The following is a 144,179-nucleotide window of genomic DNA, read 5'->3' on the forward strand; positions in this document are numbered from 1 at the left end:
TTGCCATAGCTCGCTTCGTTTCCGAGATATTTGCAGATTTATCTCAAGGGAAGGGGCCTGACGGACATATTTCGAGATACTTCTTCTTCTTGTTGTTCTTCTTCTGCACAGCTAAGCTGGAAGTGGCATTTGCGGCTCGCACTAGTGCAGAGTTATCTCAAAGAATGGGGCCACGGTGTTTCTGTATCTCTATTATGTTGGTGCGGCTTCGGAACTTTTAAATATCTTGATATATCTCGAGAACTACGCATCTGATCAAAAAATATCATACAACATAAAACGTAGGAAACTTAATTCTCTACAAAAAAGGTCTCTTAACATTTTGCCATAGCTCGCTTCGTTTCCGAGATATTTGCAAATTTATCTCAAGGGAAGGGGCCTGACGGACATATTTCGAGATATTTCTTCTTCTTGTTGTTCTTCTTCTGCACAGCTAAGCTGGAAGTGGCATTTGCGGCTCGCACTAGTGCAGAGTTATCTCAAAGAAAGGGGCCACGGTGTTTCTGTACCTCTATTATGTTGGTGCAGCTTCGGAACTTTTAAATATCTTGATATATCTCGAGAAGTACGCATCTGATCAAAAAATATCATAGAACATAAAAAGTAGGAAACTTAATTCTCTACAAAAAAGGTATCTTAACATTTTGCCATAGCTCGCTTCGTTTCCGAGATATTTGCAGATATATCTCAAGGGAAGGGGCCTGACGGACATATTTCGAGATATTTCTTCTTCTTGTTGTTCTTCTTCTGCACAGCTAAGCTGGAAGTGGCATTTGCAGCTCGCAATAGTGCAGAGTTATCTCAAAGAAAGGGGCCACGGTGTTTCTGTATCTCTATTATGTTGGTGCGGCTTCGGAACTTTTAAATATCTTGATATATCTCGAGAACTACGCATCTGATCAAAAAATATCATACAACATAAAACGTAGGAAACTTAATTCTCTACAAAAAAGGTCTCTTAACATTTTGCCATAGCTCGCTTCGTTTCCGAGATATTTGCAGATGTATCTCAAGGGAAGGGGCCTGACGGACATATTTCGAGATATTTCTTCTTCTTGTTGTTCTTCTTCTGCACAGCTAAGCTGGAAGTGGCATTTGCGGCTCGCACTTGTGCAGAGTTATCTCAAAGAAAGGGGCCACGGTGTTTCTGTACCTCTATTATGTTGGTGCGGCTTCGGAACTTTTAAATATCTCGATATATCTCGAAAACTACGCTTCTGATCAAAAAATATCATAGAACATAAAACGTAGGAAACTTAATTCTCTACAAAAAAGGTCTCTTAACATTTTGCCATAGCTCGCTTCGTTTCCGAGATATTTGCAGATTTATCTCAAGGGAAGGGGCCTGACGGACATATTTCGAGATATTTCTTCTTGTTGTTCTTCTTCTGCACAGCTAAGCTGGAAGTGGCATTTGCGGCTCGCACTAGTGCAGAGTTATCTCAAAGAAAGGGGCCACGGTGTTTCTGTATCTCTATTATGTTGGTGCGGCTTCGGAACTTTTAAATATCTCGATATATCTCGAAAACTACGCTTCTGATCAAAAAATATCATAGAACATAAATTGTAGGAAACATAATTCTCTACAAAAAACGTCTCTTAACATTTTGCCATAGCTCGCTTCGTTTCCGAGATATTTGCAGATTCAGCTCAAAGTAACGGGCCTGACGGACATATTTCGAGATATTTCTTCTTCTTGTTGTTCTTCTTCTGCACAGCTAAGCTGGAAGTGGCATTTGCAGCTCGCAATAGTGCAGAGTTATCTCAAAGAAAGGGGCCACGGTGTTTCTGTATCTCTATTATGTTGGTGCGGCTTCGGAACTTTTAAATATCTTCATATATCTCGAGAACTACGCATCTGATCAAAAAATATCATAGAACATAAAAAGTAGGAAACTTAATTCTCTACAAAAAAGGTCTCTTAACATTTTGCCATAGCTCGCTTCGTTTCCGAGATATTTGCAGATATATCTCAAGGGAAGGGGCCTGACGGACATATTTCGAGATATTTCTTCTTCTTGTTGTTCTTCTTCTGCACAGCTAAGCTGGAAGTGGCATTTGCAGCTCGCAATAGTGCAGAGTTATCGCAAAGAAAGGGGCCACGGTGTTTCTGTATCTCTATTATGTTGGTGCGGCTTCGGAACTTTTAAATATCTTGATATATCTCGAGAACTACGCATCTGATGAAAAAATATCATAGAACATAAAACGTAGGAAACTTAATTCTCTACAAAAAAGGTCTCTTAACATTTTGCCATAGCTCGGTTCGTTTCCGAGATATTTGCAGATATATCTCAAGGGACGGGGCCTGACGGACATATTTCGAGATATTTCTTCTTCATGTTGTTCTTCTTCTGCACAGCTAAGCTGGAAGTGGCATTTGCAGCTCGCAATAGTGCAGAGTTATCTCAAAGAAAGGGGCCACGGTGTTTCTGTATCTCTATTATGTTGGTGCGGCTTCGGAACTTTTAAATATCTTGATATATCTCGAAAACTACGCTTCTGATCAAAAAATATCATAGAACATAAATTGTAGGAAACATAATTCTCTACAAAAAAGGTCTCTTAACATTTTGCCATAGCTCGCTTCGTTTCCGAGATATTTGCAGATATATCTCAAGGGAAGGGGCCTGACGGACATATTTCGAGATATTTCTTCTTCTTGTTGTTCTTCTTCTGCACAGCTAAGCTGGAAGTGGCATTTGCAGCTCGCAATAGTGCAGAGTTATCTCAAGGAAAGGGGCCACGGTGATTCTGTATCTCTATTATGTTGGTGCGGCTTCGGAACTTTTAAATATCTTGATATATCTCGAGAACTACGCATCTGATCAAAAAATATCATAGAACGTAAAAAGTAGGAAACTTAATTCTCTACAAAAAAGGTCTCTTAACATTTTGCCATAGCTCGCTTCGTTTCCGAGATATTTGGAGATATATCTCAAGGGAAGGGGCCTGACGGACATATTTCGAGATACTTTTTCTTCTTGTTGTTCTTCTTCTGCACAGCTAAGCTGGGAGTGGCATTTGCAGCTCGCAATAGTGCAGAGTTATCTCAAAGAATGGGGCCACGGTGTTTCTGTATATCTATTATGTTGGTGCGGCTTCGGAACTTTTAAATATCTTGATATATCTCGAGAACTACGCATCTGATCAAAAAATATCAGAAAACGTAAAAAGTAGGAAACTTAATTCTCTACAAAAAAGGTCTCTTAACATTTTGCCATAGCTCGCTTCGTTTCCGAGATATTTGCAGATTTATCTCAAGGGAAGGGGCCTGACGGACATATTTCGAGATATTTCTTCTTCTTGTTGTTCTTCTTCTGCACAGCTAAACTGGAAGTGGCATTTCCAGCTCGCAATAGTGCAGAGTTATCTCAAAGAAAGGGGCCACGGTGTTTCTGTATCTCTATTATGTTGGTGCGGCTTCGGAACTTTTAAATATCTTGATATATCTCGAGAACTACGCATCTGATCAAAAAATATCATGGAACATAAAAAGTAGAAAACTTAATTCTCTACAAAAAAGGTCTCCTAACATTTTGCCATAGCTCGCTTCGTTTCCGAGATATTTGCAGATTTATCCCAAGGGAAGGGGCCTGACGGACATATTTCGAGATATTTCTTCTTCTTGTTGTTCTTCTTCTGCACAGCTAAGCTGGAAGTGGCATTTGCGGCTCGCACTAGTGCAGAGTTATCTCAAAGAAAGGGGCCACGGTGTTTCTGTATCTCTATTATGTTGGTGCGGCTTCGGAACTTTTAAATATCTCGATATATCTCGAAAACTACGCTTCTGATCAAAAAATATCATAGAACATAAATTGTAGGAAACATAATTCTCTACAAAAAACGTCTCTTAACATTTTGCCATAGCTCGCTTCGTTTCCGAGATATTTGCAGATTCAGCTCAAAGTAACGGGCCTGACGGACATATTTCGAGATATTTCTTCTTCTTGTTGTTCTTCTTCTGCACAGCTAAGCTGGAAGTGGCATTTGCAGCTCGCAATAGTGCAGAGTTATCTCAAGGAAAGGGGCCACGGTGATTCTGTATCTCTATTATGTTGGTGCGGCTTCGGAACTTTTAAATATCTTGATATATCTCGAGAACTACGCATCTGATCAAAAAATATCATAGAACGTAAAAAGTAGGAAACTTAATTCTCTACAAAAAAGGTCTCTTAACATTTTGCCATAGCTCGCTTCGTTTCCGAGATATTTGGAGATATATCTCAAGGGAAGGGGCCTGACGGACATATTTCGAGATACTTTTTCTTCTTGTTGTTCTTCTTCTGCACAGCTAAGCTGGAAGTGGCATTTGCAGCTCGCAATAGTGCAGAGTTATCTCAAAGAATGGGGCCACGGTGTTTCTGTATATCTATTATGTTGGTGCGGCTTCGGAACTTTTAAATATCTTGATATATCTCGAGAACTACGCATCTGATCAAAAAATATCATAAAACGTAAAAAGTAGGAAACTTAATTCTCTACAAAAAAGGTCTCTTAACATTTTGCCATAGCTCGCTTCGTTTCCGAGATATTTGCAGATTTATCTCAAGGGAAGGGGCCTGACGGACATATTTCGAGATATTTCTTCTTCTTGTTGTTCTTCTTCTGCACAGCTAAACTGGAAGTGGCATTTCCAGCTCGCAATAGTGCAGAGTTATCTCAAAGAAAGGGGCCACGGTGTTTCTGTATCTCTATTATGTTGGTGCGGCTTCGGAACTTTTAAATATCTTGATATATCTCGAGAACTACGCATCTGATCAAAAAATATCATAGAACATAAAAAGTAGGAAACTTAATTCTCTACAAAAAAGGTCTCTTAACATTTTGCCATAGCTCTCTTCGTTTCCGAGATATTTGCAGATATATCTCAAGGGAAGGGGCCTGACGGACATATTTCGAGATATTTCTTCTTCTTGTTGTTCTTCTTCTGCACAGCTAAGCTGGAAGTGGCATTTGCAGCTCGCAATAGTGCAGAGTTATCTCAAAGAAAGGGGCCACGGTGTTTCTGTATCTCTATTATGTTGGTGCGGCTTCGGAACTTTTAAATATCTTGATATATCTCGAGAACTACGCATCTGATCAAAAAATATCATGGAACATAAAAAGTAGAAAACTTAATTCTCTACAAAAAAGGTCTCTTAACATTTTGCCATAGCTCGCTTCGTTTCCGAGATATTTGCAGATTTATCTCAAGGGAAGGGGCCTGACGGACATATTTCGAGATATTTCTTCTTCTTGTTGTTCTTCTTCTGCACAGCTAAACTGGAAGTGGCGTTTCCAGCTCGCAATAGTGCAGAGTTATCTCAAAGAAAGGGGCCACGGTGTTTCTGTATCTCTATTATGTTGGTGCGGCTTCGGAACTTTTAAATATCTTGATATATCTCGAGAACTACGCATCTGATCAAAAAATATCATAGAACATAAAAAGTAGGAAACTTAATTCTCTACAAAAAAGGTCTCTGAACATTTTGCCATAGCTCGCTTCGTTTCCGAGATATTTGCAGATTTATCTCATGGGAAGGGGCCTGACGGACATATTTCGAGATATTTCTTCTTCTTGTTGTTCTTCTTCTGCACAGCTAAACTGGAAGTGGCGTTTCCAGCTCGCAATAGTGCAGAGTTATCTCAAAGAAAGGGGCCACGGTGTTTCTGTATCTCTATTATGTTGGTGCGGCTTCGGAACTTTTAAATATCTTGATATATCTCGAGAACTACGCATCTGATCAAAAAATATCGTAGAACATAAAAAGTAGGAAACTTAATTCTCTACAAATAAAGTCTCATAACATTTTGCCATAGCTCGCTTCGTTTCCGAGATATTTGCAGATTTATCTCAAGGGAAGGGGCCTGACGGACATATTTCGAGATATTTCTTCTTCTTGTTGTTCTTCTTCTGCACAGCTAAGCTGGAGGTGGCATTTGCAGCTCGCAATAGTGCAGAGTTATCTCAAAGAAAGGGGCCACGGTGTTTCTGTATCTCTATTATGTTGGTGCGGCTTCGGAACTTTTAAATATCTTGATATATCTCGAGAACTACGCATCTGATCAAAAAATATCATGGAACATAAAAAGTAGAAAACTTAATTCTCTACAAAAAAGGTCTCCTAACATTTTGCCATAGCTCGCTTCGTTTCCGAGATATTTGCAGATTTATCCCAAGGGAAGGGGCCTGACGGACATATTTCGAGATATTTCTTCTTCTTGTTGTTCTTCTTCTGCACAGCTAAGCTGGAAGTGGCATTTGCGGCTCGCACTAGTGCAGAGTTATCTCAAAGAAAGGGGCCACGGTGTTTCTGTATCTCTATTATGTTGGTGCGGCTTCGGAACTTTTAAATATCTCGATATATCTCGAAAACTACGCTTCTGATCAAAAAATATCATAGAACATAAATTGTAGGAAACATAATTCTCTACAAAAAACGTCTCTTAACATTTTGCCATAGCTCGCTTCGTTTCCGAGATATTTGCAGATTCAGCTCAAAGTAACGGGCCTGACGGACATATTTCGAGATATTTCTTCTTCTTGTTGTTCTTCTTCTGCACAGCTAAGCTGGAAGTGGCATTTGCAGCTCGCAATAGTGCAGAGCTATCTCAAAGAAAGGGGCCACGGTGTTTCTGTATCTCTATTATGTTGGTGCGGCTTCGGAACTTTTAAATATCTTGACATATCTCGAGAACTACGCATCTGATCAAAAAATATCATAGAACATAAAAAGTAGGAAACTTAATTCTCTACAAAAAAGGTCTCTTAACATTTTGCCATAGCTCGCTTCGTTTCCGAGATATTTGCAGATATATCTCAAGGGAAGGGGCCTGACGGACATATTTCGAGATATTTCTTCTTCTTGTTGTTCTTCTTCTGCACAGCTAAGCTGGAAGTGGCATTTGCAGCTCGCAATAGTGCAGAGTTATCGCAAAGAAAGGGGCCACGGTGTTTCTGTATCTCTATTATGTTGGTGCGGCTTCGGAACTTTTAAATATCTTGATATATCTCGAGAACTACGAATCTGATCAAAAAATATCATAGAACATAAAACGTAGGAAACTTAATTCTCTACAAAAAAGGTCTCTTAACATTTTGCCATAGCTCGGTTCGTTTCCGAGATATTTGCAGATATATCTCAAGGGACGGGGCCTGACGGACATATTTCGAGATATTTCTTCTTCATGTTGTTCTTCTTCTGCACAGCTAAGCTGGAAGTGGCATTTGCAGTTCGCAATAGTACAGAGTTATCTCAAAGAAAGGGGCCACGGTGTTTCTGTATCTCTATTATGTTGGTGCGGCTTCGGAACTTTTAAATATCTCGATATATCTCGAAAACTACGCTTCTGATCAAAAAATATCATAGAACATAAATTGTAGGAAACATAATTCTCTACAAAAAAGGTCTCTTAACATTTTGCCATAGCTCGCTTCGTTTCCGAGATATTTGCAGATATATCTCAAGGGAAGGGGCCTGACGGACATATTTCGAGATATTTCTTCTTCTTGTTGTTCTTCTTCTGCACAGCTAAGCTGGAAGTGGCATTTGCGGCTCGCACTAGTGCAGAGTTATCTCAAAGAAAGGGGCCACGGTGATTCTGTATCTCTATTATGTTGGTGCGGCTTCGGAACTTTTAAATATCTTGATATATCTCGAGAAGTACGCATCTGATCAAAAAATATCATAGAACATAAAAAGTAGGAAACTTAATTCTCTACAAAAAAGGTCTCTTAACATTTTGCCATAGCTCGCTTCGTTTCCGAGATATTTGCAGATTTATCTCAAGGGAAGGGGCCTGACGGACATATTTCGAGATATTTCTTCTTCTTGTTGTTCTTCTTCTGCACAGCTAAGCTGGAAGTGGCATTTGCAGCTCGCAATAGTGCAGAGTTATCTCAAGGAAAGGGGCCACGGTGATTCTGTATCTCTATTATGTTGGTGCGGCTTCGGAACTTTTAAATATCTTGATATATCTCGAGAACTACGCATCTGATCAAAAAATATCATAAAACGTAAAAAGTAGGAAACTTAATTCTCTACAAAAAAGGTCTCTTAACATTTTGCCATAGCTCGCTTCGTTTCCGAGATATTTGCAGATTTATCTCAAGGGAAGGGGCCTGACGGACATATTTCGAGATATTTCTTCTTCTTGTTGTTCTTCTTCTGCACAGCTAAACTGGAAGTGGCATTTCCAGCTCGCAATAGTGCAGAGTTATCTCAAAGAAAGGGGCCACGGTGTTTCTGTATCTCTATTATGTTGGTGCGGCTTCGGAACTTTTAAATATCTTGATATATCTCGAGAACTACGCATCTGATCAAAAAATATCATAGAACATAAAAAGTAGGAAACTTAATTCTCTACAAAAAAGGTCTCTTAACATTTTGCCATAGCTCTCTTCGTTTCCGAGATATTTGCAGATATATCTCAAGGGAAGGGGCCTGACGGACATATTTCGAGATATTTCTTCTTCTTGTTGTTCTTCTTCTGCACAGCTAAGCTGGAAGTGGCATTTGCAGCTCGCAATAGTGCAGAGTTATCTCAAAGAAAGGGGCCACGGTGTTTCTGTATCTCTATTATGTTGGTGCGGCTTCGGAACTTTTAAATATCTTGATATATCTCGAGAACTACGCATCTGATCAAAAAATATCATGGAACATAAAAAGTAGAAAACTTAATTCTCTACAAAAAAGGTCTCTTAACATTTTGCCATAGCTCGCTTCGTTTCCGAGATATTTGCAGATTTATCTCAAGGGAAGGGGCCTGACGGACATATTTCGAGATATTTCTTCTTCTTGTTGTTCTTCTTCTGCACAGCTAAACTGGAAGTGGCGTTTCCAGCTCGCAATAGTGCAGAGTTATCTCAAAGAAAGGGGCCACGGTGTTTCTGTATCTCTATTATGTTGGTGCGGCTTCGGAACTTTTAAATATCTTGATATATCTCGAGAACTACGCATCTGATCAAAAAATATCATAGAACATAAAAAGTAGGAAACTTAATTCTCTACAAAAAAGGTCTCTTAACATTTTGCCATAGCTCTCTTCGTTTCCGAGATATTTGCAGATATATCTCAAGGGAAGGGGCCTGACGGACATATTTCGAGATATTTCTTCTTCTTGTTGTTCTTCTTCTGCACAGCTAAGCTGGAAGTGGCATTTGCAGCTCGCAATAGTGCAGAGTTATCTCAAAGAAAGGGGCCACGGTGTTTCTGTATCTCTATTATGTTGGTGCGGCTTCGGAACTTTTAAATATCTTGATATATCTCGAGAACTACGCATCTGATCAAAAAATATCATAGAACATAAAAAGTAGGAAACTTAATTCTCTACAAAAAAGGTCTCTTAACATTTTGCCATAGCTCTCTTCGTTTCCGAGATATTTGCAGATATATCTCAAGGGAAGGGGCCTGACGGACATATTTCGAGATATTTCTTCTTCTTGTTGTTCTTCTTCTGCACAGCTAAGCTGGAAGTGGCATTTGCAGCTCGCAATAGTGCAGAGTTATCTCAAAGAAAGGGGCCACGGTGTTTCTGTATCTCTATTATGTTGGTGCGGCTTCGGAACTTTTAAATATCTTGATATATCTCGAGAACTACGCATCTGATCAAAAAATATCATGGAACATAAAAAGTAGAAAACTTAATTCTCTACAAAAAAGGTCTCTTAACATTTTGCCATAGCTCGCTTCGTTTCCGAGATATTTGCAGATTTATCTCAAGGGAAGGGGCCTGACGGACATATTTCGAGATATTTCTTCTTCTTGTTGTTCTTCTTCTGCACAGCTAAACTGGAAGTGGCGTTTCCAGCTCGCAATAGTGCAGAGTTATCTCAAAGAAAGGGGCCACGGTGTTTCTGTATCTCTATTATGTTGGTGCGGCTTCGGAACTTTTAAATATCTTGATATATCTCGAGAACTACGCATCTGATCAAAAAATATCATAGAACATAAAAAGTAGGAAACTTAATTCTCTACAAAAAAGGTCTCTTAACATTTTGCCATAGCTCGCTTCGTTTCCGAGATATTTGGAGATATATCTCAAGGGAAGGGGCCTGACGGACATATTTCGAGATACTTTTTCTTCTTGTTGTTCTTCTTCTGCACAGCTAAGCTGGAAGTGGCATTTGCAGCTCGCAATAGTGCAGAGTTATCTCAAAGAATGGGGCCACGGTGTTTCTGTATATCTATTATGTTGGTGCGGCTTCGGAACTTTTAAATATCTTGATATATCTCGAGAACTACGCATCTGATCAAAAAATATCATAAAACGTAAAAAGTAGGAAACTTAATTCTCTACAAAAAAGGTCTCTTAACATTTTGCCATAGCTCGCTTCGTTTCCGAGATATTTGGAGATATATCTCAAGGTAAGGGGCCTGACGGACATATTTCGAGATACTTTTTCTTCTTGTTGTTCTTCTTCTGCACAGCTAAGCTGGAAGTGGCATTTGCAGCTCGCAATAGTGCAGAGTTATCTCAAAGAATGGGGCCACGGTGTTTCTGTATATCTATTATGTTGGTGCGGCTTCGGAACTTTTAAATATCTTGATATATCTCGAGAACTACGCATCTGATCAAAAAATATCATAAAACGTAAAAAGTAGGAAACTTAATTCTCTACAAAAAAGGTCTCTTAACATTTTGCCATAGCTCGCTTCGTTTCCGAGATATTTGCAGATTTATCTCAAGGGAAGGGGCCTGACGGACATATTTCGAGATATTTCTTCTTCTTGTTGTTCTTCTTCTGCACAGCTAAACTGGAAGTGGCATTTCCAGCTCGCAATAGTGCAGAGTTATCTCAAAGAAAGGGGCCACGGTGTTTCTGTATCTCTATTATGTTGGTGCGGCTTCGGAACTTTTAAATATCTTGATATATCTCGAGAACTACGCATCTGATCAAAAAATATCATAGAACATAAAAAGTAGGAAACTTAATTCTCTACAAAAAAGGTCTCTTAACATTTTGCCATAGCTCTCTTCGTTTCCGAGATATTTGCAGATATATCTCAAGGGAAGGGGCCTGACGGACATATTTCGAGATATTTCTTCTTCTTGTTGTTCTTCTTCTGCACAGCTAAGCTGGAAGTGGCATTTGCAGCTCGCAATAGTGCAGAGTTATCTCAAAGAAAGGGGCCACGGTGTTTCTGTATCTCTATTATGTTGGTGCGGCTTCGGAACTTTTAAATATCTTGATATATCTCGAGAACTACGCATCTGATCAAAAAATATCATGGAACATAAAAAGTAGAAAACTTAATTCTCTACAAAAAAGGTCTCTTAACATTTTGCCATAGCTCGCTTCGTTTCCGAGATATTTGCAGATTTATCTCAAGGGAAGGGGCCTGACGGACATATTTCGAGATATTTCTTCTTCTTGTTGTTCTTCTTCTGCACAGCTAAACTGGAAGTGGCGTTTCCAGCTCGCAATAGTGCAGAGTTATCTCAAAGAAAGGGGCCACGGTGTTTCTGTATCTCTATTATGTTGGTGCGGCTTCGGAACTTTTAAATATCTTGATATATCTCGAGAACTACGCATCTGATCAAAAAATATCATAGAACATAAAAAGTAGGAAACTTAATTCTCTACAAAAAAGGTCTCTTAACATTTTGCCATAGCTCTCTTCGTTTCCGAGATATTTGCAGATATATCTCAAGGGAAGGGGCCTGACGGACATATTTCGAGATATTTCTTCTTCTTGTTGTTCTTCTTCTGCACAGCTAAGCTGGAAGTGGCATTTGCAGCTCGCAATAGTGCAGAGTTATCTCAAAGAAAGGGGCCACGGTGTTTCTGTATCTCTATTATATTGGTGCGGCTTCGGAACTTTTAAATATCTTGATATATCTCGAGAACTACGCATCTGATCAAAAAATATCATAGAACATAAAAAGTAGGAAACTTAATTCTCTACAAAAAAGGTCTCTTAACATTTTGCCATAGCTCTCTTCGTTTCCGAGATATTTGCAGATATATCTCAAGGGAAGGGGCCTGACGGACATATTTCGAGATATTTCTTCTTCTTGTTGTTCTTCTTCTGCACAGCTAAGCTGGAAGTGGCATTTGCAGCTCGCAATAGTGCAGAGTTATCTCAAAGAAAGGGGCCACGGTGTTTCTGTATCTCTATTATGTTGGTGCGGCTTCGGAACTTTTAAATATCTTGATATATCTCGAGAACTACGCATCTGATCAAAAAATATCATGGAACATAAAAAGTAGAAAACTTAATTCTCTACAAAAAAGGTCTCTTAACATTTTGCCATAGCTCGCTTCGTTTCCGAGATATTTGCAGATTTATCTCAAGGGAAGGGGCCTGACGGACATATTTCGAGATATTTCTTCTTCTTGTTGTTCTTCTTCTGCACAGCTAAACTGGAAGTGGCGTTTCCAGCTCGCAATAGTGCAGAGTTATCTCAAAGAAAGGGGCCACGGTGTTTCTGTATCTCTATTATGTTGGTGCGGCTTCGGAACTTTTAAATATCTTGATATATCTCGAGAACTACGCATCTGATCAAAAAATATCATAGAACATAAAAAGTAGGAAACTTAATTCTCTACAAAAAAGGTCTCTTAACATTTTGCCATAGCTCGCTTCGTTTCCGAGATATTTGGAGATATATCTCAAGGGAAGGGGCCTGACGGACATATTTCGAGATACTTTTTCTTCTTGTTGTTCTTCTTCTGCACAGCTAAGCTGGAAGTGGCATTTGCAGCTCGCAATAGTGCAGAGTTATCTCAAAGAATGGGGCCACGGTGTTTCTGTATATCTATTATGTTGGTGCGGCTTCGGAACTTTTAAATATCTCGATATATCTCGAAAACTACGCTTCTGATCAAAAAATATCATACAACATAAATTGTAGGAAACATAATTCTCTACAAAAAACGTCTCTTAACATTTTGCCATAGCTCGCTTCGTTTCCGAGATATTTGCAGATTCAGCTCAAAGTAACGGGCCTGACGGACATATTTCGAGATATTTCTTCTTCTTGTTGTTCTTCTTCTGCACAGCTAAGCTGGAAGTGGCATTTGCAGCTCGCAATAGTGCAGAGTTATCTCAAAGAAAGGGGCCACGGTGTTTCTGTATCTCTATTATGTTGGTGCGGCTTCGGAACTTTTAAATATCTTGATATATCTCGAGAACTACGCATCTGATCAAAAAATATCATAGAACATAAAAAGTAGGAAACTTAATTCTCTACAAAAAAGGTCTCTTAACATTTTGCCATAGCTCGCTTCGTTTCCGAGATATTTGCAGATATATCTCAAGGGAAGGGGCCTGACGGACATATTTCGAGATATTTCTTCTTCTTGTTGTTCTTCTTCTGCACAGCTAAGCTGGAAGTGGCATTTCCAGCTCGCAATAGTGCAGAGTTATCGCAAAGAAAGGGGCCACGGTGTTTCTGTATCTCTATTATGTTGGTGCGGCTTCGGAACTTTTAAATATCTTGATATATCTCGAGAACTACGAATCTGATCAAAAAATATCATAGAACATAAAACGTAGGAAACTTAATTCTCTACAAAAAAGGTCTCTTAACATTTTGCCATAGCTCGGTTCGTTTCCGAGATATTTGCAGATATATCTCAAGGGACGGGGCCTGACGGACATATTTCGAGATATTTCTTCTTCATGTTGTTCTTCTTCTGCACAGCTAAGCTGGAAGTGGCATTTGCAGCTCGCAATAGTACAGAGTTATCTCAAAGAAAGGGGCCACGGTGTTTCTGTATCTCTATTATGTTGGTGCGGCTTCGGAACTTTTAAATATCTCGATATATCTCGAAAACTACGCTTCTGATCAAAAAATATCATAGAACATAAATTGTAGGAAACATAATTCTCTACAAAAAAGGTCTCTTAACATTTTGCCATAGCTCGCTTCGTTTCCGAGATATTTGCAGATATATCTCAAGGGAAGGGGCCTGACGGACATATTTCGAGATATTTCTTCTTCTTGTTGTTCTTCTTCTGCATAGCTAAGCTGGAAGTGGCATTTGCGGCTCGCACTAGTGCAGAGTTATCTCAAGGAAAGGGGCCACGGTGATTCTGTATCTCTATTATGTTGGTGCGGCTTCGGAACTTTTAAATATCTTGATATATCTCGAGAACTACGCATCTGATCAAAAAATATCATAGAACGTAAAAAGTAGGAAACTTAATTCTCTACAAAAAAGGTCTCTTAACATTTTGCCATAGCTCGCTTCGTTTCCGAGATATTTGGAGATATATCTCAAGGGAAGGGGCCTGACGGACATATTTCGAGATACTTTTTCTTCTTGTTGTTCTTCTTCTGCACAGCTAAACTGGAAGTGGCGTTTCCAGCTCGCAATAGTGCAGAGTTATCTCAAAGAAAGGGGCCACGGTGTTTCTGTATCTCTATTATGTTGGTGCGGCTTCGGAACTTTTAAATATCTTGATATATCTCGAGAACTACGCATCTGATCAAAAAATATCATAGAACATAAAACGTAGGAAACTTAATTCTCTACAAAAAAGGTCTCTTAACATTTTGCCATAGCTCGCTTCGTTTCCGAGATATTTGCAGATTTATCTCAAGGGAAGGGGCCTGACGGACATATTTCGAGATACTTCTTCTTCTTGTTGTTCTTCTTCTGCACAGCTAAGCTGGAAGTGGCATTTGCAGCTCGCAATAGTGCAGAGTTATCTCAAGGAAAGGGGCCACGGTGATTCTGTATCTCTATTATGTTGGTGCGGCTTCGGAACTTTTAAATATCTTGATATATCTCGAGAACTACGCATCTGATCAAAAAATATCATAGAACGTAAAAAGTAGGAAACTTAATTCTCTACAAAAAAGGTCTCTTAACATTTTGCCATAGCTCGCTTCGTTTCCGAGATATTTGGAGATATATCTCAAGGGAAGGGGCCTGACGGACATATTTCGAGATACTTTTTCTTCTTGTTGTTCTTCTTCTGCACAGCTAAACTGGAAGTGGCGTTTCCAGCTCGCAATAGTGCAGAGTTATCTCAAAGAAAGGGGCCACGGTGTTTCTGTATCTCTATTATGTTGGTGCGGCTTCGGAACTTTTAAATATCTTGATATATCTCGAGAACTACGCATCTGATCAAAAAATATCGTAGAACATAAAAAGTAGGAAACCTAATTCTCTACAAATAAAGTCTCATAACATTTTGCCATAGCTCGCTTCGTTTCCGAGATATTTGCAGATTTATCTCAAGGGAAGGGGCCTGACGGACATATTTCGAGATATTTCTTCTTCTTGTTGTTCTTCTTCTGCACAGCTAAGCTGGAAGTGGCATTTGCAGCTCGCAATAGTGCAGAGTTATCTCAAAGAAAGGGGCCACGGTGTTTCTGTATCTCTATTATGTTGGTGCGGCTTCGGAACTTTTAAATATCTTGATATATCTCGAGAACTACGCATCTGATCAAAAAATATCATGGAACATAAAAAGTAGAAAACTTAATTCTCTACAAAAAAGGTCTCTTAACATTTTGCCATAGCTCGCTTCGTTTCCGAGATATTTGCAGATTTATCTCAAGGGAAGGGGCCTGACGGACATATTTCGAGATATTTCTTCTTCTTGTTGTTCTTCTTCTGCACAGCTAAACTGGAAGTGGCGTTTCCAGCTCGCAATAGTGCAGAGTTATCTCAAAGAAAGGGGCCACGGTGTTTCTGTATCTCTATTATGTTGGTGCGGCTTCGGAACTTTTAAATATCTTGATATATCTCGAGAACTACGCATCTGATCAAAAAATATCGTAGAACATAAAAAGTAGGAAACTTAATTCTCTACAAATAAAGTCTCATAACATTTTGCCATAGCTCGCTTCGTTTCCGAGATATTTGCAGATTTATCTCAAGGGAAGGGGCCTGACGGACATATTTCGAGATATTTCTTCTTCTTGTTGTTCTTCTTCTGCACAGCTAAGCTGGAAGTGGCATTTGCAGCTCGCAATAGTGCAGAGTTATCTCAAAGAAAGGGGCCACGGTGTTTCTGTATCTCTATTATGTTGGTGCGGCTTCGGAACTTTTAAATATCTTGATATATCTCGGGAACTACGCATCTGATCAAAAAATATCATAGAACATAAAAAGTAGGAAACTTAATTCTCTACAAAAAAGGTCTCTTAACATTTTGCCATAGCTCGCTTCGTTTCCGAGATATTTGCAGATTTATCTCAAGGGAAGGGGCCTGACGGACATATTTCGAGATATTTCTTCTTGTTGTTCTTCTTCTGCACAGCTAAGCTGGAAGTGGCATTTGCGGCTCGCACTAGTGCAGAGTTATCTCAAAGAAAGGGGCCACGGTGTTTCTGTATCTCTATTATGTTGGTGCGGCTTCGGAACTTTTAAATATCTCGATATATCTCGAAAACTACGCTTCTGATCAAAAAATATCATAGAACATAAATTGTAGGAAACATAATTCTCTACAAAAAACGTCTCTTAACATTTTGCCATAGCTCGCTTCGTTTCCGAGATATTTGCAGATTCAGCTCAAAGTAACGGGCCTGACGGACATATTTCGAGATATTTCTTCTTCTTGTTGTTCTTCTTCTGCACAGCTAAGCTGGAAGTGGCATTTGCGGCTCGCACTAGTGCAGAGTTATCTCAAAGAAAGGGGCCACGGTGTTTCTGTATCTCTATTATGTTGGTGCGGCTTCGGAACTTTTAAATATCACGATATATCTCGAAAACTACGCTTCTGATCAAAAAATATCATAGAACATAAATTGTAGGAAACATAATTCTCTACAAAAAAGGTCTCTTAACATTTTGGCATAGCTCGCTTCGTTTCCGAGATATTTGCAGATATATCTCAAGGGAAGGGGCCTGACGGACATATTTCGAGATATTTCTTCTTCTTGTTGTTCTTCTTCTGCACAGCTAAGCTGGAAGTGGCATTTGCGGCTCGCACTAGTGCAGAGCTATCTCAAAGAAAGGGGCCACGGTGTTTCTGTATCTCTATTATGTTGGTGCGGTTTCGGAACTTTTAAATATCTCGATATATCTCGAAAACTACGCTTCTGATCAAAAAATATCATAGAACATAAATTGTAGGAAACATAATTCTCTACAAAAAAGGTCTCTTAACATTTTGCCATAGCTCGCTTCCTTTCCGAGATATTTGCAGATATATCTCAAGGGAAGGGGCCTGACGGACATATTTCGAGATATTTCTTCTTCTTGTTGTTCTTCTTCTGCACAGCTAAGCTGGAAGTGTCATTTGCAGCTCGCAATAGTGCAGAGTTATCTCAAAGAAAGGGGCCACGGTGATTCTGTATCTCTATTATGTTGGTGCGGCTTCGGAACTTTTAAATATCTTGATATATCTCGAGAACTACGCGTCTGATCAAAAAATATCATAGAACATAAAAAGTAGGAAACTTATTTCTCTACAAAAAAGGTCTCTTAACATTTTGCCATAGCTCGCTTCGTTTCCGAGATATTTGCAGATTCAGCTCAAAGTAACGGGCCTGACGGACATATTTCGAGATATTTCTTCTTCTTGTTGTTCTTCTTCTGCACAGCTAAGCTGGAAGTGGCATTTGCGGCTCGCACTAGTGCAGAGTTATCTCAAAGAAACGGGCCACGGTGTTTCTGTATCTCTATTATGTTGGTGCGGCTTCGGAACTTTTAAATATCTCGATATATCTCGAAAACTACGCTTCTGATCAAAAAATATCATAGAACATAAATTGTAGGAAACATAATTCTCTACAAAAAAGCTCTCTTAACATATTGGCATAGCTCGCTTCGTTTCCGAGATATTTGCAGATATATCTCAAGGGAAGGGGCCTGACGGACATATTTCGAGATATTTCTTCTTCTTGTTGTTCTTCTTCTGCACAGCTAAGCTGGAAGTGGCATTTGCGGCTCGCACTAGTGCAGAGTTATCTCAAAGAAAGGGGCCACGGTGTTTCTGTATCTCTATTATGTTGGTGCGGCTTCGGAACTTTTAAATATCTCGAAAACTACGCTTCTGATCAAAAAATGTCATAGAACATAAATTGTAGGAAACATAATTCTCTACAAAAAAGCTCTCTTAACATTTTGCCATTGCTCGCTTCCTTTCCGAGATATTTGCAGATATATCTCAAGGGAAGGGGCCTGACGGACATATTTCGAGATATTTCTTCTTCTTGTTGTTCTTCTTCTGCACAGCTAAGCTGGAAGTGTCATTTGCAGCTCGCAATAGTGCAGAGTTATCTCAAAGAAAGGGGCCACGGTGATTCTGTATCTCTATTATGTTGGTGCGGCTTCGGAACTTTTAAATATCTTGATATATCTCGAGAACTACGCGTCTGATCAAAAAATATCATAGAACATAAAAAGTAGGAAACTTATTTCTCTACAAAAAAGGTCTCTTAACATTTTGCCATAGCTCGCTTCGTTTCCGAGATATTTGCAGATTCAGCTCAAAGTAACGGGCCTGACGGACATATTTCGAGATATTTCTTCTTCTTGTTGTTCTTCTTCTGCACAGCTAAGCTGGAAGTGGCATTTGCGGCTCGCACTAGTGCAGAGTTATCTCAAAGAAAGGGGCCACGGTGTTTCTGTATCTCTATTATGTTGGTGCGGCTTCGGAACTTTTAAATATCTCGATATATCTCGAAAACTACGCTTCTGATCAAAAAATATCATAGAACATAAATTGTAGGAAACATAATTCTCTACAAAAAAGCTCTCTTAACATATTGGCATAGCTCGCTTCGTTTCCGAGATATTTGCAGATATATCTCAAGGGAAGGGGCCTGACGGACATATTTCGAGATATTTCTTCTTCTTGTTGTTCTTCTTCTGCACAGCTAAGCTGGAAGTGGCATTTGCGGCTCGCACTAGTGCAGAGTTATCTCAAAGAAAGGGGCCACGGTGTTTCTGTATCTCTATTATGTTGGTGCGGCTTCGGAACTTTTAAATATCTCGATATATCTCGAGAACTACGCATCTGATCAAAAAATATCATAAAACGTAAAAAGTAGGAAACTTAATTCTCTACAAAAAAGGTCTCTTAACATTTTGGCATAGCTCGCTTCGTTTCCGAGATATTTGCAGATATATCTCAAGGGAAGGGGCCTGACGGACATATTTCGAGATATTTCTTCTTCTTGTTGTTCTTCTTCTGCACAGCTAAGCTGGAAGTGGCATTTGCGGCTCGCACTAGTGCAGAGTTATCTCAAAGAAAGGGGCCACGGTGATTCTGTATCTCTATTATGTTGGTGCGGCTTCGGAACTTTTAAATATCTTGATATACCTCGAGAACTACGCATCTGATCAAAAAATATCATAGAACATAAAAAGTAGGAAACTTAATTCTCTACAAAAAAGGTCTCTTAACATTTTGCCATAGCTCGCTTCGTTTCCGAGATATTTGCAGATTTATCTCAAGGGAAGGGGCCTGACGGACATATTTCGAGATATTTCTTCTTCTTGTTGTTCTTCTTCTGCACAGCTAAGCTGGAAGTGGCATTTGCAGCTCGCAATAGTGCAGAGTTATCTCAAAGAAAGGGGCCACAGTGATTCTGTATCTCTATTATGTTGGTGCGGCTTCGGAACTTTTAAATATCTTGATATATCTCGAGAACTACGCATCTGATCAAAAAATATCATAGAACGTAAAAAGTAGGAAACTTAATTCTCTACAAAAAAGGTCTCTTAACATTTTGCCATAGCTCGCTTCGTTTCCGAGATATTTGGAGATATATCTCAAGGGAAGGGGCCTGACGGACATATTTCGAGATATTTTTTCTTCTTGTTGTTCTTCTTCTGCACAGCTAAGCTGGAAGTGGCATTTGCAGCTCGCAATAGTGCAGAGTTATCTCAAAGAAAGGGGCCACGGTGTTTCTGTATATCTATTATGTTGGTGCGGCTTCGGAACTTTTAAATATCTTGATATATCTCGAGAACTACGCATCTGATCAAAAAATATCATAAAACGTAAAAAGTAGGAAACTTAATTCTCTACAAAAAAGGTCTCTTAACATTTTGCCATAGCTCGCTTCGTTTCCGAGATATTTGCAGATTTATCTCAAGGGAAGGGGCCTGACGGACATATTTCGAGATATTTCTTCTTCTTGTTGTTCTTCTTCTGCACAGCTAAACTGGAAGTGGCATTTCCAGCTCGCAATAGTGCAGAGTTATCTCAAAGAAAGGGGCCACGGTGTTTCTGTATCTCTATTATGTTGGTGCGGCTTCGGAACTTTTAAATATCTTGATATATCTCGAAAACTACGCTTCTGATAAAAAAATATCATAGAACATAAATTGTAGGAAACATAATTCTCTACAAAAAAGGTCTCTTAACATTTTGCCATAGCTCGCTTCGTTTCCGAGATATTTGCAGATATATCTCAAGGGAAGGGGCCTGACGGACATATTTCGAGATATTTCTTCTTCTTGTTGTTCTTCTTCTGCACAGCTAAACTGGAAGTGGCATTTCCAGCTCGCAATAGTGCAGAGTTATCTCAAAGAAAGGGGCCACGGTGTTTCTGTATCTCTATTATGTTGGTGCGGCTTCGGAACTTTTAAATATCTTGATATATCTCGAGAACTACGCATCTGATCAAAAAATATCATAGAACATAAAAAGTAGGAAACTTAATTCTCTACAAAAAAGGTCTCTTAACATTTTGCCATAGCTCGCTTCGTTTCCGAGATATTTGCAGATTTATCTCAAGGGAAGGGGCCTGACGGACATATTTCGAGATATTTCTTCTTCTTGTTGTTCTTCTTCTGCACAGCTAAACTGGAAGTAGCGTTTCCAGCTCGCAATAGTGCAGAGTTATCTCAAAGAAAGGGGCCACGGTGTTTCTGTATCTCTATTATGTTGGTGCGGCTTCGGAACTTTTAAATATCTTGATATATCTCGAGAATTACGCATCTGATCAAAAAATATCGTAGAACATAAAAAGTAGGAAACTTAATTCTCTACAAATAAAGTCTCATAACATTTTGCCATAGCTCGCTTCGTTTCCGAGATATTTGCAGATTTATCTCAAGGGACGGGGCCTGACGGACATATTTCGAGATATTTCTTCTTCTTGTTGTTCTTCATCTGCACAGCTAAGCTGGAAGTGGCATTTGCAGCTCGCAATAGTGCAGAGTTATCTCAAAGAAAGGGGCCACGGTGTTTCTGTATCTCTATTATGTTGGTGCGGCTTCGGAACTTTTAAATATCTTGATATATCTCGAGAACTACGCATCTGATCAAAAAATATCATAGAACATAAAAAGTAGGAAACTTAATTCTCTACAAAAAAGGTCTCTTAACATTTTGCCATAGCTCGCTTCGTTTCCGAGATATTTGCAGATTTATCTCAAGGGAAGGGGCCTGACGGACATATTTCGAGATATTTCTTCTTGTTGTTCTTCTTCTGCACAGCTAAGCTGGAAGTGGCATTTGCGGCTCGCACTAGTGCAGAGTTATCTCAAAGAAAGGGGCCACGGTGTTTCTGTATCTCTATTATGTTGGTGCGGCTTCGGAACTTTTAAATATCTCGATATATCTCGAAAACTACGCTTCTGATCAAAAAATATCATAGAACATAAATTGTAGGAAACATAATTCTCTACAAAAAAGCTCTCTTAACATATTGGCATAGCTCGCTTCGTTTCCGAGATATTTGCAGATATATCTCAAGGGAAGGGGCCTGACGGACATATTTCGAGATATTTCTTCTTCTTGTTGTTCTTCTTCTGCACAGCTAAGCTGGAAGTGGCATTTGCGGCTCGCACTAGTGCAGAGTTATCTCAAAGAAAGGGGCCACGGTGTTTCTGTATCTCTATTATGTTGGTGCGGCTTCGGAACTTTTAAATATCTCGATATATCTCGAAAACTACGCTTCTGATCAAAAAATGTCATAGAACATAAATTGTAGGAAACATAATTCTCTACAAAAAAGCTCTCTTAACATTTTGGCATAGCTCGCTTCGTTTCCGAGATATTTGCAGATATATCTCAAGGGAAGGGGCCTGACGGACATATTTCGAGATATTTCTTCTTCTTGTTGTTCTTCTTCTGCACAGCTAAGCTGGAAGTGGCATTTGCGGCTCGCACTAGTGCAGAGTTATCTCAAAGAAAGGGGCCACGGTGTTTCTGTATCTCTATTATGTTGGTGCGGTTTCGGAACTTTTAAGTATCTCGATATATCTCGAAAACTACGCTTCTGATCAAAAAATATCATAGAACATAAATTGTAGGAAACATAATTCTCTACAAAAAAGGTCTCTTAACATTTTGCCATAGCTCGCTTCGTTTCCGAGATATTTGCAGATATATCTCAAGGGAAGGGGCCTGACGGACATATTTCGAGATATTTCTTCTTCTTGTTGTTCTTCTTCTGCACAGCTAAGCTGGAAGTGGCATTTGCGGCTCGCACTAGTGCAGAGTTATCTCAAAGAAAGGGGCCACGGTGTTTCTGTATCTCTATTATGTTGGTGCGGCTTCGGAACTTTTAAATATCTTGATATATCTCGAGAACTAGGCATCTGATCAAAAAATATCATAGAACATAAAACGTAGGAAACTTAATTCTCTACAAAAAAGGTCTCTTAACATTTTGTCATAGCTCGGTTCGTTTCCGAGATATTTGCAGATATATCTCAAGGGACGGGGCCTGACGGACATATTTCGAGATATTTCTTCTTCATGTTGTTCTTCTTCTGCACAGCTAAGCTGGAAGTGGCATTTGCAGCTCGCAATAGTGCAGAGTTATCTCAAAGAAAGGGGCCACAGTGATTCTGTATCTCTATTATGTTGGTGCGGCTTCGGAACTTTTAAATATCTTGATATATCTCGAGAACTACGCATCTGATCAAAAAATATCATAGAACGTAAAAAGTAGGAAACTTAATTCTCTACAAAAAAGGTCTCTTAACATTTTGCCATAGCTCGCTTCGTTTCCGAGATATTTGGAGATATATCTCAAGGGAAGGGGCCTGACGGACATATTTCGAGATAGTTTTTCTTCTTGTTGTTCTTCTTCTGCACAGCTAAGCTGGAAGTGGCATTTGCAGCTCGCAATAGTGCAGAGTTATCTCAAAGAAAGGGGCCACGGTGTTTCTGTATATCTATTATGTTGGTGCGGCTTCGGAACTTTTAAATATCTTGATATATCTCGAGAACTACGCATCTGATCAAAAAATATCATAAAACGTAAAAAGTAGGAAACTTAATTCTCTACAAAAAAGGTCTCTTAACATTTTGCCATAGCTCGCTTCGTTTCCGAGATATTTGCAGATTTATCTCAAGGGAAGGGGCCTGACGGACATATTTCGAGATATTTCTTCTTCTTGTTGTTCTTCTTCTGCACAGCTAAACTGGAAGTAGCGTTTCCAGCTCGCAATAGTGCAGAGTTATCTCAAAGAAAGGGGCCACGGTGTTTCTGTATCTCTATTATGTTGGTGCGGCTTCGGAACTTTTAAATATCTTGATATATCTCGAGAACTACGCATCTGATCAAAAAATATCGTAGAACATAAAAAGTAGGAAACTTAATTCTCTACAAATAAAGTCTCATAACATTTTGCCATAGCTCGCTTCGTTTCCGAGATATTTGCAGATTTATCTCAAGGGACGGGGCCTGACGGACATATTTCGAGATATTTCTTCTTCTTGTTGTTCTTCTTCTGCACAGCTAAGCTGGAAGTGGCATTTGCAGCTCGCAATAGTGCAGAGTTATCTCAAAGAAAGGGGCCACGGTGTTTCTGTATCTCTATTATGTTGGTGCGGCTTCGGAACTTTTAAATATCTTGATATATCTCGAGAACTACGCATCTGATCAAAAAATATCATAGAACATAAAAAGTAGGAAACTTAATTCTCTACAAAAAAGGTCTCTTAACATTTTGCCATAGCTCGCTTCGTTTCCGAGATATTTGCAGATTTATCTCAAGGGAAGGGGCCTGACGGACATATTTCGAGATATTTCTTCTTGTTGTTCTTCTTCTGCACAGCTAAGCTGGAAGTGGCATTTGCGGCTCGCACTAGTGCAGAGTTATCTCAAAGAAAGGGGCCACGGTGTTTCTGTATCTCTATTATGTTGGTGCGGCTTCGGAACTTTTAAATATCTCGATATATCTCGAAAACTACGCTTCTGATCAAAAAATATCATAGAACATAAATTGTAGGAAACATAATTCTCTACAAAAAAGGTCTCTTAACATTTTGCCATAGCTCGCTTCGTTTCCGAGATATTTGCAGATATATCTCAAGGGAAGGGGCCTGACGGACATATTTCGAGATATTTCATCTTCTTGTTGTTCTTCTTCTGCACAGCTAAGCTGGAAGTGGCATTTGCGGCTCGCACTAGTGCAGAGTTATCTCAAAGAAAGGGGCCACGGTGTTTCTGTATCTCTATTATGTTGGTGCGGCTTCGGAACTTTTAAATATCTCGATATATCTCGAAAACTACGCTTCTGATCAAAAAATATCGTAGAACATAAATTGTAGGAAACATAATTCTCTACAAAAAATGTCTCTTAACATTTTGCCATAGCTCGCTTCGTTTCCGAGATATTTGCAGATTTATCTCAAGGGAAGGGCCCTGACGGACATATTTCGAGATATTTCTTCTTCTTGTTGTTCTTCTTCTGCACAGCTAAGCTGGAAGTGGCATTTGCAGCTCGCAATAGTGCAGAGTTTTCTCAAAGAAAGGGGCCACGGTGTTTCTGTATCTCTATTATGTTGGTGCGGCTTCGGAACTTTTAAATAACTTGATATATCTCGAGAACTACGCATCTGATCAAAAAATATCATAGAACATAAAAAGTAGGAAACTTAATTCTCTACAAAAAAGGTCTCTTAACATTTTGCCATAGCTCGCTTCGTTTCCGAGATATTTGCAGATTTATCTCAAGGGAAGGGGCCTGACGGACATATTTCGAGATATTTCTTCTTCTTGTTGTTCTTCTTCTGCACAGCTAAGCTGGAAGTGGCATTTGCAGCTCGCAATAGTGCAGAGTTATCTCAAAGAAAGGGGCCACGGTGATTCTGTATCTCTATTATGTTGGTGCGGCTTCGGAACTTTTAAATATCTTGATATATCTCGAGAACTACGCATCTGATCAAAAAATATCATAGAACATAAAAAGTAGGAAACTTAATTCTCTACAAAAAAGGTCTCTTAACATTTTGCCATAGCTCGCTTCGTTTCCGAGATATTTGCAGATATATCTCAAGGGAAGGCGCCTGACGGACATATTTCGAGATATTTTTTCTTCTTGTTGTTCTTCTTCTGCACAGCTAAGCTGGAAGTGGCATTTGCAGCTCGCAATCGTGCAGAGTTATCTCAAAGAAAGGGGCCACGGTGTTTCTGTATCTCTATTATGTTGGTGCGGCTTTGGAACTTTTAAATATCTTGATATATCTCGAGAACTACGCATCTGATCAAAAAATATCGTAGAACTTAAAAAGTAGGAAACTTAATTCTCTACAAATAAAGTCTCATAACATTTTGCCATAACTCGCTTCGTTTCCGAGATATTTGCAGATATATCTCAAGGGAAGGGGCCTGACGGACATATTTCGAGATATTTTTTCTTCTTGTTGTTCTTCTTCTGCACAGCTAAGCTGGAAGTGGCATTTGCAGCTCGCAATCGTGCAGAGTTATCTCAAAGAAAGGGGCCACGGTGTTTCTGTATCTTATTATGTTGGTGCGGCTTCGGAACTTTTAAATACCTTGATATATCTCGAGAACTACGCATCTGATCAAAAAATATCATAGAACATAAAACGTAGGAAACTTAATTCTCTACAAAAAAGGTCTCTTAACATTTTACCATAGCTCGCTTCGTTTCCGAGATATTTGCATATTTATCTCAAGGGAAGGGGCCTGACGGACATATTTCGAGATATTTCTTCTTCTTGTTGTTCTTCTTCTGCACAGCTAAGCTGGAAGTGGCATTTGCGGCTCGCACTAGTGCAGAGTTATCTCAAAGAAAGGGGCCACGGTGTTTCTGTATCTCTATTATGTTGGTGCGGCTTCGGAACTTTTAAATATCTTGATATATCTCGAGAACTACGCATCTGATCAAAAAATATCGTAGAACTTAAAAAGTAGGAAACTTAATTCTCTACAAATAAAGTCTCATAACATTTTGCCATAATTCGCTTCGTTTCCGAGATATTTGCAGATTTATCTCAAGGGAAGGGGCCTGACGGACATATTTCGAGATATTTCTTCTTCTTGTTGTTCTTCTTCTGCACAGCTAAGCTGGAAGTGGCATTTGCAGCTCGCAATAGTGCAGAGTTATCTCAAAGAAAGGGGCCACGGTGATTCTGTATCTCTATTATGTTGGTGCGGCTTCGGAACTTTTAAATATCTTGATATATCTCGAGAACTACGCATCTGATCAAAAAATATCATAGAACATAAAAGGTAGGAAACTTAATTCTCTACAAAAAAGGTCTCTTAACATTTTGCCATAGCTCGCTTCGTTTCCGAGATATTTGCAGATATATCTCAAGGGAAGGGGCCTGACGGACATATTTCTAGATATTTTTTCTTCTTGTTGTTCTTCTTCTGCACAGCTAAGCTGGAAGTGGCATTTGCAGCTCGCAATCGTGCAGAGTTATCTCAAAGAAAGGGGCCACGGTGATTCTGTATCTCTATTATGTTGGTGCGGCTTCGGAACTTTTAAGTATCTTGATATATCTCGAGAACTACGCATCTGATCAAAAAATATCATAGAACATAAAAAGTAGGAAACTTAATTCTCTACAAAAAAGGTCTCTTAACATTTTGCCATAGCTCGCTTCGTTTCCGAGATATTTGCAGATATATCTCAAGGGAAGGGGCCTGACGGACATATTTCGAAATATTTTTTCTTCTTGTTGTTCTTCTTCTGCACAGCTAAGCTGGAAGTGGCATTTGCAGCTCGCAATCGTGCAGAGTTATCTCAAAGAAAGGGGCCACGGTGTTTCTGTATATCTATTATGTTGGTGCGGCTTCGGAACTTTTAAATATCTTGATATATCTCGAGAACTACGCATCTGATCAAAAAATATCGTAGAACATAAAAAGTAGGAAACTTAATTCTCTACAAATAAAGTCTCATAACATTTTGCCATACCTCGCTTCGTTTCCGAGATATTTGCAGATTTATCTCAAGGGAAGGGGCCTGACGGACATATTTCGAGATATTTCTTCTTCTTGTTGTTCTTCTTCTGCACAGCTAAGCTGGAAGTGGCATTTGCAGCTCGCAATAGTGCAGAGTTATCTCAAAGAAAGGGGCCACGGTGTTTCTGTATCTCTATTATGTTGGTGCGGCTTCGGAACTTTTAAATATCTTGATATATCTCGAGAACTACGCATCTGATCAAAAAATATTGTAGAACATAAAAAGTAGGAAACTTAATTCTCTACAAAAAAGGTCTCTTAACATTTTGCCATAGCTCGCTTCGTTTCCGAGATATTTGCAGATATATCTCAAGGGAAGGGGCCTGACGGACATATTTCGAGATATTTCTTCTACTTGTTGTTCTTCTTCTGCACAGCTAAGCTGGAAGTGGCATTTGCAGCTCGCAATAGTGCAGAGTTATCTCAAAGAAAGGGGCCACGGTGTTTCTGTATCTCTATTATGTTGGTGCGGCTTCGGAACTTTTAAATATCTCGATATATGTCGAAAACTACGCTTCTGATCAAAAAATATCATAGAACATAAATTGTAGGAAACATAATTCTTTACAAAAAAGGTCTCTTAACATTTTGCCATAGCTCGCTTCGTTTCCGAGGTATTTGCAGATATATCTCAAGGGAAGGGGCCTGACGGACATATTTCGAGATATTTCTTCTTCTTGTTGTTCTTCTTCTGCACAGCTAAACTGGAAGTGGCATTTCCAGCTCGCAATAGTGCAGAGTTATCTCAAAGAAAGGGGCCACGGTGTTTCTGTATCTCTATTATGTTGGTGCGGCTTCGGAACTTTTAAATATCTTGATATATCTCGAGAACTACGCATCTGATCAAAAAATATCATAGAACATAAAAAGTAGGAAACTTAATTCTCTACAAAAAAGGGCTCTTAACATTTTGCCATAGCTCGCTTCGTTTCCGAGATATTTGCAGATTTATCTCAAGGGAAGGGGCCTGACGGACATATTTCGAGATATTTCTTCTTCTTGTTGTTCTTCTTCTGCACAGCTAAGCTGGAAGTGGCATTTGCAGCTCGCAATAGTGCAGAGTTATCTCAAAGAAAGGGGCCACGGTGATTCTGTATCTCTATTATGTTGGTGCGGCTTCGGAACTTTTAAATATCTTGATATATCTCGAGAACTACGCATCTGATCAAAAAATATCATAGAACATAAAAAGTAGGAAACTTAATTCTCTACAAAAAAGGGCTCTTAACATTTTGCCATAGCTCGCTTCGTTTCCGAGATATTTGCAGATTTATCTCAAGGGAAGGGGCCTGACGGACATATTTCGAGATATTTCTTCTTCTTGTTGTTCTTCTTCTGCACAGCTAAGCTGGAAGTGGCATTTGCAGCTCGCAATAGTGCAGAGTTATCTCAAAGAAAGGGGCCACGGTGATTCTGTATCTCTATTATGTTGGTGCGGCTTCGGAACTTTTAAATATCTTGATATATCTCGAGAACTACGCATCTGATCAAAAAATATCATAGAACATAAAAAGTAGGAAACTTAATTCTCTACAAAAAAGGTCTCTTAACATTTTGCCATAGCTCGCTTCGTTTCCGAGATATTTGCAGATATATCTCAAGGGAAGGGGCCTGACGGACATATTTCGAGATATTTTTTCTTCTTGTTGTTCTTCTTCTGCACAGCTAAGCTGGAAGTGGCATTTGCAGCTCGCAATCGTGCAGAGTTATCTCAAAGAAAGGGGCCACGGTGTTTCTGTATCTCTATTATGTTGGTGCGGCTTCGGAACTTTTAAATATCTTGATATATCTCGAGAACTACGCATCTGATCAAAAAATATCGTAGAACATAAAAAGTAGGAAACTTAATTCTCTACAAAAAAGGTCTCTTAACATTTTGCCATAGCTCGCTTCGTTTCCGAGATGTTTGCAGATTTATCTCAAGGGAAGGGGCCTGACGGACATATTTCGAGATATTTCTTCTTCTTGTTGTTCTTCTTCTGCACAGCTAAGCTGGAAGTGGCATTTGCAGCTCGCAATAGTGCAGAGTTATCTCAAAGAAAGGGGCCACGGTGATTCTGTATCTCTATTATGTTGGTGCGGCTTCGGAACTTTTAAATATCTTGATATATCTCGAGAACTACGCATCTGATCAAAAAATATCATAGAACATAAAAAATAGGAAACTTAATTCTCTACAAAAAAGGTCTCTTAACATTTTGCCATAGCTCGCTTCGTTTCCGAGATATTTGCAGATATATCTCAAGGGAAGGCGCCTGACGGACATATTTCGAGATATTTTTTCTTCTTGTTGTTCTTCTTCTGCACAGCTAAGCTGGAAGTGGCATTTGCAGCTCGCAATAGTGCAGAGTTATCTCAAAGAAAGGGGCCACGGTGATTCTGTATCTCTATTATGTTGGTGCGGCTTCGGAACTTTTAAATATCTTGATATATCTCGAGAACTACGCATCTGATCAAAAAATATCATAGAACATAAAAAGTAGGAAACTTAATTCACTACAAAAAAGGTCTCTTAACATTTTGCCATAACTCGCCTCGTTTCCGAGATATTTGCAGATTTATCTCAAGGGAAGGGGCCTGACGGACATATTTCGAGATATTTTTTCTTCTTGTTGTTCTTCTTCTGCACAGCTAAGCTGGAAGTGGCATTTGCAGCTCGCAATAGTGCAGAGTTATCTCAACGAAAGGGGCCACGGTGTTTCTGTATCTCTATTATGTTGGTGCGGTTTCGGAACTTTTAAATATCTCGATATATCTCGAAAACTACGCTTCTGATCAAAAAATATCATAGAACATAAATTGTAGGAAACATAATTCTCTACAAAAAAGGTCTCATAACATTTTGCCATAACTCGCTTCGTTTCCGAGATATTTGCAGATTTATCTCAAGGGAAGGGGCCTGACGGACATATTTCGAGATATTTCTTCTTCTTGTGGTTCTTCTTCTGCACAGCTAAGCTGGAAGTGGCATTTGCAGCTCGCAATAGTGCAGAGTTATCTCAACGAAAGGGGCCACGGTGTTTCTGTATCTCTATTATGTTGGTGCGGTTTCGGAACTTTTAAATATCTCGATATATCTCGAAAACTACGCTTCTGATCAAAAAATATCGTAGAACATAAATTGTAGGAAACATAATTCTCTACAAAAAATGTCTCTTAACATTTTGCCATAGCTCGCTTTGTTTCCGAGATATTTGCAGATTTATCTCAAGGGAAGGGCCCTGACGGACATATTTCGAGATATTTCTTCTTCTTGTTGTTCTTCTTCTGCACAGCTAAGCTGGAAGTGGCATTTGCAGCTCGCAATAGTGCAGAGTTTTCTCAAAGAAAGGGGCCACGGTGTTTCTGTATCTCTATTATGTTGGTGCGGCTTCGGAACTTTTAAATAACTTGATATATCTCGAGAACTACGCATCTGATCAAAAAATATCATAGAACATAAAAAGTAGGAAACTTAATTCTCTACAAAAAAGGTCTCTTAACATTTTGCCATAGCTCGCTTCGTTTCCGAGATATTTGCAGATTTATCTCAAGGGAAGGGGCCTGACGGACATATTTCGAGATATTTCTTCTTCTTGTTGTTCTTCTTCTGCACAGCTAAGCTGGAAGTGGCATTTGCAGCTCGCAATAGTGCAGAGTTATCTCAAAGAAAGGGGCCACGGTGATTCTGTATCTCTATTATGTTGGTGCGGCTTCGGAACTTTTAAATATCTTGATATATCTCGAGAACTACGCATCTGATCAAAAAATATCATAGAACATAAAAAGTAGGAAACTTAATTCTCTACAAAAAAGGTCTCTTAACATTTTGCCATAGCTCGCTTCGTTTCCGAGATATTTGCAGATATATCTCAAGGGAAGGCGCCTGACGGAGATATTTCGAGATATTTTTTCTTCTTGTTGTTCTTCTTCTGCACAGCTAAGCTGGAAGTGGCATTTGCAGCTCGCAATCGTGCAGAGTTATCTCAAAGAAAGGGGCCACGGTGTTTCTGTATCTCTATTATGTTGGTGCGGCTTTGGAACTTTTAAATATCTTGATATATCTCGAGAACTACGCATCTGATCAAAAAATATCGTAGAACTTAAAAAGTAGGAAACTTAATTCTCTACAAATAAAGTCTCATAACATTTTGCCATAACTCGCTTCGTTTCCGAGATATTTGCAGATATATCTCAAGGGAAGGGGCCTGACGGACATATTTCGAGATATTTTTTCTTCTTGTTGTTCTTCTTCTGCACAGCTAAGCTGGAAGTGGCATTTGCAGCTCGCAATCGTGCAGAGTTATCTCAAAGAAAGGGGCCACGGTGTTTCTGTATCTCTATTATGTTGGTGCGGCTTCGGAACTTTTAAATATCTTGATATATCTCGAGAACTACGCATCTGATCAAAAAATATCATAGAACATAAAAAGTAGGAAACTTAATTCTCTACAAAAAAGGTCTCTTAACATTTTGCCATAGCTCGCTTCGTTTCCGAGATATTTGCAGATTTATCTCAAGGGAAGGGGCCTGCCCGACATATTTCGAGATATTTCTTCTTCTTGTTGTTCTTCTTCTGCACAGCTAAGCTGGAAGTGGCATTTGCAGCTCGCAATAGTGCAGAGTTATCTCAAAGAAAGGGGCCACGGTGATTCTGTATCTCTATTATGTTGGTGCGGCTTCGGAACTTTTAAATATCTTGATATATCTCGAGAACTACGCATCTGATCAAAAAATATCATAGAACATAAAAAGTAGGAAACTTAATTCTCTACAAAAAAGGTCTCTCAACATTTTGCCATAGCTCGCTTCGTTTCCGAGATATTTGCAGATATATCTCAAGGGAAGGCGCCTGACGGACATATTTCGAGATATTTTTTCTTCTTGTTGTTCTTCTTCTGCACAGCTAAGCTGGAAGTGGCATTTGCAGCTCGCAATAGTGCAGAGTTATCTCAAAGAAAGGGGCCACGGTGATTCTGTATCTCTATTATGTTGGTGCGGCTTCGGAACTTTTAAATATCTTGATATATCTCGAGAACTACGCATCTGATCAAAAAATATCATAGAACATAAAAAGTAGGAAACTTAATTCTCTACAAAAAAGGTCTCCTAACATTTTGCCATAGCTCGCTTCGTTTCCGAGATATTTGCAGATATATCTCAAGGGAAGGGGCCTGACGGACATATTTCGAGATATTTTTTCTTCTTGTTGTTCTTCTTCTGCACAGCTAAGCTGGAAGTGGCATTTCCAGCTCGCAATCGTGCAGAGTTATCTCAAAGAAAGGGGCCACGGTGTTTCTGTATCTCTATTATGTTGGTGCGGCTTCGGAACTTTTAAATATCTTGATATATCTCGAGAACTACGCATCTGATCAAAAAATATCATAGAACATAAAAAGTAGGAAACTTAATTCACTACAAAAAAGGTCTCTTAACATTTTGCCATAGCTCGCTTCGTTTCCGAGATATTTGCAGATTTATCTCAAGGGAAGGCGCCTGACGGACATATTTCGAGATATTTTTTCTTCTTGTTGTTCTTCTTCTGCACAGCTAAGCTGGAAGTGGCATTTGCAGCTCGCAATCGTGCAGAGTTATCTCAAAGAAAGGGGCCACGGTGTTTCTGTATCTCTATTATGTTGGTGCGGCTTTGGAACTTTTAAATATCTTGATATATCTCGAGAACTACGCATCTGATCAAAAAATATCGTAGAACTTAAAAAGTAGGAAACTTAATTCTCTACAAATAAAGTCTCATAACATTTTGCCATAACTCGCTTCGTTTCCGAGATATTTGCAGATATATCTCAAGGGAAGGGGCCTGACGGACATATTTCGAGATATTTTTTCTTCTTGTTGTTCTTCTTCTGCACAGCTAAGCTGGAAGTGGCATTTGCAGCTCGCAATCGTGCAGAGTTATCTCAAAGAAAGGGGCCACGGTGTTTCTGTATCTCTATTATGTTGGTGCGGCTTCGGAACTTTTAAATATCTTGATATATCTCGAGAACTACGCATCTGATCAAAAAATATCATAGAACATAAAAAGTAGGAAACTTAGTTCTCTACAAAAAAGGTCTCTTAACATTTTGCCATAGCTCGCTTCGTTTCCGAGATATTTGCAGATTTATCTCAAGGGAAGGGGCCTGCCCGACATATTTCGAGATATTTCTTCTTCTTGTTGTTCTTCTTCTGCACAGCTAAGCTGGAAGTGGCATTTGCAGCTCGCAATAGTGCAGAGTTATCTCAAAGAAAGGGGCCACGGTGATTCTGTATCTCTATTATGTTGGTGCGGCTTCGGAACTTTTAAATATCTTGATATATCTCGAGAACTACGCATCTGATCAAAAAATATCATAGAACATAAAAAGTAGGAAACTTAATTCTCTACAAAAAAGGTCTCTCAACATTTTGCCATAGCTCGCTTCGTTTCCGAGATATTTGCAGATATATCTCAAGGGAAGGCGCCTGACGGACATATTTCGAGATATTTTTTCTTCTTGTTGTTCTTCTTCTGCACAGCTAAGCTGGAAGTGGCATTTGCAGCTCGCAATAGTGCAGAGTTATCTCAAAGAAAGGGGCCACGGTGATTCTGTATCTCTATTATGTTGGTGCGGCTTCGGAACTTTTAAATATCTTGATATATCTCGAGAACTACGCATCTGATCAAAAAATATCATAGAACATAAAAAGTAGGAAACTTAATTCTCTACAAAAAAGGTCTCCTAACATTTTGCCATAGCTCGCTTCGTTTCCGAGATATTTGCAGATATATCTCAAGGGAAGGGGCCTGACGGACATATTTCGAGATATTTTTTCTTCTTGTTGTTCTTCTTCTGCACAGCTAAGCTGGAAGTGGCATTTCCAGCTCGCAATCGTGCAGAGTTATCTCAAAGAAAGGGGCCACGGTGTTTCTGTATCTCTATTATGTTGGTGCGGCTTCGGAACTTTTAAATATCTTGATATATCTCGAGAACTACGCATCTGATCAAAAAATATCATAGAACATAAAAAGTAGGAAACTTAATTCACTACAAAAAAGGTCTCTTAACATTTTGCCATAGCTCGCTTCGTTTCCGAGATATTTGCAGATTTATCTCAAGGGAAGGCGCCTGACGGACATATTTCGAGATATTTTTTCTTCTTGTTCTTCTTCTTCTGCACAGCTAAGCTGGAAGTGGCATTTGCAGCTCGCAATAGTGCAGAGTTATCTCAAAGAAAGGGGCCACGGTGTTTCTGTATCTCTATTATGTTGGTGCGGCTTCGGAACTTTTAAATACCTTGATATATCTCGAGAACTACGCATCTGATCAAAAAATATCATAGAACATAAAACGTAGGAAACTTAATTCTCTACAAAAAAGGTCTCTTAACATTTTGCCATAGCTCGCTTCGTTTCCGAGATATTTGCATATTTATCTCAAGGGAAGGGGCCTGACGGACATATTTCGAGATATTTCTTCTTCTTGTTGTTCTTCTTCTGCACAGCTAAGCTGGAAGTGGCATTTGCGGCTCGCACTAGTGCAGAGTTATCTCAAAGAAAGGGGCCACGGTGTTTCTGTATCTCTATTATGTTGGTGCGGCTTCGGAACTTTTAAATATCTTGATATATCTCGAGAACTACGCATCTGATCAAAAAATATCGTAGAACTTAAAAAGTAGGAAACTTAATTCTCTACAAATAAAGTCTCATAACATTTTGCCATAACTCGCTTCGTTTCCGAGATATTTGCAGATTTATCTCAAGGGAAGGGGCCTGACGGACATATTTCGAGATATTTCTTCTTCTTGTTGTTCTTCTTCTGCACAGCTAAGCTGGAAGTGGCATTTGCAGCTCGCAATAGTGCAGAGTTATCTCAACGAAAGGGGCCACGGTGTTTCTGTATCTCTATTATGTTGGTGCGGTTTCGGAACTTTTAAATATCTCGATATATCTCGAAAACTACGCTTCTGATCAAAAAATATCATAGAACATAAATTGTAGGAAACATAATTCTCTACAAAAAAGGTCTCTTAACATTTTGCCATAGCTCGCTTCGTTTCCGAGATATTTGCAGATATATCTCAAGGGAAGGGGCCTGACGGACATATTTCGAGATATTTCATCTTCTTGTTGTTCTTCTTCTGCACAGCTAAGCTGGAAGTGGCATTTGCGGCTCGCACTAGTGCAGAGTTATCTCAAAGAAAGGGGCCACGGTGTTTCTGTATCTCTATTATGTTGGTGCGGCTTCGGAACTTTTAAATATCTCGATATATCTCGAAAACTACGCTTCTGATCAAAAAATATCGTAGAACATAAATTGTAGGAAACATAATTCTCTACAAAAAATGTCTCTTAACATTTTGCCATAGCTCGCTTCGTTTCCGAGATATTTGCAGATTTATCTCAAGGGAAGGGCCCTGACGGACATATTTCGAGATATTTCTTCTTCTTGTTGTTCTTCTTCTGCACAGCTAAGCTGGAAGTGGCATTTGCAGCTCGCAATAGTGCAGAGTTTTCTCAAAGAAAGGGGCCACGGTGTTTCTGTATCTCTATTATGTTGGTGCGGCTTCGGAACTTTTAAATAACTTGATATATCTCGAGAACTACGCATCTGATCAAAAAATATCATAGAACATAAAAAGTAGGAAACTTAATTCTCTACAAAAAAGGTCTCTTAACATTTTGCCATAGCTCGCTTCGTTTCCGAGATATTTGCAGATTTATCTCAAGGGAAGGGGCCTGACGGACATATTTCGAGATATTTCTTCTTCTTGTTGTTCTTCTTCTGCACAGCTAAGCTGGAAGTGGCATTTGCAGCTCGCAATAGTGCAGAGTTATCTCAAAGAAAGGGGCCACGGTGATTCTGTATCTCTATTATGTTGGTGCGGCTTCGGAACTTTTAAATATCTTGATATATCTCGAGAACTACGCATCTGATCAAAAAATATCATAGAACATAAAAAGTAGGAAACTTAATTCTCTACAAAAAAGGTCTCTTAACATTTTGCCATAGCTCGCTTCGTTTCCGAGATATTTGCAGATATATCTCAAGGGAAGGCGCCTGACGGACATATTTCGAGATATTTTTTCTTCTTGTTGTTCTTCTTCTGCACAGCTAAGCTGGAAGTGGCATTTGCAGCTCGCAATCGTGCAGAGTTATCTCAAAGAAAGGGGCCACGGTGTTTCTGTATCTCTATTATGTTGGTGCGGCTTTGGAACTTTTAAATATCTTGATATATCTCGAGAACTACGCATCTGATCAAAAAATATCGTAGAACTTAAAAAGTAGGAAACTTAATTCTCTACAAATAAAGTCTCATAACATTTTGCCATAACTCGCTTCGTTTCCGAGATATTTGCAGATATATCTCAAGGGAAGGGGCCTGACGGACATATTTCGAGATATTTTTTCTTCTTGTTGTTCTTCTTCTGCACAGCTAAGCTGGAAGTGGCATTTGCAGCTCGCAATCGTGCAGAGTTATCTCAAAGAAAGGGGCCACGGTGTTTCTGTATCTCTATTATGTTGGTGCGGCTTCGGAACTTTTAAATATCTTGATATATCTCGAGAACTACGCATCTGATCAAAAAATATCATAGAACATAAAAAGTAGGAAACTTAATTCTCTACAAAAAAGGTCTCTTAACATTTTGCCATAGCTCGCTTCGTTTCCGAGATATTTGCAGATTTATCTCAAGGGAAGGGGCCTGCCCGACATATTTCGAGATATTTCTTCTTCTTGTTGTTCTTCTTCTGCACAGCTAAGCTGGAAGTGGCATTTGCAGCTCGCAATAGTGCAGAGTTATCTCAAAGAAAGGGGCCACGGTGATTCTGTATCTCTATTATGTTGGTGCGGCTTCGGAACTTTTAAATATCTTGATATATCTCGAGAACTACGCATCTGATCAAAAAATATCATAGAACATAAAAAGTAGGAAACTTAATTCTCTACAAAAAAGGTCTCTCAACATTTTGCCATAGCTCGCTTCGTTTCCGAGATATTTGCAGATATATCTCAAGGGAAGGCGCCTGACGGACATATTTCGAGATATTTTTTCTTCTTGTTGTTCTTCTTCTGCACAGCTAAGCTGGAAGTGGCATTTGCAGCTCGCAATAGTGCAGAGTTATCTCAAAGAAAGGGGCCACGGTGTTTCTGTATCTTATTATGTTGGTGCGGCTTCGGAACTTTTAAATACCTTGATATATCTCGAGAACTACGCATCTGATCAAAAAATATCATAGAACATAAAACGTAGGAAACTTAATTCTCTACAAAAAAGGTCTCTTAACATTTTACCATAGCTCGCTTCGTTTCCGAGATATTTGCATATTTATCTCAAGGGAAGGGGCCTGACGGACATATTTCGAGATATTTCTTCTTCTTGTTGTTCTTCTTCTGCACAGCTAAGCTGGAAGTGGCATTTGCGGCTCGCACTAGTGCAGAGTTATCTCAAAGAAAGGGGCCACGGTGTTTCTGTATCTCTATTATGTTGGTGCGGCTTCGGAACTTTTAAATATCTTGATATATCTCGAGAACTACGCATCTGATCAAAAAATATCGTAGAACTTAAAAAGTAGGAAACTTAATTCTCTACAAATAAAGTCTCATAACATTTTGCCATAATTCGCTTCGTTTCCGAGATATTTGCAGATTTATCTCAAGGGAAGGGGCCTGACGGACATATTTCGAGATATTTCTTCTTCTTGTTGTTCTTCTTCTGCACAGCTAAGCTGGAAGTGGCATTTGCAGCTCGCAATAGTGCAGAGTTATCTCAAAGAAAGGGGCCACGGTGATTCTGTATCTCTATTATGTTGGTGCGGCTTCGGAACTTTTAAATATCTTGATATATCTCGAGAACTACGCATCTGATCAAAAAATATCATAGAACATAAAAGGTAGGAAACTTAATTCTCTACAAAAAAGGTCTCTTAACATTTTGCCATAGCTCGCTTCGTTTCCGAGATATTTGCAGATATATCTCAAGGGAAGGGGCCTGACGGACATATTTCTAGATATTTTTTCTTCTTGTTGTTCTTCTTCTGCACAGCTAAGCTGGAAGTGGCATTTGCAGCTCGCAATCGTGCAGAGTTATCTCAAAGAAAGGGGCCACGGTGATTCTGTATCTCTATTATGTTGGTGCGGCTTCGGAACTTTTAAGTATCTTGATATATCTCGAGAACTACGCATCTGATCAAAAAATATCATAGAACATAAAAAGTAGGAAACTTAATTCTCTACAAAAAAGGTCTCTTAACATTTTGCCATAGCTCGCTTCGTTTCCGAGATATTTGCAGATATATCTCAAGGGAAGGGGCCTGACGGACATATTTCGAGATATTTTTTCTTCTTGTTGTTCTTCTTCTGCACAGCTAAGCTGGAAGTGGCATTTGCAGCTCGCAATCGTGCAGAGTTATCTCAAAGAAAGGGGCCACGGTGTTTCTGTATCTCTATTATGTTGGTGCGGCTTCGGAACTTTTAAATATCTTGATATATCTCGAGAACTACGCATCTGATCAAAAAATATCATAGAACATAAAAAGTAGGAAACTTAATTCTCTACAAAAAAGGTCTCTTAACATTTTGCCATAGCTCGCTTCGTTTCCGAGATATTTGCAGATTTATCTCAAGGGAAGGGGCCTGACGGACATGTTTCGAGATATTTCTTCTTCTTGTTGTTCTTCTTCTGCACAGCTAAGCTGGAAGTGGCATTTGCAGCTCGCAATAGTGCAGAGTTATCTCAAAGAAAGGGGCCACGGTGTTTCTGTATCTCTATTATGTTGGTGCGGCTTCGGAACTTTTAAATATCTCGATATATCTCGAAAACTACGCTTCTGATCAAAAAATATCATACAACATAAATTGTAGGAAGCATAATTCTCTACAAAAAAGGTCTCTTAACATTTTGCCATAGCTCGCTTCGTTTCCGAGATATTTGCAGATTTATCTCAAGGGAAGGGGCCTGACGGACATATTTCGAGATATTTCTTCTTCTTGTTGTTCTTCTTCTGCACATCTAAGCTGGAAGTGGCATTTGCAGCTCGCAATAGTGCAGAGTTATCTCAAAGAAAGGGGCCACGGTGTTTCTGTATCTCTATTATGTTGGTGCGGCTTCGGAACTTTTAAATACCTTGATATATCTCGAGAACTACGCATCTGATCAAAAAATATCATAGAACATAAAACGTAGGAAACTTAATTCTCTACAAAAAAGGTCTCTTAACATTTTGCCATAGCTCGCTTCGTTTCCGAGATATTTGCATATTTATCTCAAGGGAAGGGGCCTGACGGACATATTTCGAGATATTTCTTCTTCTTGTTGTTCTTCTTCTGCACAGCTAAGCTGGAAGTGGCATTTGCGGCTCGCACTAGTGCAGAGTTATCTCAAAGAAAGGGGCCACGGTGTTTCTGTATCTCTATTATGTTGGTGCGGCTTCGGAACTTTTAAATATCTTGATATATCTCGAGAACTACGCATCTGATCAAAAAATATCGTAGAACTTAAAAAGTAGGAAACTTAATTCTCTACAAATAAAGTCTCATAACATTTTGCCATAACTCGCTTCGTTTCCGAGATATTTGCAGATTTATCTCAAGGGAAGGGGCCTGACGGACATATTTCGAGATATTTCTTCTTCTTGTTGTTCTTCTTCTGCACAGCTAAGCTGGAAGTGGCATTTGCAGCTCGCAATAGTGCAGAGTTATCTCAACGAAAGGGGCCACGGTGTTTCTGTATCTCTATTATGTTGGTGCGGTTTCGGAACTTTTAAATATCTCGATATATCTCGAAAATTACGCTTCTGATCAAAAAATATCATAGAACATAAATTGTAGGAAACATAATTCTCTACAAAAAAGGTCTCTTAACATTTTGCCATAGCTCGCTTCGTTTCCGAGATATTTGCAGATATATCTCAAGGGAAGGGGCCTGACGGACATATTTCGAGATATTTCATCTTCTTGTTGTTCTTCTTCTGCACAGCTAAGCTGGAAGTGGCATTTGCGGCTCGCACTAGTGCAGAGTTATCTCAAAGAAAGGGGCCACGGTGTTTCTGTATCTCTATTATGTTGGTGCGGCTTCGGAACTTTTAAATATCTCGATATATCTCGAGAACTACGCATCTGATCAAAAAATATCATAGAACATAAAACGTAGGAAACTTAATTCTCTACAAAAAAGGTCTCTTAACATTTTGCCATAGCTCGCTTTGTTTCCGAGATATTTGCATATTTATCTCAAGGGAAGGGGCCTGACGGACATATTTCGAGATATTTCTTCTTCTTGTTGTTCTTCTTCTGCACAGCTAAGCTGGAAGTGGCATTTGCGGCTCGCACTAGTGCAGAGTTATCTCAAAGAAAGGGGCCACGGTGTTTCTGTATCTCTATTATGTTGGTGCGGCTTCGGAACTTTTAAATATCTTGATATATCTCGAGAACTACGCATCTGATCAAAAAATATCGTAGAACTTAAAAAGTAGGAAACTTAATTCTCTACAAATAAAGTCTCATAACATTTTGCCATAACTCGCTTCGTTTCCGAGATATTTGCAGATTTATCTCAAGGGAAGGGGCCTGACGGACATATTTCGAGATATTTCTTCTTCTTGTTGTTCTTCTTCTGCACAGCTAAGCTGGAAGTGGCATTTGCAGCTCGCAATAGTGCAGAGTTATCTCAACGAAAGGGGCCACGGTGTTTCTGTATCTCTATTATGTTGGTGCGGTTTCGGAACTTTTAAATATCTCGATATATCTCGAAAATTACGCTTCTGATCAAAAAATATCATAGAACATAAATTGTAGGAAACATAATTCTCTACAAAAAAGGTCTCTTAACATTTTGCCATAGCTCGCTTCGTTTCCGAGATATTTGCAGATATATCTCAAGGGAAGGGGCCTGACGGACATATTTCGAGATATTTCATCTTCTTGTTGTTCTTCTTCTGCACAGCTAAGCTGGAAGTGGCATTTGCGGCTCGCACTAGTGCAGAGTTATCTCAAAGAAAGGGGCCACGGTGTTTCTGTATCTCTATTATGTTGGTGCGGCTTCGGAACTTTTAAATATCTCGATATATCTCGAAAACTACGCTTCTGATCAAAAAATATCGTAGAACATAAATTGTAGGAAACATAATTCTCTACAAAAAATGTCTCTTAACATTTTGCCATAGCTCGCTTCGTTTCCGAGATATTTGCAGATTTATCTCAAGGGAAGGGGCCTGACGGACATATTTCGAGATATTTCTTCTTCTTGTTGTTCTTCTTCTGCACAGCTAAGCTGGAAGTGGCATTTGCAGCTCGCAATAGTGCAGAGTTATCTCAAAGAAATGGGCCACGGTGTTTCTGTATCTCTATTATGTTGGTGCGGCTTCCGAACTTTTAAATATCTTGATATATCTCGAGAACTACGCATCTGATCAAAAAATATCATAGAACATAAAAAGTAGGAAACTTAATTCTCTACAAAAAAGGTCTCTTAACATTTTGCCATAGCTCGCTTCGTTTCCGAGATATTTGCAGATTTATCTCAAGGGAAGGGGCCTGACGGACATGTTTCGAGATATTTCTTCTTCTTGTTGTTCTTCTTCTGCACAGCTAAGCTGGAAGTGGCATTTGCGGCTCGCACTAGTGCAGAGTTATCTCAAAGAAAGGGGCCACGGTATTTCTGTACCTCTATTATGTTGGTGCGGCTTCGGAACTTTTAAATATCTCGATATATCTCGAAAACTACGCTTCTGATCAAAAAATATCGTAGAACATAAATTGTAGGAAACATAATTCTCTACAAAAAATGTCTCTTAACATTTTGCCATAGCTCGCTTCGTTTCCGAGATATTTGCAGATTCAGCTCAAAGGAACGGGCCTGACGGACATATTTCGAGATATTTCTTCTTCTTGTTGTTCTTCTTCCGCACAGCTAAGCTGGAAGTGGCATTTGCAGCTCGCAATAGTGCAGAGTTATCTCAAAGAAAGGGGCCACGGTGTTTCTGTATCTCTATTATGTTGGTGCGGCTTCGGAACTTTTAAATATCTTGATATATCTCGAGAACTACGCATCTGATCAAAAAATATCATAGAACATAAAAAGTAGGAAACTTAATTCTCTACAAAAAAGGTCTCTTAACATTTTGCCATAGCTCGCTTCGTTTCCGAGATATTTGCAGATTTATCTCAAGGGAAGGGGCCTGACGGACATGTTTCGAGATATTTCTTCTTCTTGTTGTTCTTCTTCTGCACAGTTAAGCTGGAAGTGGCATTTGCGGCTCGCACTAGTGCAGAGTTATCTCAAAGAAAGGGGCCACGGTGTTTCTGTACCTCTATTATGTTGGTGCGGCTTCGGAACTTTTAAATATCTCGATATATCTCGAAAACTACGCTTCTGATCAAAAAATATCGTTGAAGATAAATTGTAGGAAACATAATTCTCTACAAAAAATGTCTCTTAACATTTTGCCATGGCTCGCTTCGTTTCCGAGATATTTGCAGATTTATCTCAAGGGAAGGGCCCTGACGGACATATTTCGAGATATTTCTTCTTCTTGTTGTTCTTCTTCTGCACAGCTAAGCTGGAAGTGGCATTTGCAGCTCGCAATAGTGCAGAGTTATCTGAAAGAAAGGGGCCACGGTGTTTCTGTATCTCTATTATGTTGGTGCGGCTTCGGAACTTTTAAATAACTTGATATATCTCGAGAACTACGCATCTGATCAAAAAATATCATAGAACATAAAAAGTAGGAAACTTAATTCTCTACAAAAAAGGTCTCTTAACATTTTGCCATAGCTCGGTTCGTTTCCGAGATATTTGCAGATATATCTCAAGGGACGGGGCCTGACGGACATATTTCGAGATATTTCTTTTTCTTGTTGTTCTTCTTCTGCACAGCTAAGCTGGAAGTGGCATTTGCAGCTCGCAATAGTGCAGAGTTATCTCAAAGAAAGGGGCCACGGTGTTTCTGTATCTCTATTATGTTGGTGCGGCTTCGGAACTTTTAAATATCTCGATATATCTCGAAAACTACGCTTCTGATCAAAAAATATCATAGAACATAAATTGTAGGAAACATAATTCTCTACAAAAAAGGTCTCTTAACATTTTGCCATAGCTCGCTTCGTTTCCGAGATATTTGCAGATTTATCTCAAGGGAAGGGGCCTGACGGACATGTTTCGAGATATTTCTTCTTCTTGTTGTTCTTCTTCTGCACAGCTAAGCTGGAAGTGGCATTTGCAGCTCGCAATAGTGCAGAGTTATCTCAAAGAAAGGGGCCACGGTGTTTCTGTATCTCTATTATGTTGGTGCGGCTTCGGAACTTTTAAATATCTTGATATATCTCGAGAACTACGCATCTGATCAAAAAATATCATAGAAACTAAAACGTAGGAAACTTAATTCTCTACAAAAAAGGTCTCTTAACATTTTGCCATAGCTCGCTTCGTTTCCGAGATATTTGCATATTTATCTCAAGGGAAGGGGCCTGACGGACATATTTCGAGATATTTCTTCTTCTTGTTGTTCTTCTTCTGCACAGCTAAGCTGGAAGTGGCATTTGCGGCTCGCACTAGTGCAGAGTTATCTCAAAGAAAGGGGCCACGGTGTTTCTGTATCTCTATTATGTTGGTGCGGCTTCGGAACTTTTAAATATCTTGATATATCTCGAAAACTACGCTTCTGATCAAAAAATATCGTAGAACATAAATTGTAGGAAACATAATTCTCTACAAAAAATGTCTCTTAACATTTTGCCATAGCTCGCTTCGTTTCCGAGATATTTGCAGATTTATCTCAAGGGAAGGGGCCTGACGGACATATTTCGAGATATTTCTTCTTCTTGTTGTTCTTCTTCTGCACAGCTAAGCTGGAAGTGGCATTTGCGGCTCGCACTAGTGCAGAGTTATCTCAAAGAAAGGGGCCACGGTGTTTCTGTATCTCTATTATGTTGGTGCGGCTTCGGAACTTTTAAATATCTCGATATATCTCGAAAACTACGCTTCTGATCAAAAAATATCATAGAACATAAATTGTAGGAAACATAATTCTCTACAAAAAAGGTCTCTTAACATTTTGCCATAGCTCGCTTCGTTTCCGAGATATTTGCAGATTTATCTCAAGGGAAGGGGCCTGACGGACATATTTCGAGATATTTCTTCTTCTTGTTGTTCTTCTTCTGCACAGCTAAGCTGGAAGTGGCATTTGCGGCTCGCACTAGTGCAGAGTTATCTCAAAGAAAGGGGCCACGGTGTTTCTGTACCTCTATTATGTTGGTGCGGCTTCGGAACTTTTAAATATCTCGATATATCTCGAAAACTACGCTTCTGATCAAAAAATAACATAGAACATAAATTGTAGGAAACATAATTCTCTACAAAAAAGGTCTCTTAACATTTTGCCATAGCTCGCTTCGTTTCCGAGATATTTGCAGATATATCTCAAGGGAAGGGGCCTGACGGACATATTTCGAGATATTTCTTCTTCTTGTTGTTCTTCTTCTGCACAGCTAAGCTGGAAGTGGCATTTGCGGCTCGCACTAGTGCAGAGTTATCTCAAAGAAAGGGGCCACGGTGTTTCTGTATCTCTATTATGTTGGTGCGGCTTCGGAACTTTTAAATATCTTGATATATCTCGAAAACTACGCTTCTGATCAAAAAATATCGTAGAACATAAATTGTAGGAAACATAATTCTCTACAAAAAATGTCTCTTAACATTTTGCCATAGCTCGCTTCGTTTCCGAGATATTTGCAGATTCAGCTCAAAGGAACGGGCCTGACGGACATATTTCGAGATATTTCTTCTTCTTGTTGTTCTTCTTCTGCACAGCTAAGCTGGAAGTGGCATTTGCAGCTCGCAATAGTGCAGAGTTATCTCAAAGAAAGGGGCCACGGTGTTTCTGTATCTCTATTATGTTGGTGCGGCTTCGGAACTTTTAAATATCTTGATATATCTCGAGAACTACGCATCTGATCAAAAAATATCATAGAACATAAAACGTAGGAAACTTAATTCTCTACAAAAAAGGTCTCTTAACATTTTGCCATAGCTCGCTTCGTTTCCGAGATATTTGCAGATTTATCTCAAGGGAAGGGGCCTGACGGACATATTTCGAGATATTTCTTCTTCTTGTTGTTCTTCTTCTGCACAGCTAAGCTGGAAGTGGCATTTGCGGCTCGCACTAGTGCAGAGTTATCTCAAAGAAAGGGGCCACGGTGTTTCTGTATCTCTATTATGTTGGTGCGGCTTCGGAACTTTTAAATATCTCGATATATCTCGAAAACTACGCTTCTGATCAAAAAATATCATAGAACATAAATTGTAGGAAACATAATTCTCTACAAAAAAGGTCTCTCAACATTTTGCCATAGCTCGCTTCGTTTCCGAGATATTTGCAGATTTATCTCAAGGGAAGGGGCCTGACGGACATATTTCGAGATATTTCTTCTTCTTGTTGTTCTTCTTCTGCACAGCTAAGCTGGAAGTGGCATTTGCGGCTCGCACTAGTGCAGAGTTATCTCAAAGAAAGGGGCCACGGTGTTTCTGTACCTCTATTATGTTGGTGCGGCTTCGGAACTTTTAAATATCTCGATATATCTCGAAAACTACGCTTCTGATCAAAAAATAACATAGAACATAAATTGTAGGAAACATAATTCTCTACAAAAAAGGTCTCTTAACATTTTGCCATAGCTCGCTTCGTTTCCGAGATATTTGCAGATATATCTCAAGGGAAGGGGCCTGACGGACATATTTCGAGATATTTCTTCTTCTTGTTGTTCTTCTTCTGCACAGCGACCTGGAAGTGGCATTTCCAGCTCGCAATAGTGCAGAGTTATCTCAAAGAAAGGGGCCACGGTGTTTCTGTATCTCTATTATGTTGGTGCGGCTTCGGAACTTTTAAATATCTTGATATATCTCGAGAACTACGCATCTGATCAAAAAATATCATAGAACATAAAAAGTAGGAAACTTAATTCTCTACAAAAAAGGTCTCTTAACATTTTGCCATAGCTCGCTTCGTTTCCGAGATATTTGCAAATATATCTCAAGGGAAGGGGCCTGACGGACATATTTCGAGATATTTCTTCTTCTTGTTGTTCTTCTTCTGCACAGCTAAGCTGGAAGTGGCATTTGCAGCTCGCAATAGTGCAGAGTTATCTCAAAGAAAGGGGCCACGGTGTTTCTGTATCTCTATTATGTTGGTGCGGCTTCGGAACTTTTAAATATCTTGATATATCTCGAGAACTACGCATCTGATCAAAAAATATCATAGAACATAAAAAGTAGGAAACTTAATTCTCTACAAAAAAGGTCTCTTAACATTTTGCCATAGCTCGCTTCGTTTCCGAGATATTTGCAGATTCAGCTCAAAGGAACGGGCCTGACGGACATATTTCGAGATATTTCTTCTTCTTGTTGTTCTTCTTCTGCACAGCTAAGCTGGAAGTGGCATTTGCAGCTCGCAATAGTGCAGAGTTATCTCAATGAAAGGGGCCACGGTGTTTCTGTATCTCTATTATGTTGGTGCGGCTTCGGAACTTTTAAATATCTTGATATATCTCGAGAACTACGCATCTGATCAAAAAATACCATGGAACATAAAAAGTAGAAAACTTAATTCTCTACAAAAAAGGTCTCTTAACATTTTGCCATAGCTCGCTTCGTTTCCGAGATATTTGCATATTTATCTCAAGGGAAGGGGCCTGACGGACATATTTCGAGATATTTCTTCTTCTTGTTGTTCTTCTTCTGCACAGCTAAGCTGGAAGTGGCATTTGCGGCTCACACTAGTGCAGAGTTATCTCAAAGAAAGGGGCCACGGTGTTTCTGTATCTCTATTATGTTGGTGCGGCTTCGTAACTTTTAAATATCTCGATATATCTCGAAAACTACGCTTCTGATCAAAAAGTATCACAGAACATAAATTGTAGGAAACATAATTCTCTACAAAAAAGGTCTCTTAACATTTTGGCATAGCTCGCTTCGTTTCCGAGATATTTGCAGATATATCTCAAGGGAAGGGGCCTGACGGACATATTTCGAGATATTTCTTCTTCTTGTTGTTCTTCTTCTGCACAGCTGAGCTGGAATTGGCATTTGCGGCTCGCACTAGTGCAGAGTTATCTCAATGAAAGGGGCCACGGTGTTTCTGTATATCTATTATGTTGGTGCGGCTTCGGAACTTTTAAATATCTTGATATATCTCGACAACTACGCATCTGATCAAAAAATATCATAGAACATAAAAAGTAGGAAACTTAATTCTCTACAAAAAAGGTCTCTTAAAATTTTGCCATAGCTCGCTTCGTTTCCGAGATATTTGCAGATTTATCTCAAGGGAAGGGGCCTGACGGACATATTTCGAGATATTTCTTCTTCTTGTTGTTCTTCTTCTGCACAGCTAAGCTGGAAGTGGCATTTGCGGCTCGCACTAGTGCAGAGTTATCTCAAAGAAAGGGGCCACGGTGTTTCTGTATCTCTATTATGTTGGTGCAGCTTCGGAACTTTTAAATATCTTGATATATCTCGAGAACTACGCATCTGATCAAAAAATACCATGGAACATAAAAAGTAGAAAACTTAATTCTCTACAAAAAAGGTCTCTTAACATTTTGGCATAGCTCGCTTCGTTTCCGAGATATTTGCAGATATATCTCAAGGGAAGGGGCCTGACGGACATATTTCGAGATATTTCTTCTTCTTGTTGTTCTTCTTCTGCACAGCTAAGCTGGAAGTGGCATTTGCGGCTCGCACTAGTGCAGAGTTATCTCAAAGAAAGGGGCCACGGTGTTTCTGTATCTCTATTATGTTGGTGCGGCTTCGGAACTTTTAAATATCTCGATATATCTCGAAAACTACGCTTCTGATCAAAAAATATCATAGAACATAAATTGTAGGAAACATAATTCTCTACAAAAAAGGTCTCTTAGCATTTTGCCATAGCTCGCTTCGTTTCCGAGATATTTGCAGATATATCTCAAGGGAAGGGGCCTGACGGACATATTTCGAGATATTTCTTCTTCTTGTTGTTCTTCTTCTGCACAGCTAAGCTGGAAGTGGCATTTGCGGCTCGCACTAGTGCAGAGTTATCTCAAAGAAAGGGGCCACGGTGTTTCTGTATCTCTATTATGTTGGTGCGGCTTCGGAACTTTTAAATATCTCGATATATCTCGAAAACTACGCTTCTGATCAAAAAATATCATAGAACATAAATTGTAGGAAACATAATTCTCTACAAAAAAGGTCTCTTAACATTTTGCCATAGCTCGCTTCGTTTCCGAGATATTTGCAGATATATCTCAAGGGAAGGGGCCTGACGGACATATTTCGAGATATTTCTTCTTCTTGTTGTTCTTCTTCTGCACAGCTAAGCTGGAAGTGGCATTTGCGGCTCGCACTAGTGCAGAGTTATCTCAAAGAAAGGGGCCACGGTGTTTCTGTATCTCTATTATGTTGGTGCGGCTTCGGAACTTTTAAATATCTCGATATATCTCGAAAACTACGCTTCTGATCAAAAAATATCATAGAACATAAATTGTAGGAAACATAATTCTCTACAAAAAAGGTCTCTTAACATTTTGCCATAGCTCGCTTCGTTTCCGAGATATTTGCAGATTTATCTCAAGGGAAGGGGCCTGACGGACATATTTCGAGATATTTCTTCTTCTTGTTGTTCTTCTTCTGCACAGCTAAGCTGGAAGTGGCATTTGCGGCGCGCACTAGTGCAGAGTTATCTCAAAGAAAGGGGCCACGGTGTTTCTGTATCTCTATTATGTTGGTGCGGCTTCGGAACTTTTAAATATCTCGATATATCTCGAAAACTACGCTTCTGATCAAAAAATATCATAGAACATTAATTGTAGGAAACATAATTCTCTACAAAAAAGGTCTCTTAACATTTTGCCATAGCTCGCTTCGTTTCCGAGATATTTGCATATTTATCTCAAGGGAAGGGGCCTGACGGACATATTTCGAGATCTTTCTTCTTCGTGTTGTTCTTCTTCTGCACAGCTAAGCTGGAAGTGGCATTTGCGGCTCACACTAGTGCAGAGTTATCTCCAAGAAAGGGGCCACGGAGTTTTTCTACCTCTATTATGTTGGTGCGGCTTCGGAACTTTTAAATATCTCAATATATCTCGAAAACTACGCTTCTGATCAAAAAATATCATAGAACATAAATTGTGGGAAACATAATTCTCTACAAAAAAGGTCTCTTAACATTTTGGCATAGCTCGCTTCGTTTCCGAGATATTTGCAGATATATCTCAAGGGAAGGGGCCTGACGGACATATTTCGAGATATTTCTTCTTCTTGTTGTTCTTCTTCTGCACAGCTAAGCTGAAAGTGGCATTTGCGGCTCGCACTAGTGCAGAGTTATCTCAAAGAAAGGGGCCACGGTGTTTCTGTATCTCTATTATGTTGGTGCGGCTTCGGAACTTTTAAATATCTCGATATATCTCGAAAACTACGCTTCTGATCAAAAAATATCATAGAACATAAATTGTAGGAAACATAATTCTCTACAAAAAAGGTCTCTTAACATTTTGCCATAGCTCGCTTCGTTTCCGAGATATTTGCAGATATATCTCAAGGGAAGGGGCCTGACGGACATATTTCGAGATATTTCTTCTTCTTGTTGTTCTTCTTCTGCACAGCTAAGCTGGAAGTGGCATTTGCGGCTCGCACTAGTGCAGAGTTATCTCAAAGAAAGGGGCCACGGTGTTTCTGTATCTCTATTATGTTGGTGCGGCTTCGGAACTTTTAAATATCTCGATATATCTCGAAAACTACGCTTCTGATCAAAAAATATCATAGAACATAAATTGTAGGAAACATAATTCTCTACAAAAAAGGTCTCTTAACATTTTGCCATAGCTCGCTTCGTTTCCGAGATATTTGCAGATTTATCTCAAGGGAAGGGGCCTGACGGACATGTTTCGAGATATTTCTTCTACTTGTTGTTCTTCTTCTGCACAGCTAAGCTGGAAGTGGCATTTGCAGCTCGCAATAGTGCAGAGTTATCTCAAAGAAAGGGGCCACGGTGTTTCTGTATCTCTATTATGTTGGTGCGGCTTCGGAACTTTTAAATATCTCGATATATCTCGAGAACTACGCATCTGATCAAAAAATATCATAGAACATAAAAAGTAGGAAACTTAATTGGCTACAAAAAAGGTCTCTTAACATTTTGCCATAGCTCGCTTCGTTTCCGAGATATTTGCAGATATATCTCAAGGGAAGGGGCCTGACGGACATATTTCGAGATATTTCTTCTTCTTGTTGTTCTTCTTCTGCACAGCTAAGCTGGAAGTGGCATTTGCAGCTCGCAATAGTGCAGAGTTATCTCAAAGAAAGGGGCCACGGTGTTTCTGTATCTCTATTATGTTGGTGAGGCTTCGGAACTTTTAAATATCTCGATATATCTCGAAAACTACGGTTCTGATTAAAAAATATCATAGAACATAAATTGTAGGAAACATAATTCTCTACAAAAAAGGTCTCTTAACATTTTGCCATAGCTCGCTTCGTTTCCGAGATATTTGCAGATATATCTCAAGGGAAGGGGCCTGACGGACATGTTTCGAGATATTTCTTCTTCTTGTTGTTCTTCTTCTGCACAGCTAAGCTGGAAGTGGCATTTGCAGCTCGCAATAGTGCAGAGTTATCTCAAAGAAAGGGGCCACGGTGTTTCTGTATCTCTATTATGTTGGTGCGGCTTCGGAACTTTTAAATATCTTGATATATCTCGAGAACTACGCATCTGATCAAAAAATATCATAGAACATAAAACGTAGGAAACTTAATTCTCTACAAAAAAGGTCTCTTAACATTTTGCCATAGCTCGCTTCGTTTCCGAGATATTTGCAGATTTATCTCAAGGGAAGGGGCCTGACGGACATGTTTCGAGATATTTCTTCTACTTGTTGTTCTTCTTCTGCACAGCTAAGCTGGAAGTGGCATTTGCAGCTCGCAATAGTGCAGAGTTATCTCAAAGAAAGGGGCCACGGTGTTTCTGTATCTCTATTATGTTGGTGCGGCTTCGGAACTTTTAAATATCTCGATATATCTCGAAAACTACGCTTCTGATCAAAAAATATCATAGAACATAAATTGTAGGAAACATAATTCTCTACAAAAAAGGTCTCTTAACATTTTGCCATAGCTCGCTTCGTTTCCGAGATATTTGCAGATATATCTCAAGGGAAGGGGCCTGACGGACATATTTCGAGATATTTCTTCTTCTTGTTGTTCTTCTTCTGCACAGCTAAGCTGGAAGTGGCATTTGCAGCTCGCAATAGTGCAGAGTTATCTCAAAGAAAGGGGCCACGGTGTTTCTGTATCTCTATTATGTTGGTGAGGCTTCGGAACTTTTAAATATCTCGATATATCTCGAAAACTACGGTTCTGATTAAAAAATATCATAGAACATAAATTGTAGGAAACATAATTCTCTACAAAAAAGGTCTCTTAACATTTTGCCATAGCTCGCTTCGTTTCCGAGATATTTGCAGATATATCTCAAGGGAAGGGGCCTGACGGACATGTTTCGAGATATTTCTTCTTCTTGTTGTTCTTCTTCTGCACAGCTAAGCTGGAAGTGGCATTTGCAGCTCGCAATAGTGCAGAGTTATCTCAAAGAAAGGGGCCACGGTGTTTCTGTATCTCTATTATGTTGGTGCGGCTTCGGAACTTTTAAATATCTTGATATATCTCGAGAACTACGCATCTGATCAAAAAATATCATAGAACATAAAACGTAGGACACCTAATTCTCTACAAAAAAGGTCTCTTAACATTTTGCCATAGCTCGCTTCGTTTCCGAGATATTTGCAGATTTATCTCAAGGGAAGGGGCCTGACGGACATGTTTCGAGATATTTCTTCTACTTGTTGTTCTTCTTCTGCACAGCTAAGCTGGAAGTGGCATTTGCAGCTCGCAATAGTGCAGAGTTATCTCAAAGAAAGGGGCCACGGTGTTTCTGTATCTCTATTATGTTGGTGCGGCTTCGGAACTTTTAAATATCTCGATATATCTCGAGAACTACGCATCTGATCAAAAAATATCATAGAACATAAAAAGTAGGAAACTTAATTCGCTACAAAAAAGGTCTCTTAACATTTTGCCATAGCTCGCTTCGTTTCCGAGATATTTGCAGATATATCTCAAGGGAAGGGGCCTGACGGACATATTTCGAGATATTTCTTCTTCTTGTTGTTCTTCTTCTGCACAGCTAAGCTGGAAGTGGCATTTGCAGCTCGCAATAGTGCAGAGTTATCTCAAAGAAAGGGGCCACGGTGTTTCTGTATCTCTATTATGTTGGTGAGGCTTCGGAACTTTTAAATATCTCGATATATCTCGAAAACGACGGTTCTGATTAAAAAATATCATAGAACATAAATTGTAGGAAACATAATTCTCTACAAAAAAGGTCTCTTAACATTTTGCCATAGCTCGCTTCGTTTCCGAGATATTTGCAGATATATCTCAAGGGAAGGGGCCTGACGGACATGTTTCGAGATATTTCTTCTTCTTGTTGTTCTTCTTCTGCACAGCTAAGCTGGAAGTGGCATTTGCAGCTCGCAATAGTGCAGAGTTATCTCAAAGAAAGGGGCCACGGTGTTTCTGTATCTCTATTATGTTGGTGCGGCTTCGGAACTTTTAAATATCTTGATATATCTCGAGAACTACGCATCTGATCAAAAAATATCATAGAACATAAAACGTAGGAAACCTAATTCTCTACAAAAAAGGTCTCTTAACATTTTGCCATAGCTCGCTTCGTTTCCGAGATATTTGCAGATTTACCTCAAGGGAAGGGGCCTGACGGACATGTTTCGAGATATTTCTTCTACTTGTTGTTCTTCTTCTGCACAGCTAAGCTGGAAGTGGCATTTGCAGCTCGCAATAGTGCAGAGTTATCTCAAAGAAAGGGGCCACGGTGTTTCTGTATCTCTATTATGTTGGTGCGGCTTCGGAACTTTTAAATATCTCGATATATCTCGAGAACTACGCATCTGATCAAAAAATATCATAGAACATAAAAAGTAGGAAACTTAATTCGCTACAAAAAAGGTCTCTTAACATTTTGCCATAGCTCGCTTCGTTTCCGAGATATTTGCAGATATATCTCAAGGGAAGGGGCCTGACGGACATATTTCGAGATACTTTTTCTTCTTGTTGTTCTTCTTCTGCACAGCTAAGCTGGAAGTGGCATTTGCAGCTCGCAATCGTGCAGAGCTATCTCAAAGAAAGGGGCCACGGTGTTTCTGTATCTCTATTATGTTGGTGCGGCTTCGGAACTTTTAAATATCTTGATATATCTCGAGAACTACGCATCTGATCAAAAAATATCATAGAACATAAAAAGTAGGAAACTTAATTCTCTACAAAAAAGGTCTCTTAACATTTTACCATAGCTCGCTTCGTTTCCGAGATATTTGCAGATATATCTCAAGGGAAGGGGCCTGACGGACATGTTTCGAGATATTTCTTCTTCTTGTTGTTCTTCTTCTGCACAGCTAAGCTGGAAGTGGCATTTGCAGCTCGCAATAGTGCAGAGTTATCTCAAAGAAAGGGGCCACGGTGTTTCTGTATCTCTATTATGTTGGTGCGGCTTCGGAACTTTTAAATATCTCGATATATCTCGAGAACTACGCATCTGATCAAAAAATATCATAGAACATAAAAAGTAGGAAACTTAATTCGCTACAAAAAAGGTCTCTTAACATTTTGCCGTAGCTCGCTTCGTTTCCGAGATATTTGCAGATATATCTCAAGGGAAGGGGCCTGACGGACATATTTCGAGATATTTTTTTTCTTGTTGTTCTTCTTCTGCACAGCTAAGCTGGAAGTGGCATTTGCAGCTCGCAATAGTGCAGAGTCATCTCAAAGAAAGGGGCCACGGTGATTCTGTATCTCTATTATGTTGGTGCGGCTTCGGAACTTTTAAATATCTCGATATATCTCGAGAACTACGCATCTGATCAAAAAATATCATAGAACATAAAAAATAGGAAACTTAATTCGCTACAAAAAAGGTCTCTTAACATTTTGCCATAGCTCGCTTCGTTTCCGAGATATTTGCAGATATATCTCAAGGGAAGGGGCCTGACGGACATATTTCGAGATATTTTTTTTCTTGTTGTTCTTCTTCTGCACAGCTAAGCTGGAAGTGGCATTTGCAGCTCGCAATCGTGCAGAGCTATCTCAAAGAAAGGGGCCACGGTGTTTCTGTATCTCTATTATGTTGGTGCGGCTTCGGAACTTTTAAATATCTTGATATATCTCGAAAACTACGCATCTGATCAAAAAATATCGTAGAACATAAAAAGTAGGAAACTTAATTCTCTACAAATAAAGTCTCATAACATTTTACCATAGCTCGCTTCGTTTCCGAGATATTTGCAGATTTATCTCAAGGGAAGGGGCCTGACGGACATATTTCGAGATATTTCTTCTACTTGTTGTTCTTCTTCTGCACAGCTAAGCTGGAAGTGGCATTTGCAGCTCGCAATAGTGCAGAGTTATCTCAAAGAAAGGGGCCACGGTGTTTCTGTATCTCTATTACGTTGGTGCGGCTTCGGAACTTTTAAATATCTCGATATATCTCGAGAACTACGCATCTGATCAAAAAATATCATAGAACATAAAAAGTAGGAAACTTAATTTGCTACAAAAAAGGTCTCTTAACATTTTGCCATAGCTCGCTTCGTTTCCGAGATATTTGCAGATATATCTCAAGGGAAGGGGCCTGACGGACATATTTCGAGATATTTTTTTTCTTGTTGTTCTTCTTCTGCACAGCTAAGCTGGAAGTGGCATTTGCAGCTCGCAATCGTGCAGAGCTATCTCAAAGAAAGGGGCCACGGTGTTTCTGTATCTCTATTATGTTGGTGCGGCTTCGGAACTTTTAAATATCTTGATATATCTCGAAAACTACGCATCTGATCAAAAAATATCGTAGAACATAAAAAGTAGGAAACTTAATTCTCTACAAATAAAGTCTCATAACATTTTACCATAGCTCGCTTCGTTTCCGAGATATTTGCAGATATATCTCAAGGGAAGGGGCCTGACGGACATGTTTCGAGATATTTCTTCTTCTTGTTGTTCTTCTTCTGCACAGCTAAGCTGGAAGTGGCATTTGCAGCTCGCAATAGTGCAGAGTTATCTCAAAGAAAGGGGCCACGGTGTTTCTGTATCTCTATTATGTTGGTGCGGCTTCGGAACTTTTAAATATCTCGATATATCTCGAGAACTACGCATCTGATCAAAAAATATCATAGAACATAAAAAGTAGGAAACTTAATTCGCTACAAAAAAGGTCTCTTAACATTTTGCCGTAGCTCGCTTCGTTTCCGAGATATTTGCAGATATATCTCAAGGGAAGGGGCCTGACGGACATATTTCGAGATATTTTTTTTCTTGTTGTTCTTCTTCTGCACAGCTAAGCTGGAAGTGGCATTTGCAGCTCGCAATCGTGCAGAGCTATCTCAAAGAAAGGGGCCACGGTGTTTCTGTATCTCTATTATGTTGGTGCGGCTTCGGAACTTTTAAATATCTTGATATATCTCGAAAACTACGCATCTGATCAAAAAATATCGTAGAACATAAAAAGTAGGAAACTTAATTATCTACAAATAAAGTCTCATAACATTTTACCATAGCTCGCTTCGTTTCCGAGATATTTGCAGATTTATCTCAAGGGAAGGGGCCTGACGGACATATTTCGAGATATTTCTTCTACTTGTTGTTCTTCTTCTGCACAGCTAAGCTGGAAGTGGCATTTGCAGCTCGCAATAGTGCAGAGTTATCTCAAAGAAAGGGGCCACGGTGTTTCTGTATCTCTATTACGTTGGTGCGGCTTCGGAACTTTTAAATATCTCGATATATCTCGAGAACTACGCATCTGATCAAAAAATATCATAGAACATAAAAAGGAGGAAACTTAATTCGCTACAAAAAAGGTCTCTTAACATTTTGCCATAGCTCGCTTCGTTTCCGAGATATTTGCAGATATATCTCAAGGGAAGGGGCCTGACGGACATATTTCGAGATATTTTTTTTCTTGTTGTTCTTCTTCTGCACAGCTAAGCTGGAAGTGGCATTTGCAGCTCGCAATCGTGCAGAGCTATCTCAGAGAAAGGGGCCACGGTGTTTCTGTATCTCTATTATGTTGGTGCAGCTTCGGAACTTTTAAATATCTTGATATATCTCGAAAACTACGCATCTGATCAAAAAATATCGTAGAACATAAAAAGTAGGAAACTTAATTCTCTACAAATAAAGTCTCATAACATTTTACCATAGCTCGCTTCGTTTCCGAGATATTTGCAGATATATCTCAAGGGAAGGGGCCTGACGGACATGTTTCGAGATATTTCTTCTTCTTGTTGTTCTTCTTCTGCACAGCTAAGCTGGAAGTGGCATTTGCAGCTCGCAATAGTGCAGAGTTATCTCAAAGAAAGGGGCCACGGTGTTTCTGTATCTCTATTATGTTGGTGCGGCTTCGGAACTTTTAAATATCTCGATATATCTCGAGAACTACGCATCTGATCAAAAAATATCATAGAACATAAAAAGTAGGAAACTTAATTCGCTACAAAAAAGGTCTCTTAACATTTTGCCGTAGCTCGCTTCGTTTCCGAGATATTTGCAGATATATCTCAAGGGAAGGGGCCTGACGGACATATTTCGAGATATTTTTTTTCTTGTTGTTCTTCTTCTGCACAGCTAAGCTGGAAGTGGCATTTGCAGCTCGCAATCGTGCAGAGCTATCTCAAAGAAAGGGGCCACGGTGTTTCTGTATCTCTATTATGTTGGTGCGGCTTCGGAACTTTTAAATATCTTGATATATCTCGAAAACTACGCATCTGATCAAAAAATATCGTAGAACATAAAAAGTAGGAAACTTAATTATCTACAAATAAAGTCTCATAACATTTTACCATAGCTCGCTTCGTTTCCGAGATATTTGCAGATTTATCTCAAGGGAAGGGGCCTGACGGACATATTTCGAGATATTTCTTCTACTTGTTGTTCTTCTTCTGCACAGCTAAGCTGGAAGTGGCATTTGCAGCTCGCAATAGTGCAGAGTTATCTCAAAGAAAGGGGCCACGGTGTTTCTGTATCTCTATTACGTTGGTGCGGCTTCGGAACTTTTAAATATCTCGATATATCTCGAGAACTACGCATCTGATCAAAAAATATCATAGAACATAAAAAGTAGGAAACTTAATTCGCTACAAAAAAGGTCTCTTAACATTTTGCCATAGCTCGCTTCGTTTCCGAGATATTTGCAGATATATCTCAAGGGAAGGGGCCTGACGGACATATTTCGAGATATTTTTTTTCTTGTTGTTCTTCTTCTGCACAGCTAAGCTGGAAGTGGCATTTGCAGCTCGCAATAGTGCAGAGTCATCTCAAAGAAAGGGGCCACGGTGATTCTGTATCTCTATTATGTTGGTGCGGCTTCGGAACTTTTAAATATCTCGATATATCTCGAGAACTACGCATCTGATCAAAAAATATCATAGAACATAAAAAATAGGAAACTTAATTCGCTACAAAAAAGGTCTCTTAACATTTTGCCATAGCTCGCTTCGTTTCCGAGATATTTGCAGATATATCTCAAGGGAAGGGGCCTGACGGACATATTTCGAGATATTTTTTTTCTTGTTGTTCTTCTTCTGCACAGCTAAGCTGGAAGTGGCATTTGCAGCTCGCAATCGTGCAGAGCTATCTCAAAGAAAGGGGCCACGGTGTTTCTGTATCTCTATTATGTTGGTGCGGCTTCGGAACTTTTAAATATCTTGATATATCTCGAAAACTACGCATCTGATCAAAAAATATCGTAGAACATAAAAAGTAGGAAACTTAATTCTCTACAAATAAAGTCTCATAACATTTTACCATAGCTCGCTTCGTTTCCGAGATATTTGCAGATTTATCTCAAGGGAAGGGGCCTGACGGACATATTTCGAGATATTTCTTCTACTTGTTGTTCTTCTTCTGCACAGCTAAGCTGGAAGTGGCATTTGCAGCTCGCAATAGTGCAGAGTTATCTCAAAGAAAGGGGCCACGGTGTTTCTGTATCTCTATTACGTTGGTGCGGCTTCGGAACTTTTAAATATCTCGATATATCTCGAGAACTACGCATCTGATCAAAAAATATCATAGAACATAAAAAGTAGGAAACTTAATTCGCTACAAAAAAGGTCTCTTAACATTTTGCCATAGCTCGCTTCGTTTCCGAGATATTTGCAGATATATCTCAAGGGAAGGGGCCTGACGGACATATTTCGAGATATTTTTTTTCTTGTTGTTCTTCTTCTGCACAGCTAAGCTGGAAGTGGCATTTGCAGCTCGCAATCGTGCAGAGCTATCTCAAAGAAAGGGGCCACGGTGTTTCTGTATCTCTATTATGTTGGTGCGGCTTCGGAACTTTTAAATATCTTGATATATCTCGAAAACTACGCATCTGATCAAAAAATATCGTAGAACATAAAAAGTAGGAAACTTAATTCTCTACAAATAAAGTCTCATAACATTTTGCCATAGCTCGCTTCGTTTCCGAGATATTTGCAGATTTATCTCAAGGGAAGGGGCCTGACGGACATATTTCGAGATATTTCTTCTTCTTGTTGTTCTTCTTCTGCACAGCTAAGCTGGAAGTGGCATTTGCGGCTCGCACTAGTGCAGAGTTATCTCAAAGAGAGGGGCCACGGTGTTTCTGTATATCTATTATGTTGGTGCGGCTTCGGAACTTTTAAATATCTCGATATATCTCGAAAACTACACTTCTGATCAAAAAATATCATAGAACATAAATTGTAGGAAACATAATTCTCTACAAAAAAGGTCTCTTAACATTTTGGCATAGCTCGCTTCGTTTCCGAGATATTTGCAGATATATCTCAAGGGAAGGGGCCTGACGGACATATTTCGAGATATTTCTTCTTCTTGTTGTTCTTCTTCTGCACAGCTAAGCTGGAAGTGGCATTTGCGGCTCGCACTAGTGCAGAGTTATCTCAAGGAAAGGGGCCACCGTGTTTCTGTATCTCTATTATGTTGGTGCGGTTTCGCAACTTTTAAATATCTCGATATATCTCGAAAACTACGCTTCTGATCAAAAAATATCATAGAACATAAATTGTAGGAAACATAATTCTCTACAAAAAAGGTCTCTTAACATTTTGGCATAGCTCGCTTCGTTTCCGAGATATTTGCAGATATATCTCAAGGGAAGGGGCCTGACGGACATATTTCGAGATATTTCTTCTTCTTGTTGTTCTTCTTCTGCACAGCTAAGCTGGAAGTGGCATTTGCGGCTCGCACTAGTGCAGAGTTATCTCAAAGAAAGGGGCCACGGTGATTCTGTATCTCTATTATGTTGGTGCGGTTTCGGAACTTTTAAATATCCCGATATATCTCGAAAACTACGCTGTTGATCAACAAATATCATAGAACATAAATTGTAGGAAACATAATTCTCTACAAAAAAGGTCTCTTAACATTTTGCCATAGCTCGCTTCGTTTCCGAGATATTTGCAGATATATCTCAAGGGAAGGGGCCTGACGGACATATTTCGAGATATTTCTTCTTCTTGTTGTTCTTCTTCTGCACAGCTAAGCTGGAATTGGCATTTGCGGCTCGCACTAGTGCAGAGTTATCTCAAAGAAAGGGGCCACGGTGGTTCTGTATCTCTATTATGTTGGTGCGGCTTCGGAACTTTTAAATATCTCGATATATCTCGAAAACTACGGTTCTGATCAAAAAATATCATAGAACATAAATTGTAGGAAACTTAATTCTCTACAAAAAATGTCTCTTAACATTTTGCCATAGCTCGCTTCGTTTCCGAAATATTTGCAGATTTATCTTAAGGGAAGGGGCCTGACTGACATATTTTGAGATATTTCTTCTTCTTGTTGTTCTTCTTCTGCACAGCTAAGCTGGAAGTGGCAGTTGCAGCTCGCAATAGTGCAGAGTTGTCTCAAAGAAAGGGGCCACGGTGATTCTGTATCCCTATTATGTTGGTGCGGCTTCGGAACTTTTAAATATCTTGATATATCTCGAGAACTACGCATCTGATCAAAAAATATCATAGAACATAAAAAGTAGGAAACTTAATTCTCTACAAAAAATGTCTCTTAACATTTTGCCATAGCTCGCTTCGTTTCCGAGATATTTGCAGATATATCTCAAGGGAAGGGGCCTGACGGACATATTTCGAGATATTTCTTCTTCTTGTTGTTCTTCTTCTGCACAGCTAAGCTGGAAGTGGCATTTGCGGCTCGCACTAGTGCAGAGTTATCTCAAAGAAAGGGGCCACGGTGTTTCTGTATCTCTATTATGTTGGTGCGGCTTCGGAACTTTTAAATATCTTGATATATCTCGAGAACTACGCATCTGATCAAAAAATATCATAGAACATAAAAAGTAGGAAACTTAATTCTCTACAAAAAAGGTCTCTTAACATTTTGCCATAGCTCGCTTCGTTTCCGAGATATTTGCAGATTTATCTCAAGGGAAGGGGCCTGACGGACATATTTCGAGATATTTCTTCTTCTTGTTGTTCTTCTTCTGCACAGCTAAACTGGAAGTGGCATTTGCAGCTCGCAATAGTGCAGAGTTATCTCAAAGAAAGGGGCCACGGTGTTTCTGTATCTCTATTATGTTGGTGCGGCTTCGGAACTTTTAAATATCTTGATATATCTCGAGAACTACGCATCTGATCAAAAAATATCATAGAACATAAAAAGTAGGAAACTTAATTCTCTACAAAAAAGGTCTCTTAACATTTTGCCATAGCTCGCTTCGTTTCCGAGATATTTGCAGATTTATCTCAAGGGAAGGGGCCTGACGGACATATTTCGAGATATTTCTTCTTCTTGTTGTTCTTCTTCTGCACAGCTAAACTGGAAGTGGCATTTGCAGCTCGCAATAGTGCAGAGTTATCTCAAAGAAAGGGGCCACGGTGTTTCTGTATCTCTATTATGTTGGTGCGGCTTCGGAACTTTTAAATATCTTGATATATATCGAGAACTACGCATCTGATCAAAAAATATCATAGAACATAAAAAGTAGGAAACTTAATTCTCTACAAAAAAGGTCTCTTAACATTTTGCCATAGCTCGCTTCGTTTCCGAGATATTTGCAGATTTATCTCAAGGGAAGGGGCCTGACGGACATATTTCGAGATATTTCTTCTTCTTGTTGTTCTTCTTCTGCACAGCTAAACTGGAAGTGGCATTTGCAGCTCGCAATAGTGCAGCGTTATCTCAAAGAAAGGGGCCACGGTGTTTCTGTATCTCTATTATGTTGGTGCGGCTTCGGAACTTTTAAATATCTTGATATATCTCGAGAACTACGCATCTGATCAAAAAATATCATAGAACATAAAAAGTAGGAAACTTAATTCTCCACAAAAAAGGTCTCTTAACATTTTGCCATAGCTCGCTTCGTTTCCGAGATATTTGCAGATATATCTCAAGGGAAGGGGCCTGACGGACATATTTCGAGATATTTCTTCTTCTTGTTGTTCTTCTTCTGCACAGCTAAGCTGGAAGTGGCATTTGCGGCTCGCACTAGTGCAGAGTTATCTCAAAGAAAGGGGCCACGGTGTTTCTGTATCTCTATTATGTTGGTGCGGCTTCGGAACTTTTAAATATCTTGATATATCTCGAGAACTACGCATCTGATCAAAAAATATCATAGAACATAAAAAGTAGGAAACTGAATTCTCTACAAAAAAGATCTCTTAACATTTTGCCATAGCTCGCTTCGTTTCCGAGATATTTGCAGACATATCTCAAGGGAAGGGGCCTGACGGACATATTTCGAGATATTTTTTCTTCTTGTTGTTCTTCTTCTGCACAGCTAAGCTGGAAGTGGCATTTGCAGCTCGCAATCGTGCAGAGTTATCTCAAAGAAAGGGGCCACGGTGTTTCTGTATCTCTATTATGTTGGTGCGGCTTCGGAACTTTGAAATATCTTGATATATCTCGAGAACTACGCATCTGATCAAAAAATATCATAGAACATAAAAAGTAGGAAACTTAATTCTCTACAAAAAAGGTCTCTTAACATTTTACCATAGCTCGCTTCGTTTCCGAGATATTTGCAGATTTATCTCAAGGGAAGGGGCCTGACGGACATATTTCGAGATATTTCTTCTTGTTCTTCTTCTGCACAGCTAAGCTGGAAGTGGCATTTGCGGCTCGCACTAGTGCAGAGTTATCTCAAAGAAAGGGGCCACGGTGTTTCTGTATCTCTATTATGTTGGTGCGGCTTCGGAACTTTTAAATATCTCGATATATCTCGAAAACTACGCTTCTGATCAAAAAATATCATAGAACATAAATTGTAGGAAACATAATTCTCTACAAAAAACGTCTCTTAACATTTTGCCATAGCTCGCTTCCTTTCCGAGATATTTGCAGATTCAGCTCAAAGTAACGGGCCTGACGGACATATTACGAGATATTTCTTCTTCTTGTTGTTCTTCTTCTGCACAGCTAAGCTGGAAGTGGCATTTGCGGCTCGCACTAGTGCAGAGTTATCTCAAAGAAAGGGGCCACGGTGTTTCTGTATCTCTATTATGTTGGTGCGGCTTCGGAACTTTTAAATATCTCGATATATCTCGAAAACTACGCTTCTGATCAAAAAATATCGTAGAACATAAATTGTAGGAAACATAATTCTCTACAAAAAATGTCTCTTAACATTTTGCCATAGCTCGCTTCGTTTCCGAGATATTTGCAGATTTATCTCAAGGGAAGGGGCCTGACGGACATATTTCGAGATATTTCTTCTTCTTGTTGTTCTTCTTCTGCACAGCTAAGCTGGAAGTGGCATTTGCGGCTCGCACTAGTGCAGAGTTATCTCAAAGAAAGGGGCCACGGTGGTTCTGTATCTCTATTATGTTGGTGCGGCTTCGGAACTTTTAAATATCTCGATATATCTCGAAAACTACGGTTCTGATCAAAAAATATCATAGAACATAAATTGTAGGAAACTTAATTCTCTACAAAAAATGTCTCTTAACATTTTGCCATAGCTCGCTTCGTTTCCGAAATATTTGCAGATTTATCTTAAGGGAAGGGGCCTGACTGACATATTTTGAGATATTTCTTCTTCTTGTTGTTCTTCTTCTGCACAGCTAAGCTGGAAGTGGCAGTTGCAGCTCGCAATAGTGCAGAGTTGTCTCAAAGAAAGGGGCCACGGTGATTCTGTATCCCTATTATGTTGGTGCGGCTTCGGAACTTTTAAATATCTTGATATATCTCGAGAACTACGCATCTGATCAAAAAATATCATAGAACATAAAAAGTAGGAAACTTAATTCTCTACAAAAAATGTCTCTTAACATTTTGCCATAGCTCGCTTCGTTTCCGAGATATTTGCAGATATATCTCAAGGGAAGGGGCCTGACGGACATATTTCGAGATATTTCTTCTTCTTGTTGTTCTTCTTCTGCACAGCTAAGCTGGAAGTGGCATTTGCGGCTCGCACTAGTGCAGAGTTATCTCAAAGAAAGGGGCCACGGTGTTTCTGTATCTCTATTATGTTGGTGCGGCTTCGGAACTTTTAAATATCTTGATATATCTCGAGAACTACGCATCTGATCAAAAAATATCATAGAACATAAAAAGTAGGAAACTTAATTCTCTACAAAAAAGGTCTCTTAACATTTTGCCATAGCTCGCTTCGTTTCCGAGATATTTGCAGATTTATCTCAAGGGAAGGGGCCTGACGGACATATTTCGAGATATTTCTTCTTCTTGTTGTTCTTCTTCTGCACAGCTAAGCTGGAAGTGGCATTTGCAGCTCGCAATAGTGCAGAGTTATCTCAAAGAAAGGGTCCACGATGATTCTGTATCTCTATTATGTTGGTGCGGCTTCGGAACTTTTAAATATCTTGATATATCTCGAGAACTACGCATCTGATCAAAAAATATCATAGAACCTAAAAAGTAGGAAACTTAATCCTCTACAAAAAAGGTCTCTTAACATTTTGCCATAGCTCGCTTCGTTTCCGAGATATTTGCAGACATATCTCAAGGGAAGGGGCCTGACGGACATATTTCGAGATATTTTTTCTTCTTGTTGTTCTTCTTCTGCACAGCTAAGCTGGAAGTGGCATTTGCAGCTCGCAATCGTGCAGAGTTATCTCAAAGAAAGGGGCCACGGTGTTTCTGTATCTCTATTATGTTGGCGCGGCTTCGGAACTTTTAAATATCTTGATATATCTCGAGAACTACGCATCTGATCAAAAAATATCATAGAACATAAAAAGTAGGAAACTTAATTCTCTACAAAAAAGGTCTCTTAACATTTTACCATAGCTCGCTTCGTTTCCGAGATATTTGCAGATTTATCTCAAGGGAAGGGGCCTGACGGACATATTTCGAGATATTTCTTCTTGTTCTTCTTCTGCACAGCTAAGCTGGAAGTGGCATTTGCTGCTCGCACTAGTGCAGAGTTATCTCAAAGAAAGGGGCCACGGTGTTTCTGTATCTCTATTATGTTGGTGCGGCTTCGGAACTTTTAAATATCTCGATATATCTCGAAAACTACGCTTCTGATCAAAAAATATCATAGAACATAAATTGTAGGAAACATAATTCTCTACAAAAAACGTCTCTTAACATTTTGCCATAGCTCGCTTCCTTTCCGAGATATTTGCAGATTCAGCTCAAAGTAACGGGCCTGACGGACATATTACGAGATATTTCTTCTTCTTGTTGTTCTTCTTCTGCACAGCTAAGCTGGAAGTGGCATTTGCGGCTCGCACTAGTGCAGAGTTATCTCAAAGAAAGGGGCCACGGTGTTTCTGTATCTCTATTATGTTGGTGCGGCTTCGGAACTTTTAAATATCTCGATATATCTCGAAAACTACGCTTCTGATCAAAAAATATCACAGAACATAAATTGTAGGAAACATAATTCTCTACAAAAAAGGTCTCTTAACATTTTGCCATAGCTCGCTTCCTTTCCGAGATATTTGCAGATATATCTCAAGGGAAGGGGCCTGACGGACATATTTCGAGATATTTCTTCTTCTTGTTGTTCTTCTTATGCACAGCTAAGCTGGAAGTGGCATTTGCGGCTCGCACTAGTGCAGAGTTATCTCAAAGAAAGGGGCCACGGTGTTTCTGTATCTCTATTATGTTGGTGCGGCTTCGGAACTTTTAAATATCTCGATATATCTCGAAAACTACGCTTCTGATCAAAAAATATCGTAGAACATAAATTGTAGGAAACATAATTCTCTACAAAAAATGTCTCTTAACATTTTGCCATAGCTGGCTTCGTTTCCGAGATATTTGCAGATTTATCTCAAGGGAAGGGGCCTGACGGACATATTTCGAGATATTTCTTCTTCTTGTTGTTCTTCTTCTGCACAGCTAAGCTGGAAGTGGCATTTGCAGCTCGCAATAGTGCAGAGTTATCTCAAAGAAAGGGGCCACGGTGTTTCTGTATCTCTATTATGTTGGTGCGGCTTCGGAACTTTTAAATATCTTGATATATATCGAGAACTACGCATCTGATCAAAAAATATCATAGAACATAAAAAGTAGGAAACTTAATTCTCTACAAAAAAGGTCTCTTAACATTTTGCCATAGCTCGCTTCGTTTCCGAGATATTTGCAGATATATCTCAAGGGAAGGGGCCTGACGGACATATTTCGAGATATTTTTTCTTCTTGTTGTTCTTCTTCTGCACAGCTAAACTGGAAGTGGCATTTCCAGCTCGCAATAGTGCAGAGTTATCTCAAAGAAAGGGGCCACGGTGTTTCTGTATCTCTATTATGTTGGTGCGGCTTCGGAACTTTTAAATATCTTGATATATCTCGAGAACTACGCATCTGATCAAAAAATATCATAGAACATAAAAAGTAGGAAACTTAATTCTCTACAAAAAAGGTCTCTTAACATTTTGCCATAGCTCGCTTCGTTTCCGAGATATTTGCAGATTTATCTCAAGGGAAGGGGCCTGACGGACATATTTCGAGATATTTCTTCTTCTTGTTGTTCTTCTTCTGCACAGCTAAACTGGAAGTGGCGTTTCCAGCTCGCAATAGTGCAGAGTTATCTCAAAGAAAGGGGCCACGGTGTTTCTGTATCTCTATTATGTTGGTGCGGCTTCGGAACTTTTAAATATCTTGATATATCTCGAGAACTACGCATCTGATCAAAAAATATCGTAGAACATAAAAAGTAGGAAACTTAATTCTCTACAAATAAATTCTCATAACATTTTGCCATAGCTCGCTTCGTTTCCGAGATATTTGCAGATTTATCTCAAGGGAAGGGGCCTGACGGACATATTTCGAGATATTTCTTCTTCTTGTTGTTCTTCTTCTGCACAGCTAAGCTGGAAGTGGCATTTGCAGCTCGCAATAGTGCAGAGTTATCTCAAAGAAAGGGGCCACGGTGTTTCTGTATCTCTATTATGTTGGTGCGGCTTCGGAACTTTTAAATATCTTGATATATATCGAGAACTACGCATCTGATCAAAAAATATCATAGAACATAAAAAGTAGGAAACTTAATTCTCTACAAAAAAGGTCTCTTAACATTTTGCCATAGCTCGCTTCGTTTCCGAGATATTTGCAGATATATCTCAAGGGAAGGGGCCTGACGGACATATTTCGAGATATTTTTTCTTCTTGTTGTTCTTCTTCTGCACAGCTAAACTGGAAGTGGCATTTCCAGCTCGCAATAGTGCAGAGTTATCTCAAAGAAAGGGGCCACGGTGTTTCTGTATCTCTATTATGTTGGTGCGGCTTCGGAACTTTTAAATATCTTGATATATCTCGAGAACTACGCATCTGATCAAAAAATATCATAGAACATAAAAAGTAGGAAACTTAATTCTCTACAAAAAAGGTCTCTTAACATTTTGCCATAGCTCGCTTCGTTTCCGAGATATTTGCAGATTTATCTCAAGGGAAGGGGCCTGACGGACATATTTCGAGATATTTCTTCTTCTTGTTGTTCTTCTTCTGCACAGCTAAACTGGAAGTGGCGTTTCCAGCTCGCAATAGTGCAGAGTTATCTCAAAGAAAGGGGCCACGGTGTTTCTGTATCTCTATTATGTTGGTGCGGCTTCGGAACTTTTAAATATCTTGATATATCTCGAGAACTACGCATCTGATCAAAAAATATCGTAGAACATAAAAAGTAGGAAACTTAATTCTCTACAAATAAATTCTCATAACATTTTGCCATAGCTCGCTTCGTTTCCGAGATATTTGCAGATTTATCTCAAGGGAAGGGGCCTGACGGACTTATTTCGAGATATTTCTTCTTCTTGTTGTTCTTCTTCTGCACAGCTAAGCTGGAAGTGGCATTTGCAGCTCGCAATAGTGCAGAGTTATCTCAAAGAAAGGGGCCACGGTGTTTCTGTATCTCTATTATGTTGGTGCGGCTTCGGAACTTTTAAATATCTTGATATATCTCGAGAACTACGTATCTAATCAAAAAATATCATAGAACATAAAAAGTAGGAAACTTAATTCTCTACAAAAAAGGTCTCTTAACATTTTGCCATAGCTCGCTTCGTTTCCGAGATATTTGCAGATATATCTCAAGGGAAGGGGCCTGACGGACATATTTCGAGATATTTCTTCTTCTTGTTGTTCTTCTTATGCACAGCTAAGCTGGAAGTGTCATTTGCGGCTCGCACTAGTGCAGAGTTATCTCAAAGAAAGGGGCCACGGTGTTTCTGTATCTCTATTATGTTGGTGCGGCTTCGGAACTTTTAAATATCTCGATATATCTCGAAAACTACGCTTCTGATCAAAAAATATCGTAGAACATAAATTGTAGGAAACACAATTCTCTACAAAAAATGTCTCTTAACATTTTGCCATAGCTCGCTTCGTTTCCGAGATATTTGCAGATTTATCTCAAGGGAAGGGGCCTGACGGACATATTTCGAGATATTTCTTCTTCTTGTTGTTCTTCTTCTGCACAGCTAAGCTGGAAGTGGCATTTGCAGCTCGCAATAGTGCAGAGTTATCTCAAAGAAAGGGGCCACGGTGATTCTGTATCTCTATTATGTTGGTGCGGCTTCGGAACTTTTAAATATCTTTATATATCTCGAGAACTACGCATCTGATCAAAAAATATCATAGAACATAAAAAGTAGGAAACCTAATTCTCTACAAAAAAGGTCTCTTAACATTTTGCCATAGCTCGCTTCGTTTCCGAGATATTTGCAGATTTATCTCAAGGGAAGGGGCCTGACGGACATATTTCGAGATATTTCTTCTTGTTGTTCTTCTTCTGCACAGCTAAGCTGGAAGTGGCATTTGCGGCTCGCACTAGTGCAGAGTTATCTCAAAGAAAGCGGCCACGGTGTTTCTGTATCTCTATTATGTTGGTGCGGCTTCGGAACTTTTAAATGTCTTGATATATCTCGAGAACTACGCATCTGATCAAAAAATATCAGAGAACATAAAAAGTAGGAAACTTAATTCTCTACAAAAAAGGTCTCTTAAGATTTTGCCATAGCTCGCTTCGTTTCCGAGATATTTGCAGATTTATCTCAAGGGAAGGGGCCTGACGGACATATTTCGAGATATTTCTTCTTCTTGTTGTTCTTCTTCTGCACAGCTAAACTGGAAGTGGCATTTCCAGCTCGCAATAGTGCAGAGTTATGTCAAAGGAAGGGGCCACGGTGTTTCTGTATCTCTATTATGTTGGTGCGGCTTCGGAACTTTTAAATATCTTGATATATCTCGAGAACTATGCGTCTGATCGAAAAATATCATAGAACATAAAAAGTAGGTAACTTAATTCTCTACAAAAAAGGTCTCTTAACATTTTGCCATTGCTCGCTTCGTTTCCGAGATATTTGCAGATGTATCTCAAGGGAAGGGGCCTGACGGACATATTTCGAGATATTTCTTCTTGTTGTTCTTCTTCTGCACAGCTAAGCTGGAAGTGGCATTTGCAGCTCGCAATAGTGCAGAGTTATCTCAAAGAAAGGGGCCACGGTGTTTCTGTATCTCTATTATGTTGGTGCGGCTTCGGAACTTTTAAATATCTTGATATATCTCGAGAACTACGCATCTGATCAAAAAATATCATAGAACATAAAAAGTAGGAAACTTAATTCTCTACAAAAAAGGTCTCTTAACATTTTGCCATAGCTCGCTTCGTTTCCGAGATATTTGCAGATATATCTCAAGGGAAGGGGCCTGACGGACATATTTCGAGATATTTCTTCTTGTTGTTCTTCTTCTGCACAGCTAAGCTGGAAGTGGCATTTGCGGCTCGCACTAGTGCAGAGTTATCTCAAAGAAAGGGGCCACGGTGTTTCTGTATCTCTATTATGTTGGTGCGGCTTCGGAACTTTTAAATATCTCGATATATCTCGAAAACTACGCTTCTGATCAAAAAATATCATAGAACATAAATTGTAGGAAACATAATTCTCTACAAAAAACGTCTCTTAACATTTTGCCATAGCTCGCTTCGTTTCCGAGATATTTGCAGATATATCTCAAGGGAAGGGGCCTGACGGACATATTTCGAGATATTTCTTCTTGTTGTTCTTCTTCTGTACAGCTAAGCTGGAAGTGGCATTTGCGGCTCGCACTAGTGCAGAGTTATCTCAAAGAAAGGGGCCACGGTGTTTCTGTATCTCTATTATGTTGGTGCGGCTTCGGAACTTTTAAATATCTCGATATATCTCGAAAACTACGCTTCTGATCAAAAAATATCATAGAACATAAATTGTAGGAAACATAATTCTCTACAAAAAACGTCTCTTAACATTTTGCCATAGCTCGCTTCGTTTCCGAGATATTTGCAGATTCAGCTCAAAGTAACGGGCCTGACGGACATATTTCGAGATATTTCTTCTTCTTGTTGTTCTTCTTCTGCACAGCTAAGCTGGAAGTGGCATTTGCAGCTCGCAATAGTGCAGAGTTATCTCAAAGAAAGGGGCCACGGTGATTCTGCATCTCTATTATGTTGGTGCGGCTTCGGAACTTTTAAATATCTTGATATATCTCGAGAACTACGCATCTGATCAAAAAATATCATAGAACATAAAAAGTAGGAAACTTAATTCTCTACAAAAAAGGTCTCTTAACATTTTGCCATAGCTCGCTTCGTTTCCGAGATATTTGCAGATATATCTCAAGGGAAGGGGCCTGACGGACATATTTCGAGATATTTTTTCTTCTTGTTGTTCTTCTTCTGCACAGCTAAGCTGGAAGTGGCATTTGCAGCTCGCAACCGTGCAGAGTTATCTCAAAGAAAGGGGCCACGGTGTTTCTGTATCTCTATTATGTTGGTGCGGCTTCGGAACTTTTAAATATCTTGATATATCTCGAGAACTACGCATCTGATCAAAAAATATCATAGAACATAAAAAGTAGGAAACTTAATTCTCTACAAATAAAGTCTCTTAACATTTTGCCATAGCTCGCTTGGTTTCCGAGATATTTGCAGATTTATCTCAAGGGAAGGGTCCTGACGGACATATTTCGAGATATTTCTTCTTCTTGTTGTTCTTCTTCTGCACAGCTAAGCTGGAAGTGGCATTTGCAGCTCGCAATAGTGCAGAGTTATCTCAAAGAAAGGGGCCACGGTGATTCTGTATCTCTATTATGTTGGTGCGGCTGCGGAACTTTTAAATATCTTGATATATCTCGAGAACTACGCATCTGATCAAAAAATATCATAGAACATGAAAAGTAGGAAACTTAATTCTCTACAAAAAAGGTCTCTTAACATTTTCCCATAGCTCGCTTCGTTTCCGAGATATTTGCAGATTTATCTCAAGGGAAGGGGCCTGACGGACATATTTCGAGATATTTCTTCTTCTTGTTGTTCTTCTTCTGCACAGCTAAGCTGGAAGTGGCATTTGCAGCTCGCAACCGTACAGAGTTATCTCAAAGAAAGGGGCCACGGTGTTTCTGTATCTCTATTATGTTGGTGCGGCTTCGGAACTTTTCAATATCTTGATATATCTCGAGAACTACGCATCTGATCAAAAAATATCATAGAACATAAAAAGTAGGAAACTTAATTCTCTACAAAAAAGGTCTCTTAACATTTTGCCATTGCTCGCTTCGTTTCCGAGATATTTGCAGATTTATCTCAAGGGAAGGGTCCTGACGGACATATTTCGAGATATTTCTTCTTCTTGTTGTTCTTCTTCTGCACAGCTAAGCTGGAAGTGGCATTTGCAGCTCGCAATAGTGCAGAGTTATCTCTAAGAAAGGGGCCACGGTGATTCTGTATCTCTATTATGTTGGTGCGGCTGCGGAACTTTTAAATATCTTGATATATCTCGAGAACTACGCATCTGATCAAAAAATATCATAGAACATAAAAAGTAGGAAACTTAATTCTCTACAAAAAAGGTCTCTTAACATTTTCCCATAGCTCGCTTCGTTTCCGAGATATTTGCAGATTTATCTCAAGGGAAGGGGCCTGACGGACATATTTCGAGATATTTCTTCTTCTTGTTGTTCTTCTTCTGCACAGCTAAGCTGGAAGTGGCATTTGCAGCTCGCAACCGTGCAGAGTTATCTCAAAGAAAGGGGCCACGGTGTTTCTGTATCTCTATTATGTTGGTGCGGCTTCGGAACTTTTCAATATCTTGATATATCTCGAGAACTACGCATCTGATCAAAAAATATCATAGAACATAAAAAGTAGGAAACTTAATTCTCTACAAAAAAGGTCTCTTAACATTTTGCCATTGCTCGCTTCGTTTCCGAGATATTTGCAGATTTATCTCAAGGGAAGGGGCCTGACGGACATATTTCGAGATATTTCTTCTTCTTGTTGTTCTTCTTCTGCACAGCTAAACTGGAAGTGGCATTTCCAGCTCGCAATAGTGCAGAGTTATCTCAAAGAAAGGGGCCACGGTGTTTCTGTATCTCTATTATGTTGGTGCGGCTTCGGAACTTTATATATCTCGATATATCTCGAAAACTACGCTTCTGATCAAAAAATATCATAGAACATAAATTGTAGGAAACATAATTCTCTACAAAAAAGGTCTCTTAACATTTTGCCATAGCTCGCTTCGTTTCCGAGATAATTGCAGATTTATCTCAAGGGAAGGGGCCTAACGGACATATTTCGAGATATTTCTTCTTCTTGTTGTTCTTCTTCTGCACAGCTAAGCTGGAAGTGGCATTTGCAGCTCGCAATAGTGCAGAGTTATCTCAAAGAGAGGGGCCACGGTGTTTCTGTATCTCTATTATGTTGGTGCGGCTTCGGAACTTTTAAATACCTTGATATATCTCGAGAACTACGCATCTGATCAAAAAATATCATACTACATAAAAAGTAGGAAACTTAATTCTCTACAAGAAAGGTCTCTAAACATTTTGCCATAGCTCGCTTCGTTTCCGTGATATTTGCAGATTTATCTCAAGGGAAGGGGCCTGACGGACATATTTCGAGATATTTCTTCTTCTGCACAGCTAAGCTGGAAGTGGCATTTGCAGCTCGCAATAGTGCAGAGTTATCTCAAAGAGAGGGGCCACGGTGTTTCTGTATCTCTATTATGTTGGTGCGGCTTCGGAACTGTTAAATATCTTGATATATCTCGAGAACTACGAATCTGATCAAAAAATATCATAAAACATAAAAAGTAGGAAACTTAATTCTCTACAAAAAAGGGCTCTTAACATTTTGCCATAGCTCGCTTCGTTTCCGAGATATTTGCAGATTTATCTCAAGGGAAGGGGCCTGACGGACATATTTCGAGATATTTCTTCTTCTTGTTGTTCTTCTTCTGCACAGCTAAGCTGGAAGTGGCATTTGCAGCTCGCAATAGTGCAGAGTTATCTCAAAGAGAGGGGCCACGGTGTTTCTGTATCTCTATTATGTTGGTGCGGCTTCGGAACTGTTAAATATCTTGATATATCTCGAGAACTACGCATCTGATCAAAAAATATCATACTACATAAAAAGTAGGAAACTTAATTCTCTACGAGAAAGGTCTCTAAACATTTTGCCATAGCTCGCTTCGTTTCCGAGATATTTGCAGATTTATCTCAAGGGAAGGGGCCTGACGGACATATTTCTAGATATTTCTTCTTCTTGTTGTTCTTCTTCTGCACAGCTAAGCTGGAAGTGGCATTTGCAGCTCGCAATAGTGCAGAGTTATCTCAAAGAGAGGGGCTACGGTGTTTCTGTATCTCTATTATGTTGGTGCGGCTTCGGAATTTTTAAATATCTCGATATATCTCGAAAACTACGCTTCTGATCAAAAAATATCATAGAACATAAAAAGTAGGAAACTTAATTCTCTACAAAAAAGGTCTCTTAACATTTTGCCATAGCTCGCTTCGTTTCCGAGATATTTGCAGATTTATCTCAAGGGAAGGGGCCTGACGGACATATTTCGAAATATTTCTTCTTCTTGTTGTTCTTCCTCTGCACAGCTAAGCTGGAAGTGGCATTTGCAGCTCGCAATAGTGCAGAGTTATCTCAAAGAAAGGGGCCACGGTGTTACTGTATCTCTATTATGTTGGTGCGGCTTCGGAACTTTTAAATATCTTGATATATCTCGAGAACTACGCATCTTATCAAAAAATATCATAGAACATAAAAAGTAGGAAACTTAATTCTCTACAAAAAAGGTCTCTTAACATTTTGCCATAGTTCGCTTCGTTTCCGAGATATTTGCAGATTTATCTCAAGGGAAGGGGCCTAACGGACATATTTCGAGATATTTCTTCTTCTTGTTGTTCTTCTTCTGCACAGCTAAACTGGAAGTGGCATTTCCAGCTCGCAATAGTGCAGAGTTATCTCAAAGAAAGGGGCCACGGTGTTTCTGTATCTCTATTATGTTGGTGCGGCTTCGGAACTTTTAAATATCTCGATATATCTCGAAAACTACGCTTCTGATCAAAAAATATCATAGAACATAAATTGTAGGAAACATAATTCTCTACAAAAAAGGTCTCTTAACATTTTGCCATAGCTCGCTTCGTTTCCGAGATATTTGCAGATATATCTCAAGGGAAGGGGCCTGACGGACATATTTCGAGATATTTCTTCTTCTTGTTGTTCTTCTTCTGCACAGCTAAGCTGGGAGTGGCATTTGCAGCTCGCAATAGTGCAGAGTTATCTCAAAGAAAGGGGCCACGGTGTTTCTGTATCTCTATTATGTTGGTGCGGCTTCGGAACTTTTAAATATCTTGATATATCTCGAGAACTACGCATCTGATCAAAAAATATCATAGAACATAAAACGTAGGAAACTTAATTCTCTACAAAAAAGGTCTCTTAACATTTTGCCATAGCTCGCTTCGTTTCCGAGATATTTGCAGATTTATCTCAAGGGAAGGGACCTGACGGACATATTTCGAGATATTTCTTCTTCTTGTTGTTCTTCTTCTGCACAGCTAAGCTGGAAGTGGCATTTGCGGCTCGCACTATTGCAGAGTTATCTCAAAGAAAGGAGCCACGGTGTTTCTGTATCTCTATTATGTTGGTGCGGCTTCGGAACTTTTAAATATCTCGATATATCTCGAAAACTACGCTTCTGATAAAAAAATATCATAGAACATAAAAAGTAGGAAACTTAATTCTCTACCAAAAAGGTCTCTTAACATTTTGCCATAGCTCTTTTCGTTTCCGAGATATTTGCAGATTTATCTCAAGGGAAGGGGCCTGACGGACATATTTCGAGATATTTCTTCTTCTTGTTGTTCTTCTTCTGCACAGCTAAGCTGGAAGTGGCATTTGCAGCTCGCAATAGTGCAGAGTTATCTCAAAGAAAGGGGCCACGGTGTTACTGTATCTCTATTATGTTGGTGCGGCTTCGGAACTTTTAAATATCTTGATATATCTCGAGAACTACGCATCTTATCAAAAAATATCATAGAACATAAAAAGTAGGAAACTTAATTCGCTACAAAAAAGGTCTCTTAACATTTTGCCATAGCTCGCTTCGTTTCCGAGATATTTGCAGATTTATCTCAAGGGAAGGGGCCTAACGGACATATTTCGAGATATTTCTTCTTCTTGTTGTTCTTCTTCTGCACAGCTAAACTGGAAGTGGCATTTCCAGCTCGCAATAGTGCAGAGTTATGTCAAAGAAAGGGGCCACGGTGTTTCTATATCTCTATTATGTTGGTGCGGCTTCGGAACTTTTAAATATCTCGATATATCTCGAAAACTACGCATCTGATCAAAAAATATCATAGAACATAAATTGTAGGAAACATAATTCTCTACAAAAAAGGTCTCTTAACATTTTGCCATAGCTCGCTTCGTTTCCGAGATATTTGCAGATATATCTCAAGGGAAGGGGCCTGACGGACATATTTCGAGATATTTCTTCTTCTTGTTGTTCTTCTTCTGCACAGCTAAGCTGGAAGTGGCATTTGCAGCTCGCAATAGTGCAGAGTTATCTCAAAGAAAGGGGCCACGGTGTTTCTGTATCTCTATTATGTTGGTGCGGCTTCGGAACTTTTAAATATCTTGATATATCTCGAGAACTACGCATCTCATCAAAAAATATCATAGAACATAAAAAGTAGGAAACTTAATTCTCTACAAAAAAGGTCTCTTAACATTTTGCCATAGCTCGCTTCGTTTCCGAGATATTTGCAGATTTATCTCAAGGGAAGGGGCCTGACGGACATATTTCGAGATATTTCTTCTTCTTGTTGTTCTTCTTCTGCACAGCTAAGCTGGAAGTGGCATTTGCAGCTCGCAATAGTGCAGAGTTATCTCAAAGAAAGGGGCCACGGTGTTTCTGTATCTCTATTATGTTGGTGCGGCTTCGGAACTTTTAAATATCATGATATATCTCGAGAACTACGCATCTCATCAAAAAATATCATAGAACATAAAAAGTAGGAAACTCAATTCTCTACAAAAAAGGTCTCTTAACATTTTGCCATAGCTCGCTTCGTTTCCGAGATATTTGCAGATTTATCTCAAGGGAAGGGGCCTGACGGACATATTTCTAGATATTTCTTCTTCTTGTTGTTCTTCTTCTGCACAGCTAAGCTGGAAGTGGCATTTGCAGCTCGCAATAGTGCAGAGTTATCTCAAAGAGAGGGGCCACGGTGTTTCTGTATCTCTATTATGTTGGTGCGGCTTCGGAACTTTTAAATATCTTGATATATCTCGAGAACTACGCATCTGATTAAAAAATATCATAGAACATAAAAAGTAGGAAACTCAATTCTCTACAAATAAGGTCTCTTAACATTTTGCCATAGCTCGCTTCGTTTCCGAGATATTTGCAGATTTATCTCAAGGGAAGGGGCCTGGCGGACATATTTCGAGATATTTCTTCTTCTTGTTGTTCTTCTTCTGCACAGCTAAGCTGGAAGTGGCATTTGCAGCTCGCAATAGTGCAGCGTTATCTCAAAGAAAGGGGCCACGGTGTTTCTGTATCTCTATTATGTTGGTGCGGCTTCGGGACTTTTAAATATCTTGATATATCTCGAGAACTACGCATCTGATCAAAAAATATCATAGAACATAAAAAGTAGGAAGCTTAATTCTCTACAAAAAAGGTCTCTTAACATTTTGCCGTAGCTCGCTTCGTTTCCGAGATATTTGCAGATTTATCTCAAGGGAAGGGGCCTGACGGACATATTTCGAGGTATTTCTTCTTCTTGTTGTTCTTCTTCTGCACAGCTAAGCTGGAAGTGGCATTTGCAGGTCGCAATAGTGCAGAGTTATCTCAAAGAAAGGGGCCACGGTGTTTCTGTATCTCTATTATGTTGGTGCGGCTTCGGAAATTTTAAATATCTTGATATATCTCGAGAACCACGCATCTGATCAAAAAATATCATAGAACATAAAAAGTAGGAAACTTAATTCTCTACAAATAAGGTCTCTTAACGTTTTGCCGTAGCTCGCTTCGTTTCCGAGATATTTGCAGATTTATCTCAAGGGTAGGGGCCTGACGGACATATTTCGAGATATTTCTTCTTCTTGTTGTTCTTCTTCTGCACAGCTAAGCTGGAAGTGGCATTTGCAGCGCGCAATAGTGCAGAGTTATCTCAAAGAAAGGGGCCACGGTGTTTCTGTATCTCTATTATGTTGGTGCGGCTTCGGAACTTTTAAACATCTTGATATATCTGGAGAACTACGCATCTCATCAAAAAATATCATAGAACATAAAAAGTAGGAAACTTAATTCTCTACAAAAAAGGTCTCTTAACATTTTGCCATAGCTCGCTTCGTTTCCGAGATATTTGCAGATTTATCTCAAGGGAAGGGGCCTGACGGACATATTTCGAGATATTTCTTCTTCTTGTTGTTCTTCTTCTGCACAGCTAAGCTGGAAGTGGCATTTGCAGCTCGCAATAGTGCAGCGTTATCTCAAAGAAAGGGGCCACGGTGTTTCTGTATCTCTATTATGTTGGTGCGGCTTCGGGACTTTTAAATATCTTGATATATCTCGAGAACTACGCATCTGATCAAAAAATATCATAGAACATAAAAAGTAGGAAGCTTAATTCTCTACAAAAAAGGTCTCTTAACATTTTGCCGTAGCTCGCTTCGTTTCCGAGATATTTGCAGATTTATCTCAAGGGAAGGGGCCTGACGGACATATTTCGAGGTATTTCTTCTTCTTGTTGTTCTTCTTCTGCACAGCTAAGCTGGAAGTGGCATTTGCAGGTCGCAATAGTGCAGAGTTATCTCAAAGAAAGGGGCCACGGTGTTTCTGTATCTCTATTATGTTGGTGCGGCTTCGGAAATTTTAAATATCTTGATATATCTCGAGAACCACGCATCTGATCAAAAAATATCATAGAACATAAAAAGTAGGAAACTTAATTCTCTACAAATAAGGTCTCTTAACGTTTTGCCGTAGCTCGCTTCGTTTCCGAGATATTTGCAGATTTATCTCAAGGGTAGGGGCCTGACGGACATATTTCGAGCTATTTCTTCTTCTTGTTGTTCTTCTTCTGCACAGCTAAGCTGGAAGTGGCATTTGCAGCGCGCAATAGTGCAGAGTTATCTCAAAGAAAGGGGCCACGGTGTTTCTGTATCTCTATTATGTTGGTGCGGCTTCGGAACTTTTAAACATCTTGATATATCTGGAGAACTACGCATCTCATCAAAAAATATCATGGAACATAAAAAGTAGGAAACTTAATTCTCTACAAAAAAGGTCTCTTAACATTTTGCCATAGCTCGCTTCGTTTCCGAGATATTTGCAGATTTATCTCAAGGGAAGGGGCCTGACGGACATATTTCGAGATATTTCTTCTTCTTGTTGTTCTTCTTCTGCACAGCTAAGCTGGAAGTGGCATTTGCAGCTCGCAATAGTGCAGAGTTATCTCAAAGAAAGGGGCCACGGTGTTTCTGTATCTCTATTATGTTGGTGCGGCTTCGGAACTTTTAAATATCTTGATATATCTCGAGAACTACGCATCTCATCAAAAAATATCATAGAACATAAAAAGTAGGAAACTCAATTCTCTACAAAAAAGGTCTCTTAACATTTTGCCATAGCTCGCTTCGTTTCCGAGATATTTGCAGATTTATCTCAAGGGAAGGTGCCTGACGGACATATTTCGAGATATTTCTTCTTCTTGTTGTTCTTCTTCTGCACAGCTAAACTGGAAGTGGCGTTTCCAGCTCGCAATAGTGCAGAGTTATCTCAAAGAAAGGAGCCACGGTGTTTCTGTATCTCTATTATGTTGGTGCGGCTTCGGAACTTTTAAATATCTTGATATATCTCGAGAACTACGCATCTGATTAAAAAATATCATAGAACATAAAAAGTAGGAAACTCAATTCTCTACAAATAAGGTCTCTTAACATTTTGCCATAGCTCGCTTCGTTTCCGAGATATTTGCAGATTTATCTCAAGGGAAGGGGCCTGGCGGACATATTTCGAGATATTTCTTCTTCTTGTTGTTCTTCTTCTGCACAGCTAAGCTGGAAGTGGCATTTGCAGCGCGCAATAGTGCAGAGTTGTCTCAAAGAAAGGGGCCACGGTGTTTCTGTATCTCTATTATGTTGGCGCGGCTTCGGAACTTTTAAATATCTCGATATATCTCGAAAACTACGCTTCTGATCAAAAAATATCAGAGAACGTAAATTGTAGGAAACATAATTCTCTACAAAAAAGGTCTCTTAACATTTTGCCATAGCTCGCTTCGTTTCCGAGATATTTGCAGATTTATCTCAAGGGAAGGGGCCTGACGGACATATTTCGAGATATTTCTTCTTCTTGTTGTTCTTCTTCTGCACAGCTAAGCTGGAAGTGGCATTTGCAGCTCGCAATAGTGCAGCGTTATCTCAAAGAAAGGGGCCACGGTGTTTCTGTATCTCTATTATGTTGGTGCGGCTTCGGGACTTTTAAATATCTTGATATATCTCGAGAACTACGCATCTGATCAAAAAATATCATAGAACATAAAAAGTAGGAAGCTTAATTCTCTACAAAAAAGGTCTCTTAACATTTTGCCATAGCTCGCTTCGTTTCCGAGATATTTGCAGATTTATCTCAAGGGAAGGGGCCTGACGGACATATTTCGAGATATTTCTTCTTCTTGTTGTTCTTCTTCTGCACAGCTAAGCTGGAAGTGGCATTTGCAGGTCGCAATAGTGCAGAGTTATCTCAAAGAAAGGGGCCACGGTGTTTCTGTACCTCTATTATGTTGGTGCGGCTTCGGAACTTTTAAATATCTCGATATATCTCGAAAACTACGCTTCTGATCAAAAAATATCAGAGAACGTGAATTGTAGGAAACATAATTCTCTACAAAAAAGGTCTCTTAACATTTTGCCATAGCTCGCTTCGTTTCCGAGATATTTGCAGATTTATCTCAAGGGTAGGGGCCTGACGGACATATTTCGAGATATTTCTTCTTCTTGTTGTTCTTCTTCTGCACAGCTAAGCTGGAAGTGGCATTTGCAGCGCAAAATAGTGCAGAGTTATCTCAGAGAAAGGGGCCACGGTGTTTCTGTATCTCTATTATGTTGGTGCGGCTTCGGAACTTTTAAATATCTTGATATATCTCGAGAACTACGCATCTGATCAAAAAATATCATAGAACATAAAAAGTAGGAACCCTAATTTTCTACAAAAAAGGTCTCTTAACATTTTGCCGTAGCTCGCTTCGTTTCCGAGATATTTGCAGATTTATCTCAAGGAAAGGGGCCTGACGGACATATTTCGAAATATTTCTTCTTCTTGTTGTTCTTCTTCTGCACAGCTAAGCTGGAAGTGGCATTTGCAGCTCGCAATAGTGCAGAGTTATCTCAAAGAAAGGGGCCACGGTGTTTCTGTACCTCTATTATGTTGGTGCGGCTTCGGAACTTTTAAATATCTTGATATATCTCGAGAACTACGCATCTGATCAAAATATATCATAGAACATAAAAAGTAGGAAACTTAATTCTCTACAGAAAAGGTCTCTTAACATTTTCCCATAGCTGGCATTGTTTCCGAGATATTTGCAGATTTAGCTCAAGGAAGGGGCCTGACGGACATATTCAGAGATATTTCTTCTTCTTGTTGTTCCTCTTCTGCACAGCTAAGCTGGAAGTGGCATTTGCAGCTCGCAATAGTGCAGAGTTATCTCAAAGAAAGAGGCCACGGTGTTTCTGTACCTCTATTATGTTGGTGCAGCTTCGGAACTTTTAAATATCTTGATATATCTCGAGAACTACGCATCTGATCAAAAAATATCATACAACATAAAAAGTAGGAAACCTAATTTTCTACAAAAAAGGTCTATTAACATTTTGCCGTAGCTCGCTTCGTTTCCGAGATATTTGCAGATTTATCTCAAGGGAAGGGGCCTGACGGACATATTTCGAAATATTTCTTCTTCTTGTTGTTCTTCTTCTGCACAGCTAAGCTGGAAGTGGCATTTGCAGCTCGCAATAGTGCAGAGTTATCTCAAAGAAAGGGGCCACGGTGTTTCTGTATCTCTATTATGTTGGTGCGGCTTCGGAACTTTTAAATATCTTGATATATCTCGAGAACTACGCATCTGATCAAAAAATATCATAGAACATAAAAAGTAGGAAACCTAATTTTCTACAAAAAACGTCTCTTAACATTTTGCCGTAGCTCGCTTCGTTTCCGAGATATTTGCAGATTTATCTCAAGGGAAGGGGCCTGACGGACATATTTCGAGGTATTTCTTCTTCTTGTTGTTCTTCTTCTGCACAGCTAAGCTGGAAGTGGCATTTGCAGGTCGCAATAGTGCAGAGTTATCTCAAAGAAAGGGGCCACGGTGTTTCTGTATCTCTATTATGTTGGTGCGGCTTCGGAAATTTTAAATATCTTGATATATCTCGAGAACCACGCATCTGATCAATAAATATCATAGAACATAAAAAGTAGGAAACTTAATTCTCTACAAATAAGGTCTCTCAACATTTTGCCGTAGCTCGCTTCGTTTCCGAGATATTTGCAGATTTATCTCAAGGGTAGGGGCCTGACGGACATATTTCGAGATATTTCTTCTTCTTGTTGTTCTTCTTCTGCACAGCTAAGCTGGAAGTGGCATTTGCAGCGCGCAATAGTGCAGAGTTATCTCAAAGAAAGGGGCCACGGTGTTTCTGTATCTCTATTATGTTGGTGCGGCTTCGGAACTTTTAAATATCTTGATATATCTCGAGAACTACGCATCTGATCAAAAAATATCATAGAACATAAAAAGTAGGTAACCTAATTCTCTACAAAAAAGGTCTCTTAACATTTTGCCATAGCTCGCTTCGTTTCCGAGATATTTGCAGATTTATCTCAAGGGAAGGGGCCTGACGGACATATTTCGAGATATTTCTTCTTCTTGTTATTCTTCTTCTGCACAGCTAAGCTGGAAGTGGCACTTACAGCTCGCAATAGTGCAGAGTTATCTCAAAGAAAGGGGCCACGGTGTTTCTGTATCTCTATTATGTTGGTGCGGCTTCGGAACTTTTAAATATCTTGATATATCTTGAGAACTACGCATCTGATCAAAAAATATCATAGAACATAAAAAGTAGGAAACTTAATTCTCTACAAAAAAGGTCTCTTAACATTTTGCCATAGCTCGCTTCGTTTCCGAGATATTTGCAGATTTATCTCAAGGGAAGGGGCCTGACGGACATATTTCGAGATATTTCTTCTTCTTGTTGTTCTTCTTCTGCACAGCCAAGCTGGAAGTGGCATTTGCTGCTCGCAATAGTGCAGAGTTATCTCAAAGAAAGGGGCCACGGTGTTTCTGTATCTCTATTATGTTGGTGCGGCTTCGGAACTTTTAAATATCTTGATATATCTCGAGAACTACGCATCTGATCAAAAAATATCATAGAACATAAAAAGTAGGAAACTTAATTCTCTACAAAAAAGGTCTCTTAACATTTTGCCATAGCTCGCTTCGTTTCCGAGATATTTGCAGATTTATCTCAAGGGAAGGGGCCTGACGGACATATTTCGAGATATTTCTTCTTCTTGTTGTTCTTCTTCTGCACAGCTAAGCTGGAAGTGGCACTTACAGCTCGCAATAGTGCAGAGTTATCTCAAAGAAAGGGGCCACGGTGTTTCTGTATCTCTATTATGTTGGTGCGGCTTCGGAACTTTTCAATATCTTGATATATCCCGAGAACTACGCATCTGATCAAAAAATATCATAGAACATAAAAAGTAGGAAACTTAATTCTCTACAAAAAAGGTCTCTTAACATTTTGCCATAGCTCGCTTCGTTTCCGAGATATTTGCAGATTTATCTCAAGGGAAGGGGCCTGACGGACATATTTCGAGATATTTCTTCTTCTTGTTGTTCTTCTTCTGCACAGCTAAGCTGGAAGTGGCATTTGCAGGTCGCAATAGTGCAGAGTTATCTCAAAGAAAGGGGCCACGGTGTTTCTGTACCTCTATTATGTTGGTGCGGCTTCGGAACTTTTAAATATCTCGATATATCTCGAAAACTACGCTTCTGATCAAAAAATATCAGAGAACGTGAATTGTAGGAAACATAATTCTCTACAAAAAAGGTCTCTTAACATTTTGCCATAGCTCGCTTCGTTTCCGAGATATTTGCAGATTTATCTCAACGGAAGGGGCCTGACGGACATATTTCGAGATATTTCTTCTTCTTGTTATTCTTCTTCTGCACAGCTAAGCTGGAAGTGGCACTTACAGCTCGCAATAGTGCAGAGTTATCTCAAAGAAAGGGGCCACGGTGTTTCTGTATCTCTATTATGTTGGTGCGGCTTCGGAACTTTTAAATATCTTGATATATCTCGAGAACTACGCATCTGATCAAAAAATATCATAGAACATAAAAAGTAGGAAACTTAATTCTCTACAAAAAAGGTCTCTTAACATTTTGCCAGAGCTCGCTTCGTTTCCGAGATATTTGCAGATTTATCTCAAGGAAAGGGGCCTGACGGACATATTTCGAAATATTTCTTCTTCTTGTTGTTCTTCTTCTGCACAGCTAAGCTGGAAGTGGCATTTGCAGCTCGCAATAGTGCAGAGTTATCTCAAAGAAAGGGGCCACGGTGTTTCTGTACCTCTATTATGTTGGTGCGGCTTCGGAACTTTTAAATATCTTGATATATCTCGAGAACTACGCATCTGATCAAAATATATCATAGAACATAAAAAGTAGGAAACTTAATTCTCTACAGAAAAGGTCTCTTAACATTTTCCCATAGCTGGCATTGTTTCCGAGATATTTGCAGATTTAGCTCAAGGAAGGGGCCTGACGGACATATTCAGAGATATTTCTTCTTCTTGTTGTTCCTCTTCTGCACAGCTAAGCTGGAAGTGGCATTTGCAGCTCGCAATAGTGCAGAGTTATCTCAAAGAAAGAGGCCACGGTGTTTCTGTACCTCTATTATGTTGGTGCAGCTTCGGAACTTTTAAATATCTTGATATATCTCGAGAACTACGCATCTGATCAAAAAATATCATACAACATAAAAAGTAGGAAACCTAATTTTCTACAAAAAAGGTCTATTAACATTTTGCCGTAGCTCGCTTCGTTTCCGAGATATTTGCAGATTTATCTCAAGGGAAGGGGCCTGACGGACATATTTCGAAATATTTCTTCTTCTTGTTGTTCTTCTTCTGCACAGCTAAGCTGGAAGTGGCATTTGCAGCTCGCAATAGTGCAGAGTTATCTCAAAGAAAGGGGCCACGGTGTTTCTGTATCTCTATTATGTTGGTGCGGCTTCGGAACTTTTAAATATCTTGATATATCTCGAGAACTACGCATCTGATCAAAAAATATCATAGAACATAAAAAGTAGGAAACCTAATTTTCTACAAAAAACGTCTCTTAACATTTTGCCGTAGCTCGCTTCGTTTCCGAGATATTTGCAGATTTATCTCAAGGGAAGGGGCCTGACGGACATATTTCGAGGTATTTCTTCTTCTTGTTGTTCTTCTTCTGCACAGCTAAGCTGGAAGTGGCATTTGCAGGTCGCAATAGTGCAGAGTTATCTCAAAGAAAGGGGCCACGGTGTTTCTGTATCTCTATTATGTTGGTGCGGCTTCGGAAATTTTAAATATCTTGATATATCTCGAGAACCACGCATCTGATCAATAAATATCATAGAACATAAAAAGTAGGAAACTTAATTCTCTACAAATAAGGTCTCTCAACATTTTGCCGTAGCTCGCTTCGTTTCCGAGATATTTGCAGATTTATCTCAAGGGTAGGGGCCTGACGGACATATTTCGAGATATTTCTTCTTCTTGTTGTTCTTCTTCTGCACAGCTAAGCTGGAAGTGGCATTTGCAGCGCGCAATAGTGCAGAGTTATCTCAAAGAAAGGGGCCACGGTGTTTCTGTATCTCTATTATGTTGGTGCGGCTTCGGAACTTTTAAATATCTTGATATATCTCGAGAACTACGCATCTGATCAAAAAATATCATAGAACATAAAAAGTAGGTAACCTAATTCTCTACAAAAAAGGTCTCTTAACATTTTGCCATAGCTCGCTTCGTTTCCGAGATATTTGCAGATTTATCTCAAGGGAAGGGGCCTGACGGACATATTTCGAGATATTTCTTCTTCTTGTTATTCTTCTTCTGCACAGCTAAGCTGGAAGTGGCACTTACAGCTCGCAATAGTGCAGAGTTATCTCAAAGAAAGGGGCCACGGTGTTTCTGTATCTCTATTATGTTGGTGCGGCTTCGGAACTTTTAAATATCTTGATATATCTTGAGAACTACGCATCTGATCAAAAAATATCATAGAACATAAAAAGTAGGAAACTTAATTCTCTACAAAAAAGGTCTCTTAACATTTTGCCATAGCTCGCTTCGTTTCCGAGATATTTGCAGATTTATCTCAAGGGAAGGGGCCTGACGGACATATTTCGAGATATTTCTTCTTCTTGTTGTTCTTCTTCTGCACAGCCAAGCTGGAAGTGGCATTTGCTGCTCGCAATAGTGCAGAGTTATCTCAAAGAAAGGGGCCACGGTGTTTCTGTATCTCTATTATGTTGGTGCGGCTTCGGAACTTTTAAATATCTTGATATATCTCGAGAACTACGCATCTGATCAAAAAATATCATAGAACATAAAAAGTAGGAAACTTAATTCTCTACAAAAAAGGTCTCTTAACATTTTGCCATAGCTCGCTTCGTTTCCGAGATATTTGCAGATTTATCTCAAGGGAAGGGGCCTGACGGACATATTTCGAGATATTTCTTCTTCTTGTTGTTCTTCTTCTGCACAGCTAAGCTGGAAGTGGCACTTACAGCTCGCAATAGTGCAGAGTTATCTCAAAGAAAGGGGCCACGGTGTTTCTGTATCTCTATTATGTTGGTGCGGCTTCGGAACTTTTCAATATCTTGATATATCCCGAGAACTACGCATCTGATCAAAAAATATCATAGAACATAAAAAGTAGGAAACTTAATTCTCTACAAAAAAGGTCTCTTAACATTTTGCCATAGCTCGCTTCGTTTCCGAGATATTTGCAGATTTATCTCAAGGGAAGGGGCCTGACGGACATATTTCGAGATATTTCTTCTTCTTGTTGTTCTTCTTCTGCACAGCTAAGCTGGAAGTGGCATTTGCAGGTCGCAATAGTGCAGAGTTATCTCAAAGAAAGGGGCCACGGTGTTTCTGTACCTCTATTATGTTGGTGCGGCTTCGGAACTTTTAAATATCTCGATATATCTCGAAAACTACGCTTCTGATCAAAAAATATCAGAGAACGTGAATTGTAGGAAACATAATTCTCTACAAAAAAGGTCTCTTAACATTTTGCCATAGCTCGCTTCGTTTCCGAGATATTTGCAGATTTATCTCAAGGGAAGGGGCCTGACGGACATATTTCGAGATATTTCTTCTTCTTGTTATTCTTCTTCTGCACAGCTAAGCTGGAAGTGGCACTTACAGCTCGCAATAGTGCAGAGTTATCTCAAAGAAAGGGGCCACGGTGTTTCTGTATCTCTATTATGTTGGTGCGGCTTCGGAACTTTTAAATATCTTGATATATCTCGAGAACTACGCATCTGATCAAAAAATATCATAGAACATAAAAAGTAGGAAACTTAATTCTCTACAAAAAAGGTCTCTTAACATTTTGCCATAGCTCGCTTCGTTTCCGAGATATTTGCAGATTTATCTCAAGGGAAGGGGCCTGACGGACATATTTCGAGATATTTCTTCTTCTTGTTGTTCTTCTTCTGCACAGCTAAGCTGGAAGTGGCATTTGCTGCTCGCAATAGTGCAGAGTTATCTGAAAGAAAGGGGCCACGGTGTTTCTGTATCTCTATTATGTTGGTGCGGCTTCGGAACTTTTAAATATCTTGATATATCTCGAGAACTACGCATCTGATCAAAAAATATCATAGAACATAAAAAGTAGGAAACTTAATTCTCTACCAAAAAGGTCTCTTAAGATTTTGCCATAGCTCGCTTCGTTTCCGAGATATTTGCAGATTTATCTCAAGGGAAGGGGCCTGACGGACATATTTCGAGATATTTCTTCTTCTTGTTGTTCTTCTTCTGCACAGCTAAGCTGGAAGTGGCACTTACAGCTCGCAATAGTGCAGAGTTATCTCAAAGAAAGGGGCCACGGTGTTTCTGTATCTCTATTATGTTGGTGCGGCTTCGGAACTTTTCAATATCTTGATATATCCCGAGAACTACGCATCTGATCAAAAAATATCATAGAACATAAAAAGTAGGAAACTTAATTCTCTACAAAAAAGGTCTCTTAACATTTTGCCATAGCTCGCTTCGTTTCCGAGATATTTGCAGATTTATCTCAAAGGATGGGGCCTGACGGACATATTTCAAGATATTTCTTCTTCTTGTTGTTCTTCTTCTGCACAGCTAAGCTGGAAGTGGCACTTACAGCTCGCAATAGTGCAGAGTTATCTCAAAGAAAGGGGCCACGGTGTTTCTGTATCTCTATTATGTTGGTGCGGCTTCGGAACTTTTAAATATCTTGATATATCTTGAGAACTACGCATCTGATCAAAAAATATCATAGAACATAAAAAGTAGGAAACTTAATTCTCTACAAAAAAGGTCTCTTAACATTTTGCCATAGCTCGCTTCGTTTCCGAGATATTTGCAGATTTATCTCAAGGGAAGGGGCCTGACGGACATATTTCGAGATATTTCTTCTTCTTGTTGTTCTTCTTCTGCACAGCCAAGCTGGAAGTGGCATTTGCTGCTCGCAATAGTGCAGAGTTATCTCAAAGAAAGGGGCCACGGTGTTTCTGTATCTCTATTATGTTGGTGCGGCTTCGGAACTTTTAAATATCTTGATATATCTCGAGAACTACGCATCTGATCAAAAAATATCATAGCACATAAAAAGTAGGAAACTTAATTCTCTACAAAAAAGGTCTCTTAACATTTTGCCATAGCTCGCTTCGTTTCCGAGATATTTGCAGATTTATCTCAAGGGATGGGGCCTGACGGACATATTTCAAGATATTTCTTCTTCTTGTTGTTCTTCTTCTGCACAGCTAAGCTGGAAGTGGCATTTGCAGCTCGCAATAGTGCAGAGTTATCTCAAAGAAGGGGGCCACGGTGTTTCTGTATCTCTATTATGTTGGTGCGGCTTCGGAACTTTTAAATATCTTGATATATCTCGAGAACTACGCATCTGATCAAAAAATATCATAGCACATAAAAAGTAGGAAACTTAATTCTCTACAAAAAAGGTCTCTTAACATTTTGCCATAGCTCGCTTCGTTTCCGAGATATTTGCAGATTTATCTCAAGGGAAGGGGCCTGACGGACATATTTCGAGATATTTCTTCTTCTTGTTGTTCTTCTTCTGCACAGCTAAACTGGAAGTGGCATTTCCAGCTCGCAATAGTGCAGAGTTATCTCAAAGAAAGGGGCCACGGTGTTTCTGTATCTCTATTATGTTGGTGCGGCTTCGGAACTTTTAAATATCTTGATATATCTCGAGAACTACGCATCTGATCAAAAAATATCATAGAACATAAAAAGTAGGAAACTTAATTCTCTACAAAAAAGGTCTCTTAACATTTTGCCATAGCTCGCTTCGTTTCCGAGATATTTGCAGATTTATCTCAAGGGAAGGGGCCTGACGGACATATTTCGAGATATTTCTTCTTCTTGTTGTTCTTCTTCTGCACAGCTAAGCTGGAAGTGGCATTTGCAGGTCGCAATAGTGCAGAGTTATCTCAAAGAAAGGGGCCACGGTGTTTCTGTATCTCTATTATGTTGGTGCGGCTTCGGAACTTTTCAATATCTTGATATATCTCGAGAACTACGCATCTGATCAAAAAATATCATAGAACATAAAAAGTAGGTAACCTAACTTTCTGCAAAAAACGTCTCTTAACATTTTGCCGTAGCTCGCTTCGTTTCCGAGATATTTGCAGATTTATCTCAAGGGAAGGGGCCTGACGGACATATTTCGAGATATTTCTTCTTCCTGTTGTTCTTCTTCTGCACAGCTAAGCTGGAAGTGGCATTTGCAGGACGCAATAGTGCAGAGTTATCTCAAAGAAAGGGGCCACGGTGTTTCTGTATCTCTATTATGTTGGTGCGGCTTCGGAACTTTTAAATATCTTGATATATCTCGAGAACTACGCATCTGATCAAAAAATATCATAGAACATAAAAAGTAGGTAACCTAATTTTCTACAAAAAACGTCTCTTAACATTTTGCCGTAGCTCGCTTCGTTTCCGAGATATTTGCAGATTTATCTCAAGGGAAGGGGCCTGACGGACATATTTCGAGATATTTCTTCTTCCTGTTGTTCTTCTTCTGCACAGCTAAGCTGGAAGTGGCATTTGCAGGTCGCAATAGTGCAGAGTTATCTCAAAGAAAGGGGCCACGGTGTTTCTGTATCTCTATTATGTTGGTGCGGCTTCGGAAATTTTAAATATCTTGATATATCTCGAGAACCACGCATCTGATCAAAAAATATCATAGAACATAAAAAGTAGGAAACTTAATTCTCTACAAATAAGGTCTCTAAACGTTTTGCCGTAGCTCGCTTCGTTTCCGAGATATTTGCAGATTTATCTCAAGGGTAGGGGCCTGACGGACATATTTCGAGATATTTCTTCTTCTTGTTGTTCTTCTTCTGCACAGCTAAGCTGGAAGTGGCATTTGCAGCGCGCAATAGTGCAGAGTTATCTCAAAGAAAGGGGCCACGGTGTTTCTGTATCTCTATTATGTTGGTGCGGCTTCGGAACTTTTAAATATCTTGATATATCTCGAGAACTACGCATCTGATCAAAAAATATCATAGAACATAAAAAGTAGGTAACCTAATTTTCTACATAAAACGTCTCTTAACATTTTGCCGTAGCTCGCTTCGTTTCCGAGATATTTGCAGATTTATCTCAAGGGAAGGGGCCTGACGGACATATTTCGAGATATTTCTTCTTCCTGTTGTTCTTCTTCTGCACAGCTAACCTGGAAGTGGCATTTGCAGGTCGCAATAGTGCAGAGTTATCTCAAAGAAAGGGGCCACGGTGTTTCTGTATCTCTATTATGTTGGTGCGGCTTCGGAAATTTTAAATATCTTGATATATCTCGAGAACTACGCATCTGATCAAAAAATATCATAGAACATAAAAAGTAGGAAACTTAATTCTCTACAAATAAGGTCTCTCAACATTTTGCCGTAGCTCGCTTCGTTTCCGAGATATTTGCAGATTTATCTCAAGGGTAGGGGCCTGACGGACATATTTCGAGATATCTCTTCTTCTTGTTGTTCTTCTTCTGCACAGCTAAGCTGGAAGTGGCATTTGCAGCTCGCAATAGTGCAGAGTTATCTCAAAGAAAGGGGCCACGGTGTTTCTGTATCTCTATTATGTTGGTGCGGCTTCGGAACTTTTAAATATCTTGATATATCTCGAGAACTACGCATCTGATCAAAAAATATCATAGAACATAAAAAGTAGGTAACCTAATTTTCTACAAAAAACGTCTCTTAACATTTTGCCGTAGCTCGCTTCGTTTCCGAGATATTTGCAGATTTATCTCAAGGGAAGGGGCCTGACGGACATATTTCGAGATATTTCTTCTTCCTGTTGTTCCTCTTCTGCACAGCTAAGCTGGAAGTGGCATTTGCAGCTCGCAATAGTGCAGAGTTATCTCAAAGAAAGAGGCCACGGTGTTTCTGTACCTCTATTATGTTGGTGCAGCTTCGGAACTTTTAAATATCTTGATATATCTCGAGAACTACGCATCTGATCAAAAAATATCATCGAACATAAAAAGTAGGAAACTTAATTCTCTACAAAAAAGGTCTCCTAACATTTTGCCATAGCTCGCTTCGTTTCCGAGATATTTGCAGATATATCTCAAGGGAAGGGGCCTGACGGACATATTTCGAGATATTTCTTCTTCTTGTTGTTCTTCTTCTGCACAGCTAAGCTGGAAGTGGCATTTACAGCTCGCAATAGTGCAGAGTTATCTCAAAGAAAGGGGCCACGGTGTTTCTGTATCTCTATTATGTTGGTGCGGCTTCGGAACTTTTAAATATCTTGATATATCTCGAGAACTACGCATCTGATCAAAAAATATCATAGAACATGAAAAGTAGGAAACTTAATTCTCTACAAAAAAGGTCTCTTAACATTTTGCCATAGCTCGCTTCGTTTCCGAGATATTTGCAGATTTATCTCAAGGGAAGGGGCCTGACGGACATATTTCGAGATATTTCTTCTTCTTGTTGTTCTTCTTCTGCACAGCTAAGCTGGAAGTGGCATTTGCGGCTCGCACTAGTGCAGAGTTATCTCAAAGAAAGGGGCCACGGTGTTTCTGTATCTCTATTATGTTGGTGCGGCTTCGGAACTTTTAAATATCTCGATATATCTCGAAAACTACGCTTCTGATCAAAAAATATCATAGAACATAAATTGTAGGAAACATAATTCTCTACAAAAAAGGTCTCTTAACATTTTGCCATAGCTCGCTTTGTTTCCGAGATATTTGCAGATATATCTCAAGGGAAGGGGCCTGACGGACATATTTCGAGATATTTCTTCTTCTTGTTGTTCTTCTTCTGCACAGCTAAGCTGGAAGTGGCATTTACAGCTCGCAATAGTGCAGAGTTATCTCAAAGAGAGGGGCCACGGTGTTTCTGTATCTCTATTATGTTGGTGCGGCTTCGGAACTTTCAAATATCTTGATATATCTCGAGAACTACGCATCTGATCAAAAAATATCATAGAACATGAAAAGTAGGAAACTTAATTCTCTACAAAAAAGGTCTCTTAACATTTTGCCATAGCTCGCTTCGTTTCCGAGATATTTGCAGATTTATCTCAAGGGAAGGGGCCTGACGGACATATTTCGAGATATTTCTTCTTCTTGTTGTTCTTCTTCTGCACAGCTAAGCTGGAAGTGGCATTTGCAGCTCGCACTAGTGCAGAGTTATCTCAAAGAAAGGGGCCACGGTGTTTCTGTATCTCTATTATGTTGGTGCGGCTTCGGAACTTTTAAATATCTTGATATATCTCGAGAACTACGCGTCTGATCAAAAAATATCATAGAACATAAAAAGTAGGAAACATAATTCTATACAAAAACGGTCTCTTAACATTTTGCCATAGCTCGCTTCGTTTCCGAGATATTTGCAGATATATCTCAAGGGAAGGGGCCTGACGGACATATTTCGAGATATTTCTTCTTCTTGTTGTTCTTCTTCTGCACAGCTAAGCTGGAAGTTGCATTTGCGGCTCGCACTAGTGCACAGTTATCTCAAAGAAAGGGGCCACGGTGTTTCTGTATCTCTATTATGTTGGTGCGGCTTCGGAACTTTTAAATATCTCGATATATCTCGAAAACTACGCTTCTGATCAAAAAATATCATAGAACATAAATTGTAGGAAACATAATTCTCTACAAAAAAGGTCTCTTAACATTTTGCGATAGCTCGCTTCGTTTCCGAGATATTTGCAGATTTATCTCAAGGGAAGGGGCCTGACGGACATATTTCGAGATATTTCTTCTTCTTGTTGTTCTTCTTCTGCACAGCTAAGCTCGAAGTGGCATTTGCAGCTCGCAATAGTGCAGAGTTATCTCAAAGAAAGAGGCCACGGTGTTTCTGTACCTCTATTATGTTGGTGCAGCTTCGGAACTTTTAAATATCTTGATATATCTCGAGAACTACGCTTCTGATCAAAAAATATCATAGAACATAAATTGTAGGAAACATAATTCTCTACAAAAAAGGTCGCTTAAAATTTTGCCATAGCTCGCTTCGTTTCCGAGATATTTGCAGATTTATCTCAAGGGAAGGGGCCTGTCGGACATATTTCGAGATATTTCTTCTTCTTGTTGCACTTCTTCTGCACAGCTAAGCTGGAAGTGGCATTTGCGGCTCGCACTAGTGCAGAGTTATCTCAAAGAAAGGGGCCACGGTGTTTCTGTATCTCTATTATGTTGGTGCGGCTTCGGAACTTTTAAATATCTCGATATATCTCGAAAACTACGCTTCTGATCAAAAAATATCATAGAACATAAATTGTAGGAAACATAATTCTCTACAAAAAACGTCTCTTAACATTTTGCCATAGCTCGCTTCGTTTCCGAGATATTTGCAGATTTATCTCAAGGGAAGTGGCCTGACGGACATATTTCGAGATATTTCTTCTTCTTGTTGTTCTTCTTCTGCACAGCTAAGCTGGAAGTGGCATTTGCGGCTCGCACTAGTGCAGAGTTATCTCAAAGAAAGGGGCCACGGTGTTTCTGTATCTCTATTATGTTGGTGCGGCTTCGGAACTTTTAAATATCTTGATATATCTCGAGAACTACGCATCTGATCAAAAAATATCATAGAACATAAAAAGTAGGAAACTTAATTCTCTACAAAAAAGGTCTCTTAACATTTTGCCATAGCTCGCTTCGTTTCCGAGATATTTGCAGATTTATCTCAAGGGAAGGGGCCTGACGGACATATTTCGAGATATTTCTTCTTCTTGTTGTTCTTCTTCTGCACAGCTAAGCTGGAAGTGGCATTTGCAGCTCGCACTAGTGCAGAGTTATCTCAAAGAAAGGGGCCACGGTGTTTCTGTATCTCTATTATGTTGGCGCGGCTTCGGAACTTTTAAATATCTTGATATATCTCGAGAACTACGCATCTGATCAAAAAATATCATAGAACATAAAAAGTAGGAAACTTAATTCTCTACAAAAAAGGTCTCTTAACATTTTGCGATAGCTCGCTTCGTTTCCGAGATATTTGCAGATTTATCTCAAGGGAAGGGGCCTGACGGACATATTTCGAGATATTTCTTCTTCTTGTTGTTCTTCTTCTGCACAGCTAAGCTGGAAGTGGCATTTGCGGCTCGCACTAGTGCAGAGTTATCTCAAAGAAAGGGGCCACGGTGTTTCTGTATCTCTATTATGTTGGTGCGGCTTCGGAACTTTTAAATATCTTGATATATCTCGAGAACTACGCATCTGATCAAAAAATATCATAGAACATGAAAAGTAGGAAACTTAATTCTCTACAAAAAAGGTCTCTTAACATTTTGCCATAGCTCGCTTCGTTTCCGAGATATTTGCAGATTTATCTCAAGGGAAGGGGCCTGACGGACATATTTCGAGATATTACTTCTTCTTGTTGTTCTTCTTCTGCACAGCTAAGCTGGAAGTTGCATTTGCGGCTCGCACTAGTGCACAGTTATCTCAAAGAAAGGGGCCACGGTGTTTCTGTATCTCTATTATGTTGGTGCGTCTTCGGAACTTTTAAATATCTCGATATATCTCGAAAACTACGCTTCTGATCAAAAAATATCATAGAATATAAATTGTAGGAAACATAATTCTCTACAAAAAACGTCTCTTAACATTTTGCCATAGCTCGATTCGTCTCCGAGATATTTGCAGATTCAGCTCAAAGGAACTGGCCTGACGGACATATTTCGAGATATTTCTTCTTCTTGTTGTTCTTCCTCTGCACAGCTAAGCTGGAAGTGGCATTTGCAGCTCGCAATAGTGCAGAGTTATCTTAAAGAAAGGGGCCACGGTGTTTCTGTATCTCTATTATGTTGGTGCGGCTTCGGAACTTTTAAATATCTTGATATATCTCGAGAACTACGCATCTGATCAAAAAATGTCATAGAACATAAAAAGTAGGAAACTTAATTCTCTACAAAAAAGGTCTCTTAACATTTTGCCATAGCTCGCTTCGTTTCCGAGATATTTGCAGATTTATCTCAAGGGAAGTGGCCTGACGGACGTATTTCGAGATATTTCTTCTTCTTGTTGTTCTTCTTCTGCACAGCTGAGCTGGAAGTGGCATTTGTAGCTCGCAATAGTGCAGAGTTATCCCAAAGAAAGGGGCCACGGTGTTTCTGTATCTCTATTATGTTGGTGCAGCTTCGGAACTTTTAAATATCTTGATATATCTCGAGAACTACGCATCTGATCAAAAAATATCATACTACATAAAAAGTAGGAAACTTAATTCTCTACAAGAAAGGTCTCTAAACATTTTGCCATAGCTCGCTTCGTTTCCGAGATATTTGCAGATTTATCTCAAGGGAAGGGGCCTGACGGACATATTTCGAGATATTTCTTCTTCTTGTTGTTCTTCTTCTGCACAGCTAAGCTGGAAGTGGCATTTGCAGCTCGCACTAGTGCAGAGTTATCTCACCGAAATGGGCCACGGTGTTTCTGTATCTCTATTATGTTGGTGCGGCTTCGGAACTTTTAAATATCTTGATATATCTCGAGAACTACGCATCTGATCAAAAAATATCATAGAACATAAAAAGTAGGAAACTTAATTCTCTACAAAAAAGGTCTCTTAACATTTTGCCATAGCTCGCTTCGTTTCCGAGATATTTGCAGATTTATCTCAAGGGAAGGGGCCTGACGGACATATTTCGAGATATTTCTTCTTCTTGTTGTTCTTCTTCTGCACAGCTAAGCTGGAAGTGGCATTTGCGGCTCGCACTAGTGCAGAGTTATCTCAAAGAAAGGGGCCACGGTGTTTCTGTATCTCTATTATGTTGGTGCGGCTTCGGAACTTTTAAATATCTTGATATATCTCGAGAACTACGCATCTGATCAAAAAATATCATAGAACATGAAAAGTAGGAAACTTAATTCTCTACAAAAAAGCTCTCTTAACATTTTGCCATAGCTCTCTTCGTTTCCGAGATATTTGCAGATTTATCTCAAGGGAAGGGGCCTGACGGACATATTTCGAGATATTTCTTCTTCTTGTTGTTCTTCTTCTGCACAGCTAAGCTGGAAGTGGCATTTGCGGCTCGCACTAGTGCAGAGTTATCTTAAAGAAAGGGGCCACGGTGTTTCTGTATCTCTATTATGTTGGTGCGGCTTCGGAACTTTTAAATATCTTGATATACCTCGAGAACTACGCTTCTGATCAAAAAATATCATAGAACATAAATTGTAGGAAACATAATTCTCTACAAAAAAGGTCTCTTAACATTTTGCCATAGCTCGCTTCGTTTCCGAGATATTTGCAGATATATCTCAAGGGAAGGGGCCTGACGGACATATTTCGAGATATTTCTTCTTCTTGTTGTTCTTCTTCTGCACAGCTAAGCTGGAAGTGGCATTTACAGCTCGCAATAGTGCAGAGTTATCTCAAAGAAAGGGGCCACGGTGTTTCTGTATCTCTATTATGTTGGTGCGGCTTCGGAACTTTTAAATATCTTGATATATCTCGAGAACTACGCATCTGATCAAAAAATATCATAGAACATGAAAAGTAGGAAACTTAATTCTCTACAAAAAAGGTCTCTTAACATTTTGCCATAGCTCGCTTCGTTTCCGAGATATTTGCAGATTTATCTCAAGGGAAGGGGCCTGACGGACATATTTCGAGATATTTCTTCTTCTTGTTGTTCTTCTTCTGCACAGCTAAGCTGGAAGTGGCATTTGCGGCTCGCACTAGTGCAGAGATATCTCAAAGAAAGGGGCCACGGTGTTTCTGTATCCCTATTATGTTGGTGCGGCTTCGGAACTTTTAAATATCTTGATATATCTCGAGAACTACGCATCTGATCAAAAAATATCATAGAACATAAAAAGTAGGAAACTTAATTCTCTACAAAAAAGGTCTCTTAACATTTTGCCATAGCTCGCTTCGTTTCCGAGATATTTGCAGATTTATCTCAAGGGAAGGGGCCTGACGGACATATTTCGAGATATTTCTTCTTCTTGTTGTTCTTCTTCTTCACAGCTAAGCTGGAAGTGGCATTTGCGGCTCGCACTAGTGCAGAGGTATCTCAAAGAAAGGGGCCACGGTGTTTCTGTATCTCTATTATGTTGGTACGGCTTCGGAACTTTTAAATATCTCGATATATCTCGAAAACTACGCTTCTGATCAAAAAATCTCGTAGAACATAAATTATAGGAAACATAATTGTCTACAAAAAAGGTCCCTTAACATTTTGCCATAGCTCGCTTCGTTTCCGAGATATTTGCAGATATATCTCAAGGGAAGGGGCCTGACGGACATATTTCGAGATATTTCTTCTTCTTGTTGTTCTTCTTCTGCACAGCTAAGCTGGAAGTGGCATTTACAGCTCGCAATAGTGCAGAGTTATCTCAAAGAAAGGGGCCACGGTGTTTCTGTATCTCTATTATGTTGGTGCGGCTTCGGAACTTTTAAATATCTTGATATATCTCGAGAACTACGCATCTGATCAAAAAATATCATAGAACATGAAAAGTAGGAAACTTAATTCGCTACAAAAAAGGTCTCTTAACATTTTGCCATAGCTCGCTTCGTTTCCGAGATATTTGCAGATTTATCTCAAGGGAAGGGGCCTGACGGACATATTTCGAGATATTTCTTCTTCTTGTTGTTCTTCTTCTGCACAGCTAAGCTGGAAGTGGCATTTGCGGCTCGCACTAGTGCAGAGTTATCTCAAAGAAAGGGGCCACGGTGTTTCTGTATCTCTATTATGTTGGTGCGGCTTCGGAACTTTTAAATATCTTGATATATCTCGAGAACTACGCATCTGATCAAAAAATATCATAGAACATGAAAAGTAGGAAACTTAATTCTCTACAAAAAAGGTCTCTTAACATTTTGCCATAGCTCTCTTCGTCTCCGAGATATTTGCAGATTTATCTCAAGGGAAGGGGCCTGACGGACATATTTCGAGATATTTCTACTTCTTGTTGTTCTTCTTCTGCACAGCTAAGCTGGAAGTGGCATTTGCAGCTCGCAATAGTGCAGAGTTATCTCAAAGAAAGGGGCCACGGTGTTTCTGTATCTCTATTATGTTGGTGCGGCTTCGGAACTTTTAAATATCTTGATATATCTCGAGAACTACGCGTCTGATCAAAAAATATCATACTACATAAAAAGTAGGAAACATAATTCTCTACAAAAAACGTCTCTTAACATTTTGCCATAGCTCGCTTCGTTTCCGAGATATTTGCAGATTCAGCTCAAAGGAACTGGCCTGACGGACATGTTTCGAGATATTTCTTCTTCTTGTTGTTCTTCCTCTGCACAGCTAAGCTGGAAGTGGCATTTGCAGCTCGCAATAGTGCAGAGTTATCTCAAAGAAAGAGGCCACGGTGTTTCTGTATCCCTATTATGTTGGTGCGGCTTCGGAACTTTTAAATATCTTGATATATCTCGAGAACTACGCATCTGATCAAAAAATATCATCGAACATAAAAAGTAGGAAACTTAATTCTCTACAAAAAAGGTCTCTTAACATTTTGCCATAGCTCGCTTCGTTTCCGAGATATTTGCAGATTTATCTCAAGGGAAGTGGCCTGACGGACATATTTCGAGATATTTCTTCTTCTTGTTGTTCTTCTTCTGCACAGCTAAGCTGGAAGTGGCATTTGCGGCTGGCAATAGTGCAGAGTTATCTCAAAGAAAGGGGCCACGGTGTTTCTGTATCTCTATTATGTTGGTGCGGCTTCGGAACTTTTAAATATCTCGATATATCTCGAAAACTACGCTTCTGATCAAAAAATGTCATAGAACGTAAATTGTAGGAAATATTATTCTCTACAAAAAAGGTCTCTTAACGTTTTGCCATAGCTCGCTTCGTTTCCGAGATATTTGCAGATTCATCTCAAGGGAAGGGGTCTGACGGACATATTTCGAGATATTTCTTATTCTTGTTGTTCTTCTTCTGCACAGCTAAGCTCGAAGTGGCATTTGCAGCTCGCAATAGTGCAGAGTTATCTCAAAGAAAGAGGCCACGGTGTTTCTGTACCTCTATTATGTTGGTGCAGCTTCGGAACTTTTAAATATCTTGATATATCTCGAGAACTACGCATCTGATCAAAAAATGTCATAGAACATAAAAAGTAGGAAACTTAATTCTCTACAAAAAAGGTCTCTTAACATTTTGCCATAGCTCGCTTCGTTTCCGAGATATTTGCATATTTATCTCAAGGGAAGGGGCCTGACGGACATATTTCGAGATATTTCTTCTTCTTGTTGTTCTTCTTCTGCACAGCTAAGCTGGAAGTGGCATTTGCGGCTCGCACTAGTGCAGAGTTATCTCAAAGAAAGGGGCCACGGTGTTTCTGTATCTCTATTATGTTGGTGCGGCTTCGGAACTTTTAAATATCTCGATATATCTCGAAAACTACGCTTCTGATCAAAAAATATCATAGAACGTAAATTGTAGGAAACATTATTCTCTACAAAAAAGGTCTCTTAACATTTTGCCATAGCTCGCTTCGTTTCCGAGATATTTGCAGATTCATCTCAAGGGAAGGGGTCTGACGGACATATTTCGAGATATTTCTTCTTCTTGTTGTTCTTCTTCTGCACAGCTAAGCTCGAAGCGGCATTTGCAGCTCGCAATAGTGCAGAGTTATCTCAAAGAAAGAGGCCACGGTGTTTCTGTACCTCTATTATGTTGGTGCAGCTTCGGAACTTTTAAATATCTTGATATATCTCGAGAACTACGCATCTGATCAAAAAATGTCATAGAACATAAAAAGTAGGAAACTTAATTCTCTACAAAAAAGGTCTCTTAACATTTTGCCATAGCTCGCTTCGTTTCCGAGATATTTGCATATTTATCTCAAGGGAAGGGGCCTGACGGACATATTTCGAGATATTTCTTCTTCTTGTTGTTCTTCTTCTGCACAGCTAAGCTGGAAGTGGCATTTGCGGCTCGCACTAGTGCAGAGTTATCTCAAAGAAAGGGGCCACGGTGTTTCTGTATCTCTATTATGTTGGTGCGGCTTCGGAACTTTTAAATATCTCGATATATCTCGAAAACTACGCTTCTGATCAAAAAATATCATAGAACGTAAATTGTAGGAAACATTATTCTCTACAAAAAAGGTCTCTTAACATTTTGCCATAGCTCGCTTCGTTTCCGAGATATTTGCAGATTCATCTCAAGGGAAGGGGTCTGACGGACATATTTCGAGATATTTCTTCTTCTTGTTGTTCTTCTTCTGCACAGCTAAGCTCGAAGCGGCATTTGCAGCTCGCAATAGTGCAGAGTTATCTCAAAGAAAGAGGCCACGGTGTTTCTGTACCTCTATTATGTTGGTGCACCTTCGGAACTTTTAAATATCTTGATATATCTCGAGAACTACGCATCTGATCAAAAAATATCACCGAACATAAAAAGTAGGAAACTTAATTCTCTACAAAAAAGGTCTCTTAACATTTTGCCATAGCTCGCTTCGTTTCCGAGATATTTGCAGATTTATCTCAAGGGAAGTGGCCTGACGGACATATTTCGAGATATTTCTTCTTCTTGTTGTTCTTGTTCTGCACAGCTAAGCTGGAAGTGGCATTTGCAGCTCGCAATAGTGCAGAGTTATCCCAAAGAAAGGGGCCACGGTGTTTCTGTACCTCTATTATGTTGGTGCAGCTTCGGAACTTTTAAATATCTTGATATATCTCGAGAACTACGCATCTGATCAAAAAATATCATCGAACATAAAAAGTAGGAAACTTAATTCTCTACAAAAAAGGTCTCTTAACATTTTGCCATAGCTCGCTTCGTTTCCGAGATATTTGCAGATTTATCTCAAGGGAAGTGGCCTGACGGACGTATTTCGAGATATTTCTTCTTCTTGTTGTTCTTCTTCTGCACAGCTGAGCTGGAAGTGGCATTTGTAGCTCGCAATAGTGCAGAGTTATCCCAAAGAAAGGGGCCACGGTGTTTCTGTATCTCTATTATGTTGGTGCAGCTTCGGAACTTTTAAATATCTTGATATATCTCGAGAACTACGCATCTGATCAAAAAATATCATACTACATAAAAAGTAGGAAACTTAATTCTCTACAAGAAAGGCCTCTAAACATTTTGCCATAGCTCGCTTCGTTTCCGAGATATTTGCAGATTTATCTCAAGGGAAGGGGCCTGACGGACATATTTCGAGATATTTCTTCTTCTTGTTGTTCTTCTTCTGCACAGCTAAGCTGGAAGTGGCATTTGCAGCTCGCACTAGTGCAGAGTTATCTCACCGAAATGGGCCACGGTGTTTCTGTATCTCTATTATGTTGGTGCGGCTTCGGAACTTTTAAATATCTTGATATATCTCGAGAACTACGCATCTGATCAAAAAATATCATAGAACATAAAAAGTAGGAAACTTAATTCTCTACAAAAAAGGTCTCTTAACATTTTGCCATAGCTCGCTTCGTTTCCGAGATATTTGCAGATTTATCTCAAGGGAAGGGGCCTGACGGACATATTTCGAGATATTTCTTCTTCTTGTTGTTCTTCTTCTGCACAGCTAAGCTGGAAGTGGCATTTGCGGCTCGCACTAGTGCAGAGTTATCTCAAAGAAAGGGGCCACGGTGTTTCTGTATCTCTATTATGTTGGTGCGGCTTCGGAACTTTTAAATATCTTGATATATCTCGAGAACTACGCATCTGATCAAAAAATATCATAGAACATGAAAAGTAGGAAACTTAATTCTCTACAAAAAAGCTCTCTTAACATTTTGCCATAGCTCTCTTCGTTTCCGAGATATTTGCAGATTTATCTCAAGGGAAGGGGCCTGACGGACATATTTCGAGATATTTCTTCTTCTTGTTGTTCTTCTTCTGCACAGCTAAGCTGGAAGTGGCATTTGCGGCTCGCACTAGTGCAGAGTTATCTCAAAGAAAGGGGCCACGGTGTTTCTGTATCTCTATTATGTTGGTGCGGCTTCGGAACTTTTAAATATCTTGATATACCTCGAGAACTACGCTTCTGATCAAAAAATATCATAGAACATAAATTGTAGGAAACATAATTCTCTACAAAAAAGGTCTCTTAACATTTTGCCATAGCTCGCTTCGTTTCCGAGATATTTGCAGATATATCTCAAGGGAAGGGGCCTGACGGACATATTTCGAGATATTTCTTCTTCTTGTTGTTCTTCTTCTGCACAGCTAAGCTGGAAGTGGCATTTACAGCTCGCAATAGTGCAGAGTTATCTCAAAGAAAGGGGCCACGGTGTTTCTGTATCTCTATTATGTTGGTACGGCTTCGGAACTTTTAAATATCTCGATATATCTCGAAAACTACGCTTCTGATCAAAAAATCTCATAGAACATAAATTGTAGGAAACATAATTCTCTACAAAAAAGGTCCCTTAACATTTTGCCATAGCTCGCTTCGTTTCCGAGATATTTGCAGATATATCTCAAGGGAAGGGGCCTGACGGACATATTTCGAGATATTTCTTCTTCTTGTTGTTCTTCTTCTGCACAGCTAAGCTGGAAGTGGCATTTGCGGCTCGCACTAGTGCAGAGTTATCTCAAAGAAAGGGGCCACGGTGTTTCTGTATCTCTATTATGTTGGTGCGGCTTCGGAACTTTTAAATATCTTGATATATCTCGAGAACTACGCATCTGATCATAAAATATCATAGAACATGAAAAGTAGGAAACTTAATTCTCTACAAAAAAGGTCTCTTAACATTTTGCCATAGCTCGCTTCGTTTCCGAGATATTTGCAGATTTATCTCAAGGGAAGGGGCCTGACGGACATATTTCGAGATATTTCTTCTTCTTGTTGTTCTTCTTCTGCACCGCTAAGCTGGAAGTGGCATTTGCGGCTCGCACTAGTGCAGAGTTATCTCAAAGAAAGGGGCCACGGTGTTTCTGTATCCCTATTATGTTGGTGCGGCTTCGGAACTTTTAAATATCTTGATATATCTCGAGAACTACGCATCTGATCAAAAAATATCATAGAACATAAAAAGTAGGAAACTTAATTCTCTACAAAAAAGGTCTCTTAACATTTTGCCATAGCTCGCTTCGTTTCCGAGATATTTGCAGATTTATCTCAAGGGAAGGGGCCCGACGGACATATTTCGAGATATTTCTTCTTCTTGTTGTTCTTCTTCTGCACAGCTAAGCTGGAAGTGGCATTTGCGGCTCGCACTAGTGCAGAGGTATCTCAAAGAAAGGGGCCACGGTGTTTCTGTATCTCTATTATGTTGGTACGGCTTCGGAACTTTTAAATATCTCGATATATCTCGAAAACTACGCTTCTGATCAAAAAATCTCATAGAACATAAATTGTAGGAAACATAATTCTCTACAAAAAAGGTCCCTTAACATTTTGCCATAGCTCGCTTCGTTTCCGAGATATTTGCAGATATATCTCAAGGGAAGGGGCCTGACGGACATATTTCGAGATATTTCTTCTTCTTGTTGTTCTTCTTCTGCACAGCTAAGCTGGAAGTGGCATTTGCGGCTCGCACTAGTGCAGAGTTATCTCAAAGAAAGGGGCCACGGTGTTTCTGTATCTCTATTATGTTGGTGCGGCTTCGGAACTTTTAAATATCTTGATATATCTCGAGAACTACGCATCTGATCAAAAAATATCATAGAACATGAAAAGTAGGAAACTTAATTCTCTACAAAAAAGGTCTCTTAACATTTTGCCATAGCTCGCTTCGTTTCCGAGATATTTGCAGATTTATCTCAAGGGAAGGGGCCTGACGGACATATTTCGAGATATTTCTTCTTCTTGTTGTTCTTCTTCTGCACAGCTAAGCTGGAAGTGGCATTTGCGGCTCGCACTAGTGCAGAGTTATCTCAAAGAAAGGGGCCACGGTGTTTCTGTATCCCTATTATGTTGGTGCGGCTTCGGAACTTTTAAATATCTTGATATATCTCGAGAACTACGCATCTGATCAAAAAATATCATAGAACATAAAAAGTAGGAAACTTAATTCTCTACAAAAAAGGTCTCTTAACATTTTGCCATAGCTCGCTTCGTTTCCGAGATATTTGCAGATTTATCTCAAGGGAAGGGGCCTGACGGACATATTTCGAGATATTTCTTCTTCTTGTTGTTCTTCTTCTGCACAGCTAAGCTGGAAGTGGCATTTGCGGCTCGCACTAGTGCAGAGGTATCTCAAAGAAAGGGGCCACGGTGTTTCTGTATCTCTATTATGTTGGTACGGCTTCGGAACTTTTAAATATCTCGATATATCTCGAAAACTACGCTTCTGATCAAAAAATCTCATAGAACATAAATTGTAGGAAACATAATTCTCTACAAAAAAGGTCCCTTAACATTTTGCCATAGCTCGCTTCGTTTCCGAGATATTTGCAGATATATCTCAAGGGAAGGGGCCTGACGGACATATTTCGAGATATTTCTTCTTCTTGTTGTTCTTCTTCTGCACAGCTAAGCTGGAAGTGGCATTTACAGCTCGCAATAGTGCAGAGTTATCTCAAAGAAAGGGGCCACGGTGTTTCTGTATCTCTATTATGTTGGTGCGGCTTCGGAACTTTTAAATATCTTGATATATCTCGAGAACTACGCATCTGATCAAAAAATATCATGGAACATGAAAAGTAGGAAACTTAATTCTCTACAAAAAAGGTCTCTTAACATTTTGCCATAGCTCTCTTCGTCTCCGAGATATTTGCAGATTTATCTCAAGGGAAGGGGCCTGACGGACATATTTCGAGATATTTCTACTTCTTGTTGTTCTTCTTCTGCACAGCTAAGCTGGAAGTGGCATTTGCAGCTCGCAATAGTGCAGAGTTATCTCAAAGAAAGGGGCCACGGTGTTTCTGTATCTCTATTATGTTGGTGCGGCTTCGGAACTTTTAAATATCTTGATATATCTCGAGAACTACGCGTCTGATCAAAAAATATCATACTACATAAAAAGTAGGAAACATAATTCTCTACAAAAAACGTCTCTTAACATTTTGCCATAGCTCGCTTCGTTTCCGAGATATTTGCAGATTCAGCTCAAAGGAACTGGCCTGACGGACATGTTTCGAGATATTTCTTCTTCTTGTTGTTCTTCCTCTGCACAGCTAAGCTGGAAGTGGCATTTGCAGCTCGCAATAGTGCAGAGTTATCTCAAAGAAAGAGGCCACGGTGTTTCTGTATCCCTATTATGTTGGTGCGGCTTCGGAACTTTTTAATATCTTGATATATCTCGAAAACTACGCTTCTGATCAAAAAATATCATAGAACATAAATTGTAGGAAACATAATTCTCTACAAAAAACGTCTTTTAACATTTTGCCATAGCTCGCTTCGTTTCCGAGATATTTGCAGATTCAGCTCAAAGGAACTGGCCTGACGGACATATTTCGAGATATTTCTTCTTCTTGTTGTTCTTCTTCTGCACAGCTAAGCTGGAAGTGGCATTTACAGCTCGCAATAGTGCAGAGTTATCTCAAAGAAAGGGGCCACGGTGTTTCTGTATCTCTATTATGTTGGTGCGGCTTCGGAACTTTTAAATATCTTGATATATCTCGAGAACTACGCATCTGATCAAAAAATATCATAGAGCATAAAAAGTAGGAAACCTAATTCTCTACAAAAAAGGTCTCTTAACATTTTGCCATAGCTCGCTTCGTTTCCGAGATATTTGCAGATTTATTTCAAGGGAAGGGGCTTGACGGACATATTTCGAGATATTTCTTCTTCTTGTTGTTCTTCTTCTGCACAGCTAAGCTGGAAGTGGCATTTGCAGCTCGCAATAGTGCAGAGTTATCTCAAAGAAAGGGGCCACGGTGTTTCTGTATCTCTATTATGTTGGTGCGGCTTCGGAACTTTTAAATATCTTGATATATCTCGAGAACTACGCGTCTGATCAAAAAATATCATACTACATAAAAAGTAGGAAACATAATTCTCTACAAAAAACGTCTCTTAACATTTTGCCATAGCTCGCTTCGTTTCCGAGATATTTGCAGATTCAGCTCAAAGGAACTGGCCTGACGGACATATTTCGAGATATTTCTTCTTCTTGTTGTTCTTCCTCTGCACAGCTAAGCTGGAAGTGGCATTTGCAGCTCGCAATAGTGCAGAGTTATCTTAAAGAAAGGGGCCACGGTGTTTCTGTATCTCTATTATGTTGGTGCGGCTTCGGAACTTTTAAATATCTTGATATATCTCGAGAACTACGCATCTGATCAAAAAATATCATAGAACATAAAAAGTAGGAAACTTAATTCTCTACAAAAAAGGTCTCTTAACATTTTGCCATAGCTCGCTTCGTTTCCGAGATATTTGCATATTTATCTCAAGGGAAGGGGCCTGACGGACATATTTCGAGATATTTCTTCTTCTTGTTGTGCTTCTTCTGCACAGCTAAGCTGGAAGTGGCATTTGCGGCTCGCACTAGTGCAGAGTTATCTCAAAGAAAGGGGCCACGGTGTTTCTGTATCTCTATTATGTTGGTGCGGCTTCGGAACTTTTAAATATCTCGATATATCTCGAAAACTACGCTTCTGATCAAAAAATATCATAGAACATAAATTGTAGGAAACATAATTCTCTACAAAAAACGTCTCTTAACATTTTGCCATAGCTCGCTTCGTTTCCGAGATATTTGCAGATTTATCTCAAGGGAAGTGGCCTGACGGACATATTTCGAGATATTTCTTCTTCTTGTTGTTCTTCCTCTGCACAGCTAAGCTGGAAGTGGCATTTGCGGCTCGCACTAGTGCAGAGTTATCTCAAAGAAAGGGGCCACGGTGTTTCTGTATCCCTATTATGTTGGTGCGGCTTCGGAACTTTTAAATATCTCGATATATCTCGAAAACTACGCTTCTGATCAAAAAATATCATAGAACATAAATTGTAGGAAACATAATTCTCTACAAAAAACGTCTCTTAACATTTTGCCATAGCTCGCTTCGTTTCCGAGATATTTGCAGATTCAGCTCAAAGGAACTGGCCTGACGGACATATTTCGAGATATTTCTTCTTCTTGTTGTTCTTCCTCTGCACAGCTAAGCTGGAAGTGGCATTTGCAGCTCGCAATAGTGCAGAGTTATCTCAAAGAAAGGGGCCACGGTGTTTCTGTATCTCTATTATGTTGGTGCGGCTTCGGAACTTTTAAATATCTTGATATATCTCGAGAACTACGCATCTGGTCAAAAAATATCATAGAACATAAAAAGTAGGAAACTTAATTCTCTACAAAAAAGGTCTCTTAACATTTTGCCATAGCTCGCTTCGTTTCCGAGATATTTGCAGATTTATCTCAAGGGAAGGGGCCTGACGGACATATTTCGAGATATTTCTTCTTCTTGTTGTTCTTCTTCTGCACAGCTAAGCTGGAAGTGGCATTTGCGGGTCGCACTAGTGCAGAGTTATCTCAAAGAAAGGGGCCACGGTGTTTCTGTATCCCTATTATGTTGGTGCGGCTTCGGAACTTTTAAATATCTCGATATATCTCGAAAACTACGCTTCTGATCAAAAAATATCATAGAACATAAATTGTAGGAAACATAATTCTCTACAAAAAACGTCTCTTAACATTTTGCCATAGCTCGCTTTGTTTCCGAGATATTTGCAGATTCAGCTCAAAGGAACTGGCCTGACGGACATATTTCGAGATATTTCTTCTTCTTGTTGTTCTTCCTCTGCACAGCTAAGCTGGAAGTGGCATTTGCAGCTCGCAATAGTGCAGAGTTATCTCAAAGAAAGGGGCCACGGTGTTTCTGTATCTCAATTATGTTGGTGCGGCTTCGGAACTTTTAAATATCTTGATATATCTCGAGAACTACGCATCTGATCAAAAAATATCATAGAACATAAAAAGTAGGAAACTTAATTCGCTATAAAAAAGGTCTCTTAACATTTTGCCATAGCTCGCTTCGTTTCCGAGATATTTGCAGATTTATCTCAAGGGAAGGGGCCTGACGGACATATTTCGAGATATTTCTTCTTCTTGTTGTTCTTCTTCTGCACAGCTAAGCTGGAAGTGGCATTTGCGGGTCGCACTAGTGCAGAGTTATCTCAAAGAAAGGGGCCACGGTGTTTCTGTATCCCTATTATGTTGGTGCGGCTTCGGAACTTTTAAATATCTCGATATATCTCGAAAACTGCGCTTCTGATCAAAAAATATCATAGAACATAAATTGTAGGAAACATAATTCTCTACAAAAAAGGTCTCTTAACATTTTGCCATAGCTCGCTTTGTTTCCGAGATATTTGCAGATATATCTCAAGGGAAGGGGCCTGACGGACATATTTCGAGATATTTCTTCTTCTTGTTGTTCTTCTTCTGCACAGCTAAGCTGGAAGTGGCATTTACAGCTCGCAATAGTGCAGAGTTATCTCAAAGAAAGGGGCCACGGTGTTTCTGTATCTCTATTATGTTGGTGCGGCTTCGGAACTTTTAAATATCTTGATATATCTCGAGAACTACGCATCTGATCAAAAAATATCATAGAAGATAAAAAGTAGGAAACTTAATTCTCTACAAAAAAGGTTTCTTAACATTTTCCCATAGCTGGCATCGTTTCCGAGATATTTGCAGATTTATCTCAAGGGAAGGGGCCTGACGGACATATTCCGAGATATTTCTTCTTCTTGTTGTTCCTCTTCTGCACAGCTAAGCTGGAAGTGGCATTTGCAGCTCGCAATAGTGCAGAGTTGTCTCAAAGAAAGAGGCCACGGTGTTTCTGCACCTCTATTATGTTGGTGCAGCTTCGGAACTTTTAAATATCTTGATATATCTCGAGAACTACGCATCTGATCAAAAAATATCATAGAACATAAAAAGTAGGAAACTTAATTGTCTACAAATAAGGTCTCTTAACATTTTGGCATAGCTCGCTTCGTTTCCGAGATATTTGCAGATTTATCTCAAGGGAAGGGGCCTGACGGACATATTTCGAGATATTTCTTCTTCTTGTTGTTCTTCTTCTGCACAGCTAAGCTGGAAGTGGCATTTGCAGCTCGCAATAGTGCAGAGTTATCGCAAAGAAAGGGGCCACGGTGTTTCTGTATCTCTATTATGTAAGTGCGGCTTCGGAACTTTTAAATATCTTGATATATCTCGAGAACTACGCATCTGATCAAAAAATATCATAGAACATAAATTGTAGGGAACATAATTCTCTACAAAAAAGATCTCTTAACATTTTGCCATAGCTCGCTTCGTTTCCGAGATATTTGCAGATATATCTCAAGGGAAGGGGCCTGACGGACATATTTCGAGATATTTCTTCTTCTTGTTGTTCTTCTTCTGCACAGCTAAGCTGGAAGTGGCATTTGCAGCTCGCAATAGTGCAGAGTTATCTCAAAGAAAGGGGCCACGGTGTTTCTGTACCTCTATTATGTTGGTGCAGCTTCGGAGCTTTTAAATATCTTGATATATCTCGAGAACTGCGCATCTGATCAAAAAATATCATAGAACATAAAAAGTAGGAAACTTAATTCTCTACAAAAAAGGTCTCTTAACGTTTTGCAATAGCTCGCTTCGTTTCCGAGATATTTGCAGATTTATCTCAAGGGAAGGGTCCTGACGGACATATTTCGAGATATTTCTTCTTCTTGTTGTTCTTCTTCTGCACAGCTAAGCTGGAAGTGGCATTTGCAGCTCGCAATAGTGCAGAGTTATCGCAAAGAAAGGGGCCACGGTGTTTCTGTATCTCTATTATGTTGGTGCGGCTTCGGAACTTTTAAATATCTTGATATATCTCGAGAACTACGCATCTGATCAAAAAATATCATAGAACATAAATTGTAGGGAACATAATTCTCTACAAAAAAGGTCTCTTAACATTTTGCCATAGCTCGCTTCGTTTCCGAGATATTTGCAGATTTATCTCAAGGGAAGGGTCCTGATGGACATATTTCGAGATATTTCTTCTTCTTGTTGTTCTTCTTCTGCACAGCTAAACTGGAAGTGGCATTTCCAGCTCGCAATCGTGCAGAGTTATCTCAAAGAAAGGGGCCACGGTGTTTCTGTATCTCTATTATGTTGGTGCGGCTTCGGAACTTTTAAATATCTTGATATATCTCGAGAACTACGCATCTGGTCAAAAAATATCATAGAACATAAAAAGTAGGAAACTTAATTCTCTACAAAAAAGGTCTCTTAACATTTTGCCATAGCTCGCTTCGTTTCCGAGATATTTGCAGATTTATCTCAAGGGAAGGGGCCTGACGGACATATTTCGAGATATTTCTTCTTCTTGTTGTTCTTCTTCTGCACAGCTAAGCTGGAAGTGGCATTTGCGGGTCGCACTAGTGCAGAGTTATCTCAAAGAAAGGGGCCACGGTGTTTCTGTATCCCTATTATGTTGGTGCGGCTTCGGAACTTTTAAATATCTCGATATATCTCGAAAACTACGCTTCTGATCAAAAAATATCATAGAACATAAATTGTAGGAAACATAATTCTCTACAAAAAACGTCTCTTAACATTTTGCCATAGCTCGCTTCGTTTCCGAGATATTTGCAGATTCAGCTCAAAGGAACTGGCCTGACGGACATATTTCGAGATATTTCTTCTTCTTGTTGTTCTTCCTCTGCACAGCTAAGCTGGAAGTGGCATTTGCAGCTCGCAATAGTGCAGAGTTATCTCAAAGAAAGGGGCCACGGTGTTTCTGTATCTCAATTATGTTGGTGCGGCTTCGGAACTTTTAAATATCTTGATATATCTCGAGAACTACGCATCTGATTAAAAAATATCATAGAACATAAAAAGTAGGAAACTTAATTCGCTACAAAAAAGGTCTCTTAACATTTTGCCATAGCTCGCTTCGTTTCCGAGATATTTGCAGATTTATCTCAAGGGAAGGGGCCTGACGGACATATTTCGAGATATTTCTTCTTCTTGTTGTTCTTCTTCTGCACAGCTAAGCTGGAAGTGGCATTTGCGGGTCGCACTAGTGCAGAGTTATCTCAAAGAAAGGGGCCACGGTGTTTCTGTATCCCTATTATGTTGGTGCGGCTTCGGAACTTTTAAATATCTCGATATATCTCGAAAACTGCGCTTCTGATCAAAAAATATCATAGAACATAAATTGTAGGAAACATAATTCTCTACAAAAAACGTCTCTTAACATTTTGCCATAGCTCGTTTCGTTTCCGAGATATTTGCAGATTTATCTCAAGGGAAGTGGCCTGACGGACATATTTCGAGATATTTCTTCTTCTTGTTGTTCTTCTTCTGCACAGCTAAGCTGGAAGTGGCATTTGCGGCCCGCACTAGTGCAGAGTTATCTCAAAGAAAGGGGCCACGGTGTTTCTGTATCCCTATTATGTTGGTGCGGCTTCGGAACTTTTAAATATCTCGATATATCTCGAAAACTACGCTTCTGATCAAAAAATATCATAGAACATAAATTGTAGGAAACATAATTCTCTACAAAAAACGTCTCTTAACATTTTGCCATAGCTCGCTTCGTTTCCGAGATATTTGCAGATTCAGCTCAAAGGAACTGGCCTGACGGACATATTTCGAGATATTTCTTCTTCTTGTTGTTCTTCCTCTGCACAGCTAAGCTGGAAGTGGCATTTGCAGCTCGCAATAGTGCAGAGTTATCTCAAAGAAAGGGGCCACGGTGTTTCTGTATCTCTATTATGTTGGTGCGGCTTCGGAACTTTTAAATATCTTGATATATCTCGAGAACTACGCATCTGGTCAAAAAATATCATAGAACATGAAAAGTAGGAAACTTAATTCTCTACAAAAAAGGTCTCTTAACATTTTGCCATAGCTCGCTTCGTTTCCGAGATATTTGCAGATTTATCTCAAGGGAAGGGGCCTGACGGACATATTTCGAGATATTTCTTCTTCTTGTTGTTCTTCTTCTGCACAGCTAAACTGGAAGTGGCATTTCCAGCTCGCAATCGTGCAGAGTTATCTCAAAGAAAGGGGCCACGGTGTTTCTGTATCTCTATTATGTTGGTGCGGCTTCGGAACTTTTAAATATCTTGATATATCTCGAGAACTACGCCTCTGATCGAAAAATATCATAGAACATAAAAAGTAGGAAACTTAATTTTCTACAAAAAAGGTCTCTTAACATTTTGCCGTAGCTCGCTTCGTTTCCGAGATATTTGCAGATTTATCTCAAGGGAAGGGGCCTGACGGACATATTTCGAGATATTTCTTCTTCTTGTTGTTCTTCTTCTGCACAGCTAAGCTGGAAGTGGCATTTGCAGCTCGCAATAGTGCAGAGTTATCGCAAAGAAAGGGGCCACGGTGTTTCTGTATCTCTATTATGTTAGTGCGGCTTCGGAACTTTTAAATATCTTGATATATCTCGAGAACTACGCATCTGATCAAAAAATATCATAGAACATAAATTGTACGGAACATAATTCTCTACAAAAAAGATCTCTTAACATTTTGCCATAGCTCGCTTCGTTTCCGAGATATTTGCAGATATATCTCAAGGGAAGGGGCCTGACGGACATATTTCGAGATATTTCTTCTTCTTGTTGTTCTTCTTCTGCACAGCTAAGCTGGAAGTGGCATTTGCAGCTCGCAATAGTGCAGAGTTATCTCAAAGAAAGGGGCCACGGTGTTTCTGTACCTCTATTATGTTGGTGCAGCTTCGGAGCTTTTAAATATCTTGATATATCTCGAGAACTGCGCATCTGATCAAAAAATATCATAGAACATAAAAAGTAGGAAACTTAATTCTCTACAAAAAAGGTCTCTTAACGTTTTGCAATAGCTCGCTTCGTTTCCGAGATATTTGCAGATTTATCTCAAGGGAAGGGTCCTGACGGACATATTTCGAGATATTTCTTCTTCTTGTTGTTCTTCTTCTGCACAGCTAAACTGGAAGTGGCATTTCCAGCTCGCAGTAGTGCAGAGTTATCCCAAAGAAAGGGGCCACGGTGTTTCTGTATCTCTATTATGTTGGTGCGGCTTCGGAACTTTTAAATATCTCGATATATCTCGAAAACTACGCTTCTGATCAAAAAATATCATACAACATAAATTGTAGGAAACATAATTCTCTACAAAAAAGGTCTCTTAACATTTTGCCATAGCTCGCTTCGTTTCCAAGATATTTGCAGATTTATCTCAAGGGAAGGGTCCTGATGGACATATTTCGAGATGTTTCTTCTTCTTGTTGTTCTTCTTCTGCACAGCTAAACTGGAAGTGGCATTTCCAGCTCGCAGTAGTGTAGAGTTATCTCAAAGAAAGGGGCCACGGTGTTTCTGTATCTCTATTATGTTGGTGCGGCTTCGGAACTTTTAAATATCTTGATATATCTCGAGAACTACGCATCCGATCAAAAAATATCATAGAACATAAAAAGTAGGAAACTTAATTCTCTACAAAAAAGGTCTCTTAACATTTTGCCATAGCTCGCTTCGTTTCCGAGATATTTGCAGATTTATCTCGAGGGAAGGGGCCTGACGGACATATTTCGAGATATTTCTTCTTCTTGTTGTTCTTCTTCTGCACAGCTAAGCTGGAAGTGGCATTTGCGGCTCGCACTAGTGCACAGTTATCTCAAAGAAAGGGGCCACGGTGTTTCTGTATCTCTATTATGTTGGTGCGGCTTCGGAACTTTTAAATATCTTGATATATCTCGAGAACTACGCATCTGATCAAAAAATATCATAGAACATGAAAAGTAGGAAACTTAATTTCTCTACAAAAAAGGTCTCTTAACATTTTGCCATAGCTCTCTTCGTTTCCGAGATATTTGCATATTTATCTCAAGGGAAGGGGCCTGACGGACATATTTCGAGATATTTCTTCTTCTTGTTGTTCTTCTTCTGCACAGCTAAGCTGGAAGTGGCATTTGCAGCTCGCAATAGTGCAGAGTTATCTCAAAGAAAGGGGCCACGGTGTTTCTGTATCTCTATTATGTTGGTGCGGCTTCGGAACTTTTAAATATCTTGATATATCTCGAGAACTACGCATCTGATCAAAAAATATCATAGAACATAAAAAGTAGGAAACTTAATTCTCTACAAAAAAGGTCTCTTAACATTTTGCCATAGCTCGCTTCGTTTCCGAGATATTTGCAGATATATCTCAAGGGCAGGGGCCTGACGGACATATTTCGAGATATTTCTTCTTCTTGTTGTTCTTCTTCTGCACAGCTAAGCTGGAAGTGGCATTTACAGCTCGCAATAGTGCAGAGTTATCTCAAAGAAAGGGGCCACGGTGTTTCTGTATCTCTATTATGTTGGTGCGGCTTCGGAACTTTTAAATATCTTGATATATCTCGAGAACTACGCATCTGATCAAAAAATATCATAGAACATGAAAAGTAGGAAACTTAATTTCTCTACAAAAAAGGTCTCTTAACATTTTGCCATAGCTCTCTTCGTTTCCGAGATATTTGCATATTTATCTCAAGGGAAGGGGCCTGACGGACATATTTCGAGATATTTCTTCTTCTTGTTGTTCTTCTTCTGCACAGCTAAGCTGGAAGTGGCATTTGCAGCTCGCAATAGTGCAGAGTTATCTCAAAGAAAGGGGCCACGGTGTTTCTGTATCTCTATTATGTTGGTGCGGCTTCGGAACTTTTAAATATCTTGATATATCTCGAGAACTACGCATCTGATCAAAAAATATCATAGAACATAAAAAGTAGGAAACTTAATTCTCTACAAAAAAGGTCTCTTAACATTTTGAAATAGCTCGCTTCGTTTCCGAGATATTTGCAGATTTATCTCAAGGGAAGGGGCCTGACGGACATATTTCGAGATATTTCTTCTTCTTGTTGTTCTTCTTCTGCACAGCTGAGCTGGAAGTGGCATTTGCAGGTCGCAATAGTGCAGAGTTATCTCAAAGAAAGGGGCCACGGTGTTTCTGTATCTCTATTATGTTGGTGCGGCTTCGGAACTTTTAAATATCTCGATATATCTCGAAAACTACGCTTCTGATCAAAAAATATCATAGAACATAAATTGTAGGAAACATAATTCTCTACAAAAAACGTCTCTTAACATTTTGCCATAGCTCGCTTCGTTTCCGAGATATTTGCAGATTCAGCTCAAAGGAACTGGCCTGACGGACATATTTCGAGATATTTCTTCTTCTTGTTGTTCTTCCTCTGCACAGCTAAGCTGGAAGTGGCATTTGCAGCTCGCAATAGTGCAGAGTTATCTCAAAGAAAGGGGCCACGGTGTTTCTGTATCTCTATTATGTTGGTGCGGCTTCGGAACTTTTAAATATCTTGATATATCTCGAGAACTACGCATCTGATCAAAAAATATCATAGAACATAAATTGTAGGAAACTTAATTCTCTACAAAAAAGGTCTCTTAACATTTTGCCATAGCTCGCTTCGTTTCCGAGATATTTGCAGATTTATCTCAAGGGAAGGGTCCTGATGGACATATTTCGAGATATTTCTTCTTCTTGTTGTTCTTCTTCTGCACAGCTAAACTGGAAGTGGCATTTCCAGCTCGCAATCGTGCAGAGTTATCTCAAAGAAAGGGGCCACGGTGTTTCTGTATCTCTATTATGTTGGTGCGGCTTCGGAACTTTTAAATATCTTGATATATCTCGAGAACTACGCATCTGCTCAAAAAAAAAAAATATCACATAAAAAGTAGGAAACTTAATTCTCTACAAAAAAGGTCTCTTAACATTTTGCCATAGCTCGCTTCGTTTCCGAGATATTTGCAGATTTATCTCAAGGGAAGGGGCCTGACGGACATATTTCGAGATATTTCTTCTTCTTGTTGTTCTTCTTCTGCACAGCTAAGCTGGAAGTGGCATTTGCGGCTCGCACTAGTGCAGAGTTATCTCAAAGAAAGGAGCCACGGTGTTTCTGTATCTCTATTATGTTGGTGCGGCTTCGGAACTTTTAAATATCTCGATATGTCTCGAAAACTACGCTTCTGATCAAAAAATATCATAGAACATAAATTGTAGGAAACATAATTCACTACAAAAAACGTCTCTTAACATTTTGCCATAGCTCGCTTCGTTTCCGAGATATTTGCAGATTCAGCTCAAAGGAACGGGCCTGACGGACATATTTCGAGATACTTCTTCTTCTTGTTGTTCTTCCTCTGCACAGCTAAGCTGGAAGTGGCATTTGCAGCTCGCAATAGTGCAGAGTTATCTCAAAGAAAGGGGCCACGGTGTTTCTGTATCTCTATTATGTTGGTGCGGCTTCGGAACCTTTAAATATCTCGATATATCTCGAAAACTACGCTTCTGATCAAAAAATATCATAGAACATAAATTGTAGGAAACATAATTCTCTACAAAAAAGGTCTCTTAACATTTTGCCATAGCTCGCTTCGTTTCCGAGATATTTGCAGATATATCTCAAGGGCAGGGGCCTGACGGACATATTTCGAGATATTTCTTCTTCTTGTTGTTCTTCTTCTGCACAGCTAAGCTGGAAGTGGCATTTACAGCTCGCAATAGTGCAGAGTTATCTCAAAGAAAGGGGCCACGGTGTTTCTGTATCTCTATTATGTTGGTGCGGCTTCGGAACTTTTAAATATCTTGATATATCTCGAGAACTACGCCTCTGATCGAAAAATATCATAGAACATAAAAAGTAGGAAACTTAATTCTCTACAAAAAAGGTCTCTTAACATTTTGCCATAGCTCGCTTCGTTTCCGAGATATTTGCAGATTCAGCTCAAAGGAACGGGCCTGACGGACATATTTCGAGATACTTCTTCTTCTTGTTGTTCTTCCTCTGCACAGCTAAGCTGGAAGTGGCATTTGCAGCTCGCAATAGTGCAGAGTTATCTCAAAGAAAGGGGCCACGGTGTTTCTGTATCTCTATTATGTTGGTGCGGCTTCGGAACTTTTAAATATCTTGATATATCTCGAGAACTACGCATCTGATCAAAAAATATCATACAACATAAAAAGTAGGAAACTTAATTCTCTACAAAAAAGGTCTCTTAACATTTTGCCATAGCTCGCTTCGTTTCCGAGATATTTGCAGATTTATCTCAAGGGAAGGGGCCTGACGGACATATTTCGAGATATTTCTTCTTCTTGTTGTTCTTCTTCTGCACAGCTGAGCTGGAAGTGGCATTTGCAGGTCGCAATAGTGCAGAGTTATCTCAAAGAAAGGGGCCACGGTGTTTCTGTATCTCTATTATGTTGGTGCGGCTTCGGAACTTTTAAATATCTCGATATATCTCGAAAACTACGCTTCTGATCAAAAAATATCATAGAACATAAATTGTAGGAAACATAATTCTCTACAAAAAACGTCTCTTAACATTTTGCCATAGCTCGCTTCGTTTCCGAGATATTTGCAGATTCAGCTCAAAGGAACTGGCCTGACGGACATATTTCGAGATATTTCTTCTTCTTGTTGTTCTTCCTCTGCACAGCTAAGCTGGAAGTGGCATTTGCAGCTCGCAATAGTGCAGAGTTATCTCAAAGAAAGGGGCCACGGTGTTTCTGTATCTCTATTATGTTGGTGCGGCTTCGGAACCTTTAAATATCTCGATATATCTCGAAAACTACGCTTCTGATCAAAAAATATCATAGAACATAAATTGTAGGAAACATAATTCTCTACAAAAAAGGTCTCTTAACATTTTGCCATAGCTCGCTTCGTTTCCGAGATATTTGCAGATATATCTCAAGGGCAGGGGCCTGACGGACATATTTCGAGATATTTCTTCTTCTTGTTGTTCTTCTTCTGCACAGCTAAACTGGAAGTGGCATTCCCAGCTCGCAATCGTGCAGAGTTATCTCAAAGAAAGGGGCCACGGTGTTTCTGTATCTCTATTATGTTGGTGCGGCTTCGGAACTTTTAAATATCTTGATATATCTCGAGAACTACGCCTCTGATCGAAAAATATCATAGAACATAAAAAGTAGGAAACATAATTCTCTACAAAAAAGGTCTCTTAACATTTTGCCATAGCTCGCTTCGTTTCCGAGATATTTGCAGATTCAGCTCAAAGGAACGGGCCTGACGGACATATTTCGAGATACTTCTTCTTCTTGTTGTTCTTCCTCTGCACAGCTAAGCTGGAAGTGGCATTTGCAGCTCGCAATAGTGCAGAGTTATCTCAAAGAAAGGGGCCACGGTGATTCTGTATCTCTATTATGTTGGTGCGGCTTCGGAACTTTTAAATATCTTGATATATCTCGAGAACTACGCATCTGATCAAAAAATATCATACAACATAAAAAGTAGGAAACTTAATTCTCTACAAAAAAGGTCTCTTAACATTTTGCCATAGCTCGCTTCGTTTCCGAGATATTTGCAGATATATCTCAAGGGAAGGGGCCTGCCGGACATATTTCGAGATATTTCTTCTTCTTGTTGTTCTTCTTCTGCACAGCTAAGCTGGAAGTGGCATTTACAGCTCGCAATAGTGCAGAGTTATCTCAAAGAAAGGGGCCACGGTGTTTCTGTATCTCTATTATGTTGGTGCTGCTTCGGAACTTTTAAATATCTTGATATATCTCGAGAACTACGCATCTGATCAAAAAATATCATAGAACATAAAAAGTAGGAAACTTAATTCTCTACAAAAAAGGTCTCTTAACATTTTGCCATAGCTCGCTTCGTTTCCGAGATATTTGCAGATTTATCTCAAGGGAAGGGGCCTGACGGACATATTTCGAGATATTTCTTCTTCTTGTTGTTCTTCTTCTGCACAGCTAAGCTGGAAGTGGCATTTGCGGCTCGCACTAGTGCAGAGTTATCTCAAAGAAAGGAGCCACGGTGTTTCTGTATCTCTATTATGTTGGTGCGGCTTCGGAACTTTTAAATATCTCGATATATCTCGAAAACTACGCTTCTGATCAAAAAATATCATAGAACATAAATTGTAGGAAACATAATTCACTACAAAAAACGTCTCTTAACATTTTGCCATAGCTCGCTTCGTTTCCGAGATATTTGCAGATTCAGCTCAAAGGAACGGGCCTGACGGACATATTTCGAGATACTTCTTCTTCTTGTTGTTCTTCCTCTGCACAGCTAAGCTGGAAGTGGCATTTGCAGCTCGCAATAGTGCAGAGTTATCTCAAAGAAAGGGCCACGGTGTTTCTGCATCTCTATTATGTTGGTGCGGCTTCGGAACTTTTAAATATCTTGATATATCTTGAGAACTACGCATCTGATCAAAAAATATCATAGAACATAAAAAGTAGGAAACTTAATTCTCTACAAAAAAGGTCTCTTAACATTTTGCCATAGCTCGCTTCGTTCCCGAGATATTTGCAGATTTATCTCAAGGGAAGGGGCCTGACGGACATATTTCGAGATATTTCTTCTTCTTGTTGTTCTTCTTCTGCACAGCTAAACTGGAAGTGGCATTTCCAGCTCGCAATCGTGCAGTGTTATCCCAAAGAAAGGGGCCACGGTGTTTCTGTATCTCTATTATGTTGGTGCGGCTTCGGAACTTTTAAATATCTTGATATATCTCGAGAACTACGCCTCTGATCGAAAAATATCATAGAACATAAAAAGTAGGAAACTTAATTCTCTACAAAAAAGGTCTCTTAACATTTTGCCATAGCTCGCTTCGTTTCCGAGATATTTGCAGATTTATCTCAAGGGAAGGGGCCTGACGGACATATTTCGAGATATTTCTTCTTCTTGTTGTTCTTCTTCTGCACAGCTAAGCTGGAAGTGGCATTTGCGGCTCGCACTAGTGCAGAGTTATCTCAAAGAAAGGGGCCACGGTGTTTCTGTATCTCTATTATGTTGGTGCGGCTTCGGAACTTTTAAATATCTCGATATATCTCGAAAACTACGCTTCTGATCAAAAAATATGATAGAACATAAATTGTAGGAAACATAATTCTCTACAAAAAACGTCTCTTAACATTTTGCCATAGCTCGCTTCGTTTCCGAGATATTTGCAGATTTATCTCAAGGGAAGGGGCCTGACGGACATATTTCGAGATATTTCTTCTTCTTGTTGTTCTTCTTCTGCACAGCTAAGCTGGAAGTGGCATTTGCGGCTCGCACTAGTGCAGAGTTATCTCAAAGAAAGGAGCCACGGTGTTTCTGTATCTCTATTATGTTGGTGCGGCTTCGGAACTTTTAAATATCTTGATATATCTCGAGAACTACGCCTCTGATCGAAAAATATCATAGAACATAAAAAGTAGGAAACTTAATTCTCTACAAAAAAGGTCTCTTAACATTTTGCCATAGCTCGCTTCGTTTCCGAGATATTTGCAGATTTATCTCAAGGGAAGGGGCCTGACGGACATATTTCGAGATATTTCTTCTTCTTGTTGTTCTTCTTCTGCACAGCTAAGCTGGAAGTGGCATTTGCAGCGCGCAATAGTGCAGAGTTATCTCAAAGAAAGGGGCCACGGTGTTTCTGTATCTCTATTATGTTGGTGCGGCTTCGGAACTTTTAAATATCTTGATATATCTCGAGAACTACGCATCTGATCAAAAAATATCATAGAACATAAAAAGTAGGAAACCTAATTCTCTACAAAAAAGGTCTCTTAACATTTTGCCATAGCTCGCTTCGTTTCCGAGATATTTGCAGATTTATCTCAAGGGAAGGGGCCTGACGGACATATTTCGAGATATTTCTTCTTCTTGTTGTTCTTCTTCTGCACAGCTGAGCTGGAAGTGGCATTTGCAGGTCGCAATAGTGCAGAGTTATCTCAAAGAAAGGGGCCACGATGTTTCTGTATCTCTATTATGTTGGTGCGGCTTCGGAACTTTTAAATATCTCGATATATCTCGAAAACTACGCTTCTGATCAAAAAATGTCATAGAACGTAAATTGTAGGAAACATTATTCTCTACAAAAAAGGTCTCTTAACATTGTGCCATAGCTCGCTTCGTTTCCGAGATATTTGCAGATTTATCTCAAGGGAAGGGTCCTGATGGACATATTTCGAGATATTTCTTCTTCTTGTTGTTCTTCTTCTGCACAGCTAAACTGGAAGTGGCATTTGCAGCTCGCAATAGTGCAGAGTTATCTCAAAGAAAGGGGCCACGGTGTTTCTGTATCTCTATTATGTTGGTGCGGCTTCGGAACTTTTAAATATCTTGAAATATCTCGAGAACTACGCATCTGATCAAAAAATATCATAGAAGATAAAAAGTAGAAAACTTAATTCTCTACAAAAAAGGTCTCTTAACATTTCGCCATAGCTCGCTTCGTTTCCGAGATATTTGCAGATTTATCTCAAGGGAAGGGGCCTGTCGGACATATTTCGAGATATTTCTTCTTCTTGTTGTTCTTCTTCTGCACAGCTAAGCTGGAAGTGGCATTTGCAGCTCGCAATAGTGCAGAGTTATCTCAAAGAAAGGGGCCACGGTGTTTCTGTATCTCTATTATGTTGGTGCGGCTTCGGAACTTTTAAATATCTTGATATATCTCGAGAACTACGCATCTGATCACAAAATATCATAGAACATAAAAAGTAGGAAACTTAATTCTCTACAAAAAAGGTCTCTTAATATTTTGCCATAGCTCGCTTCGTTTCCGAGATATTTGCAGATTTATCTCAAGGGAAGGGGCCTGACGGACATATTTCGAGATATTTCTTCTTCTTGTTGTTCTTCTTCTGCACAGCTGAGCTGGAAGTGGCATTTGCAGGTCGCAATAGTGCAGAGTTATCTCAAAGAAAGGGGCCACGGTGTTTCTGTATCTCCATTATGTTGGTGCGGCTTCGGAACTTTTAAATATCTCGATATATCTCGAAAACTACGTTTCTGATCAAAAAATGTCATAGAACGTAAATTGTAGGAAACATGATTCTCTACAAAAAAGGTCTCTTAACATTGTGCCATAGCTCGCTTCGTTTCCGAGATATTTGCAGATTTATCTCAAGGGAAGGGTCCTGATGGACATATTTCGAGATATTTCTTCTTCTTGTTGTTCTTCTTCTGCACAGCTAAACTGGAAGTGGCATTTCCAGCTCGCAATCGTGCAGAGTTATCTCAAAGAAAGGGGCCACGGTGTGTCTGTATCTCTATTATGTTGGTGCGGCTTCGGAACTTTTAAATATCTTGATATATCTCGAGAACTACGCATCTGATCAAAAAATATCATACTACATAAAAAGTAGGAAACTTAATTCTCTACAAGAAAGGTCTCTAAACATTTTGCCATAGCTCGCTTCGTTTCCGAGATATTTGCAAATTTATCTCAAGGGAACGGGCCTGACGGACATATTTCGAGATATTTCTTCTTCTTGTTGTTCTTCTTCTGCACAGCTAAGCTGGAAGTGGCATTTGCGGCTCGCACTAGTGCAGAGTTATCTCAAAGAAAGGGGCCACGGTGTTTCTGTATCTCTATTATGTTGGTGCGGCTTCGGAACTTTTAAATATCTCGATATATCTCGAAAACTACGCTTCTGGTCAAAAAATATCATAGAAGCTATATTGTAGGAAACATAATTCTCTACAAAAAAGGTCTCTTAACATTTTGCCATAGCTTGCTTCGTTTCCGAGATATTTGCAGATATATCTCAAGGGAAGGGGCCTGACGGACATATTTCGAGATATTTCTTCTTCTTGTTGTTCTTCTTCTGCACAGCTAAGCTGGAAGTGGCATTTGCAGCTCGCAATAGTGCAGAGTTATCTCAAAGAAAGGGGCCACGGTGTTTCTGTATCTCTATTATGTTGGTGCGGCTTCGGAACTTTTAAATATCTTGATATATCTCGAGAACTACGCATCTGATCAAAAAATATCATAGAACATAAAAAGTAGGAAACTTAATTCTCTACAAAAACGGTCTCTTAACATTTTGCCATAGCTCGCTTCGTTTCCGAGATATTTGCAGATTTATCTCAAGGGAAGGGGCCTGACGGACATATTTCGAGATATTTCTTCTTCTTGTTGTTCTTCTTCTGCACAGCTGAGCTGGAAGTGGCATTTGCAGGTCGCAATAGTGCAGAGTTATCTCAAAGAAAGGGGCCACGGTGTTTCTGTATCTCTATTATGTTGGTGCGGCTTCGGAACTTTTAAATATCTCGATATATCTCGAAAACTGCGCTTCTGATCAAAAAATATGATAGAACATAAATTGTAGGAAACATAATTCTCTACAAAAAACGTCTCTTAACATTTTGCCATAGCTCGCTTCGTTTCCGAGATATTTGCAGATTCAGCTCAAAGGAACGGGCCTGACGGACATATTTCGAGATACTTCTTCTTCTTGTTGTTCTTCCTCTGCACAGCTAAGCTGGAAGTGGCATTTGCAGCTCGCAATAGTGCAGAGTTATCTCAAAGAAAGGGGCCACGGTGTTTCTGTATCTCTATTATGTTGGTGCGGCTTCGGAACTTTTAAATATCTTGATATATCTCGAGAACTACGCATCTGATCAAAAAATATCATAGAACATAAAAAGTAGGAAACTTAATTCTCTACAAAAAAGGTCTCTTAACATTTTGCCATAGCTCGCTTCGTTTCCGAGATATTTGCAGATTTATCTCAAGGGAAGGGGCCTGACGGACATATTTCGAGATATTTCTTCTTCTTGTTGTTCTTCTTCTGCACAGCTGAGCTGGAAGTGGCATTTGCAGGTCGCAATAGTGCAGAGTTATCTCAAAGAAAGGGGCCACGGTGTTTCTGTATCTCTATTATGTTGGTGCGGCTTCGGAACTTTTAAATATCTCGATATATCTCGAAAACTACGCTTCTGATCAAAAAATATCATAGAACGTAAATTGTAGCAAACATTATTGTCTACAAAAAAGGTCTCTTAACATTTTGCCATAGCTCGCTTCGTTTCCGAGATATTTGCAGATTTATCTCAAGGGAAGGGTCCTGATGGACATATTTCGAGATATTTCTTCTTCTTGTTGTTCTTCTTCTGCACAGCTAAACTGGAAGTGGCATTTCCAGCTCGCAATCGTGCAGAGTTATCTCAAAGAAAGGGGCCACGGTGTTTCTGTATCTCTATTATGTTGGTGCGGCTTCGGAACTTTTAAATATCTTGATATATCTCGAGCACTACGCATCTGATCAAAAAATATCATAGAAGATAAAAAGTAGGAAACTTAATTCTCTACAGAAAAGGTCTCTTAACATTTCGCCATAGCTCGCTTCGTTTCCGAGATATTTGCAGATTTATCTCAAGGGAAGGGGCCTGTCGGACATATCTCGAGATATTTCTTCTTCTTGTTGTTCTTCTTCTGCACAGCTAAGCTGGAAGTGGCATTTGCGGCTCGCACTAGTGCAGAGTTATCTCAAAGAAAGGGGCCACGGTGTTTCTGTATCTCTATTATGTTGGTGCGGCTTCGGAACTTTTAAATATCTCGATATATCTCGAAAACTACGCTTCTGATCAAAAAATATCATGGAACATAAATTGTAGGAAACATAATTCTCTACAAAAAACGTCTCTTAACATTTTGCCATAGCTCGCTTCGTTTCCGAGATATTTGCAGATTCAGCTCAAAGGAACTGGCCTGACGGACATATTTCGAGATATTTCTTCTTCTTGTTGTTCTTCCTCTGCACAGCTAAGCTGGAAGTGGCATTTACAGCTCGCAATAGTGCAGAGTTATCTCAAAGAAAGGGGCCACGGTGTTTCTGTATCTCTATTATGTTGGTGCGGCTTCGGAACTTTTAAATATCTCGATATATCTCGAAAACTACGCTTCTGATCAAAAAATATCATAAAACGTAAATTGTAGGAAACATTATTGTCTACAAAAAAGGTCTCTTAACATTTTGCCATAGCTCGCTTCGTTTCCGAGATATTTGCAGATTTATCTCAAGGGAAGGGTCCTGATGGACATATTTCGAGATATTTCTTCTTCTTGTTGTTCTTCTTCTGCACAGCTAAACTGGAAGTGGCATTTCCAGCTCGCAATCGTGCAGAGTTATCTCAAAGAAAGGGGCCACGGTGTTTCTGTATCTCTATTATGTTGGTGCGGCTTCGGAACTTTTAAATATCATGATATATCTCGAGAACTACGCATCTGATCAAAAAATATCATAGAACATAAAACGTAGGAAACTTAATTCTCTACAAAAAAGGTCTCTCAACATTTTGCCATAGCTCGCTTCGTTTCCGAGATATTTGCAGATTTATCTCAAGGGAAGGGGCCTGACGGACATATTTCGAGATATTTCTTCTTCTTGTTGTTCTTCTTCTGCACAGCTAAGCTGGAAGTGGCATTTGCGGCTCGCACTAGTGCAGAGTTATCTCAAAGAAAGGGGCCACGGTGTTTCTGTATCTCTATTATGTTGGTGCGGCTTTGGAACTTTTAAATATCTCGATATATCTCGAAAACTACGCTTCTGACCAAAAAATATCATAGAACATAAATTGTAGGAAACTTAATTCTCTACAAAAAAGGTCTCTTAACATTTTGCCATAGCTCTCTTCGTTTCCGAGATATTTGCAGATTTATCTCAAGGGAAGGGGCCTGACGGACATATTTCGAGATATTTCTTCTTCTTGTTGTTCTTCTGCACAGCTAAGCTGGAAGTGGCATTTGCAGCTCGCAATAGTGCATAGTTATCTGAAAGAAAGGGGCCACGGTGTTTCTGTATCTCTATTATGTTGGTGCGGCTTCGGAACTTTTAAATATCTTGATATATCTCGAGAACTACGCATCTAATCAAAAAATATCATAGAACATAAAAAGTAGGAAACTTAATTCTCTACAAAAAAGGTCTCTTAACATTTTGCCATAGCTCGCTTCGTTTCCGAGATATTTGCAGATTTATCTCAAGGGAAGGGGCCTGACGGACATATTTCGAGATATTTCTTCTTCTTGTTGTTCTTCTTCTGCACAGCTAAGCTGGAAGTGGCATTTGCGGCTCGCACTAGTGCAGAGTTATCTCAACGAAAGGGGCCACGGTGTTTCTGTATCTCTATTATGTTGGTGCGGCTTCGGAACTTTTAAATATCTCGATATATCTCGAAAACTACGCTTCTGATCAAAAAATATCATAGAACATAAATTGTAGGAAACTTAATTCGCTACAAAAAAGGTCTCTTAACATTTTGCCATAGCTCTCTTCGTTTCCGAGATATTTGCAGATGTATCTCAAGGGAAGGGGCCTGACGGACATATTTCGAGATATTTCTTCTTCTTGTTGTTCTTCTGCACAGCTAAGCTGGAAGTGGCATTTGCAGCTCGCAATAGTGCATAGTTATCTGAAAGAAAGGGGCCACGGTGGTTCTGTATCTCTATTATGTTGGTGCGGCTTCGGAACTTTTAAATATCTTGATATATCTCGAGAACTACGCATCAGATCAAAAAATATCATAGAACATAAAAAGTAGGAAACTTAATTCTCTACAAAAAAGGTCGCTTAACATTTTGCCATAGCTCTCTTCGTTTCCGAGATATTTGCAGATTTACCTCAAGGGAAGGGGCCTGACGGACATATTTCGAGATATTTCTTCTTCTTGATGTTCTTCTTCTGCACAGCTAAGCTGGAAGTGGCATTTGCAGCTCGCAATAGTGCAGAGTTATCTCAAAGAAAGGGGCCACGGTGTTTCTGTATCTCTATTATGTTGGTGCTGCTTCGGAACTTTTAAATATCTTGATATATCTCGAGAACTACGCATCTGATCAAAAAATATCATAGAACATAAAACGTAGGAAACTTAATTCTCTACAAAAAAGGTCTCTTAACATTTTGCCATAGCTCGCTTCGTTTCCGAGATATTTGCAGATTTATCTCAAGGGAAGGGGCCTGACGGACATATTTCGAGATATTTCTTCTTCTTGTTGTTCTTCTTCTGCACAGCTAAGCTGGAAGTGGCATTTGCGGCTCGCAATAGTGCAGAGTTATCTCAAAGAAAGGGGCCACGGTGTTTCTGTATCTCTATTATGTTGGTGCGGCTTCGGAACTTTTAAATATCTTGATATATCTCGAGAACTACGCATCAGATCAAAAAATATCATAGAACATAAAAAGTAGGAAACTTAATTCTCTACAAAAAAGGTCTCTTAACATTTTGCCATAGCTCTCTTCGTTTCCGAGATATTTGCAGATTTATCTCGAGGGAAGGGGCCTGACGGACATATTTCGAGATATTTCTTCTTCTTGATGTTCTTCTTCTGCACAGCTAAGCTGGAAGTGGCATTTGCAGCTCGCAATAGTGCAGAGTTATCTCAAAGAAAGGGGCCACGGTGTTTCTGTATCTCTATTATGTTGGTGCGGCTTCGGAACTTTTAAATATCTTGATATATCTCGAGAACTACGCATCTGATCAAAAAATATCATAGAACATAGAAAGTAGGAAACTTAATTCTCTACAAAAAAGGTCTCTTAACATTTTACCATAGCTCGCTTCGTTTCCGAGATATTTGCAGATTTATCTCAAGGGAAGGGGCGTGACGGACATATTTCGAGATATTTCTTCTTCTTGTTGTTCTTCTTCTGCACAGCTAAGCTGGAAGTGGCATTTGCGGCTCGCACTAGTGCAGAGTTATCTCAAAGAGAGGGGCCACTGTGTTTCTGTATCTCTATTATGTTGGTGCGGCTTCGGAACTTTTAAATATCTTGATATATCTCGAGAGCTACGCGTCTGATCAAAAAATATCATAGAACATGAAAAGTAGGAAACATAATTCTCTACAAAAAAGGTCTCTTAACATTTTGCCATAGCTCGCTTCGTTTCCGAGATATTTGCAGATTTATCTCAAGGGAAGTGGCCTGACGGACATATTTCGAGATATTTCTTCTTCTTGTTGTTCTTCTGCTGCACAGCTAAGTTGGAAGTGGCATTTGCGGCTCGCACTAGTGCAGAGTTATCTCAAAGAAAGGGGCCACGGTGTTTCTGTATCCCTATTATGTTGGTGCGGCTTCGGAACTTTTAAATATCTCGATATATCTCGAAAACTACGCTTCTGATCAAAAAATATCATAGAACATAAATTGTAGGAAACATAATTCTCTACAAAAAACGTCTCTTAACATTTTGCCATAGCTCGCTTCGTTTCCGAGATATTTGCAGATTCAACTCAAAGGAACTGGCCTGACGGACATATTTCGAGATATTTCTTCTCCTTGTTGTTTTTCCTCTGCACAGCTAAGCTGGAAGTGGCATTTGCAGCTCGCAATAGTGCAGAGTTATCTCAAAGAAAGGGGCCACGGTGGTTCTGTATCTCTATTATGTTGGTGCGGCTTCGGAACTTTTAAATATCTTGATATATCTCGAGAACTACGCATCAGATCAAAAAATATCATAGAACATAAAAAGTAGGAAACTTAATTCTCTACAAAAAAGGTCGCTTAACATTTTGCCATAGCTCTCTTCGTTTCCGAGATATTTGCAGATTTACCTCAAGGGAAGGGGCCTGACGGACATATTTCGAGATATTTCTTCTTCTTGATGTTCTTCTTCTGCACAGCTAAGCTGGAAGTGGCATTTGCAGCTCGCAATAGTGCAGAGTTATCTCAAAGAAAGGGGCCACGGTGTTTCGGTATCTCTATTATGTTGGTGCTGCTTCGGAACTTTTAAATATCTTGATATATCTCGAGAACTACGCATCTGATCAAAAAATATCATAGAACATAAAACGTAGGAAACTTAATTCTCTACAAAAAAGGTCTCTTAACATTTTGCCATAGCTCGCTTCGTTTCCGAGATATTTGCAGATTTATCTCAAGGGAAGGGGCCTGACGGACATATTTCGAGATATTTCTTCTTCTTGTTGTTCTTCTTCTGCACAGCTAAGCTGGAAGTGGCATTTGCGGCTCGCAATAGTGCAGAGTTATCTCAAAGAAAGGGGCCACGGTGTTTCTGTATCTCTATTATGTTGGTGCGGCTTCGGAACTTTTAAATATCTTGATATATCTCGAGAACTACGCATCAGATCAAAAAATATCATAGAACATAAAAAGTAGGAAACTTAATTCTCTACAAAAAAGGTCTCTTAACATTTTGCCATAGCTCTCTTCGTTTCCGAGATATTTGCAGATTTATCTCGAGGGAAGGGGCCTGACGGACATATTTCGAGATATTTCTTCTTCTTGATGTTCTTCTTCTGCACAGCTAAGCTGGAAGTGGCATTTGCAGCTCGCAATAGTGCAGAGTTATCTCAAAGAAAGGGGCCACGGTGTTTCTGTATCTCTATTATGTTGGTGCGGCTTCGGAACTTTTAAATATCTTGATATATCTCGAGAACTACGCATCTGATCAAAAAATATCATAGAACATAGAAAGTAGGAAACTTAATTCTCTACAAAAAAGGTCTCTTAACATTTTACCATAGCTCGCTTCGTTTCCGAGATATTTGCAGATTTATCTCAAGGGAAGGGGCGTGACGGACATATTTCGAGATATTTCTTCTTCTTGTTGTCCTTCTTCTGCACAGCTAAGCTGGAAGTGGCATTTGCGGCTCGCACTAGTGCAGAGTTATCTCAAAGAGAGGGGCCACTGTGTTTCTGTATCTCTATTATGTTGGTGCGGCTTCGGAACTTTTAAATATCTTGATATATCTCGAGAGCTACGCGTCTGATCAAAAAATATCATAGAACATGAAAAGTAGGAAACATAATTCTCTACAAAAAAGGTCTCTTAACATTTTGCCATAGCTCGCTTCGTTTCCGAGATATTTGCAGATTTATCTCAAGGGAAGTGGCCTGACGGACATATTTCGAGATATTTCTTCTTCTTGTTGTTCTTCTGCTGCACAGCTAAGTTGGAAGTGGCATTTGCGGCTCGCACTAGTGCAGAGTTATCTCAAAGAAAGGGGCCACGGTGTTTCTGTATCCCTATTATGTTGGTGCGGCTTCGGAACTTTTAAATATCTCGATATATCTCGAAAACTACGCTTCTGATCAAAAAATATCATAGAACATAAATTGTAGGAAACATAATTCTCTACAAAAAACGTCTCTTAACATTTTGCCATAGCTCGCTTCGTTTCCGAGATATTTGCAGATTCAACTCAAAGGAACTGGCCTGACGGACATATTTCGAGATATTTCTTCTCCTTGTTGTTTTTCCTCTGCACAGCTAAGCTGGAAGTGGCATTTGCAGCTCGCAATAGTGCAGAGTTATCTCAAAGAAAGGGGCCACGGTGTTTCTGTATCCCTATTATGTTGGTGCGGCTTCGGAACTTTTAAATATCTCGATATATCTCGAAAACTACGCTTCTGATCAAAAAATATCATAGAACATAAATTGTAGGAAACATAATTCTCTACAAAAAACGTCTCTTAACATTTTGCCATAGCTCGCTTCGTTTCCGAGATATTTGCAGATATATCTCAAGGGAAGGGGCCTGACGGACATATTTCGAGATATTTCTTCTTCTTGTTGTTCTTCTTCTGCACAGCTAAACTGGAAGTGGCATTTCCAGCTCGCAATAGTGCAGAGTTATCTCAAAGAGAGGGGTCACGGTGTTTCTGTATCTCTATTATGTTGGTGCGGCTTCGGAACTTTTAAATATCTTGATATATCTCGAGAGCTACGCGTCTGATCAAAAAATATCATAGAACATAAAAAGTAGGAAACATAATTCTCTACAAAAAAGGTCTCTTAACATTTTGCCATAGCTCGCTTCGTTTCCGAGATATTTGCAGATTTATCTCAAGGGAAGGGGCCTAACGGACATATTTCGAGATATTTCTTCTTCTTGTTGTTCTTCTTCTGCACAGCTAAACTGGAAGTGGCATTTCCAGCTCGCAATAGTGCAGAGTTATCTCAAAGAGAGGGGCCACGGTGTTTCTGTATCTCTATTATGTTGGTGCGGCTTCGGAACTTTTAAATATCTTGATATATCTCGAGAGCTACGCGTCTGATCAAAAAATATCATAGAACATAAAAAGTAGGAAACATAATTCTCTACAAAAAAGGTCTCTTAACATTTTGCCATAGCTCGCTTCGTTTCCGAGATATTTGCAGATTTATCTCAAGGGAAGTGGCCTGACGAACATATTTCGAGATATTTCTTCTTCTTGTTGTTCTTCTTCTGCACAGCTAAGCTGGAAGTGGCATTTGCGGCTCGCACTAGTGCAGAGTTATCTCAAAGAAAGGGGCCACGGTGTTTCTGTATCTCTATTATGTTGGTGCGGCTTCGGAACTTTTAAATATCTTGATATATCTCGAGAACTACGCATCTGATCAAAAAATATCATAGAACATAAAAAGTAGGAAACTCAATTCTCTACAAAAAACGACTCTTAACATTTTGCAATAGCTCGCTTCGTTTCCGAGATATTTGCAGATTTATCTCAAGGGAAGGGGCCTGACGGGCATATTTCGAGATATTTCTTCTTCTTGTTGTTCTTCTTCTGCACAGCTAAGCTGGAAGTGGCATTTGCGGCTCGCACTAGTGCAGAGTTATCTCAAAGAAAGGGGCCACGGTGTTTCTGTATCTCTATTATGTTGGTGCTGCTTCGGAACTTTTAAATATCTCGATATATCTCGAAAACTACGCTTCTGATCAAAAAATATCATAGAACATAAATTGTAGGAAACATAATTCTCTACAAAAAACGTCTCTTAACATTTTGCCATAGCTCGCTTCGTTTCCGAGATATTTGCAGATTTATCTCAAGGGAAGGGGCCTAACGGACATATTTCGAGATATTTCTTCTTCTTGTTGTTCTTCTTCTGCACAGCTAAACTGGAAGTGGCATTTCCAGCTCGCAATAGTACAGAGTTATCTCAAAGAAAGGGGCCACGGTGTTTCTGTATCTCTATTATGTTGGTGCTGCTTCGGAACTGTTAAATATCTCGATATATCTCGAAAACTACGCTTCTGGTCAAAAAATATCATAGAACATAAATTGTAGGAAACATAATTCTCTACAAAAAACGTCTCTTAACATTTTGCCATAGCTCGCTTCGTTTCCGAGATATTTGCAGATTTATCTCAAGGGAAGGGGCCTAACGGACATATTTCGAGATATTTCTTCTTCTTGTTGTTCTTCTTCTGCACAGCTAAACTGGAAGTGGCATTTCCAGCTCGCAATAGTGCAGAGTTATCTCAAAGAGAGGGGCCACGGTGTTTCTGTATCTCTATTATGTTGGTGCGGCTTCGGAACTTTTAAATATCTTGATATATCTCGAGAACTACGCATCTGATCAAAAAATATCATACAACATAAAACGTAGGAAACTTAATTCTCTACAAAAAAGGTCTCTTAACATTTTGCCATAGCTCGCTTCGTTTCCGAGATATTTGCAGATTTATCTCAAGGGAAGGGGCCTAACGGACATATTTCGAGATATTTCTTCTTCTTGTTGTTCTTCCTCTGCACAGCTAAGCTGGAAGTGGCATTTGCAGCTCGCAATAGTGCAGAGTTATCTCAAAGAAAGGGGCCACGGTGTTTCTGTATCTCTATTATGTTGGTGCGGCTTCGGAACTTTTGAATATCTTGATATATCTCGAGAACTACGCATCTGATCAAAAAATATCATAGAACATAAAAAGTAGGAAACTTAATTCTCTACAAAAAAGGTCTCTTAACATTTTGCCATAGCTCGCTTCGTTTCCGAGATATTTGCAGATTTATCTCAAGGGAAGGGGCCTGACGGACATATTTCGAGATATTTCTTCTTCTTGTTGTTCTTCTTCTGCACAGCTAAGCTGGAAGTGGCATTTGCGGCTCGCACTAGTGCAGAGTTATCGCAAAGAAAGGGGCCACGGTGTTTCTGTATCCCTATTATGTTGGTGCGGCTTCGGAACTTTTAAATATCTCGATATATCTCGAAAACTACGCTTCTGATCAAAAAATATCATAGAACATAAATTGTAGGAAACATAATTCTCTACAAAAAACGTCTCTTAACATTTTGCCATAGCTCGCTTCGTTTCCGAGATATTTGCAGATTCAACTCAAAGGAACTGGCCTGACGGACATATTTCGAGATATTTCTTCTTCTTGTTGTTCTTCCTCTGCACAGCTAAGCTGGAAGTGGCATTTGCAGCTCGCAATAGTGCAGAGTTATCTCAAAGAAAGGGGCCACGGTGTTTCTGTATCTCTATTATGTTGGTGCGGCTTCGGAACTTTTGAATATCTTGATATATCTCGAGAACTACGCATCTGATCAAAAAATATCATAGAACATAAAAAGTAAGAAACTTAATTCTCTACAAAAAAGGTCTCTTAACATTTTGCCATAGCTCGCTTCGTTTCCGAGATATTTGCAGATTTATCTCAAGGGAAGGGGCCTGACGGACATATTTCGAGATATTTCTTCTTCTTGTTGTTCTTCTTCTGCACAGCTAAGCTGGAAGTGGCATTTGCGGCTCGCAATAGTGCAGAGTTATCTCAAAGAAAGGGGCCACGGTGTTTCTGTATCCCTATTATGTTGGTGCGGCTTCGGAACTTTTAAATATCTCGATATATCTCGAAAACTACGCTTCTGATCAAAAAATATCATACAACATAAATTGTAGGAAACTTAATTCTCTACAAAAAAGGTCTCTTAACATTTTGCCATAGCTCGCTTCGTTTCCGAGATATTTGCAGATTTATCTCAAGGGAAGGGGCCTGACGGACATATTTCGAGATATTTCTTCTTCTTGTTGTTCTTCTCCTGCACAACTAAGCTGGAAGTGGCATTTACAGCTCGCAATAGTGCAGAGTTATCTCAAAGAAAGGGGCCACGGTGTTTCTGTATCTCTATTATGTTGGTGCGGCTTCGGAACTTTTAAATATCTTGATATATCTCGAGAACTACGCCTCTGATCGAAAAATATCATAGAACATAAAAAGTAGGAAACTTAATTCTCTACAAAAAAGGTCTCTTAACATTTTGCCATAGCTCGCTTCGTTTCCGAGATATTTGCAGATTTATCTCAAGGGAAGTGGCCTGACGGACATATTTCGAGATATTTCTTCTTCTTGTTGTTCTTCTTCTGCACAGCTAAGCTGGAAGTGGCATTTGCGGCCCGCACTAGTGCAGAGTTATCTCAAAGAAAGGGGCCACGGTGTTTCTGTATCCCTATTATGTTGGTGCGGCTTCGGAACTTTTAAATATCTCGATATATCTCGAAAACTACGCTTCTGATCAAAAAATATCATAGAACATAAAAAGTAGGAAACTTAATTCTCTACAAAAAAGGTCTCTTAACATTTTGCCATAGCTCGCTTCGTTTCCGAGATATTTGCAGATTTATCTCAAGGGAAGGGGCCTGACGGACATATTTCGAGATATTTCTTCTTCTTGTTGTTCTTCTTCTGCACAGCTAAGCTGGAAGTGGCATTTGCGGGTCGCACTAGTGCAGAGTTATCTCAAAGAAAGGGGCCACGGTGTTTCTGTATCCCTATTATGTTGGTGCGGCTTCGGAACTTTTAAATATCTCGATATATCTCGAAAACTACGCTTCTGATCAAAAAATATCATAGAACATAAATTATAGGAAACATAATTCTCTACAAAAAACGTCTCTTAACATTTTGCCATAGCTCGCTTGGTTTCCGAGATATTTGCAGATTCAGCTAAAAGGAACTGGCCTGACGGACATATTTCGAGATATTTCTTCTTCTTCTTGTTCTTCCTCTGCACAGCTAAGCTGGAAGTGGCATTTGCAGCTCGCAATAGTGCAGAGTTATCTCAAAGAAAGGGGCCACGGTGTTTCTGTATCTCTATTATGTTGGTGCGGCTTCGGAACTTTTGAATATCTTGATATATCTCGAGAACTACGCATCTGATCAAAAAATATCATAGAACATAAAAAGTAGGAAACTTAATTCTCTACAAAAAAGGTCTCTAAACATTTTGCCATAGCTCGCTTCGTTTCCGAGATATTTGCAGATTTATCTCAAGGTAAGGGGCCTGACGGACATATTTCGAGATATTTCTTCTTCTTGTTGTTCTTCTTCTGCACAGCTAAGCTGGAGGTGGCATTTGCAGCTCGCAATAGTGCATAGCTATCTGAAAGAAAGGGGCCACGGTGTTTCTGTATCTCTATTATGTTGGTGCGGCTTCGGAACTTTTAAATATCTTGATATATCTCGAGAACTACGCATCTGATCAAAAAATATCATAGAACATAAAAAGTAGGAAACTTAATTCGCTACAAAAAAGGTCTCTTAACATTTTGCCATAGCTCGCTTCGTGTCCGAGATATTTGCAGATTTATCTCAAGGGAAGGGGCCTGACGGACATATTTCGAGATATTTCTTCTTCTTGTTGTTCTTCTTCTGCACAGCTAAGCTGGAAGTGGCATTTGCGGCTCGCACTAGTGCAGAGTTATCTCAAAGAAAGGGGCCACGGTGTTTCTGTATCTCTATTATGTTGGTGCGGCTTCGGAACTTTTAAATATCTTGATATATCTCGAGAACTACGCGTCTGATCAAAAAATATCATAGAACATAAAAAGTAGGAAACTTAATTCTCTACAAAAAAGTCTGTTAACATTTTGCCATAGCTCGCTTCGTTTCCGAGATATTTGCAGATTTATCTCAAGGGAAGGGGCCTGACGGACATATTTCGAGATATTTCTTCTTCTTGTTGTTCTTCTTCTGCACAGCTAAGCTGGAAGTGGCATTTGCAGCTCGCAATAGTGCAGAGTTATCTCAAAGAAAGGGGCCACGGTGTTTCAGTATCTCTATTATGTTGGTGCGGCTTCGGAACTTTTAAATATCTTGATATATCTCGAGAACTACGCGTCTGATCAAAAAATATCATAGAACATAAAAAGTAGGAAACATAATTCTCTACAAAAAAGGTCTCTTAACATTTTGCCATAGCTCGCTTCGTTTCCGAGATATTTGCAGATTTATCTCAAGGGAAGGGGCCCGACGGACATATTTCGAGATATTTCTTCTTCTTGTTGTTCTTCTTCTGCGCAGCTAAGCTGGAAGTGGCATTTGCAGCTCGCAATAGTGCAGAGATATCTCAAAGAAAGGGGCCACGGTGTTTCTGTATCTCTATTATGCTGGTGCGGCTTCGGAACTTTTAAATATCTTGATATATCTCGAGAACTACGCATCTGATCCAAAAATATCATAGAACATAAATAGTAGGAAACTTAATTCTCTACAAAAAAGGTCTCTCAACATTTTGCCATAGCCCGCTTTGTTTCCGAGATATTTGCAGATTTATCTCAAGGGAAGGGGCCTAACGGACATATTTCCAGATATTTCTTCCTCTTGTTGTTCTTCTTCTGCACAGCTAAGCTGGAAGTGGCATTTGCGGCTCGCACTAGTGCAGAGTTATCTCAAAGAAAGGGGCCACGGTGTTTCTGTATCTCTATTATGTTGGTGCAGCTTCAGAACTTTTAAATATCTTGATGTATCTCGAGAACTACGCATCTGATCAAAAAATATCATGGAACATAAAAAGTAGAAAACTTAATTCTCTACAGAAAAGGTCTCTTAACATTTTGCCATAGCTCGCTTCGTTTCCGAGATATTTGCAGATTTATCTCAAGGGAAGGGGCCTGACGGACATATTTCGAGATATTTCTTCTTCTTGTTGTTCTTCTTCTGCACAGCTAAACTGGACGTGGCATTTCCAGCTCGCAATAGTGCAGAGTTATCTCAAAGAGAGGGGCCACGGTGTTTCTGTATCTCTATTATGTTGGTGCGGCTTCGGAACTTTTAAATATCTTGATATATCTCGAGAACTACGCATCTGATCAAAAAATATCATAGAACATAAATTGTAGGAAACATAATTGTCTACAAAAAAGGTCTCTTAACATTTTGCCATAGCTCGCTTCGTTTCCGAGATATTTGCAGATTTATCTCAAGGTAAGGGGCCTGACGGACATATTTCCAGATATTTCTTCTTCTTGTTGTTCTTCTTCTGCACAGCTAAGCTGGAAGTGGCATTTGCAGCTCGCAATAGTGCATAGCTGTCTGAAAGAAAGGGGCCACGGTGTTTCTGTATCTCTATTATGTTGGTGCGGCTTCGGAACTTTTAAATATCTTGATATATCTCGAGAACTACGCATCTGATCAAAAAATATCATAGAACATAAAAAGTAGGAAACTTAATTCGCTACAAAAAAGGTCTCTTAACATTTTGCCATAGCTCGCTTCGTTTCCGAGATATTTGCAGATTTATCTCAAGGGAAGGGGCCTAACGGACATATTTCGTGATATTTCTTCTTCTTGTTGTTCTTCTTCTGCACAGCTAAGCTGGAAGTGGCATTTCCAGCTCGCAATAGTGCAGAGTTATCTCAAAGAAAGGGGCCACGGTGTTTCTGTATCTCTATTATGTTGGTGCGGCTTCTTAACTTTTAAATATCTTGATATATCTCGAGAACTACGCATCTGATCAAAAAATATCATAGAACATAAAAAGTAGGAAACTCAATTCTCTACAAAAAAGGTCTCTTAACATTTTGCAATAGCTCGCTTCGTTTCCGAGATATTTGCAGATTTATCTCAAGGGAAGGGGCCTGACGGACATATTTCGAGATATTTCTTCTTCTTGTTGTTCTTCTTCTGCACAGCTAAGCTGGAAGTGGCATTTGCGGCTCGCACTAGTGCAGAGTTATCTCAAAGAAAGGGGCCACGGTGTTTCTGTATCTCTATTATGTTGGTGCGGCTTCGGAACTTTTAAATATCTCGATATATCTCGAAAACTACGCTTCTGATCAAAAAATATCATAGAACATAAATTGTAGGAAACATAATTCTCTACAAAAAACGTCTCTTAACATTTTGCCATAGCTCGCTTCGTTTCCGAGATATTTGCAGATTCAGCTCAAAGGAACTGGCCTGACGGACATATTTCGAGATATTTCTTCTTCTTGTTGTTCTTCTTCTGCACAGCTAAGCTGGAAGTGGCATTTGCGGCTCGCACTAGTGCAGAGTTATCTCAAAGAAAGGGGCCACGGTGTTTCTGTATCTCTATTATGTTGGTGCGTCTTCGGAACTTTTAAATATCTCGATATATCTCGAAAACTACGCTTCTGATCAAAAAATATCATAGAACATAAATTGTAGGAAACATAATTCTCTACAAAAAACGTCTCTTAACATTTTGCCATAGCTCGCTTCGTTTCCGAGATATTTGCAGATTCAGCTCAAAGGAACTGGCCTGACGGACATATTTCGAGATATTTCTTCTTCTTGTTGTTCTTCCTCTGCACAGCTAAGCTGGAAGTGGCATTTGCAGCTCGCAATAGTGCAGAGTTATCTCAAAGAAAGGGGCCACGGTGTTTCTGTATCTCTATTATGTTGGTGCGGCTTCGGAACTTTTAAATATCTTGATATATCTCGAGAACTACGCATCTGATCAAAAAATATCATAGAACATAAAAAGTAGGCAACTTAATTCTCTACAAAAAAGGTCTCTTATCATTTTGCCATAGCTCTCTTCGTTTCCGAGATATTTGCAGATTTATCTCAAGGGAAGGGGCCTGACGGACATATTTCGAGATATTTCTTCTTCTTGTTGTTCTTCTTCTGCACAGCTAAGCTGGAAGTGGCATTTGCAGCTCGCAATAGTGCAGAGTTATCTCAAAGAAAGGGGCCACGGTGTTTCTGTATCTGTATTATGTTGGTGCGGCTTCGGAACTTTTAAATATCTTGATATATCTCGAGAACTACGCGTCTGATCAAAAAATATCATAGAACATAAAAAGTAGGAAACTTAATTCTCTACAAAAAAGTCTGTTAACATTTTGCCATAGCTCGCTTCGTTTCCGAGATATTTGCAGATTTATCTCAAGGGAAGGGGCCTAACGGACATATTTCGAGATATTTCTTCTTCTTGTTGTTCTTCTTCTGCACAGCTAAACTGGAAGTGGCATTTCCAGCTCGCAATAGTGCAGAGTTATCTCAAAGAGAGGGGCCACGGTGTTTCTGTATCTCTATTATGTTGGTGCGGCTTCGGAACTTTTAAATATCTTGATATATCTCGAGAACTACGCGTCTGATCAAAAAATATCATAGAACATAAAAAGTAGGAAACATAATTCTCTACAAAAAAGGTCTCTTAACATTTTGCCATAGCTCGCTTCGTTTCCGAGATATTTGCAGATTTATCTCAAGGGAAGGGGCCTGACGGACATATTTCCAGATATTTCTTCTTCTTGTTGTTCCTCTTCTGCACAGCTAAGCTGGAAGTGGCATTTGCAGCTCGCACTAGTGCAGAGTTATCTCAAAGAAAGGGGCCACGGTGTTTCTGTATCTCTATTATGTTGGTGCGGCTTCGGAACTTTTAAATATCTTGATATATCTCGAGAACTACGCATCTGATCAGAAAATATCATAGAAGATAAAAAGTAGGAAACTTAATTCTCTACAAAAAAGGGCTCTTAACATTTTGCCATAGCTCGCTTCGTTTCCGAGATATTTGCAGATTTATCTCAAGGTAAGGGGCCTGACGGACATATTTCGAGATATTTCTTCTTCTTGTTGTTCTTCTTCTGCACAGCTAAGCTGGAAGTGGCATTTGCAGCTCGCAATAGTGCAGAGTTATCTCAAAGAAAGGGGCCACGGTGTTTCTGTATCTCTATTATGTTGGTGCGGCTTCTTAACTTTTAAATATCTTGATATATCTCGAGAACTACGCATCTGATCAAAAAATTTCATAGAACATAAAAAGTAGGAAACTCAATTCTCTACAAAAAAGGTCTCTTAACATTTTGGAATAGCTCGCTTCGTTTCCGAGATATTTGCAGATTTATCTCAAGGGAAGGGGCCTGACGGACATATTTCGAGATATTTCTTCTTCTTGTTGTTCTTCTTCTGCACAGCTAAGCTGGAAGTGGCATTTGCGGCTCGCACTAGTGCAGAGTTATCTCAAAGAAAGGGGCCACGGTGTTTCTGTATCTCTATTATGTTGGTGCGGCTTCGGAACTTTTAAATATCTCGTTATATCTCGAAAACTACGCATCTGATCAAAAAATATCATAGAACATAAAAAGTAGGCAACTTAATTCTCTACAAAAAAGGTCTCTTATCATTTTGCCATAGCTCTCTTCGATTCCGACATATTTGCAGATTTATCTCAAGGGAAGGGGCCTGACGGACATATTTCGAGATATTTCTTCTTCTTGTTGTTCTTCTTCTGCACAGCTAAGCTCGAAGTGGCATTTGCAGCTCGCAATAGTGCAGAGTTATCTCAAAGAAAGGGGCCACGGTGTTTCTGTATCTCTATTATGTTGGTGCGGCTTCGGAACTTTTAAATATCTTGATATATCTCGAGAACTACGCGTCTGATCAAAAAATATCATAGAACATAAAAAGTAGGAAACTTAATTCTCTACAAAAAAGTCTGTTAACATTTTGCCATAGCTCGCTTCGTTTCCGAGATATTTGCAGATTTATCTCAAGGGAAGGGGCCTAACGGACATATTTCGAGATATTTCTTCTTCTTGTTGTTGTTCTTCTGCACAGCTAAACTGGAAGTGGCATTTCCAGCTCGCAATAGTGCAGAGTTATCTCAAAGAGAGGGGCCACGGTGTTTCTGTATCTCTATTATGTTGGTGCGGCTTCGGAACTTTTAAATATCTTGATATATCTCGAGAACTACGCATCTGATCAAAAAATACCATAGAACATAAAAAGTAGGAAACTTAATTCTCTACACATAAGGTCTCTTAACATTTTGCCATAGCTCGCTTCGTTTCCGAGATATTTGCAGATTTATCTCAAGGGAAGGGGCCTGACGGACATATTTCGAGATATTTCTTCTTCTTGTTGTTCTTCTTCTGCACAGCTAAGCTGGAAGTGGCATTTGCAGCTCGCAATAGTACAGAGTTATCTCAAAGAAAGGGGCCACGGTGTTTCTGTATCTCTATTAGGTTGGTGCGGCTTCGGAACTTTTAAATATCTTGATATATCTCGAGAACTACGCGTCTAATCAAAAAATATCATAGAACATAAAAAGTAGGAAACATAATTCTCTACAAAAAAGGTCTCTTAACATTTTGCCATAGCTCGCTTCGTTTCCGAGATACTTGCCGATTTATCTCAAGGGAAGGGGCCTGACGGACATATTTCGAGATATTTCTTCTTCTTGTTGTTCTTCTTCTGCACAGCTAAGCTGGAAGTGGCATTTGCAGCTCGCAATTGTGCAGAGTTATCTCAAAGAGAGGGGCCACGGTGTTTCTGTATCTCTATTATGTTGGTGCGGCTTCGGAACTTTTAAATATCTTGATATATCTCGAGAACTACGAATCTGATCAGAAAATATCATAAAAGATAAAAAGTAGGAAACTTAATTCTCTACAAAAAAGGTCTCTTAACATTTTGCCATAGCTCGCTTCGTTTCCGAGATATTTGCAGATTTATCTCATGGTAAGGGGCCTGACGGACATATTTCGAGATATTTCTTCTTCTTGTTGTTCTTCTTCTGCACAGCTAAGCTGGAAGTGGCATTTGCAGCTCGCAATAGTGCATAGTTATCTGAAAGAAAGGGGCCACGGTGTTTCTGTATCTCTATTATGTTGGTGCGGCTTCGGAACTTTTAAATATCTCGATATATCTCGAAAACTACGCTTCTGATCAAAAAATATCATAGAACATAAATTGTAGGAAACATAATTCTCTACAAAAAAGGTCTCTTAACATTTTGCCATAGCTCGCTTCGTTTCCGAGATATTTGCTGATATATCTCAAGGGAAGGGGCCTGACGGACATATTTCGAGATATTTCTTCTTCTTGTTGTTCTTCTTCTGCACAGCTAAGCTGGAAGTGGCATTTACAGCTCGCAATAGTGCAGAGTTATCTCAAAGAAAGGGGCCACGGTGTTTCTGTATCTCTATTATGTTGGTGCGGCTTCGGAACTTTTAAATATCTTGATATATCTCGAGAACTACGCATCTGATCAAAAAATATCATAGAAGATAAAAAGTAGGAAACTTAATTCTCTACAAAAAAGGTCTCTTAACATTTTCCCATAGCTGGCATCGTTTCCGAGATATTTGCAGATATATCTCAAGGGAAGGGGCCTGACGGACATATTCCGAGATATTTCTTCTTCTTGTTGTTCCTCTTCTGCACAGCTAAGCTGGAAGTGGCATTTGCAGCTCGCAATAGTGCAGAGTTATCTCAAAGAAAGAGGCCACGGTGTTTCTGCACCTCTATTATGTTGGTGCAGCTTCGGAACTTTTAAATATCTTGATATATCTCGAGAACTACGCATCTGATCAAAAAATATCATAGAACATAAAAAGTAGGAAACTTAATTCTCTACAAAAAAGGTCTCTTAACGTTTTGCAATAGCTCGCTTTGTTTCCGAAATATTTGCAGATTTATCTCAAGGGAAGGGTCCTGACGGACATATTTCGAGATATTTCTTCTTCTTGTTGTTCTTCTTCTGCACAGCTAAACTGGAAGTGGCATTTCCAGCTCGCAATAGTGCAGAGTTATCCCAAAGAAAGGGGCCACGGTGTTTCTGTATCTCTATTATGTTGGTGCGGCTTCGGAACTTTTAAATATCTCGATATATCTCGAAAACTACGCTTCTGATCAAAAAATATCATAGAACATAAATTGTAGGAAACATAAATCTCTACAAAAAAGGTCTCTTAACAGTTTGCCATAGCTCGCTTCGTTTCCGAGATATTTGCAGATATATCTCAAGGGAAGGGGCCTGACGGACATATTTCGAGATATTTCTTCTTCTTGTTGTTCTTCTTCTGCACAGCTAAACTGGAAGTGGCATTTCCAGCTCGCAGTAGTGCAGAGTTATCCCAAAGAAAGGGGCCACGGTGTTTCTGTATCTCTACTATGTTGGTGCGGCTTCGGAACTTTTAAATATCTCGATATATCTCGAAAACTACGCTTCTGATCAAAAAATATCATAGAACATAAATTGTAGGAAACATAATTCTCTACAAAAAAGGTCTCTTAACATTTTGCCATAGCTCGCTTCGTTTCCAAGATATTTGCAGATTTATCTCAAGGGAAGGGTCCTGATGGACATATTTCGAGATGTTTCTTCTTCTTGTTGTTCTTCTTCTGCACAGCTAAGCTGGAAGTGGCATTTCCAGCTCGCAGTAGTGTAGAGTTATCTCAAAGAAAGGGGCCACGGTGTTTCTGTATCTCTATTATGTTGGTGCCGCTTCGGAACTTTTAAATATCTCGATATATCTCGAAAACTACGCTTCTGATCAAAAAATATCAGAGAGCATAAATTGTAGGAAACATAATTCTCTACAAAAAAGGTCTCTTAAGATTTTGCCATAGCTCGCTTCGTTTCCGAGATATTTGCAGATTTATCTCAAGGGAAGGGGCCTGACGGACATATTTCGAGATATTTCTTCTTCTTGTTGTTCTTCTTCTGCACAGCTAAGCTGGAAGTGGCATTTCCAGCTCGCAATAGTGCAGAGTTATCTCAAAGAAAGGGGCCACGGTGTTTCTGTATCTCTATTATGTTGGTGCGGCTTCGGAACTTTTAAATATCTTGATATATCTCGAGAACTACGCATCTGATCAAAAAATATCGTAGAACATAAAAAGTAGGAAACTTAATTCTCTACAAATAAGGTCTCTTAACATTTTGCCATAGCTCGCTTGGTTTCCGAGATATTTGCAGATTTATCTCAAGGGAAGGGGCCTGAGGGACATATTTCGAGATATTTCTTCTTCTTGTCGTTCTTCTTCTGCACAGCTAAGCTGGAAGTGGCATTTGCAGCTCGCAATTGTGCAGAGTTATCTCAAAGAGAGGGGCCACGGTGTTTCTGTATCTCTATTATGTTGGTGCGGCTTCGGAACTTTTAAATATCTTGATATATCTCGAGAACTACGCATCTGATCAAAAAATATCGTAGAACATAAAAAGTAGGAAACTTAATTCTCTACAAATAAGGTCTCTTAACATTTTGCCATAGCTCGCTTGGTTTCCGAGATATTTGCAGATTTATCTCAAGGGAAGGGGCCTGAGGGACATATTTCGAGATATTTCTTATTCTTGTTGTTCTTCTTCTGCACAGCTAAGCTGGAAGTGGCATTTGCAGGTCGCAATAGTGCAGAGTTATCTCAAAGAAAGGGGCCACGGTGTTTCTGTATCTCTATTATGTTGGTGCGGCTTCGGAACTTTTAAATATCTCGATATATCTCGAAAACTACGCTTCTGATCAAAAAATATCAGAGAACGTAAATTGTAGGAATCATAATTCTCTACAAAAAAGGTCTCTTAAGATTTTGCCATAGCTCGCTTCGTTTCCGAGATATTTGCAGATTTATCTCAAGGGAAGGGGCCTGACGGACATATTTCGAGATATTTCTTCTTCTTGTTGTTCTTCTTCTGCACAGCTAAGCTGGAAGTGGCATTTGCAGCTCGCAATAGTGCAGAGTTATCTCAAAGAAAGGGGCCACGGTGTTTCTGTATCTCTATTATGTTGGTGCGGCTTCGGAACTTTTAAATATCTTGATATATCTCGAGAACTACGCATCTGATCAAAAAATATCGTAGAACATAAAAAGTAGGAAACTTAATTCTCTACAAATAAGGTCTCTTAACATTTTGCCATAGCTCGCTTCGTTTCCGAGATATTTGCAGATTTATCTCAAGGGAAGGGGCCTGACGGACATATTTCGAGATATTTCTTCTTCTTGTTGTTCTTCTTCTGCACAGCTAAGCTGGAAGTGGCATTTGCAGCGCGCAATAGTGCAGAGTTATCTCAAAGAAAGGGGCCACGGTGTTTCTGTATCTCTATTATGTTAGTGCGGCTTCGGAACTTTTAAATATCTTGATATATCTCGAGAACTACGCATCTGTTCAAAAAATATCATAGAACATAAAAAGTAGGAATCCTAATTTTCTACAAAAAAGGTCTCTTAACATTTTGCCG

Source organism: Osmia lignaria, unplaced genomic scaffold (genome assembly GCF_051020975.1).
Source record: "Osmia lignaria lignaria isolate PbOS001 unplaced genomic scaffold, iyOsmLign1 scaffold0001, whole genome shotgun sequence".
Taxonomy (NCBI): Eukaryota; Metazoa; Arthropoda; class Insecta; order Hymenoptera; family Megachilidae; genus Osmia; species Osmia lignaria.